At 39.1% G+C, this 144,179-nt stretch overlaps 1 protein-coding gene and 1 long non-coding RNA gene across 5 annotated transcripts; both read right to left on the bottom strand.

The window, feature by feature from the left end:
• Positions 1 to 4,756: 4,756 nt before the first annotated feature.
• On the bottom strand, positions 4,757 to 10,689 carry LOC128632850 (uncharacterized). The gene is made up of 3 exons (XR_008396454.1): positions 9,917 to 10,689; positions 7,184 to 7,312; positions 4,757 to 7,096 (listed from the first exon to the last, which is right to left on the bottom strand). It is a non-coding gene; the product is annotated as an uncharacterized LOC128632850 (long non-coding RNA).
• A 19,522-nt stretch (positions 10,690 to 30,211) lies between these two features.
• efna5b (ephrin-A5b) lies at positions 30,212 to 135,206 on the bottom strand. 4 transcript variants are annotated; one of them, XM_017468506.3, is made up of 6 exons: positions 135,188 to 135,206; positions 133,292 to 133,553; positions 51,832 to 52,124; positions 39,599 to 39,664; positions 39,293 to 39,373; positions 30,212 to 33,374 (listed from the first exon to the last, which is right to left on the bottom strand). In XM_017468506.3, exons 2-6 carry the CDS (start codon positions 133,417 to 133,419, stop codon positions 33,247 to 33,249), a joined length of 696 nt encoding a protein of 231 aa, XP_017323995.1. In that variant the 5' UTR covers positions 133,420 to 133,553; positions 135,188 to 135,206; the 3' UTR covers positions 30,212 to 33,246. The 4 variants fall into 4 exon arrangements, with proteins under 4 accessions (XP_017323995.1, XP_017323994.1, XP_017323993.1 ...); XM_017468505.3 differs by lacking the exon at positions 135,188 to 135,206 and adding an exon at positions 133,940 to 134,474; XM_017468504.3 differs by lacking the exon at positions 135,188 to 135,206 and adding an exon at positions 133,720 to 134,473.
• Between the last annotated feature and the right edge of the window lie 8,973 nt (positions 135,207 to 144,179).

Raw genomic sequence — 144,179 nt, 5'->3', positions numbered from 1 at the left:
TTTGAACACCAGGCTGCCAAGTTCAGAACTTCCTCTCTGTAGGCTACCTCATCTCCTTTTGAGATGAGTCCGACCACTGTGGTGTTGTCAGCAAACTTGACGATAAGATTATTATTGTGGACTGGACTACAGTCGTATGTGTAGAGACAGTACAGGAGGGGGCTCAGCACACAGCCCTGTGGAGAACCTGTGCCAAACGTGCGAGTGGAGGAGAGGTGGGGTCCGAGTCTCACTGTCTGAGACCGGTTGGTGAGAAAGTCCTTTATCTAGGCACATGTGATGGGGGGGGGCCAAGAGTGACCAATTTGGTGATGAGAATGTCCGGAATGATTGTATTAAAAGCCGAACTGTAATCCGGACGTAGCTCTGTTGCCGCTCTAGATGTCTCAACACGGAGTGGACAGCTACGGCGATAGAATCCTCTGTGGATCTGTTTGCGCGATATGCAAACTGATAAGGATCGAAGTCTGGGGGGAGGTAGTCCTTGATGTGCTGAAGAACCAATCTCTCAAAGCACTTCATGATAACTGGAGTGAGGGCCACAGGACGATAATCATTTAGGCTAGTGGTGGGCGACTTCTTTGGCACTCGAATGATTGTGGCTGATTTTAGACAGGACGGGATGACTGCTTGGGCCAGGGAGAGATTGAAGATTCTGGTAAAGATGTGGGCAAGCTGGTGGGCACACGATCTGAGCACCTTACCAGGTACTCCGTCTGGTCCAGCAGCTTTCCTGGGGTTCACTGCCAGAAACATCCGTCTAACATCGTGTTCCCTCACAGTAAGTAGAGTGGTGCAGGAACCAGGAGGGGATGGAGGCAGGGCTGGATTGGTACGGGAGCCAGATGAGGGTGGAGGTGAGGCTGGAGCAGATGAGTGCTGTTGTGATGTTTCAAAGCGAGCAAAGAAGCAATTTAGCTCTTCTGCCAGCATCGCACTCAGGTCTCCTGTTGTCGCATCACGGCCTCTGTAGTTCGTGATGTCTTGTATGCCCTGCCACACCTCCCATTTATTTTTGCTGGACAGGTGGGACTCTATGCTCCTCTTATAGACCACCTTAGCTTCCTTAATACCACCTTTCAGGTTGGCACGAGCGGCTCTGTACAGAGGTCTATTACCAGACCTGAAGGCAGCGTCGCGGGATTTGAGGAGTGTGTGGACCTGTTTGGTCATCCAAGGTTTCTGGTTTTGGAAAACCCGAATGTTTTTGTCCACAGTCACATTTCCGATACAGAACTTGATATAGTCCAGTACCGTTCCTGTTAATGTTTCTAGCTCTTGATGTTCAAATAAATCCCAGTCTGTCTGTTCGAAGCAGTCCTGTAGTTTGCAGAATGCATCGTCAGGCCAGGTGGTAACAGTCTTTATAGTGGTCTTGACACTGGTCTGAGGGGGGTGTAGGCAGGGGAGAGCAGGAGGGAGCGATGGTCTGATTGGCCGAGGTGGGGGAGAGGTATGGCTCTATACGCATGCTTAATGTTGGAGTAAACATGATCCAGAGTGTTCGCCCCTCTAGTAAAACACTTAACATGTTGATAAAATTTCGGGAGTACAGTCTTCAAGTTCGCCTTATTAAAATCTCCTGCAATTATGTGAACACCGTCGGGGTAAGCCCACTGCTGTTCGTTTATGATGTTCAACAGGAGAGAGAGCACCGTGTTCACATTGGCGTCGGGTGGAATATACACAGCCGTGATAATCAGTACTGTTAGCTCTCTCAATAGGAAAAAGGGCCGACATCTTACAGACATGTACTCGAGGTCAGGGGAACAATGTTTATCTATCATTGTTCCGTTATTACACCAATTCTCATGCACATACATACAGAGGAAAGGTGGTATGGAATATGGAAATACTTCGCATTCGAGGTGGATGACAACAAACATATAATTGATGCTCTGAAGCCAGTGTGCAACCGATGCTATCGTTCATTTCAAACAAAGTGAGGAAACACCTGGAATTTGGCGAAGCACCTGAAAGATGGGTCCTATATTATGTCTGTTTGAGGCAGCTGGCATTGTGGCCGTGAAACCAGCTAATGTTATGCTCCATGTAATGTTTGCGATAGCCAGTTATTTGTTAATGACGCTAACACATTGCAGTGTTATAAACTACCTTCTAATGGACCACCATGCATCGCCATTCAGCCCGTGTCCTGTCAGCTAAATGTAGCCTAATGTCACTAATAATTATTCAAATGTTCATGCTTTTAATAAATCTTTCTGGCCTGCCACCATATCAGTGAATTTAAACTAATGCTTACATTCAGAGTATATTGTGTGTGTGTGTGTGTGCACCTCCACTGTAGCCTCCACTCATTGTCAGACAGTGTTTGATAACTAAAATATCTCTCTCTCTCTCTCTCTCTCTCTCTCTGTCAGTATCAGACAAAGGAGGATGTCCTCCAGCAGAGTTTTTAATTTTATTTTTTTAATTTTATTTTTATACCACACCATGGTATCAACTTTGGTATCGAGTATCGTGTACTTTTGGTGGTATCGGTACCGACTACTAGATTTTTGGCATCGTGACATCCCTAATCAGTAGTATTCAAGTAAGAAATACTACGGAAATTGAATAAAGCAATTAAATGTAAAATAAAATAGACTTCACTGTATGAGATATACAGTGATTCTTATTAAATTTACTGAAGTTATTCAGTCAAATGAGTGAGTGATTTTCTTTTGTTGTTTGATTAACATTAATGACACAGACAGCAGCAGGTTTATTAGACTACTGTCATTTTAAGACCTAATGCACAGATCCAATATACTGTACTGACACACCTCTGATTTTTCCCCAGCTGTTTACATTCACTTAAGACATAACCGACTGTGTTTGCATGAATACCATCCAAGCGTAATAAGCCACTAAGAGAACTCAATATACATACATATATACATATACACACACATCTAAAAAAATGAATATTGTGGAAAAATACATTTTTTCTGTAATTTAATTAAAAAAGTGTTTATATATATATATATATATATATATATATATATATATATATATATATATATATATATATATATATATATACATATATATATATATTCTAGATTCATTACACATAAAGTTAAATATTTCAAGCCTTTTTTTTGTTTTAATCTTGATGATTACGGCTTATAGCACATGGAAATAAAAAATACAGTATCTCAAATTATTAAAATAAAGAATTTATAATACAGACATGTCAACCTTCTGAAAAGTATGATAATTTATGCACTTGGTCGGGGCTCCTTTTGCACGAATTACTGCATCAATGCGGCGTGGCATGGAGGCAATCAGCCTGTGGCACTGCTGAGGTGTTATGGAAGCCCAGGTTGCTTTGATAGCAACCTTCAGCTCGTCTGTATTGTCTGGTCTGGTGTCTCCCATTTTCCTCTTGACAATACCCCATAGATTCTCTACAGGGTTCAGGTCAGGTGAGTTGGCTGGCCAATCAAGCACAGTAATACCATGATTAGCAAACCAGTTACTAGTAGTTTTGGCACTATGGGCAGGTGCCAAGTCCTGCTGGAAAAGGAAATCAGCATCTCCATAAAGCTTGTCAGCAGATGGAAGGATGAAGTGCTCTTAAATCTCCTGTTAGATGCTGCATTGACTCTCGACTTGAGAAAACACAGTGGATCAACACCAGCAGATGACATGGTACCCCAGATCATCACTGACTGTGGAAACTTCACACTAGACTTCAAGCAACTTGGATTCTGTGCCTCTCCACTCTTCCTCCAGACTCTGGGACCTTGATTTCCAAATGAAATGCAAAATTTACTTTGTAAAATTTACTTTTTCATCTTCCTCATGATTGTGGTTCTGTGTACTGAACTAGACTGAGAGATTAAAGGCTCAGGAAACCTTTGCAGGTGTTTTGAGTTAATTAGCTGATCGCTTCTTAGGTTGTCAAATTTATTATTCTAATATTTTGAGATACTGGATTTTTTATTTCCATGAGCTGTAAGTCGTAATTGTAAGTCGAATCTACACTATATGAAAGTTCCACTTTTTTAATTATATTTTAAATATATTCTAAATTCCACTTTTTGATATTCAAATTTTTTGAAATGCACCTGTATATCATTATAGTAATGGCTTCCAGAAAGTATCAATGCCGGGAAGACAGTAGTTCAGCCGAACTGTTCTTGTAAACAGCGTGTGTAATATGTCTCATTCTCCTGAGCCATCTTCATGAAAACGGCTTCCAGTGCAGGCACTGGATGTCACTGAGCTGGCTGAGACAAAACGCGGAAGTGACTATGCATAGAGTCCATCCGGCACTAGCCCGATGAAGTGGCTTTGAAACGTATACACAGAAAGCCCCCTGATCAGGAAGGGAGACATTAATTTTATTTATTTATTGTTATCTTAATTTTATGTTGTTATTTATTTTTTAGCTTTCTTTTCATGTTACACATGACGCCGACTCGACTGTACTCGGAAAAATTTCTGAGTCCAAAATGTCCAAGTCTGTGTCTTGTTCGAGTACAAATTACCAGAGTGCGTGACAAGTCCGAGTTCGATCATAATTGGACTCAAGTACCCCACCTCTACCACTGTTACCACACCTCAAGGTATTGTTTAGATGTTTTACTTCAGGTCATTTGTCAGGTTTTTGGCCTTAAACTGCTCTTGTGTGTAAAACTAATTTCTTGCACATCCCATGTCAAGCATCTGTTGCTAATTTTAAAACGTCATTTTAGAACTAGTAAAGGAATCTTGAGCTATTTATATGCAGTTATTGAAGAGAAAGAGAGAGAGAGAGAGAGAGAGAGAGAGAGAGAGAGAGAGAGAGAGAGAGAGAGAGAGAGAGAGAGAGAGCGCAAGAGAACACGTGTGATGAGACAAAAATACAAGTGTGAACAAGTATCAATATTTATTTATTTATTTGTTGCATTTTCTGCAGTAATAAAAACAAAAGACTCTGTGAACAAGTAACTCTATAAATTATCTTTCTAATAATTCAATGAGCCCTTGTCAGTTGTCAAAATTGTCTGTCATTAGCTCTGTGTGCTGTGGTGGACAGTAAGCTAATTTTTCCATTAGTTCTGTTAACTCAGGGAAGTGATATGGAACTGTAATGCGGTCAAGACCTTCCTGGAACTACTTTAGCTGTGTATTATCTGAAAAATAATCGCACACATCAGAACGTCTGACTGCCAATAAGAATCAAGTATTAAACAGTGCTGTGGTATAATAAACAATAACTAATAGCATTTATTTGCTTATTGAATCCAAAAATTGATAAGCCCCTGTGAAATATATATAATATACCAGTAGAATTTACATGGAATAAAAATATGATTGCCACAGTAGGGTAATACCAAAAGGCAATTAGTGGTATTTATGTAAATTCTTGATGAAGATTAAACTCAAGTCTTCAGGTGACTATCTTGTCCAGCCAAAAATGATGATAAGACCTTGTTATAACAGCATAATTTGCCTCTCCCACAGTCTTGAATATTGACACAGCTTTTTAAGACAGCTCAGTGGTCATTTCTTGGATCATTTGTTTCATTTGATGTCCCTTTAAATCTGAGTTTTCATCTGGCTTTCTTTCTATCTAACCCTTGCTGTCATGATGAAGTACTTCCTTGTTTTTTCTGACCCAAGGTTGTTGTTTTTTTATGCCCCTCATTGCACAAGTTGAAGAGCCTACATGCCCTGTTGCTGCTAACTAAAGAGAGTGAAGAATGATCTGATAGATTCATCTACTGCTTGGCAGGAAATTTGACATGGGAGTAACATGCTACAATTATTCTATTAGATTTATTTAGAATAGGGGGGTGTTTCATTTTACTCTTACCTGATTAAATTGCTAAAAAAAAAAAAAAAAAAAAACTACAATGTTCATCAATCCCATCAGAAATGTAAAATCTACCTAAATATCCAGTGCAATAATGATGAATAAATCAACACATAAATATCAGTGACAAAAAAACAAACATTACTTTATGCAAATAAAGAAATAAAAAGATTTAAGCATTAAAGTTGAAAATTCATACAAAAATATATTAAAGTTGAAATAAAAATTCATACTGCCTCCTTGTGATTTCCAGGTGACAATTTTTACAACTTGCTGCACAGCTTTTTTGAGTTTACTCAACTTTTAACCAAAGTAGTTCACTTAACAAAGTAAAGTAAAAAAGTAATTTTTAAAGTTGTGTAAACTAAAAAAAAAGCTGTGCAGCATGTTTTTAGTATTTTAAGTCAACTTCTCTTTTTCTTTTTTTTTTTTTTTTTTTAACCTTTGAGGGTTTAGGCAATACAAACAGCTAATGTTTGCTCTGTTTATGGAAGTGTAAATGGATGGGCTAATTCATATTTTAACATATATTCATATGCACTTTTTATGGAATTTGACAGCAAGCAAATAATCCTATGCATATGGGCATGTAAGATTTTTGTTTCTATTCACCATTACTGCCAGTGACGTGCGGTGAGGTTCGTGGCTGGGGAGGCACTGACTCTTTCAAAGTTAGATTTACAAATATATGAATTCAACAGAGTAGAATAAATTCACCATTCAACTGGCTGCTTGCACATTGACTACTTTACACACACATAGGTAAGGTACATATTTGGCCAAAGAAGAACGTTAAATTTATAGCGGCTCAGAGAGAGCACATTTGCTCTGCGCCCTCCATGTGTTCTTAATTTGCCATCACAATTCCACAATTCAAACTCATTCAATACAAATGAAAGAATATACTGTCCACAACAAAAAGACAAATGTAGTTTTATTCTTTAAAATAACAATTTTTTTTCTTATCTTGTTTTATATCATTTTTTTAGTTATTATTAAAAAAGGGGCTGGTCTTTTATTTTTGTCATGGACTGTACAGCAGTGTATGCATGGTCTTACCTTTACTCGTCTGTCATTACTCACATCATCTAGCCTGGACTCATTAGTCCAGGCTCTTGTTATCTCAAAACTGGACTACTGCAACTGACTACTTTCAGGCCTCCCAGCCAGCTCCATCAAACCTCTTCAGATGATTCAGAATGCTGCAGCACGCCTCATCTTCAACCAGCCAAAGAGAACCCATGTCACAGCCCTCTTCATCCCCCTCCACTGGCTTCCTGTAGCTGCCTGCATCAAATTCAAGGCCTTGATGCTCACCTACAAGTCTGGAACAGCACCCTCCTACCTCAATTCTCTCCTGAAGGCTTACGTTACCTCACACAATCTGTGATCGATTAGCGACTGACGTTTAGTAGTTCCCATCAGCGTGGCGCCTCAATCCGGACCGCAGAATCTCTCACCATGTTCAAAAAGCAGATAAAGACCCGCATCTTCCGTGAACACCTAACCAAATCATTAAAATAAATAAATAAATAAACAAACAAACAAATTTGCACTTACACCTCTACTCTGTGCACTTTGCTTCTTCTGGAACTCAATTAATGGATCTTGTATGGTATCACTACTTGTATTGTTTTCTTTTTGATATATCGCTTTGCTTGTATTTTTCTCATTTGTAAGTCACTTTGGATAAAAACATCTGCTAAATGAATAAATGTAGTGTAATCATCAAATCCCAAAAATGCCTCCCTCACTTCACAGGCCACCTCACTTTTAGCCACATAACGCAAAATGAAAGAGATCTGGGCATTGTTTGTGACATCCGTTGTCTCATCTACTTCTACAGCAACAAATAGGGCTGCTTTAATCTCCTTTTTTATATAATTTCTAATCACATCACTTATTGCTTCAATTAAATCGTTCTGAATTCTGTTTGATAAGCCAGAAAACACAGTGGATGTCTCCAAATGTCTAGCTAACCTATCTTCTTTCTCAGCTGAAGCATGTAAAAGTTCTACATAGTTGCCACGATTAGAAGAGGTCATACTCTCATCATTACCACGAAATGCTAATTGCTGTTTGGCTAGGAAGCAAGCTGCATTAATGAGGTCTTTTAAAGCCTCTCGGTTTTCCTTTACCTTAGCATTGTGGACGCTAATATTTAGTCTCCACTGTTTATTCAAAGCCAAATCTATCCTTGCGCTTCCAAAAGTTTTTCAATCAATTTGACTTTGAATGTGAGTAGTTGAACTTTCATGTCTGCTGAGGTTTCTTGGTATATTTTTCAAGTCACAAAATCCAGTTGTAGTCCAGACATTGTCACTCGTTGTCACTTATATATATAATCTTCCATTTTTGCTGTCAGGGCAAAAAATAAAAATAAACGGACTGATGCGGTGCACTTGACTTTGTCTACTTGACTTTTTTAGTTAGCATATTACCCACAATGCCATTTGTCTGTAATACATGAAGAAGAACAATAGCAGAACAAGCCCGTATGCTCACACACGCCCCTTTCAGTAAGGCAGAGGTACTGGCTGCCTCCCCTCCTGCTTTTTCACTGCGGCGTTATGTCAGATCTGCAAGACTAATAAGTTATACACATACGTGAAATACATGACCTAGACTATGGAATGTGAGGACATATAATAAAAGTGTGTACAAATATTACATTGGTGACATACAGAGAGATCAATTGCACGTGTTCAAGTTGAGCAAAAAAAAAATTAGCAGCTCAATCCAGTTTGCGAGGGATTGCGCAATCCGAGAGGAGGCTCAGCTCATCGCTGCCTCCCTTTGCGTCTTTCCCCCCTATTTGTACAGGAAAATACACAAATTCAGAGATATTGACTATAAAAATCATTGGAGTGATTGGAATCATACAATAATTGCATTTCTATCACAGATAATTGGACAAATATATATTTTTTAATCATTATTTGTTTTTTACATTTCATGATGACACAGGGGAGACACTGCCTCCCCTGACCGCACGTCACTGATTACTGCTTGCCCTGAAATGTAAATCTGATCTGATGTGTAACTAGTAATGCGTTATGTCTGTGTTACTCAAGTAATTATTTGAATGACTGCTTAAATTTATGAGTTATTGCATTTTTTAGGTAACAGTACTTTTACTGTATTCTTTTTTAAATTTAAATCAGATTTTTGTATTTTGTAGAATTTCTGCACTAAAGTATCAAATAATTGCTGCCTTGCAAATGTTCAATCTGTGGTCACCTATACCACATTTAGAAAGCTAAATGTGTTCAATACAGGTACATCCCATGAGGTACTCCAGAACTCATTAATGAAGCACTCAAAAACTCAGCAGAGACATGGTGCTTGAGTGCATCTTAAGTGCTTCACATGATGGCACAATAAAAACAAGTGAAAGACAAGATTTGAAAACAAGAAGAATAAGAGTGTGTCTTTTTGACCATCGTTTGAATTTGACATAGAAAGAAGAACATTCCATCCCATTAAGACTTGGTTTCCTATCGAAACATGGTCTGCTATAATCAAGCACACACATTACTGCCGTGACAACAGAAGAAAAAAATAACCGGGAAAGGAAAAGCCTTTCAATGGCACTCAAGCGAGCAAAACAGCAGGATGGTCCGTCATAGCCTTTTCATTATCTAATGGAGGCCTTGGTTGAAATGGGAAAGTGGGAGAATGTTTCTAATTTATTTTTCCCCTGCTACCCAGCCCCCCCCATATCTGGTAAACTGGGCTACCCTTTTAGGCCAGTCAGAATTACACTGCACTCTTTCCTCTTGTTTTTGAATTGTGCAGTAAGAGTCATGACAAGTGCCTCACAGCAAATCAAACCAAGATAATCAGTAACAAACAGCTTGGTAAAACTATAGTTTTAGACATATGGCAAAAATACAGTTCAGTTATCCACTACTTAAGTTTTTATTAGAGAAAAGATGATTATTCACACACAAAAAATATATATATAAAAAAGTAACCTTCGCTGCTATTTTACCTCTTTTAATATTGCATCTGATATTTGTACACAAAGATGGGTCTGAGATGAAGCCTGGATTCTGACACAAACATGGGAAATAGAAAAACTAAGGCAGCATAAAATGAACCTACCTATACTTCTGGAAAACTGAGTGTAACAAAGTATCCATGGAGTGAGGATTCATGTGCGGCTTTATTCAACAACATATCCGAATTGTACAAACAGACAGAGGTCAGTAGCTGGCAAACAGGCCATAAAAGGTTATTCCAAATCGTGGTAAACAAACAGGCAAAAGGTCATGGCAGTCAGCAAAGGATCAACAAACCGAATAAATGGTCCAAGGTACAAACACAGTAGGAGAAAACAAATGGTAAATGCTCAGTAATGTTCCCTAGGGCAAAACAAAGACTTTGCAATGAGCCTGTATGTGAACGAGTCTTAAATAGAGAGTCTGATGAGAAACAGGTGTGGTGGTAATCAGTTCCGGGTACATGGTTATGGGAAATGGAGTCTGTAGAAAAAGTCAATACTCGGCTGATGGTGCTCTCTGGTGGTGAGCGGGAGTGACCACTGAGGCCTGATTCGAAGCCCCCCGCCATTGCCCCCAAACTTCTCTTGCCACTCTGGAGCCAGTCACTAACGGCCAAGAGTTCCATGGGCTCCCCTGACCAGGGGAATAGGGGAGGTTGGAAGCCATGCACATGGTCAGGCCTGTTGCGGGTTTGCGGAGGGAATTCTGGGTGTATTCTGCCCAGAACAGGTAGCGGCTCCAGTCTGCCTGGTTCTGGTTACGGTAGGCCCTGAGAAAGCGGGTGACTTCTTGATTGAGGCATTCCATTTGACAGTTGGCTTGTGGGTGATATCCTGAGGTTAGGCTGATGTTTATGTTGAGTTGCTTGTAAAAGGCTGCCCAAACATGAGAGGTGAACTGCAGCCCTCAGGCAGAGATAAGCCGTAGAGTCTGAATATGTAGTTACACAAGTGTTCGAAAGCAATTTCAAAAGCAGTGGATAGTTTCGGCAGTGGAATTAGACGGCAGGCTTTGGAAAAGGGGTCGATAAATGGCGATTTATGATAAATGGTGAATATGGCGGTGTGACCCGGAGAAACTGGAAGGTCTGTCACGAAATTTATGGTGATGTGGGACCATGGGCATTGGGGTGTGGGTAGCGGTTGTAGTAACCTTGCAGGGGTTTGTCTGGGTGACTTATTGATGTTGCAAATGGCACAATTCTGAATGTAGATAATGGTATCATTCAGAACATAGGTCTTGTTTGGGGGGCAATCAGGGGGTGGTGGGTCATGAGTCCAGGCATTGGCTATTTCAGTCATTCAATCATTATATCTCATTCTACTGGGGTGTCAATCATAGTGGGTGGTCTAATGGACTCTTCGGTCTAACATTGTTGTGGGAATTCATATTGGTGAGGCAGAACATCTGCCTTGACGTTCTTTGAACCAGGGTGGTAGGTGACTGAAGTCGAAGCGCATGAAGAAGAGTGCCCATCTAGCCTGTCTTGGGTTGAGTCTCTTGGTGGTGCATAGATCCTCTAGGTTCTGGTGATCCGTTAGCACAAGAAAGGGATGTTTGGTTCCCTCCAGCCAGTGATGCCACTCTTTGAATGCTGCCTTCATGGCCAATAGTCCCGGCGGCGCTAAGCTTATGGAAGAAGTACATACCTGGGAAAAGCTTAGGGGGAGCCCCATTGTGTTGGGAGAGGACGGATTCGATGCCAGTATTGTAAGTGTCCACCTCAACAATGAATGGGTGATCCACTCAGGATGCTGAAAAATGGGAGCAGAGGTGAAATGGGCCTTGAGGTTGTGAAAGGACTTGATGGCTGCTGGGGTCCAGGAGACTTGAGAGCCTTCTTTCTTTATCATTGAGGTAAGCAGTGTGGCGACAGTACTGAAGCCTCTGATAAAATGTCTATAAAAGTTGGCAAAACCCAGAATGCATCGCAGTTCTTTAATCATGGTTGGTTGTGGCCACTTTAACACTGCCCTTATCTTCTTTTCTTCCATTGCAACAACCTTGGGACTGATCACAAAGCCTAAAAAGGATATCGACATCTGATGGAATCCGCACTTCTCAAGCTTGCGTACATCTGACGAGCGATGAGGCATTGTAGGACGGCTTGAATGTGCTTGACATGTTACTCATAGGTGTCTGAGCAGATGAAGATGTCGTCGATGTATACGATGACCCAATGGTTAAGAATGTCCCGGAAGACGTCATTGATGAAGGCCTGGAACGCCGATGGACTATTGACCGGCCCGAGTGGCATGATGAGGTATTCATAGTGCCCTGTGATGGTAGAGAACGCCATCTTCCACTCATCCCTTCACGAATGTGTGTTAGGTTATACGCATTGCACAAGACAAAATTTTGTGTGATACCTGGCTCTGTGGAGTTGTTCGAGTGCTGAGGCAGAGGGTACCAGAACTTGACTGTGATTTTATTCAGACCATAGTAATCAATCCATGGGCGGAGTCCTCCATCTTTCTTGTTCACAAAGAAGAACCCGGCTGTTACCGGTGAGGTAGAGGGTCTGATAAAACCCTTGGAGAGTTCCTTCTTGATGCAAGTTTTCACAGCTTCGGATTCGGGCTGAGATAGTGGGAAATTTCTGTCTTGTGGCGGTGTGGTATTCAGAAGTAGCTCTATGGCACAGTCGCTTGGGCAAAGAGTAGGAAGTTGTGCAACTTTGGACTTGCTGAAGGCATCAGCTAAGTCAGAATATTCAGACAGCAGTCTGGGGAGTGCAGGTGGCTCTACTCAGACAGTGGATGCTCTGATTCTCCTTGGGGCTATGGGTCTTAAGTAGGAGGTGATGCAGGCCTTGTTCCATTGGATGATTTGTTTTTCCTTCCAAGAGACCTGGGGGGGGGTCATGTATCTGTAGCCAGGGCAGTTCTAGGATGAGTGGGTGGTGAGGTGATTGGATTACATACAGGCTGATTAACTCAGTGTTTAGTGTTCCAACTTGCAAGGAGATGTTCTGGGTGGCGTAATGGATGTGCCCGGCTCCTGGGGGCGTCGACTAGCACTGCCACTGACAAGAGAGAATTACAGAGTTTTAGTGGTATGGCTTGAGCATTGGCTAAATCTTCATCAGTGAAATTACCCACTGCCCCTGAATGACGCATGGCACTAGTTATCACGGATTTCCCCGAGAACTCTAGAATGACTGGCAGTTCAAGACATGAGGTAGAGCGCTATATATACTCACCATATTGGAGCGGCGCTTGGCTCGAACCGGGCAAGAGGTCCTCTGATGATCAGCTTGACCACAGTACAGACACAGATGTTGTCTTAAGTGACTGTCTCTTTCTTTGGGGGTAAGATTAGCATGTCTGATCTGCATGGGCTCGGGGTTATTAGTATGGACAGCAACAGCCAGACTGGGAATTTCCGTGCCAGTGGGCCTTGTGCTTTGATTAGGTTATCAATGTGGATGGCCAGTTCGATAAAATGATCCAAAGTTTTACTTTGTTACAGCACACCAGTTCTGTCTGAAGCGCCAGACGCAATCCCTTGAGGGTATCCTCGACCCACCTGGTCTGAGCTGCGAGTGTATGGAAAGTTAGGGCACACTCCGCGGCGGTCTCTCTCCCCTGTTGAAGGGAAAGCAGTTGGTCACCGGTGTCTTTGCCCCCTATCGGGTGCTCAGACACCTCCCGAAATCGTTGAAGAAAGTCACGAATGACAGGAAGGTTGGGCAATCATTGTTCCATACCACTGTCGCCCAATCCAAGGCTTTCCCGGTTAGCAGCGAGCATACAAAGGCGATACAGCTTTCACCCGAGGGACAGAGCATGGGTTGTTGGTTCACAAACAGCGAACACTAGAGTAAAAACCCTTACAGTTCCCGGAAGATCCATCGAACCTTTGTTCCTTGTTTCTGTGCCATAGTTTTGATCCTGTTCTCGTCCTTGTTTATCGATTCTGTTTTGCCTTGTTTATGCCTGACCATTTGCCTGTTTGACCATGCCTATGTCTCACATTTTGGATTAGCCCAGTTCCTGCTAGAGGACAATGAGGTGACCTCCTACGCCCAGTTCCAGTCTGTGGTTGAAGAGACGGGCACCCAAACCTTGTTCCTGTTTGAGGTCGATGAGATGGCCTCTCAAGTCAAGTTCCTGCTAGAATACAACAAGGTGACCTCCTATGCCCAGTTCCAGTCTGAGGTCAAAGATATGACCCTATTCCTGTCTAAGGTCAACGAGATGGCCTCTCAAGCGAAGTTCCTGTCCGAGGTCGATGAGACGGCCTCTAAAGTCAAATTCCTGCTAGAATACAACAAGGTGACCTCATATGCCCAGTTCCAGTTTGAGGTCGAAGAGATGGACTCCCAAACCCTGTTCCTGTCTGAGGTCGATGTCATGGCCAACCAGGTTCTGCCAGCCGGTTACACTGAGGACATAGCGCTCAAAGCTCGAAGCGTGAGCGTGCGCTTCTGGGTTTTAGTGACATTGAATTTGTTTACTTTTGACACATGCATTTGTTATGATTTCTGTCCTGTCTCCACCCCTGTATTGCCATTGGTTGTCCCTTATGTGTTATCATTAGTACCAGCTGTTTTGTGTTCTCCCTTGATTAGGTTTGTCATTTAAACCCCTCGTGTCTCATTGTTCGAGGTGAAGTATTTCGATTCTGTTTTGCCTCGTTATGCCCATTTGCCAATCGCGTGACCATTTGCCTGTTTGACCACACCTATGTCTCACGTTTTGGATATGTCTGCCTCTTGTAGCAATTTTAGCCAGCGTTGGGCGGAGCACAGACACACAGGAGGCTGTTTCGGTGTTATGGGAGATTTATTTAAGTCAATCGGTGAGTGGGGGTTTGTGTGTGGGTGCGTGTGTGGGTGTGTGTGTGGGTTGAAGGGCGATCGGGCAGTGAGGGTCTCAGCCGTCAGCAGTTACAGCCAAGGGGGCGGGGCGGAGCCGTCACTCACGTCGGAGTCACCTGAAACCCAGAAAAAACACAACAGTGATTAGCAAACATGCACGCGTCGGCAAAACTGCATAAAACGCCAGAGGTTCGCACACATGGTCAGAGATACTTCTCTCCTTCTGTGAGTGGGATATCGCCCTTTTATACTCTCCCATCGCTTGCTGGATGGTGGAATTCTTCCGCACGGTGCACCATTCACGAGCCATGGGTGTGTCGGCGGCCCCACCCCGCCGCCACGTGCTCTCTGGCCGTCCAAAACATTTGGTGGCTATGAAGCGGAACTGTCTCTTCTGCACCACTGCTGCAGTCGCTGGAGGAGCGATCTTTGTTTCCTGTGCAGCGGCTACAGGCCTGTCGCCACAGTAGCCCCCCTCATCTCCGAGCCTACTGCCGCCGCGTGTCGGGCCCACAGGGTGTCCTGTCTTGAGAGGCCATCTGCATTTCCGTGTTGGGTCCCTGCCCGGTGCTGGACCTGGAATGAGAAATCTTGTAGGGAGAAGAAAAACTGAGTCACCCAGGCATTAGTGTCCTTGGCCTTGGCCATCTGTCAAACTCCGAGACCTGTTTTAGCTTCCGAAAGTCATTGCAGAGGCGCATACTGCCGTCAGGCTTTGGTACGACTACGATAGGGCTGGACCAGGGGCTGTTGGACTCCTCTATGATGTTGTCCCACAGCATCTGGCTGACCTCCTCCTTGATAGCCCTACAGCGGGCTTCCGGGACCCGATAGGGCCGCTGCCGCACCACCACTCCCGGCTGAGTCTTGATTTCATGCTGTACCAGCTGCGTCATGCCTGGGGAGGTAGGAAAAACATCAGTAAATTGCCCCACTAACTCTGTCAGCTCTTGCTTCTGGGCGGGGGTGAGTTCTTCACCCAGTTGGATTAAGGTGCCCTGGTCGTGATCTGTGTCTAGGGCCGCAAACGCAGACAGTACCGGTTCTGGCTCTATCTACCTTTTCAGCGGGTTTATGTGGTACATTTGTGTGTCTGCTCGCTTACCAGGCTGCTGCAGGCGATAGTTCATGGGACCTCTCCTATCGAGGACTGTATATGGGCACTGCCACCAAGCTAGGAATTTGCAGGAGGTGCTGGGCACTAACAGGAATACCCGATCACCAGGTTGGAACTCGCTGGGGTTGTGCTGGGCGGTTGTACACTCGTTTTTGTTCCTCTTGGTTGGCTCTCATATGTTCCTGGATGATCAGGGCCACTCGGTCGATCTTCTCCTGCATCTCCTGTACATACTCTATGACCGAGCAGAATGGGGAAGGCAGTTCTTCCCAGGCTTCCCGTGCCACGTCCAGCAGTCCACTCGGCCGCCCGAAGAGGAGCTTGAAGGGTGTGAAGCCCGTGGATGCCTGGGGGCACTCTCGGACGGCGAAGATGATGTATGGCAGGTGGAGGTCCCAGTTCCTCCCTTTCTCGTCTACCACCCGGCGCAACATCTGCTTTAAGGTCCGGTTGAACCGTTCGACCAGCCCATCCGTTTGTGGGTGGTAGACCGACGCCTTTAAGTTTTCACCTGCAACAGCTGACAAAGATCAGTCATAAGCTTTGACACAAACGGGGTACCTTGGTCAGTTAGGATGTCTTTTGGGATCTCCACATGGCTGAACAGGAGCACCAGTTCTTTGGTGATGTTCCGGGAGGTGGCTTTACGCAGTGGTACTGCCTCGGGGTATCTGGTGGCATAGTCCATGATTACCAACATGTACTCGTGCCCTCGGGTGGATCTTGGGAGCGGCCCGACGAGGTCCATGCCGATCCTCTCAAACGGGATGCCTATGATGGGAAGCAGGATGAGTGGTGCTGGGGGCACTGGGGGCATTGTTGGCAGAAGCGCCAGACCTCTTCATCCATGCCTGGCCAGACAAAACGGTCCTTCAGCTTCTCCAGGGTGTTTCTCGCCCCCAGGTGGCCCCCGAGCGGATGGGCATGGGCCAGGAGCATCAGGGCCTGCATTCTGGCTTTCTGGCCTGCACAACCAAAAGGTCTACGGTCTCCCCTCGGTGGTTGGTCCGGTGGTACAGTAAGCCTCCATTGACCAGAAAGTAAGAGGAGGGGAGTCTCTGGTTCGGGCTCTGGTCGACCCCTTCGATCTGGCGCAACTGGGCCCAGTAATCCGGAGAGAGGGAGTAATAGGCCATGCGCGCCTCCCCAGAAAGCAGCGGGCCGAGGATGCGTGGCCACTCATCACGGTCCCACTCTTTGTGGCGGGCAACGCCCCCAAAGGTCTCGAGGTAGGCCTCGATGTCATCTTCGGGGTTTAGAGGGGGAAGCAGGCGTCGGACCTCACGGCCAGGATCAGGGAGGGGCGTAGCAGCAGCGGGAGTCGCTGTCTTCAGGGCCACTAGTTTTTGTGTCACAGCTTGTAGGCGAGCTGTTGTGTCACGGTTTGCTGCTGAATACTGGCCTCCAGAAGGTGCTGCAGCGTGGGATCCAAGTTTATGAACAACCCCCAAGGAGGAGAGGGAAAATGTGGAGAAAAAAAAAAAACAACCCTCTGGTTTTTTTTTTAAATTGGTGGGTCTGTGCTCATGCCTGCACCCTCCACCAGTGTAGCGATTTTAGCCAGCGGTGGGCGGAGCACAGACACACAGGAGGCTGTTTCAGTGTTATGGGAGATTTATTCAAGACAATCGGTGAGCGGGGGTGCATGTGTGTGCGTGTGCGTGTGTGTGTGGGTTGAAGGGCGATCGGGCAGTGAGGGTCCTAGCCTCGGCGGTTACAGCCAAGGGGGTGGGGCGGAGCCGTCAGTCACGTCGGAGTCACCTGAAACCCGGGAAAAAAAAAACACACAACAGCGATTAGCAGACATGTACGCGTCGGCAAAACTGCATAAAACACGCCAGAAATTCGCACGCATGTTCGGAGATACTTCTCTCCTTCTGCGAATGGAATATCGCCCTTTTATACTCTCCCCTCGCTTGCTGGATGGTGGAATTCTTCCACACGGTTCACCATTCACGAGCCGTGGGTGTGTCGGCGGCTCCGCCCTGCCGCCACGTGCTCCCTGGCCATCCAAAACATTTGGTGGCGCTGAAGCGGGACTGTCTCTTCTGCGCCACTGCGGCAGTCGCGTGAGGAGCGATCTTTGTTACCTGTGCGCCAGCTACCGGCCTGTCGCCACACTCTCTTCAATAAAGCTGTTGATAACTTCAACAAAATAGACTTCATTATGAAAACTGTAGTGAATTTGTGGTTACACAATTGCACTTTTTGACCATGTAGTACACAGTTATAGAAGAGAATTGTTCATAATTGCACTATCCATTGTAACCCAGATGAGCATGGATTCCATTTTCAGTCTGGTTTGTTCCTCATATCATCTCAAGGATTATTTCCTTGCCACTGTTGCCTCTGGCTTGCTCACTAGTGATATATTTATAGATTAACAATTTATATCCTGAATTTATATATTTCTGTAAAGCTGCTTTGAGACAATGTCCATTGTTAAAAGTACTATAGAAATAAAATGTAATTTAATTTAATCCAGTAACATGTAGAAACAACTCTACCAACAATAACTTGACGTAAAAAATTTCTGTAGGAGTTTCTCAGCTTCTCACATTTTGACCCAGTCTTCTTTACAATATTGCTTCAGTTAGTTGATGCTTGAGGGTATTTGTTTATGCACAGCTCTCTTAAGATTCAGTCACAGCATCTCAATGGGCTTGAGGTCTGGACTTCCTTTCCAGTCCAACACCTTGATTTTTTTCTTCTTTAAACATGCAGATGTTGATTTACTGGTGTGCTTGGGATCTTTGTCCTGTTGCATGACCAAATTCCGGCCCTGCTTAAGATGCTGGACAAATGGCCTCACATTTGTCTCTAGAATATTCTGGTATAAAGAGAAGTTCATCATTGACTACGTTTACATGGACAGCAGTAATGTAATTATTGACCTTACTCTGATTAAGATAATAATGTGATTAAGGTGATTACATGAGTTGCTTTTAGAATACTCCCATCATGTTCCCGTTTTACATGTTATAGAACATAATTAGATTAACAGCCCGCGTCATTACGTCAGCGCCGTCCGACATCCCTCCAGAATTTCACGTATCAAGATACAGTTCATCTTCGTTACAGTACTGTATACAGTTTTGGGTGTTTTTCTTTATTTTTTTTACGAACGCTTTAAGTGCAGTTAATTATTTGTCATGCTATACGTGCTAATAGACAACTGCTTGAAGCCATGGGCTGCGTCTCAAATCGCGTAGTTACCGTCTATATAGTAGCCGAGATACATGTATTTTTCCCTACTACAGGCCTATAGTAGGAAAGTTTGCGTTTGGGACGCAGCCATGCTCTCGTTTGCCGTAAAACGTAAAACTGCCGTGTGTGATCGTGTCCTGTCGCAAAATGTGGTGAAAACTCTCACATGACGGTCATAATGTGATTAAGGTGTTTACATGTCTGTAATACACGTCCATAATGCGACTAAAATAGGAATACTCCACCTGTCTTAATTCGATCAGAGCTTAATTCGATTATGACCTTAATTAGATTAAGGTAAGTAAAAATTGCTGTTTACATGGTAGTTTCTTAATCAAAGTATGGTCTTAATCGGATTAAGAGTGGATTATTGTTGTCCATGTAAACGCAGCTATCGTCTCAATGACTGCAAGTTTCCCAGGTCCTATTTCTGTGAAACAAGCCTAAATCATCACCCCTACACCACCATGCTTGACAGCTGGTATGAGGTGTTTGAGATGGTACACTGTGCTTGGTTTTCAAAACATGGCATTGTGCATCATGACCAAAACATCTCTGCCTTTTTTTTCATCAGTGCAAAGGATATTGTTCCAGAAATTTTGGGGTTTATTCAGATGCAGTTTTGCAAACCTAAGCCATGCTGCCATAATCTGTTTGGTAAACTAGCTCCTTTTGTAAGTTAGCTAGTTATATTGGATAGATAGTAAAGATTTGTTTTTGTCACTAATGTGGCTTAGCATTCATTCCAAAAGGGTTATTAACCATTAGCTAACCCACAAGCCAAAATCTAGGTATATTTGAATTTAGTGGAATATGTTCTATATGACTGATTGCTTAGCAAACTAGCTAGTCATGCAGGGTCATGTACTTGTGGTCAGTTCTTTTCATCAGTCAATAGTATATAGCTATTAAAATCTGTGTGTGTATATGTATATATGTATATACTTACTAAATAATTGAGTATGCTTAAAGTATGCTGAGTAAGAGTCTGAAAGTATCTTGTATCACATATGCGTACAGTTTCTATGTACTTTTTACACCCCAGATTTGTGCTCATGTCCAATAGCTCAGAGAGATATCATGTTACTGTAGGTGGATAAGGAGCCAGTTTTACAAACATAGCTACAAAAATGGCCAGTCTGCCTATAGATGTTTTATTTGATAGTCTGCTCACTAGGTGTGATTTCACTAAGTGTGAATCTCAGGCTTTGGTGAAGAAATAAGCCCAGATTTGGTTTGTAAACTGCATAAATACCAGCTGAGATAATATAGTGATGACTTGAGATCTTGAGATCTCCAAATGTAGCTTATAATGTAAACATAATAAATTCCAATACTCTATAAAGGTTATTTGCCCTTTTTAAAAATGAAAAGTAATATTTACATGATGTTTTGGGTAAATGCATGTTGTTATTATTATTATTAGCAATTCTATTTTATTTTAAAATATTGAGTGTCAGATTATCTCAAATGGATATCAAATCTTAATTATTCAACAGATTGGGATTAACTACCAGAAGCCAAGAAAGTGCTTACAGCCACTTTTAACAAAATCCTTTTTAATGTTTCTTTTTGGGTGTAGGCATTTTGTAATGGCACTCATAAAATGTATGTAATCCTTTGTGGATTTGAACACTGTGCTGTTTCTTATTAGACCCCACACAGCTCATTCATCCACTTCCACTTAGAAACAGATGCTGAAACACTCAACTCACTCAGCTGAAATTTCCTCTCATTAACCAAATGTTCATTGTATGGTACCTTTTTAGTCTTAATGAACCACAGTATAAAAGCACAGCGTCATTTTTTTGCTTGACTTGAAGTTTTAAGTGAAGAATTTATTCAGCACATTCTGGGGTTTAAATGGCTAGAGTAACAACTGGATGATTAAATAACTATTTATTTAAAGTGCATGCATGCTTCAACAATTAATGGTGATATAAATCATAAAGAATGAGAGACATTTAAAAGTAATTAATAGTTAACTCATTTGTATACTAATACTTTCTCCAATCCTTGTTTTTTAGTTGTGCCTCTCTAATCTTCCTACAACTGTTTCTGTTAAATCACACACACACACACACACACACACACACACACACACACACACACACACACACACACACACACACACACACACACACAGCAGTGAATTTGTATGATTAACATTATCATATTCAATTCCCCAGTTATAGTAGCCAGTTCTTAGTGGAGGCATCTCTGAGACATGTTTACTTTGATGCTTCATTAGATTTCTGTTCCTTTCTGAATGATCTCTTTGTCAATATTTTCCTGTCTTCCTTCATTCCCCCTTTATTGAAAAGAATTTCCCATTATGAAACACAAAATTTACACTATGTGTAATCACTGATAAACTAATTATGAGAATATTAGATAGCAAACATGATGAATCAGTCCAAAAGCATGCTTTGTTTCCTTTTACCTGTGTGATACATTTGTATGTAACATGCTTTATTTTAATATTTTCATTGTACTCAAATTTACCAAATTTATCCACATTTTATTATGCATGCATCACATCACGGATAAGCAGACATAACAAAAAGCAGTCATCAATTAACAAAACCCAGCAAAAAACACATGGTCTAAAGATTGCACTGTAGCACATTCTCGTGTCAAGTTTACTTTTTACACTTGCCAACATATGCATGAAAGTTGGTGTACATGACATTTTATGTGTGGACAGAAAGACTACACATGAAGGCCCTGAATGTCTTACAAAATCAACTATGAAATGTTCTCTCTCATATACATTTGCATGTTGTAGTGCTGATGGACCTCTGGCCACAGGAAAGGTATAATTGTAGTCACAATTTCCAGTGTCACTCAGATGAGGAGGGGCCCTTTTTGAGTCTGGTTCCTCTAAAAGTTCTTCCTCTTGTCGCCTCAGGGAGTTTTTCCTTACCACATTTGCCTCTAGCTTTCTCATTAGAGCTAAATTTAAATGATCACTTCTGTAAACCTATAACTGTTTATTAAACATTACAACAACAAACGAATCATCTCACAGTGATTGATTGGACTTATAAGCTGATGAGGGATATACACAACCTGTTTGCATGGTGTCCACACAGCAGTTTGCCCTGAATGTCAGAATAAAGCTTAATGTGGACCTCAGTGAAAATCGAGGTGCTCATATCATATTCTTTTAACATCAAAGGATCAGCTGTTCTCATTTGGTTTCCAAAGACTAGTAGTACCCTCAGAAATTGGCATCGGCACCTGTTCAGAGCAGAATAAAGTATTATAAATGAATCAGATTATTTCAGTCACATGATTTTTCTGCTGCATTTACCATATTTGGGATGGAATTTCTGACTTTGTTGCACAACGCAAATGTAACTACATACTTGATACTGTGATAAACTTCCAAATTGACTCAAAATAACATTTAAAAAAATAATAATTTTCTCTTTTTTTTTAAACCACACCATGGCAACGGCTTTGGTATCACGTATCGTGTACTTTTGGTTGTATCGGTAACAACTACTAGATTTTGGGTATCGCTTCATGCCATACGTTGACAGCTAAGTTACCTCAGCTACCATAAAAGAAAATTTGGGCTACTAGCTGAGCTGGAAAAAATGCATGGAGAAGAATCTGGGCTCAGCCCCAATGATTAACAGTCCAGCTAACGCACCTGACATCAGCCCAATGTTTTTTTTAATTAATTTGTTGTGCTTGTGAGCCCACCTTTGTTTTTGCCCTGTCCCACAAACCCTTGTTATACCCTTAGGATAAAATGGAGTAGTAGGGCTAAGCCCTTCTGGTAATTCAAAGACAAAAAGGTTTCGTTTTTGACACCCATTTCAGCTGTTAACAAATGTCTTAAGGTGGATTTTTTTGTTGGACTTTTGTGGAACCAAATGCAACAGCACATGCTGTTTGTCATGCTGGTCATACATGATATATATATATAACACCTGTGAACCATGCTGTCAGCCTATTATCTCAAGCGAAGATGCAATTCACAGGCCTGCCCTGGTATGACAAAGCTACGCAACATCTCGTTCGCTTCTCAGAGAAGAGGGTTACATGCTTAACCCAGACGTTCCCTTTCAAAGGGAACTTCACTTTGCATTTAGCATAACACTATGGGATCGAGAATACCGCCTGTTCAAAAAGACCCAAGCCCGAGGTTCACTGCAAGACACTCGAGCCCCGGGCAGAATGAATATCAAGGCTGTAATATTGAATGAATGTGTGTGGTGTAGACCACATTGCAGCAGCACACACATCCTGTTAGGATACCCCATTGGACAAAAGCTTCGAGGAGGCAACTCCCCTAATGGAATGAGCCCTTATGCCCAGAGGCGTAGCGAGACGGCGTGCCTCATAAGCGATAGAGATTGCTTCCATTATCTTATTAGAGATGTGCTGCTTTTACACAGCATCACCTCTACTGTCGCCGCCAAAGCAGACCTGCAGCTGCTCGGACTTACGTCACTGGCTAGATCGGTAGACGTAAGTACAGAGAGCCCTTACTGGACACAGCAGGTGCATTCTCTCTTGTTCCGGTGTGAAGAATGGAGGAAGGCAGAAAGCCTGCAACACCACAGGCTGGGCAGCAGATGCAGGCACTTTAGGAATATAATCCAGCCTAGGATACAGGAAGGCCTTGGCTAATCCAGAGGTAAAGTCAAGGCAGGAAGTGGCAACAGAGAGAGCTTGTAGATCTTCTACTCGCTTGAGAGATGTCAGGGCCAGCAGAAGAGCTACCTTTAGAGTCAGAAGCTTCTCAGAGGCTGACTCTAAGGGCTCAAATGGGGTATAACAGATATTCCAGGACCACAGAAAGGTCCCAGGAAGGTATGCGTGGCCTGCAGATGGACCTCAGCCACCTGACTCCATGCATAAACCTCAAAGTTAGAGCATATTGCCCCACAGAGGTTCCATCAACAGGTGTGTGGCTGTAGAAGGAGCCACACTGCTGAGAAAAGTCCTTGTAAGAACTCCAGGACTGAAGCTATTGCACAGTTCACTGGGTCTAGCTGGCTTTCCTCACACCACAAAACAAAAAGCCACCACTTGTGTGCATACAATTTCCTCGTGGATGGTGCTCTAGCGTTCAACATTGTCTCTACAACCTCAGTTGTGAGACCAGAATCTATGAGCCTATGCTCCTCAGGGGCCAGACCCACAGTTTCCATAGTTCCGGCCAACCGAAGGTAATAAATCAGCCCTCTGGCATGAGACAGTAGATCGCTGCAGAAGGGATTCTCCCAAAGATTGCCATCTAACAGGGATGTTATCTCTGAGAACCCTATTTGAGCTGGCCAATAAGGTGCTACTAGCAGCAGACGTAGACTGTCTTGGCGAACTCTCACTAGAACCTGTGGGAGCAGAGCGATTGTGGGAAAAGCATACAGATGTGACCTTGGCCACATGTTCAACATGTTAATCATGCAGGAGGAATGAGGGCGAACCACAGCGGGCAATGTGTTGTCTCCTCGGAGGTGAACACATCCACTTCCGCTTGGCCAAACCTCCGCCATATGGACTCCACCACTTGTGGATGAACCCACCAATCCCTGGGCCTCAGCCCTTGCCTCAAGAAGATGTCTGCCCCCGCATTCCAGTTGCCCAGAATGTACATTGCATTCACTGACAAAACTTTCCCTAGATGCACCTGCCTGAACAGGGGGCGTGGACATAATCCTCCCTGGTGGTCAATATATGAGACCACCGCTGTGTTGTCTGTAAACACATGGTGACCTCAACTGAGGAAGAAGGAATTTCAGTGCTAGAAATATGCCCCACAGATGAGGGCCGCTCCAGAGACCATGAGCTGGACAGATAACTAAGGCCATGATCCAACTCGTGAGGGAGGTGTCTGTCAGTACCGTCTTGCACTAAGGAGACACCCCTAGAGTGTGATCCAAGGTTAGAAACCGGGGACACCTCAAATTCTTAGAGCACATAGCCATCACCGCATGACACTGATTTCTCTCAGAGGTTTCATCCTCGGACGAAACCCCCAACTTCTCCGCCACCACTGAAACGGTCTCCTGTGCAATAGGCCTAATGGTGTGATGTTGGCTGCTGCTGCCATAAGCTCCAGTAGTCTCCCATAGAGACTGGGGAGGCTTTATCTTGCTCAATGACCCTACGCATGTTGGGGATAGAAACGCCCTCATTGTAGTAGAATCCTTATAACCTAGGAAAGTTCTCCACAGCACTGGAGAAAGCATACTTTTGTTCAACCTGAGCCCCAAGCTCTTCATGTGGACGAGAACATCTCGATGTTAAATAGCCAGTTCCCTGGATCATGCTAGAATAAACCAGTCATCCAGGTAGTTTAGTACACGGATGCTCTGGAGTCACAATGGAGCCAGAATGACATTCATGCACTTTGTGAAGGTGCGATGGGATAAAGTTAGCCTGAAGGGAAGAACCTGATCTTGGTATGCGTCGCCTCCAACGCAAACCCCAGGAACTTCCTGTGACTGGGTGATATTTCTATGTGGAAATATGCATCATTTAGATCTATCGTCACAAACCAGTCCTCAAACTGAATGTGTGGACGATAAGTTTGGGCATCAGCATATTGAACCTGTATATCTGAAGAGTACAGTTCAGATGAAGCAGATCTAAAATTGGCCTCTATTCTCCTCTATTTTTTGCGGATCAGGAAATAACAGCTGTAAAAACCTCCCTCCCTCCCTCAGGGAACGGGGTACATGTTCTATGGCCCCTTTGTCCAAGAGGGATCTTACTTCCTGCGCTAACGTCGGGCTCTGGTCTGTGCTGACTACTGTGGTGAGCACACCTCTGAACTGGGGGGGGGTCGAGTTCTGAACTGGACCCGGTAACCCTTTTCTACGGTACACAGAACCCATGTAGACACATTTGGCAGTAGTTTCCACGCTGCCAGACGGCTTTTTAGTGACATTAACTCTTCCATATTCTATTGGAGGGAAGGCATCAGATTTTCGTTGCCTTGTGACAGCTCGCTGACCAGAGAACACTGAAAACTTGGGACAGCCTTGGCTAGGGGAGGCCCTACAGTAGCACTGGGGGCTAACTGCCCTAACAACCTCATGTCCCTTGATGCGTCCCTCCACAGCCCCTCAGGACCGCTCCTCTTTGTCTGCTTGGTTTTTATGACCATTCTCAGATCAGGCCTACTACCAGGCCGCGACTGTGGTCACCCAGTTCCCCTGGCTGTCTGCGGGGGTTGGCGGGCTCATTTTAAATGCTGCTCTCAGATTTTAACACATCCTTATGGCTCCTCGGAGTCAGAGAGGAATTGTTATTTATTTATTTTGTGTGTGTGGTTTTTTTTTTTTTTTTTTAGGGGGGGTTGGCTTTCCATAGTGGAAGGAGGATTTACGACGCATGCTCCAAAATCCAGCAGAGAGCCAGCCCCGGAAGACAGAGCAAGAGATAGAGCAGCGCTCGTCTCCGGCTCCTCTTCCAGATCCATATGAGATCCCCAGACCTGAGACAGCCAGCTGCCTCAACGGTGGCCGGCCCAGATCCGCAAGGCTCTGAAACCCAACTCGCTTCGGCTTCCGAGAAAAGAGCGAGTTGCGAGCGGAGCTGCCTAATGTAGGCATTACAATGTGCACAGTCAGACTTCCCGAGGGCTGCCGTGGCATGCTCCACCCCTAGACACTTAACACAAAAAGTGTGCACTCCTCCCCATGATGAAACGGGAGCAAGGTGTAACACACTTCCTGAATTCTCTCACTCATACTTTTCTCTCTTGCTCATTCTTTTTTCACTCTCTTTTTTTAAAGGGATAGAAAAGTCCAGAGCTTTTGAGAACACGCGACGTGCTTAATTGCCGCATCAACTGCTCTTGGCAGGCCTATAAATAGGCATGATTTTACACAATTTTCAGATGCCGGTCGCATGCAAGGGCGCTCCCATAGTGTTATGCTAAACGCAACATGGAGTTCCCTTTGAAAGGGAACATTGCTGCCCTTCTGCTGTTTGCTAAATATCACGTGGACAAGCCAGAAGGCTATTGGAAAAATGTTTTGTGGATGAGAACCTTTTGCTTTTAATGAGAAGCAAATGTTATGTTTGGACAAAGGAAAACACTCCATTCCAGCATAAGAATCTTATCCCATTTGTGAAATATGGTGCTGGTAGCATCATGTTTGGGCCTGTTTTGATGCATCTGGGCTTTCACGACTTGCCATTGATGGAACAATGAATTCTGAATTATACCAGCGTATCCTACAGGAAAATGTCTAGACATCTGTCCGTGAACTGAATCTCTAGAGAAAGTGGGTCATGCAGAGACAATGACCCTAAGCACACAAGTCATTCTAACAAAGAATGGTTAAAGAAGAATAAAGTTAATGTTTTGGAATGGCCAATTCAAAGTCCTGACCTTAATCCAATAGAAATGTTGTGGAAGGACCTGAAGCCAGCAGTTCATGTGAGGAAACTCACCGACATCCCAGAGTTGAAGCTGTTCTGTACTGAGGAATGGGCTAAAATTCCTCCAAACCGATGTGCAGGACTGATCAACAGTTACTGCAAATGTTTAGTTGCAATTATTGCTGCACAAGGGGGTCACAGCCAATATTGAAAGCAAAGGTTCACATACTTTTGCCACTCACAGATGTGTAATATTGGATTATCTTCCTCAATAAATAAATGACAGTATGCAATATTTATACAAGTACAGTATTTTTGTCCCATTTGTTTAATTGGCTTTTCTTCATCTACTTTTAAGATTTGTGTGAAAATCTGATGATGTTTTAGGTCATATTTATGCAGAAATATAGAAAGGGTTCACACAGGCCAGTTAAGCAGCAGAGACTCTTTTTTTAAAAAAAAAAGAATGCAGCTACCTATCTGCAATTTAAGAAAGAGAGAGTGAGAGAGTATATGTGTTTGTGTGTGTGCAAAATTCTTGAGCTTTTGATAGAAATTAAATTGTATCCTTCCTGTCAAATATGATGACTGTCACTACCCTTTTGCTATAAATTGTTTGTATGAGTGTGCTGCTGTACTTGGAAAATTTATTTGAAGATTTATTTGCTTACTTGGTGTATATGATAACTTGACTTTATATAATATATGGATGGGGCTTGATTTATGTCAACAAAAGCAAATAGTGTTCAACATATGCCACACCTTTGCAAATGGTATTGTATATGGAGGATGACCACAAGCATTTAGATAGTATTTAATTAGCCATGCTATCACATAATGCTTAGTTAGTATTTAATTAGTCAAAACACATTTTCTAGATATACTGGCCCAAAAGTGTCCGTATTGCTAAGAAACCCACATGAAAGGCTCTGAAAAGCCAAATTTAATTTCACAGACATTGTAAATTTCACTGTGAACAAAGTTCATTTAACACCCTTGACATTTCTGCATATTTAATACATTGTCCATGTTTTTTATCCATATGAAATGAGTGGATTTATTTTTCCATTACAAAATAGCCTGCTGTCAAATTTTCCAGCAGTGAACTAAATTTTACTATTCATATATGTATACAGTAGGGGAAATAAGTATTGAACGCGTGCACATTTTTTTGAGTAAATATATTTCCAATGAGGCTATTCACATGAAATTTTCACCAGACTCAAGAAACCACTCAAGAAATCCACACATATAAAGAAATCCAAACATTAAAGTCCATAAATGAAGACATGTGTAAGAAAGTGAAATGACACAGGACAAAGTATTGAACACGCTATCGGAAATTTATTTAATACTTACTGGAGAAGCCTTTGTTTGCAATGACAGCTTCAAGACACTTCCTGTATGAAGAAATTAATCAGCCACTGTATTCAGGTGTGGTTTTGGCCCATTCTTCTAAACATATTGTCTTTAAATCTTGTTCAAGTGGATTCAAGTCAGGTGATTGACTGGGCCATTCTAACACCTTGATTTTTTTTTCTCTGACACCAATTGAGTTTCCTTTGTTGTATGCTTTGGATCGTTGTCCTGCTGGAAGGTTCACCCATGTCTCATCTTCATCATCCTGGTGGATGGCTTCAGATTCTTCTCAAGAATCTTCTGGTAAAGGGCTCCATTCATCGTTCCTTCAATTATATGAAGTCTGCCAGTACCATGCGATGAAAAACAGCCCCACACCATGATGCCTCCACCTCCAAACTTCACTACTGGTATAATGTTTTTAGGGTGATGTGCAGTGCCATTTCTTCTCCAAACATGGTGTGTAGTATGACAGCCAAAAAGTTATATTTTGCGCTCATCTGACCAGATAGGCTTATCCAAAAGAGTTGGAGCAAATTTTAAACTACATGCCTTTTCTTTAGTAATGGAGTCTTGCGGGGTGAGCGTGAGCAGTGGTGTGCATTGCCTATTGTTTCCTCTGTGACTATGGCACCTGCTGCCTCCAAGTGTTTCTGGAGCTCTTTCCGAGTCGTCCTGGGCTCTTGGACTACTCTTCTGACCATTCTTCTGACTCCCTGGTCAGAAATATTTCAAGGAGTTCCTGTGAGTGGCCGGTTGATGAAGGAGTGATGCTGCTTCCACTTGTGGATAATGGACCCAATGGTGCTTACTGGCAGATTCAGAAGTTTTGAAATATGCCTGTATCCGATTCCATCAATATGTTTTGTAACAATAAGCGTGCGCAGGTCTTGGGAGAGCTCTTTGCTTTTACCCATCATGAGATGTTTCTTGTGTGACACCTTGGTAAGGAAAAGCCTTTTTTAGACCATCAATTTACTAACCCAGCTGATATTAATTTGCACAGATTGTAGGTATAATTACGGATGGATTTCAGTTGGTTCCTTGCCTTACCTTGGTTTGGAGAACTACTTTTTCTTAGTGTGTTCAATACTTTTTTCCTGTGTCATTCCACTTTATTACACAACTTTATTTATGGACTTTAATGTTATGAATAGTTTATATTTCTTGATTTCTTGAGTTAATACTGATATCTGGTGAAAATTTCATGTGACTAGCCTCATTGGATATATATGTACTGGAAAAAAAAAATTCACACGTTCAACACTAAATTCTCCCACTGTGTATATATGTATATATAATATATACTATTTACATATAATACAACAAATAAGTAGACTTTACCTGTATGCCAACAGCACCAGATTGCTTGATTTAATAGGTTTTGTCCTGCAGTTTGTTTGTTTTTTGTAACGTGTTCAGTAACACTAATAAAGTGACAAGCTTTCTAAAATGAACATATGTTTTTAACCAGTAATCTGGTCTAAATTACTTGTCATTAAAAGCACTAACAAGCATGCAACATAACAACAAAGCAGTGTGTTTTTCCTTTAATCATTATTCATAGTTCCTCAGACACATGTATATACAAATACAGACCTTTTTTTTAAATTTTTATTATTTGTTTCAAAATTCTGTTCCTGTTTGTACAGTTGTGAAAGCTGATCATACACAGCACCAAGAGATGCAAAGGAAAAATGAGAATCACAAAAAAAAAAAAAAAAACAACAACAGGAGCACATGGGCCTCTGATATACAGTATATGTACAAATGAGTTATCCCCAGAATACGAGAAAAAGCGTAAGGGTTGAATAAGCAATAAATCAAATCAGAACAAAGGTGCCAATGACTGGATGGTACAAACACTGGTCTTGGCATTTTAAAGGATTTAAGGACTACGGCAGGAAAGGCCACCTCACTGACAACCAAAAGTGGCTGCATCTCACAAAGAGGGAAAGAAGCATTGTGAGTGTTGAATTATTGTGTAATAACATGATTTCCATGGTTTAAATAAATTATTTTATGAAGGAGAAATTTCCTTATAAGATAAAACAGAAAGCAGACATAACCTTGCTGTATCTCTGTATCCTTGCTGCCAGTCCATAACAGTGCGATATATGGTCATCCTCCAGTCTGCTAGGTAGTGTGGGTAAAACTACTCATCTTGTCATCTGTGCAATGCTCCCATTTCAATGGACAAAGCTTTGAGAGAAGCACATAATTTATGTCATCGTCATACAGAAAAAACAGAGGGGAAAACAAGCAAAAACAACACTTGATCTAACATGTTTTTCATTGTCAAGTTCATGCGCATGCCACATAAGGAAATTGACAAGTCCTTCATGGGAAAAAAAAGCTGTAAAAGAAATGCTTTCAGACAACGAAACCCTAAAAAAAAACAAAAAAACACTGAATCCAGTTACATACAATCCACCACTGCTCTCTGACTGAATCTTGCATTTGATGGTTATGGGAGGAAATACAGGCACGTGAAAGATGAAATGCTCCGGATGCCGGTTGGTTTCCCTCCACAGATCTAAGTTTATGTACTGACTCCATTGGTTTCTGAAGATCATGGTCGTGTCACTTCACTCACTTCAGTTCTTCAGAAATCTTTTTTCACTTTATTAGATATTTTCTTAGAAAAGATTTAACCAAATGAATACCTCCATATCAAACACTATATACAACAGCTTTTGCCTATCAATAATAATAATAATAATAATAATAATAATAATAATAATAATAATAATAACAACAATAATTGTGGTTGGTGATGTATTTTGTGGTTGTTTAATGACATCTTGACTACTTTAGGATACACAGTATCCATGTAATTGCGCCTAAATTCCTGGTTTAAAGTGTGTATAAAGTATGGTAAGCATTATAATCAAGTGTATAAATGGTAGGTATACAAATACTATTGAATTAAAGTTCCAAAGGCTTCCATAGTTTTGGATTTGGACCATGAAATTAAGCACATGTGGTGGCATTTTCCTCCTCTGAATTAGTTTAACACCCCAAGTGGTCTTTCTGCATAAACAGTTACAATTTTAACAGGAATGCACCTCCTCTCCAGCACCCCAGAAAGAAAAATTAGAGGGGAAAATACAGGCCTACTGAGAATTGAAAAAGCAGAAACAATTACAAAATATCAGACCTTTTTAAAAGTTCCCACCATTGTTTATTGTGCCGTGTACTTAATTGCTCATGCCTTCAGTACCACAACTTCTCAGTCTGACCTGTTGCTTGTATTCTCACCCCACACAGAACACTCTGACTGCAAGGTTAAAAAAATTCCCAGTGAAATGTGTCACCTCAGCACTATCCATGCAATTAACCTTCTAGTTTCAATACGACAAATACAGACAGCATAGGCTCTGCATGCCAGTAAATTGAAACCTCATTAAAGAGTCACTTAAATTGAAATAGTTAGAGGTGTAACTGGGCACGCTCTGGTCTTATTCAAGCCTGAGCCTACTTGTTACAGGCCGGAAAAAGCACATTTTATATTTAAGGCTGCCATGCAAAGGCAAAGAGCAGGCTCACAAAGAAATTTGGTGTCATAGTTAATGTTAATGTTGTATAAGAATATGTGGGCACTTTACATGGGTTAATGAACATTTCAATGCAGTTGAAAATAAAATGCTTCTGCAGTCTTACATACATTTTTATCCTAGCTCTCAATCTTATTTGCAAAGCTGAGTGCAAGAGGTGCTAATATTTCCATCCAGAAAATTAGGGGGAAATAACGTCAACCATGTGCAGTCTCTTGTGGTGCTGTATATACAGAGCTGCATACTCAGTCATTATGACCAGGAGTTTCTATGATTTGTTAATGTTGCTATTTTATATCAATAGATAAAAGCCAACAGGAAAAATAGAGTTATTTATGCTGCAGTAGGTTTATCCTACAAAATACAAAAGCACTGTTTTAATGCTGTGGTCTACTAAGATAAGTCCCTTGATTGCAGATAATAAATGTTTTACCTCTCTCTCATTTCCATTTCAACCTTATGTCAATTAACATACATACACAGCCTTTTTCCGCTTGGAGCCCAATCTCCAGACTTCCAGCCATCTGGACATACACAGTTTTAGTCAAATTTAGATTTTGACAATCTGTTGATCCTTGCAAATTTTTATGGGGTAGGGAAAAAAAAGCCAACAGGAACAGACAGACAATTAGACTTTCAATGTCTCATAAATCTGTGCCAGGGAACACCCTTTATGTAGACATTTATACATATTTATTTTAATTAAAAACCACTTAAAACCACAGTTTTTTAAACTTGGCTGCTTGGCATGGATCCCAAGTGATGTTACAACTTGATTGAGTTCTCCGCTGATTTTCTAAAGGCCAAATTAGCTTTCTCCCTCACTACTAATCAATATTTTCTTCTTGATAAAGGACCACTTAAATATTTGGGAAAAGGGCCAAATGTAGTTCTCCTGCAGAGTCTCAGAGGAATCCTGTGGCCTGGAGACCTTGCCTATACAAGCCTTGTGGCTGCTTGGGCAAGGAGCAGTGGGGGCTGCTGGGACTTGTCTGCAGGTAGGACATATAGGGCTATAAGGAGAGAAGTGCAGAGATGCAGAACAACAAGAAAGCTATCAGTGCACGTGCCATCAGGGGCTGATGCCCTGAATTAGCTGTATCACTCCGAGATGGTTCAGCTGATTCGTGACTGGTGTCATCTGGAAAGGAGATGGAGAAAAGTACTTAGCTCCATGGCAGAATAAAACAATAAAATAGTAAAACATGGTGTAGAATTTGCTGCAGTTAAGACATTTGGATCTTTCCTATTCATTGTTGCATTTTATACACTAGCGACTTAGGAGTGAATGTCCCACTGACTTTTTCTTTTTACAGCTGCATAATTGCAAAATGTATTTGAAATACCCAATCTAGCTAATATTCATCTCAGTTATTTACAGTGCAGGGGAAAAAATACAACACCAATTCCTAAAAAGCTGGGACACTGTAAAATGTAAATAAATGTAAATAACTGAGGAAATGTACCATTTTAAGGAAAAAAATAGGGTAATTTTGAATTTGATCACCACAACATGTCTCAAAAAGGTTGGGATGGGGGCAACAAAAGGCTGGAAAAGTAAGTGTTACTATAAAGAAACAGTTGGAGGTTAATTGGCAACAGGTCAGTAACTTTTTTGGAATTGGGGTTGCATTCAAACACATCATTTTAAATGCATCCAGGGAATATATCCACTTGAAATTTATACATATAATGTATTTTGACTTTGTTTTTATAAATATGAACAAAAAGTACAGTACGTATTCATAAGATCATAAGCTCAATTCATAAGCACGAAGCCACTGACCGCAATGGGGAATGCCTTTGCTGCCAACAAGTCTATTCCTTCTTGGTACTAATTTTTATGTCTCAAATAATATTAATAATAAGAAGAACTCCTCAGATTTATATAGCACTTTACTAGGCACTCAAAGCACTTTACATTGTATAGGGGGAAATCTCCTCAACCACCACCAGTGTGTAGCATCCACCTGGATGATGCGATGGCAGACATAGTGCATCAGAACGCCCACCACACTCTAGCTATTGGAGATTTAGAGATCTAGAGAGATGTAATCAATTCAGGAATGGAGATTATTAGGGGTCATGATAGAGAACGGCCAATGGGGGAATTTCACCAGGACACCGGGGTTATACCCCTACTCTTTACAAGAAGGATTTTTAACGACCACAGAGAGTCAGGACATGAGTTTAAGGTCTCTTCCAAAAGGCAGTTCGGTATAGTGTCCCCATCTCTATATTGGGCCATTAGGACCCACACAGACCACAATATAGTGTCCCTGTCTCTATACTGAGGCATTAGGACCCACACAGACCACATGGTGAGCACCCACTGCTGGCCTCCCTAATACCACTTCCAATAGCAACCTTAATTTTCCCCAGAAGGTCTCCCATCCAGGTATTGGCCAGGCTCAACCTTGTTTAGCTTCAGTGGGAAACCAGGAAAGAGCTGCAGGGTGATATGGCTCTGGCAAATACCCTTAAAATATACTTTGACCATGTGTGGATCAATGCCAAAGTGTAATCCCTTCATCTGGTGGGAGCAAGGATAAGTCTACGGAAGCACAGACACATGGAAACATCACACCACCTGGAAACATAATTCCTCCACCACCTAGTGGCAGAGGCATAAAATATAAATGTGTCCGAATACATTTTTCCCCTATAAATAATGTTAATTAACAAATAATTGTTTATGTTTGTGAATACATAATTTTTGCTCATGTTTATAAGTACAGATTCAAAATACATTATTTGTGTAAACTTGAACTGGATATACACTGGAAGTATTTTAAATAACAACAACAAAAAAAGAATCTGAATCTTTTCCCCCCATCACTATAAATACAAACAATATTAAGACTTTTAAAAAACCCAATAGTGCTTATGTATTCTCCAGTTAGCAGGTGTATATACAAGTATGAATGCAAGTAATACTAAATTCACCATTTTATATTTAAGTGGTGGTCTGGGAAATCCCGTCTGAGCCACAGAATTCTGAATTTTAACCAACAGTCAAAAATAGCACAAAAAGAGGGGTTTGGGGGTTTCTCTTTGATCCCTTTCTTAAAGTACATTTGATATTTACATCCATGTATATCACTTATTTCATTTTTGTGTTTTTATTTACTTTCTCACCTTGCCTGGGTTATCTTAGGTAAGGAACCAGTTTAACCAGCCTGTTTAAACATGCTGAATACCATTCTATCTAAGAACTTTCCTCAAGTAGTGAATTTTATGGTCTGATAAAGTTTTGTGGTTAATAGCTTGCCAAAATTAATTCTTTGATTTTATATCAATAGCCTGTAATGCATCTGCACTGTCACATAAGTGGCGGCTGTGGCTCAGGTGGTAGAGCAGGTTGTCCACTAATCGTAGAGTTGGAGGTTCGATTCCCATCCTACATGACTCCACATGCCGAAGTGTCTCAAGACACTGAACCCCAAGTTGCTCCTGATGGCAAGTTAGTGCCTTGTATGGCAGCTCTGCTACCGTGAATGTGTGAATGAGACCCAGTGTAGTGCGCTATATAAGTGCCCCATTTACATAAACTTCTAGCCAGAGCAGAGCACTCATGTCATCCAGATGACAACGGACAAAGGTTTTAATGCTTTGAATCATCTAATAAAAACATGGAAATTATTTAACAGAACATAACCGAGGGATTACTTCTCCACTGAAAGAGTGATGATGAAGCTCTTGTTTAAATAACTGAAGTGAATTTTACCACAGGAAATAGAGACTGAAATGGATAATAAACAAAGTGATAACTACTTTCCCATTGTAAATGTAAAAATTTTTGATACTGTCATTATTGAATAAGTAGATTAGGTTACAATTGTAGAGGCTGACAGGGCATTTTCCATAACCTCAGGATAAAATTAAATCAGGCTAAGATAACTGATGTTTTATCATTTAAACATAATGCTTAATGTTAAGGTTAAGGTTGTTTGACCTGTATATATAAAATAAGGGATATTATTAATAAAACTACACGATTTGGGATTCTTGCCCTCTCTGGTAGAAAAATGGTGTCGGGGTATACTATTTAGTATGTTAAGTTTCTGACTCATATCTTGACTCGTGATTGCTCAGTATTACCACTGTTATTAGATTAAAATAACTAGCTCTTAATGTGACTGTCTGATTAAGCAGCAGTGTCTGTGCACTGCTGAAACTGCAATGTACCACAGTGTATTTATTCTTATTACCTAAGTGCATATGCTTAGGTTTTTAGTTTTGAAATCATGATTTTAGCACTGTTCATCTTTTAGTAAAAAAAATAACATAAGGAGAACATAAGGGTTATAATTTGGTTATTACATGTTCTGTATGATGTTCTTCAGCTCATGGGGAATTGGTAAAAAACATTTTTATCAAAGCCTGTGATGTTTCAAAAAAGCAGGAGGAGCAGACTTGAGGAGCAGTGCTCCATAAGGAAATCTGAGAAGGCAACAGGTGTAGAACACAGAGACAAATATGTTATTGCAGATGGAGAAGTTTGCTGGCTGGTTCACTTGGGAGAGCATCAGACAGGCAGAGAGTGCATGCAACCAGCTCCTCCACACACTCCCTAGGTATCTAGACTAATAAATCAATGGCTCCATGCTGACACACAAAAATGGGATGTGAGCATGATTTGGGCAAATGTGCACTCCCTGTTCAGCTTGCAAGTTACACCACTGTCATCAATCAAAGTGGTGGTAATAACCAGACTTCAGTATATAACTGTTTATATTTACACACACTGAGTGCTTAAACTGAGTCACTAACTGCAAAGGAAAAAGATGAGAAAATGACAACATTATATATATATATATATATATATATATATATATATATATATATATATATATATATATTATATATCTCACAAACGTGAGTACACCCCTCACATTTTTGTAAATATTTGATTGTATCTTTTAATGTGACAACAGGGAAGAAATGACACTTTGCTACAATGTAAAGTAGTGAGTGTACAGCTTGTGTAACAGTGTAAATTTGCTGTCCCCTCAAAATAACTCAACACCCAGCCATTAATGTCTAAACCGCTGGTAACAAAAGTGAGTACACTCCTAAGTGAAAATGTCCAAATTGGGCCCAAAGTGTCAATATTTTGTGTGGCCACCATTATTTTCCAGCACTGCCTTAACCCTCTTGGGCATGGAGTTCACCAGAGCTTCACAGGTTGCCACTGGAGTCCTCTTCCACTCCTCCATGACGACATCACGGAGCTGGTAGATGTTGGAGACCTTGTGCTCCTCCACCTTCTGTTTGAGGATGCCCCACAGATGCTCAATAGGGTTTAGGTCTGGAGACATGCTTGGCCAGTCCATCACCTTCACCCTCATCTTCTTTAGCAAGGCAGTCGTCGTCTTGGAGGTGTGTTTGGGGTCGTTATCATGCTGGAAAACTGCCCTGCGGCCCAGTCTCTGAAGGGAGGGGATCATGCTCTGCTTAAGTATGTCACAGTACATGTTGGCATTCATGGTTCCCTCAATGAACTGTAGCTCCCCAGTGCCAGCAACACTCATGCAGCCCCAGACCATGACACTCCCACCACCATGCTTGACTGTAGGCAAGACACACTTCTCTTTGTACTCCTCACCTGGTTGCCGCCACACACGCTTGATACCATCTGAACCAAATAAGTTTATCTTGGTCTCATCAGACCACAGGACATGGTTCCATGTCCTTAGTCTGCTTGTCTTCAGCAAACTGTTTGCGGGCTTTCTTGTGCATCATCTTTAGAAGAGGCTTCTTTCTGGGACGACAGCCATGCAGACCAATTTGATTCAATGTGCGGTGTATGATCTGAGCCCTGACAGGCTGACCCCCCACCCCTTCAACCTCTGCAGCAATGCTGGCAGCACTCATATGTCTATTTCCCAAAGACAACCTCTGGATATGACGCTGAGCACGTGCACTCAACTTCTATGGTCGACCATGGCGAGGCCTGTTCTGATTGGAACCTCTCCTGTTAAGCCGCTGCATGGTCTTGGCCAGCTCAGTGTCAGGGTCCTGGCAATCTTCTTATAGCCTAGGCCAGGGGTTCCCAAACATTTCCATGGCAAGGTCCCCCAAATGGCATAAACATTTGACCGAGGCCCCCCTTTGCAAGATGTCTTTAAAACACATTAAAAATACAGACTTCTGAATATATCTTCCTTTTTTATTAATAATTACATCTTACATCTTTACATTACATTACATTAGGAATTGATTGGATGTGTGTATGGTTGTCTGAGAGTGAAAAAGAGGAAACATACTAGTGGGAAAGATGGGCTTGGTGACTCCGACCAAATTGTTGAGGCCCCCCAGGCACCCCCTGGCGGCCCCCACTTTGAAACCCACTGGCCTAGGCCATCTTTATGTAGAGCAACAATTCTTTTTTTCAGATCCTCAGAGAGTTCTTTGACATGAGGTGCCATGTTGAACTTCCAGTGACCAGTATGAGGGAGTGTGAGAGCGATGACACCAAATTTAACACACCTGCTCCCCATTCACACCTGAGACCTTGTAGCACTAACATGTCACATGACACTGGGGAGGGAAAATGGCTATTTGGGCCCAATTTGGACATTTTCACTTAGGGGTGTACTCACTTTTGTTGCCAGCGGTTTAGACATTAATGGCTGTGTGTTGAGTTATTTTGAGTTCAGTGTTGTCACACGAAAAGATATAACCAAATATATATATATACACACACACATATATATACATATATATACATATATATGTATGTATGTATGTTTATAGTTACATGTAATCTGTATGATCAGCTGCTCAGTGTTTTCAGTTTATTTGCAGGTAAACACAAAACTTGACTTTTTTTGATGTTATTGACAAACATTATTGACATAAAATCAGTTACAGGCATTTTAGCTTATCAAGTAATATACCATCAAATCAGCAACGGGGCCCCACATGCAGTGCACTGAAATGTGAAAACATGCTCTTTTTAAAAAAAGGGACAGAGCACAGATACAAGGACAAGGACAGAGAACAGAAAGAAAATCCAAGAAAGAGAAACAGAAAGAGAATCCAAGCCATACTAACCTCTTGGTTCTAATGAATTGTCTACTTTGTCATTAACATCAAACACTCGGTCATGAACACCTATGGTTTTCACACAGCTGTCTAGAAAACAGAAGAGGTAAGAAAAATATTATAAGCCAAACATGTTAGTGACCCCAAGATGTCTCTCCCAGTCCACCAAAGAAAAACACAGAGATGCAAGCCACTGCCATTATGTAACCTTAAAAAAAAGTAATACTCTAACCTTAAATGACCAGTATGCTACGAAAAATCGGGGAAAGCAGCTGTCATAAATACATTTAGTGAATAATACATTGTGTAACTTACTTGCTGGTCTGACAAAAACTTTCAGCTTAAGACAACCTTTTCTTCCACTCTCTGTAACCATGGATGCTGCAATACAGAAAACAAATACAATTTCCATTAAATTCAGTTGAATTCTGGTCAAATCAGTTCTCTAGTCTAAAACAAATATAGTTCCGTTCCGTTTAGTTGAATTCAGAGCAATGATTGTGACACAGTTTAAATGTAGAACACAATTTACCCAGCATCATAAACATCTTGTGATGTGCTAGAAGCTTATTAACTGCTTAGTTAGGCTTATTGAAGCTCAGCAAGATCAGAATAATCTTGTTGTATTTTTTAGTTTGTAGCTGTGAGATTTTATCATACAAATATGAAAATTCATGAACTATAGTCTTGGCTTTTCGCTGTGCCCATGTGTAAGTGATGAGCATTATAAAAATGTTTTAATTATATGAAAGAACTTGAATTGCCTAAATTATTTCAATACTAGGTATAGATCATAATTTTCTCAATTTTAGTGAACTCTCATAAGTCTCATTCATTTCACAGTTTTTTTTCTTAATGTAAAGTAATGAAAAACTATTCACTAATACCACATGTAAACTACTACATTAAACTAGTGTATATAAAATGGCCACTTTAATTTCTGGGAAATTCTCACAGGAGCCATGCCTAGTGGTAAGAAGCTACTTATGAAAATGACAGAGGCTTTAAACAGCAATAACATCTCAATTCAAGAAATAAGCAATATCACATTTAAACAATGACAACTTAAAATAGAATAAGATAGAAGGCAGAGTTCTTATGGTGCAAACATTGGCTCAATCCTCATTGACAGGTCTCTGAGAGCACCTGAAAAAGAAAGTGTGAATGGGATATCCGTTTTCCCTCTCTTAATCTTTAGCAACAACCAGACCATCCCACAGGCCATCCCTCGCTCCTTTGAGCATAGTCTGTAGTCTCATTCAGGAAATTGACCCTTTCCTCTGGAATCTGAAGGGCGTGTAGTTTGGGCGCCTGCTAGTGAAAAAATAGGATATAATCCTGTCATTTGTGATCTACCACTAGTATTGGTGTTTCACCTTATCTCACGGAAGGGGGGTCCTAAGCAAAGTAAAATACTACTACTACTACTACTACTACTAATAATAATAATAATAATATAGTCATATGTAATAAACTATATTATGTATAATACATTAAATATAAATATATTTAATATATTATATTATATATGTATTAAAAGAATATGCAGAGTGTCCCAAAAGTCTCCATACGTATGTTTGGCAAAATACATATGTTTAGCAAAATGTCTTTCAAATATATATTCTTTTCACATAGCCTTTAAGAATGCATTTGATGAAAGAAGAACGTATAGAAAACATTCTCATGGCTTTTGCAAGCTTGCTATGGACTTTAACAGGAAACATGGCAAGCACATCACACAAAACACTAAAGCCAAACTTAATAACTAATTCAAAAAGACTGGAAGTGTTTTGGACGTGGAAGTGTTTTGGACCAACCGAGAAGTGGATGCCCATGAACATCCACTGACAAAGGCACAACCGACATGCTGCTGGCAAACATAGTCCCCTATATATGGAGACTTTTGGGACACGCTGTATTATTATTACTTAACATAGCCCCGATTGCACCTCGAATTAGAGTGGAATCGTTGTTCATTATAGTTTACGTTAATACTTCCAGTAACTTCAAAATGTCAACTTCCTATATTTAACAAAAACATCTAAAATGTTAAATGCCTCTTCTCATTGACTTCAAGCAAGAAAAATACAGAGAAGTGTTCCAAACATTTCTGGTCCCTGTGCAAATGCAGTCTTAATTGGTCCCACCACAAATCCATGCTAGCATGTCGAAAAAGTGTAAGAACACAAAATGATGTATTCTCAGTAAAAAGAAAGCAAATAATCAGATTCCCAGAGCTCAACCCCATTTACATCTAGTCCACGAAGACCACAGTAACAAGCATCCAGTGGGAGGTTTGGGATGCAAGAGGTAAAAGCATGGTAATTACTATGACCTTTTATTTAGCATTATGAATAGAACATTAAAAATGCAGCTAGCAGCTACAAGAGTCCAGCCTGATAGCATCTTTAAAAATTGAGATCATTTTCTCTTCTTGTGTCCCTGTTTAACCCCTTCTGTTTTTCTGAATCATTCTGTGGTTGAAAAAGAAAGAAATAGTAGAGCATGTGTGAGAAAGAGAGAAAAACTTATAGGTTATAGGCATGGGTTTATTTTAGATTGCAGGTTATGACAGAAAATGCTCACATGATATTATGCTCACAGCTTATAGACAAAGTGATAGAGTGAGAGAGAGACAGAATCACACCAAGACCAGAAGAAATAGTTAGAAAGACAAATTAATGACATCTGGCCCTTTTTTCCAACATTTTCTCTTGCTGTCTTTCTTTTCCTCTCAGTCCTAGTGAAGCAGTGGTGAAGCTATGCAGGGCCTGAGCCCACCTATTTGGAGGCCTGGCCCTTCCAAAAAAGTGCTCTCATTGCTACACCACAGTCTTGTTAACATTATTAACAACAACAACAACAAAAACTTTTTCGTTTGGTTGGAGCTACCACTTTAAAAAACTGCACTGTGTGACGTTGCTCAGCAACTAGTGTAAACTTTTTTGTGTTGTGCAGCCTTATAGCAGGGTAGTTCATTATTAAAGCGTTTACATTCACTGAAACACATGCCATAGATGCCTTTTCTCACTGCCACCCATAAACAGTAATCAGAGGATATAAAACATGAAATGTATTTCAGTTACTGTTAACACTGGAATGTGTGGAGTGGAGATCGGACTCAGTCGAAGAACAGAACTGCAGTTCATTGTGGAGCGCACAATGCAGTGCTAAAACAACATATTTTTTTACTTTAATAAAAATGCTTAATAAACATATAGTTATATTCTGTACACACTCTCTTTCATCATATGTATTAGAGTTAACTTTTTATCAGTAAAAATCTGAATGCTGTAGTCATGGGTGTGAAAGAAATGATTAAATAAAAAATCTCATGAGGTGTTGGGCCATTTTAGCTCTCTGCTAAAATCCCCTGAATCACTTGAATAAAATCATTTTAAATGTCAATGCAACCAAGCATTATTTTGACAGACTGTTGTAATGGTTCTCCTAATAGATTAAAAAGAAATCTAAGCTAAAACAGTTTGTGTGATTTCTTCTGAAACAAACAGAAACCCTCCTAGTCTCTGACTGCTTATGTAACTACGACACTTCATAAGCAGAGTCTGCACATTTTCACAATTCCTGACCCATTGTTGCATATGTTCAGCACTATTTCTTTCATTGAACAACTAATTTTTCTAGCCTAATGTTAAAATGTTGTTGAAAGGTAGGGCAACCTTTTTTTTAATGTTGTGTCTGCTTTGATTGTGAAAGCTGCTCAAAACGCTTGATTTAATTTCACATGGACTAGCTGTGTGGCTATAGCATTTTCTGTAATTGCAACTGGTATTTCACTGAAATTAAATTGTACTTGGCTTACTGAAATGTCAAAAGTACTTATAAACACAGCAGTACAAACATCTCTAATTTTATCAGCCTATTTTCTACAACCAGTTCTTTTTAATTTTGTGATTTTCTATTTAGTGGGATGTGCTCAGCTGCTTGATTTATTTGATATGTAATGTTAGGTACTGCTCAGTGCATTCTGTAACAGATCTTTTGTTGTATTGCGTATAGATTTGCAAAGTTCCTGAAATGTGTGTTTTGTATTTGCTGTACCTGTGGCAACAGCTTTTATGTGTGTGTGTGTGTGTGTGTGTGTGTGTGTGTGTGTTACCGGTAAATGAACAAACCTCTTGTGATAGTCTTGTGATAGAACTTATCTGAAACCATTTAAGTTCTTTTTTTTTCATTTAAGTTCAAAAAGTACTGATACACACAGACATAGACAATCCTTTAGTTCAACTAGAGAATGGACGCTACAATTAAAAACTGAACGCGTTAAATAATTTAGAAATAGGGCAGGGGCTCGAGCCTGAGGGAAAAAAAAAGAGGAAAAAGCACTAACAAAGCACCAACACCCCCTTTCACAACTCTGCAGACAGGGTTACCATCTTCTATTAAGTTTCGCTCTGCATTTTTATAAAATCCAAAATATGGCCAGATTTCAGATTCGCTTCAGACTCATGCTGGGAGTGTGTGGACAACAATTACTACGAGTTTTATAAATCAAGATAATCGCGCAGGGTTTTAAATAGAGATGCACTGATACTAAATTTCTCAGCCGATACGGATGACCGATTATTCAGATTCATATCAGCTGATACGATAACCAATACCGATAGTTCTTCCTTTTATGCCTTCTTTTAAATTATTAAATTATTATTATTAAAAATAATTAATTCCACAATTCTGAAGGAAATACAAATAAAAACTTTATTCTCTCCATTTCAACAAGTTGTTTCACAGTAACTGGTCTCGTAAACAGAAAACACATTACTCTAATTAACATTAACACATTAACGAAATTCTGAAGGTTAAAGTAAGATTTCTTAACCTATTGAATGTTATTAATTCATATTAACATTGACTGAATTCTAAAAAACCTCCTGTTAGTCTTCATATTCACTCACCACAAACAAAAGCATTTCTACTTCATCATTGAACATCAAACTGGTAATATATAATATAAACTTTTATATATATATTAACATTAAATGGATATGAAATACACTACAAATATATTTTTCAGTGCAATATATACTTTTTTGTCGACTCATCTTCATTTAAATTTTTCAACAGTGTACTGGTGCCTTAATTCAGTGCGAGCACCTCATATCTCCAAAAACAATGGCATTAAAAGAAATACTATCTTTGATAATATCTGTTATATTATGTTTAACATTATTTGTATTGTCTGCTCGATGGTGCTGTTGGTCTTGGATGGAGCCAAAGTATTTTTCATTCAGATTAATGTTATAGCAGCAGGAATAAATTCAAAATAATGTTAAAGTATCATTGTGTCAGCATGAAGTAATTCTCCAAAATTCTCGTCATTGAGTCATTGACTCACTGACAATGATCATTTGTGGAAAACTACAAAAATGAACTTAAAATCTGCCATTGATCCAAATGCGTTGAAATATTGTATCTGTGGGAAACATTTCTCTACCATGTCAATTTTGAAGTAATATTTAATATTATTATTATCCATCCATCCATCCATCCATCCATCTTCTATACCGCTTAATCCTTTTCAGGGTCACAGGGAAACCTGGAGCCTATCCCAGGGTGCATCGGGCACACATGGCAGGGTACACCCTGGACAGGGTTTATTATTAATATTATTATTATTACTAGTAGTAGTAGTAGTTGTTGTTGTTGTTGTTGTTGTTTTTATAGTAAAAAAATACAACAAGGCAAACGTTTTTAAAAAACAAGGCAAACTTTTCTAACCCGATCACTCCTTGATTTACAGGTACATCTCCAGTGCCCGTTTACACCGAGCCAGCTGGCTTCCATACTATGGCCATCAGGACACTGGAAGTGTGTAAAGGTGTCCAAATGTGTGTAAGAACACACGTGTCTAAGATAGACTAAATTACTATTCAGTGGCTTTAATCTGTGTTCTTCTGGAGATACAGCTTGACTGAACATGTCTTTTCAACATGCACATCTATGGATGGATGCCAACTCTGCTTCTCCACTTCTAACATTTATACACAAAGTGACTTATAATTCCAATCCAAGTGTACAGCTAAGAAGTTGAGAGTTAAGAGCCTTGTTTAAGTATCCAATAGTGGTTTACTGGCAGTGCTGGGATTTGAACCTGTCACTTGCACTAAATCTCATTCTTGGCACTAGGCAATCTGAACAAAGCTCAATATTAGACTCAGCAGTTCAGGAGTTTCTCCACCATGCTGAAAGACCACTTTCCCTTTCTCACAATTATTTAAATGAAAATAAATGAGAAGCAAGGAGAAACACATTCTGCCTAGATTTTAGGTTTATATATACAGCAAGTAGACCAGTGGATAGTGAAAGAATGCACACAAAAATTTGTGGGATAAGAGCAAAAAAGAAATTTATTCTCCACTGAATAACATTTCCAGGAAACCAGAAAATTCACTAGCAAAGCAAAAGTGGCCTCTTATGCCCATTTGTTCTTAGATTATCTTATTTAGAAACAAGTATGAATTTTTTTAGTAAAAATGCATAACATCTTAAATATATACATTTTTAAAAAATCTGAATTGTGCTCTGTCTACAAATATTCCCTTTTCAAATGTAGCAGTACTGTGTGTTGAGCTGAGCACTTATCAAGCACACATACATCACTAATTAAAACTGAACCTTTGTACATCTAATTGAATTAATGCCATGCTGCATATTAGCTGCTGAAAAAAATTAAAAGCTTTTGTGTTGCGCATGGACAATATTTTGTGTGCAGACAGGCATTAGATTGTTGACATTTGCAGTAAAACTTTGTTTGGCAAGAGCTGCCGTAAAGTCTCAGCTTATTTTTACTTTGTTCATCTTCAGTAACTACACTGAAACTAATAGGAAAAATGTGTAGTTGCATGAGTCAGGAATGTTACATTTGGACCAAATGTCCTGGGTGTTTAATGGATTAATTCTAGTTAGGTAAGAGTGTGAGGACTTTTAGAACGGCTTTCAGTACCTGGTGTGACCCCCTTATGCAGCAATAACTGAAACTAAATGTTTCTGGTACCTGTTGATCAGTCCTGCACATCGGCTTAGAGGAATTTTAGCCCTTCCATCAGTACAGAACAGCTTTAACTCTGGGACGTTGGTGAGTTTCCTCAGATGATTGCTTCAAGTCCTTCCATAACATTTTTATTGGATTAAGTTCAGAATTTTCACTTGGCCCTTCTAAAATATTAACTTTATTCTACTTTAACCATTCTTTGGTAGAACGACTTGTGTGCTTAGGGTTGTCGTATCACTGCACGTGCCACTTTCTTTTGAGATTCAGTTCACAGAGAGATACCCTGATATTTTCCTTTAGCATTCACTGGTATAATTCACAATTCATTGCTCCATCAATGATGGCAAGTTATACTGGCCCAGATGCAGCAAAATAGACTCAAACCATGACACTACCACCACCATGTTTCACAGATGGGATAAGGTTTTTATGCTGGAATGCAGTGTTTTCCTTTTTCCAAACATAATGATTCTCATTTAAACCATAAAGTTCTAGTTTGGTCTCATCCAATAGCCTTGGGCTCTTTCCAATAGCCATTGGGCTGGTCCATGTGATCTTTAGTAAAACTGTGGACTGGCAGTAATGTTCTTTTTGGAGAGCCATGGTTTTCTCTGTGCATCCCTGCCATGCACACCATTATTGTTCAGTGTTCCGCTGATGGTGGACTCATGACCATTAACATAAGCCAATGTGAGGGTGGCCTTTAGTTACTTAGAAGTTACCCTGGGTTCCTTTATGACCTTGTAGACTATTAAATGCTGATCTTGGACTGATTTTTGTTGATCAACCACTCCTGGGAAGGGGAACAATGGTTTTGAATTTCTTCCATTTGTACGCAATCTGTCTGACTGTGGATTGGTGTAGTCCAAACTCTTCAGAGATGGTTTTGTAACATTTTCCAGCCTGATGACAACAGCACCAACAACTATTTTTTCTGAGATCCTCAGAAATCTCCTTTGTTCATGCCATGATACAATTGCACAAACATGTGTTGTGAAGATCAGATCTGATAGATCCCTTTTCTTTAAATAAAACAGAGTGCTCACTCACACCTGATTGACATCTCATTGATTGAAAACACCTGACTCTAATTTCACCTTCAGATTAAACTGCTAATCCTAGAGGTTCATATACTTTTGCCACTCACAGATATGTAATATTGGATCATTTTCCTCAATAAATAAATGACCAAATATTAAGGGTGTAATGATCCATTGATATGGATCAATGTATCAATGAAATAGACGATGGACCATAGCCGGAGTGGCTAATCAGGAGAATTCCTGGTGGGCCACTCATAAATTGGGCCAGCAGACCTACCACTCGCCTGCTTTCTCTCCGTATCTCACACAGATGCAGAAAAAGCATATTTGTTACAGTATTGCGTGACTGATAACTAAAGTAACTAATTATATTACATTTGTATTTAAAACAGCACATAAGTTACTCATGCATTAAAAAGTGTCATTGTCTCGTGTCACTTAGCTCAGAAAACTCTCTCTCTCTCGCTCTCTCTCTCTCTCACTTGCTCACACACAGACACAAGCACATGTACCCAGGTAGTGGTGTGAGGTAGCTGCCAAAAAAGTATATTTCTTACTGAAGCTTCATATTTGTTTGAATACAAACAAATTTTTAAAAAAAATAACGTTACAGTTGGACTTTTTGTAGCAGAAAGCAATACTCAGTATGTCATTAGTTATTTACATTTACATTTATGCACTTAGCAGACGCTTTTATCCAAAGCGACTTACAAATGAGAAAGATACAAGCAAAAAAAAAAAAAAAAAATTTATCTTTATACATTTGTTGAAACATGTCAGTAATAAATATAACGGGATAGTAAGAACTGAACAATAAAAAGGAAGAAAAAAAGGTGGAAAGAAAGATTCTATTCATACAAATGATTAGTCTGCTTGGCATTTGTACTGTCTGAGGTACTGACATGAACATGAGCAATAGGTTCAACGCCCATCTATCTCTGTAAAAAATATAAATTAAAAATACCTAAACATCTGCGGTCACGTTTAACAGATGCATATGCTCTGTTACTGAAGTATTGTGTTGCCATGCCAATTCTGCCACAAATATTATTAATCACATATAAAGAGCTTCATCAACACAGAGGACAGTATACACATTTCCCATTCTATTCACACCACAAAAATGTGATTCACTATTTTTCTAACTCTCTCCAAGGAGCTCCTCTAATATTGGATTTACAGACCTTCTGAGATTAAAATCTATCTTCAGATTCACAATATTAGAAAAAGATGCTGCCTGAAGCTTTTCAAAGTGGGGGGTTCACATGAGCCGTCAACATGCCCTGGCCTTTGACCCCAAAGGCTCACACCCAGACTTCTCATCCTACACACACACACACACACACACACACATACACAGAGCTAATGCTGAATTCTCTTAAATTGCTTGCAGATGTGTGCAACATTAAATAGCTTCCTGTGCTGTCCTCCAGGCTGTACAGTTAGCATCTGTACCCTTGGTTTTCAAGCCTGTACAGACCGGTGAGGCAGGAGTTAAAAAAATAGTAGAAAGAATAGTAAATGCTGTTTGTCCCAGATTTTTAAAAAAAAATATCACTTTGTCTACTCCAGCTCAGCATCCTGATAGACAATTTACCTTCTCCAGACCCAGAGTCATGGCCAACACACACAAAAAAGAAGAATTATAGCCTCAATTTGATTCCAGCCCTGGCTCTGCTTTCCTTGATCAACCTGCTTGTGCTTCTCAAGGAGAAGACAGCAGAACTCTGTCTCTTCTCGCTAAACCCTATCAAAAAGACTACAAATCAAGCTCACTCCTGCTGAACCTGGGGAGAGTAAAAAAAATGGGCCATTTTTCCATCTGGAAAGCCACCACTTGACGTTTTAATTTTCATTGTTGGACTGAGTTCTAATTGAGTCCGTAACATCTGTGGCAGTTTGTCATCAGACCAACCCATGAGACTTTTCCTAATGAAAATTCACAAGCATCAAAGGGACAATTATTTCTGCCCGATAATTTGTAAGTCAACACACATTTGAGAAATGAAGAATCCAGGTCAAAGATAATTCATAGAGACAGATGCATTTAATATAGTCTTACAGTCAGAAAGCACAGAAACAACAAGCAAGCAACCAAACAAGCAACCCTTTAAGAACAGGTATCTTTCTGAACTTTAAACGTTGTCTCACAAATAAGCCAAATCACGTGAGTAGGAAAAGACATTTGCCTCCAGTCACAATAGCTCTTCTAGGTTATCTTTAACCTGAATTTATGCAAACCTAGGAATTGTGATCCAATATAAAACTAAAGGGCTGGCTGTAGTCTCTTTATGAAGGAACTACTAGTAGTGGTCACACTGGAATTTTGCGTTACCAAGCATCTGGCAAGCAAAAAAAAAACAAAAAAAAAAAACCACAACCAACATTAATCGCTTATCTTGGGTCACAGTACATTTTAAGCCTATCATGGGAACGGTGGATACGAGGCAGGGATTCACTCTGGCTTTGACACCAGTCCATTGCAGGGCTCCATAAACACACATTCACACACACATTCTCACACTCATTCACAGACCCATTCCCACCAAGGGCAATTGAATGTAGCTTACTATTATGTTTGGAGGTGGGAGGAAACCATAGAACAGGAGGAAAGCCACATTTTCCTGCTTTAAAGAGATTCAATGCCTATCTCATTAAAAAAGGTCCCAATAATGAGACTTTAATTAAATTTTTATTTATGGATTACATCTGTGAATAGCAGCATAATCAATCATCTGAAAAATATGATTATGAAACTACAAGGCAATAAAGACAATCACAATGGCAATCTTTATTCATCTTCAGTTTAGCATGGTCAGGGTCTTGGACCCAGAGCCTATCACAGAAACACTGGACTTAAAGGGAGAATACACACTGGATGAGACATCAGTCCATTGCAGGACACATGTACATTTGCATCCACACATTCATTCACATCTAGGAGTAATTTAGAATCACTAATACACCTTTTCTGTGGAAACCCACATGGACATGGGGAGAACATGCAAAGTGTGAAGCTTGACAAATTAATTTACAGGAAAGATTTTAATCTCCTAAGAAAACCATTTACAAAACAACTTCTGCCTGAAAAGATTTAAGTGAGTTAATATATACAGCCCACACCACACTACACAGTCATGAATGTTCTAAAGAATTATGTTTAGAATGTGTTAAATAATAAAAACATATAATAATAAATTACTACTACTATTACTACTACTACTACTACTAATAATAATAATAACAAAACTTCTCAAACTCAAGGTCACTTTACAGAGTACACCAGCAAATGGATGAATTATATGCATTTAGGTTAAAGACAACTTGCTGCATGTAGGCAGCAAGAGCGAAACTAAACCATAAACTCCTCAGGCAATAGGAGCAGACAAAAACAGACAGGTGAATCAATCAGAGAAAGCAAATATCTTTCACAGATGTTTAGTCCGTAGTGAAAAGAGTTTTGTAGAAGAAGGATGAGCTTGACAGGTTTTATGCCTTCACCAGTCAAGTATGTAATATATACAGACTAATGACGTCTCAGGACATAGGAGCAGAAGCATGGTCTTAAAGCAGATCTTATGTGGAAAACTAATTAGGTTTAGTCTGATTATTGCTTATCTCACCACTGAAAGACACGTGTTCTTCAGCCAGGGGCACAATTTTTTTTTTTTGTGAGTACTGATTCATATCCATTTTGATGTTCATTGTCCAGACCTACACAACAGCTCTTTGCTAAAAACTGTGTGGTAAATTGCCTTCCGTGTGGGAAAATTATTATGGAAGCATCACTGAAACTGGCTAAAATATATTAGCCTAAATGGAGCTCAAATCTAGGGTACTTCGTAATCACTTGAGACAACTGAATCTACAGCGCTGGGCTCATTAAACATACAGTGTCTCCCATAGCATTCTGTGTATTTTTCTTGTGACAACTGGTGGTGCTGTTGCACTCAATTAAAAGAAAATCCAAAATAATCCTCAAACATTTGGTAACCGCAAATAAGACAATAAATATGGCAAAAATGAATCCATATATAGATTTTTTTCATATCTGAAACATGGGGCGCTGCTAGCCCACGAGCCACTCCTGTTGGATCATGTTGCTAGCAATTGCTAACCCCAGAATTTGTATTGAAAAAGCAATAAAATTAATAAGAGGCATGAATCACTACCTGAATCAGAATGTATTTGAGTTAGCTCAAAGTATTACCTGAGTTTAGACATCTTAAACATATAATAAAGATATTCAATTATGTGACCTTTCTCATTTTCCAAAAATTACTGAGCACACCAGTCCATTCAAGGTGCAAATTATATGATTATGATTATATTCCATACATGCAAATGGGAAAGATTATTTAGTTGGAGTCTTCATATGCTTAAACTACACTTGAGTTTGTTCTAAGTGTTCCTTTTTATGCGTGAAAAAACAAAGTACTAAGCTGTCACTGTGCCTAGAGATGAGCCACAGTATGAAATATCAATTTACTTACATATATAATAATACTCTCGGCCTGGCCGGAACTCAAAACCCAAGGAGAAGGGTGTGAAGAGCTGGAACTTCTCAGAGAATTTGAGCGGGCCATTGGGTGAGTGTGGCCTGTTGCATTCCCAACGCTTGAAGCCCTTGGCTGTGTCATCACATGTGCTGTAGCCATCGTAGTTCACCATGTAGAGGACATAGCGCTCGGTCCTCTCCTCGGGCACTGAGTCCTCATAGTGTGGGCAGTAGACGTCCAAGTAGTCATTTATGCAGACATCGATGTGGTAGTCTCCACGGTGAAACCTGCAGGATCGAGAGAGGTGAAAACAAGCTGTTAAATGTGACTTCTACTATTATTCTCAAAGCTTATAGGAATGCTTTGTGGCTGTTGCTCAGCAAGTAAATACCAAGATACTCCAGACAGGCAGTGGGAGGTGCTTTTCTTTATCTGTGCTCTGAGGACCCTGAGAGACAAGGTTCTATATTCTGTGAATTTAAAATATAGTCACTGAAAATATTTATGATCTCCAAATTTAACATCAACTTCTAGTAAATAGGGTGTTGGATCTATAACGTTCTTCAAGCAAACTATGCAAAAGAGTTCTAGATGTTGATGGATTGAAAGCTTTGGAGAACTACATGCCTCTCAGATGAAAAAAATAAAGAAATAAACTCTAACGTTACAACATGTAACACCTCTATGTATGTATAGACAAGAAATCAAGCAGTGAATCTGGGATGATGCACTATAGCACTGATGTCATTTTATTTACATTATCTCATTCAAATTAAAAACAATGATGCAACATGTTGACTCATTAAGGTTATCAAAGCAACAAGAGGATCAAAATGTGAGAACACCATTTGTTTGGCTTTTAGATCATTCTGCTGGACAAAAACAGTTTATTTGAGGTTTTCCACTCTGTTTTTGTTCTCTTTTTAATAACCTTGACCTCAAAACATCTGCTACGAGCTGGACACTTTTTTAAGCAAGGAACAGCAGGTCAAAGCATTAGCTGAGGATCAGCTTTGTCTCGTTAGATTGATCGCCTGACAGTAGCTTGCTGGAACCTCTAATTGAAGACTTGCACCCTTGTATATGACCCAGTGGTGCATGTAACTTTTTCAGTCTGTTCTGCCTCACATCAAACATCGGAAAGATGAAAAGAATGTCTTTGTATTTGGAAAAGAAACTGGTCGCTAGATGGACCTTTCCAAGGGCTATTCACTTTGTCCTTGTGTATTCTAGTGGAATGGCCAATATAAACAATAAGACTGAAAGGACTGATAATAATAATGAAATTAATAATAATAATAATTATAATAATAATAATAATAATAAGGACATTATTAGAAAGGACTGATTTGGCAAGAAAAGGACAGGAAACAGCTGTTTCCATGGAAAAGTGCAGATCTCACTTATTACAGACATGAAGAGAAACCTTGTGCATGTGTGTAGAATGTGTTGCACAACAAACAGAACTGTCATTTGAAACATACAAATGCATGGTGACATGATTTTAATGTGTAAACTTGCCATGTTATTAAGTTGAGGTGGATGAAGAATGGCTGCAATAAACCCAGTGAGTTCATCATTGTATTTGATGTGAGCACTGTGAATGACATCATGCTTTTGCTTCCAGTCACTTAGAGATGAAGAGATGAAGATGTTCCATACAATGCAAGCACATCCTACATAATAAAGAGGAACAGAGACAAACTCCTCAGTCCTCATTGCATGTCTAATAACCAATAAGGGGAGTTGCAATACATTGCTAATTTACTCTCTTTATTTTTGACAGTGGATTAAATGTGATTCATGAGCAAATGCACGAAATGTGTCTACTGTGTATGCTATTACTATTTTAACCTTGTTAAAATACTGTTTTAAAAAAATATTGTTTAACCAAGTAATCACAAATACACCGACATGACTGCATAAGAAGAGACATCTCTATTACATGCAGGAAAATAAAAGTCACTACTTAGACATGCACTTGGGGGGGGGGGGGGGGGGGGGGTATTTGTTAATGTTGCAAGCTTTTACATTTCACTGCATTTCACATGTGTTGAACTTTATGAGAATGAGGCTATATCTAATGTCAAAAACAACTAGATATTTATTCCGCTGTCAGAGAATTAGATAGATAGTAGTAGTGAGTTTTTTAAAATACATTAGTGATGCACTGGTAATGTCTGTTGTTTTGTTGTTGTTTTTTTTCTTCGCTATTAATATCTAGTATGCTAAAAAACTATTTGCACATTGAAATACAAAGCTTGCAGCAGTCACAGCCAACTGTAATATTCACTAAATACTGATAGCAGTCTCGCTTTCATCAGGAAAAATATAACATGGTATGTCTTATTAAGATTATGATTAATCAAACTTCTATATTCAGAAATATTAACTGAGGCTATAAATCAACTAAATCTGCTTTGACAGATTGGCAGCACAGTTACTGCTACCACTGAATGCAAGTTTGTTGGCTGCTTTACTAATTTTTAAAAACAAGCATCCAGCAGCTGTAGGAAAGGATCTTGACGATTAGAAATATGAAGGGTGTAAATAAAAACTGAGAAAGGATAGAAAGCTAATTGTCAAATGATGCTATTAACATGTCTTTGTTATGCTATGATGTTTGGGGCAAAGCTTTAAGTCAAACACTGTGTACTCTGTAATCAGAGAGAGGCTTGCCCAAGTTCAGAACATTTATTATGAGCTTATTATAACCTCAGAAGAGCTGAAGATACAGGGAACCTGTTATTTTCATTTCTGTCTATATCCCTTTCCTCTCTCTGCCTATTTTTCTCTCTCCCTCTGTCTCTGTTGCAGCACTGTGGTTCTGTTGGATTGGTGAGAGGGGCGGCCAACCACACCAGGACTTGATTGACCCATTTCCATTACAATTACACAGCCCAGTGAGATTGCTGCTCTTTCTAAATGAAGTCCCATCAGCCACCAAAATGACACTTGGCCCTGGCCAGCCTGTAGTAACGAGTGTGAGAAGAGAGACATGAAGGGAAAGAGTAAAGCAGAGAGGAGGAGAGAGATTCTTTATGATGAAAGATAGAGGTATGATTGCCTACAATCCATTGTCCTGATACAGTAGACTCCCTTCTGCTGGCAAAATGTCACTGAAACACCCATACAGAAATGCTGGCCGTATTGAGATATGTTTGTCTCTTTTAGTGGTTTAAGTATTTGCTATATATATATAAAAAGCACTAAAATATTCTGTAACTATTTGTAATACATGTTGCAATATAACCATATTTACACAAGTTGGCTTGTACGAATTCTTACCAGAGTATTTGGATTTACACCAGGTGACTGTGTGGGTTAATACAATATTTCCTCCTCCTCTTATACAGCTTGACAGATGTGTTTGAAGTACTGAAAATCAAAACTTACTTGGAAATTCTAAAAAAAAAAGGCAAGACGTATCCAACTTTTAAACAGCAAGTATATATCCTTTCTGAAGAAAATTTGCTAAAACTACAGTATGTATGATTTTGTTACAAATGCTTATTGTGCAAGGCATTTATTTATTGTGCATGATTATTGTGTAAGGCATTTATTTATTATGTGGTTTGGGAAACAGCCTTGTGGTATGGGAAGCAGCACAATACACATTATGAAATGTTCTGCAAATAGATCACAATAGCAATTTTCTACCAGAGTGGGTGAAATTCCTAAATCTTCTTATAGCTTCTAAGATCTTATAGCTGTAATTAACACTGATCTGGATTAATTATGTGAATACATAGTAAACTACGGGTCACACAAGATCAGAAATGTCACGCTCCTACTGCCCTATTTGAAACAGAATGTCATTCTGGACAGTTTATGCTGACTCATTCTCCCAGTGAAGGTTTTTGGCTACTGGCTACATTGTTGTTGTTTGTTTTTTTTTATTTTGTGAACATATTTTTTGTTCCCTCTAAGACAAGCTCAACAACAGATTGTGACTATCACAGAGTCCGTTATGGCATCACAGATATTGCATTGTGCCTTTGTTAGTAGACTGCTTATGTAGGTATGCTTTTGCTACCAAACAATATTAACACTATTTAAACCATGAATTTGAAACAGATTGGTTCCCTATTAAACAAAATTTCTTCATCATCATCCTTGGACTAGTTTTGAATCTTGGCTCATTATTCCTTAAGGTTTGTCTCTCCATTCAGCAATTTTGCAGATTTTCCCTAGCAATTTAGTCATATTTCTGATTAAATGTTTTTCTTCTGAAAAGTTGGAGTTTGTCAATAGTAAGGATTATCAATGACCGTGGAGAAAGGACCCCATCATACATTGATCCATTCGCCCAAAATCTCACAGTGGAGCTGAATGTGGATTGTCCCCAGTTAAGGTTCTTTCGCCTAGGATTATACTTCTCTTTCTCTGGGTACATCCTTGAGATTACACACCCATTTCATTTTTGCTCAGCCAAGATATTAGAAGATCAATACTAGAATGGAGCCCTAATACCTTAAGCTATAACGCTCTCACAAGCAAAGAAGGCCTACATCAGATTACACAAACCTGATCCTAAGTCACATCTGAGCATTTATCGCCCAACTCGCTAACCTCATTGACAGGCTCTAACTCTCAATGTGAATCTTTAACAGAGTGAGTGACTGGAGTGCTTCTCTTTCTCTCTCTCCCTTTTCTACACTTTAGAAGAATGTCACCTCCCTTGCTACTATTCTGAGCCAAATTTAGAAGGATAGCATTTTGAAACAATGGTACATTGACTCATATACTCTTTAATTTCTGTATTCTTTATGTGTAGAAACATGACTTTTCCAGTCTTTTCCTTGACAGAAAAGCTACAACAAATATCATTTGGTATTTTTGTGGGGATTTTCCCTCAGTAATATAAAGTAAAACAAAATGTCAAGGAACAACCTTCAGCTTCTTCTTATTGTACTGATGTTTTTCTATAGGGCTAATCTAATGATTGCGCCCTGTTCCCAATAACACTAACCAATTTAAATGACAAATAAGGAATTTGATAAGGAATATATCCATCCATCCATTTTCTATACCGCTTATCCTACACAGGGTTGCGGGGAGCCTGGAGCCTATCCCGGGGACTCGGGGCATGAGGCGAGGCACACTCTGAACGGAGTGCCAGCCTATCGCAGGGTACAACTGCACATACATTCACACACCCATCCACATGCTACTGATAATTTTGGAAGCACCAATCAGCCTACAACACCTGTTTTTTGACTGAGTGAGGAAACCAGAGTACCCGGAGGAAACCATGGAGAGAACATGCAAACTCCGCACAGAGGCAGAAATTGAAACCCCAACCCTGGATGTGCAAGGCAAAAGTGCTAACCACTAAGCCACTGTACCCCCGATAAGCAATATATTTTAAATATAAACACTTTAAATTTGTGGATTTAAAATTGATCTTTTTTATTTCTATCAAACTGTTCTAAATCACATAAACGCTGCCTCATCATTAATCTTAACAAGCCAAAATTAACAAGGCTAAACTTAACCAGCCTCATTACAGTATGCACTGCTACACATATTTTACTACTACATAAAAAAAAAAAAAAATCAATCCCCTTCTATGAAATTAAATATAAGGCTATAACGCTAGTACTTCACTTACCAAGCAGATGAAACAGAGGCCCATGCACTCTTAAATTATAATATACTTCTGTTGTTGGTTAAGTAAATGGTTTTTCCAATATAAAATTCCACATCAATAAATTTTCATAGCCAATTATGTTGACTAATCTTTGCAGCCAAAATTCTTAAAGTAGAAAACCTTTTTGTTCTATGTATTCCATTAAAAAGAATATATGTTCAATATTCCCATTAGGAAATAAAATTCCAATCAGATTATTGTTAAAATTTGATGGGGGTATTTTCTAAGCAGAAGCAATACTGTGTAAGATGTAGTAGTAAAAAATGCAGTGTCCATTAAGACTTGTTTTGACAATCATCCTTCCTATTCCCTCAAGACCCTCTGAGTTCCCAACAATTCAGAAGTCCAGGAAAAGTAGGAAAACATGCTGGAGCTATGAAAGAAAATCTCAGCATGCCCCATATCATCGACTATATATTATACAAGCCTCTCCACCTGCTCTGGTCCTGATTTGATACGAGGAGCAGCTGCATGCAATAAAATGTAATCCTGTCTCAGTACAGGTAATATTTGTAATTCTAGAGGCTTGATCTCACACTATTTTACAGTAAATCAGGGCAGCAATTTAGATAGTTTAGCATTTGCCTGTCACGAATCAAACTTCTGACATGGCAAAAGTGCCCATTGTACTATCATTGCTACAGTGGTTGGGAAAGTTTGCTCATGACTTGCCCATATTGCTTAGTTCTGGCAGGCTATGCTGTTTCTGGTCAGTTATATAACAGCGTTGTGGAAAAGGAAGTAAGCCCTCTTTCTGTTCTATGTTTTTATTTATCAGGGCCTAAATAACAATTGGGTGGTCCTGGGGAAAAAATAAGTACACCCTATAATTCAGTAACATTTAGAACCACCTTTAGCAAAAATAACTTGAAGTAATCATTTTCTGTAGGAGTTACATTGTTTGGTAGAAAGTTTGATGTCCGAGGGCATCTTTCTTTAGCATCCCATTGTGGTTGAGGTCTGGACTTTGACTTGGACACCTTGATTTTTGTCTTCTTTAGCCATTCAGATGTCGATTTGCTGGTGTTCTTGGGATCACTGTCCTGTTGCATGACCCAAATTCCGCCCAGTTTTCTTTTTCCCATGACCATATCTCCTTGTTTTCTATCTATCTCTGCAACCTTATGGTTTGTAAGTGAATGCAAATGTGAACCTAAAGAGTGAAGAAAGTGTGAGATGGAGAATATATTGCTTTTTCTTTATATATCTATATGCAGCATTTAGTCCATTTGAATTGAATCCTGGTGCTTCTTTGTTCTTGGTATGATTCATTTAGGCAGGTGAGAACACAGCAATCATACCGGGGTGCGGACCAAAACAAATGGTCTGAGACCATCTGAGGCAGGTGTGGTTCGACTGCAGTGAGAATGCAATTTGACCCTGACGTGACCCAAATGCAAGAAGTGAGCATGCTGTGTATTTTGTTGTATGTTGCAGGCAGCACTTTTGTAAATGCGAGTTGCTAAACTGAGCCATAAGACACAAACAGAAACAAAGCAGAGAACTGCAGTGTGGCAGAAATGCCATGTGTACTGGGTATTTGGACAGAGAAAATATATGCTGTATGTGACACACAAAATGGTTCAAAATAACTATTTATATAGTGGTCATGCCATATTTGACATGCTCAAGTGATTTATTTGTGACTTCTGTGAGCACTAGGCAAAGATTTGTTTATCTTTTCAGCTGTACACACCCCTTAGACAAAGTGCTTTTTGGTTTGTATAATATGTGCATGTTGGAACTATTTATCAAGTATCAATTGATCTCTGATTAGGACTTGGCTAAAGTACTAATAGATGTGAAATCTATAATCTAAAAAGTCCCATAAGATGGGTGAAAAGTCAGCTTACTGACCGAAAGCAGCAGAAATTCAGTTCACAAAATTAAGCTCTCTCTGTTTGTTTTTGTGTGTGTGTGTGTGTGTGTGTGTGTGTGTGTGTGTGTGTGTGTGTGTGTGTGTGTGTATAAATTAGGTGGGTGGCCTTGGAGAAGATTTAAGAGAAGTCAGGGGCAAACAGACCTGGGCGAGACAAACAGATCAGACATCTGCCTAACTACTTATCATTATGATGGAGAAAGGTTAATGATGTTCATTCATCAAACCATGCCAGGACAAATCAGCGTATCAGAGTTTAAAGATCCTGCAGCTCAGACGGAACACTTGTTCTCACCTTTTGTCTCTTTATCACTTCCATTTCTCCCTATCCACCCTTCCTCTCCATGTTTCTCTCCCTCCCACCTCATTCTGCATCATGCATTATATTCTAGCCACAAGCAAAAATGTGGGTCATTATGAGCCAGTGCTAACGATGGTAAACAGTGCTTGGGGGGTGGGTCTGGTCTAAACAGGCCACTAGTGGTCCCTCTGAAGTGTAATTTCACTGAGGTCAGTGAGGAGGCAAAGCCCTGCAGCACAACACATTTACCATGGATTAAAATCAATCAAGTCATACTTGTCTCAAGTCAACAAGTCTCCATCAGAGAAGACATACTGCTCTCTTTGCCTTTCCTTCCTTCTACCTGTCTCCCTCTTTCCTGTCTACCTCCAGCATTCATCAAGTCAATGAGTTTATTCCTCTATGACGATAAATGGTTGGTGCAGCATAAACTTCCTTATACATTTATTAAACTGTTTACACTATGGATTTATCACATCCTGATAGTTAAGACTATCTAAACAGAGAAGCATAAGAAAAATGCAAGGCTGAGATTAAACATCAGAGATTAACTGTCATGATTACTTGTTTTACTTCATACAAGCAGCGCAAGAATTTCTAAGCTTTTAAATATTTTAACCTGGATAAGTATGCAGGCCAGTTCAGTTTATCTGTTACAGCCAGTCCAAGCAAATTGTTTCTGAAGTATTTACTTAACAAGATCAATAAACCTAAATATTAACTTGCAATCAGTTTCCATGGAAAAGAGTGCAGCCAGTGGTTCAGTGGAATAAGAGTGAATTAAGATTTTCTCCACATACACCCTGAATGACATGCGTTAGACTTGGATGAATGTCAATAATAAATAGAAGTACACAATAAATATGCAAATTGTAGATGTCAGAATTTTCGATCTTGTTGCTCAAAATCCTCCTTAAAAGGCTGTAAATTTACCAGCCAGATTTCTACCTTGATTTCTGTCACTTTTCTCTTTAAAATGAAAGTGCTTTAGTGAAGGCAGGACTTAATATACATAAGCAAGCATTCATGGTTTTTGGCTTAGGTTATATTTGTACAATTGCAATCAAAATGGTTCAACCCCTATTGCAAATGAGGTTTATTGTCAAAATTTTGAGACTTTCAGCTGTTTGCAATGAACAGATCAAACAAAAGCAATTGAAATAGTTCAACACAATGAATGCTTCAAGTGATTTCGCTAAATGAAACTGAAAATGCAACTTATAATGACTTCTCCAGTCTCAAAATTATCCAACCCCTTCATGGCAAGCATCGTTTGAAGAGCACCCTTTTGCTGTTATGACCTGCTGCAAATGAGATGCATAGTCAGACACCAGCTTCTGTCAGCGTTTCCTGAAGAATCTTAGCCCATTCCTCATGAACAATGGCCTCCAGCTCAGTAATATTCTTGGGTTTGCATGCTGTAACCGCCTTCTTCAAATCCCACCAGAGATTTTCTATAGGGTTCGTCAGGTGACTGTGATGGCCCTGTAGAATCTTCCAGGCCTTCTTCTGCAGCCAAGCCTTGGTGGAATTTGAGGTATGCTTGGGATCATTGTCCTGTTGGAAGGTCCAATGATGCCCAAGCTTCAGCTTTCTCACAGATGTTATGACATTTTCTCCTAGGATTTCCTGATACTTCAATGAATCCATCTTGCCTTCCACACACTGCAAGATTCCAGTGCCAGAGGGTGCAAAGCAGCCCAAGAGCATCAGTGAGCCACCACCATGCTTGACTGTGGACAGAGTGTTCTTTCTTCATTCTTCTTCCTCCAGACATACCACTGATCCAACATGCCGAAATGTTCCAGTTTTGTTTCATCGCTCCACAGAACAGAATCCCAAAACTTTTGTGGCTTATTTATATGAATTTGAGCTGACTTTTCTTGTGCTTTTTGGTCAGTAGTGGTATACGTCTTGGAGTTCTTGCATGAAAACCTTCTACGTTTAGTACATGCCATACTGTGCTCACTGAAACCTAAGTGCCTCTTGCCACCATGTCTTGCTGCAGGTCTTTTGCAGTCACTTGAGGGTTTTTCACAACCTGCCTTCTCAGAAATCTGGTTGCAGCTGTTGATAGCTTCCTTTTTCTGCTCTGTCTAGGTATGTCATAAATTTTCTACCCCTAGCCAGTTCAGGTATTTCATGTGTTCCAGCTCAAGCACATCTGGTGCAACTAATGAAGCCCTTGATTAGTTGCATCAGGTTTGCTTGAAACAACACCTGTTTTGCATATTTGTGCTGTTGTGAGGGATTCTATTCAGGGGGTTGATTAATTTTGAAACTGGAGAAGTCATTATAAGTTGCATTTTCAATTGAATTTGGGTAAACCACTTGAAGCATTCTTTTGTGTTGAACTATTTCAATTGCTTTTATTTGATTTGTTCAGTGTAAACAGCTGAAAGTCTGTAAATTTTGACAATAAACCTGATTTGCAGGTATGGGTTGAATAATTTTGATTGCAACTGTAAATGGGCAGTTATTGTGATTCATGCTGATTATGCAGATAAATCGACTTTTTTGTAGGGAAACTATCAGACTATTCTCTTATGCTACATACTTGACCATAAAATCAACTGATTTATACAATTATATATAAATATATACAATTGCAAAAGCATGGTTTGTGTTTATATGCAAACTAATAGACCTAGTTAGTATACATATGTGGTAAAGATAGATATTGATACTAGTATTATTTTATCTAGTATACATGCATTAGAGGACACATTTTTTAAAGGTATTTTTCCTCAGGCACATCTCATATCTCAGCCCTCATACTGGATAATCGATATGTGAAGATATCAAGTGACAAGAGAGCTGGCATCTTTCATTCTGCGTCTGGACTGTATGATAAATAGTTCATAGGAGACTGCATGGATTGCTGAGGTTTTCCTTTTTTTTTCAACAGTGAAATTCTAGGAACCAATTGGGCATGCCTAGCAATCAGAACTGGTGTGTACACTGGACCACACTGATTCTATTATTTTTTAGTCTAACAAAAGTTATGGCTCTTGTATTATTATTACTAGTAGTAGTAGTAGTAGTAGTAGTAGCAGTAGTAGTAGTAAAAATAACATTTTTGCTTACAAATTCCCAAAGCTGAACTTTTACATTACCACATGTGTGTTTTAAGCTTTATAAGACTTTTACAAGCCACACAGTCTGTATAAGCCTTATAAATAATGTTAAACACTCTCCAAGTCTGTCATCCATCTCCCGACACCTTCTCTCAATTTGCTCCATGTGTGTATATGTGTGTATTTGTGTCCTAATGAACAGAGAGTGTGTTTTCGAGCGAAGGGCTGCCCATGCCCAGAATGTTAAACAGCCTCTGTCTGCAGTCTGGCCCAAGAGCTGCTTAATGACATCATGCAAGTCTGGTGGCAGAAAAAGAGGAGAAATAAAGAAAAAGAGAGTGAGAGCGAGAGAGTGCAAAAGAGAGAGAGGTGGCTTAAATGGTCTAAATGTGTACCTGCTGAGGGAAAGAAGCCAATAGAGATAAATAAAATGGATAAAAGGGGAGCCTAGCAATAAGGATGTTAAAGTGGAAAAACGTTGAAATAGAGAGGTAGAAAGTGAGTAAGACAGGAAGACAGATGGAAAACAAAAAGAAAGAAAGCAAGATAGATACAGAGAGAAATACAGAAGGACACAGGACAGAGAGACTTCTTGAAATTGATGTAAGGAAAGAAGTTAGCAAAGAAGAGGATGGTTGTTCCACTGCATGACTTCTAGCCATAAGGACTGTTAATGTTAAAAAACAGTTAGAATGTCACCATTTTAACAAGTAGGCTATTTCACAGTTGACACCCTTCATGCCGCAGTATATACAGCGCTGTGAGAAAGTATTTGCTGATTTCTTCTGTTTTTGTGCATATCTCATACTAAATTGTTTCAGAAATTAAAACAAAATCTAAGCTAAAACAAAGGCAACCTGAGTAAACACAAAATACAGTTTTTAAATGATACTGTTATTTATTGAAGCAAAATTGTTATCGAATACCAACTGAATCTGTGTGAAAACTGTATTTTCCCCCATAGTTACTAATTCCCCAAATCTATGAAGCTGCATTCATAATGGGGTTCAGAGGGACGAGACGCAGCCAGGCCTGATTACTGCAAACACTGTTCAATCAAATCAACATTTAAATAGAACTTTTTCATCAGCATGAAGTAGGTTAAAAGGTCTTACCCAGTAGCACACTATATCAAAATTGAAAGAAATTCCAGAAATGTTGAGGAAGAAGGTGATTGAAACACATCAGTCTGGGAAGGGTTACAAAGCTATTTCAAAAGCTCTGGAACTCCTTAAAACCACAGTGAGAGCATTATGTCAAAATGGAAAAAACTCATACCGTAGTGCACCTTCTCAGAAGTGGCCAACCTTCTAGAATTCCTCCAAGAGCACAACAACTACTCATCCAGGAAGTCACAAAAGAGCCAAGGACAACATCAAAGGACTTACAGGCTCTTGCATTAATAACGGTCACTGTTCATGACTCTCTATCGGAAAGACACTGGACAAAAATGGCTTACAGAGCATTGCAAAAACCACTGCTAACCCAGAAGAACATTAAGACTCGTCTGAATTTTGCCAAAACACACCTTAATGATCCTCAAACCTTTTGGCAGAATGTTCTGTGGACTGATGAGTTGAAAATGGAACTGTTTGGAAGACAGGGATCCCTTTACATTTGTCATAAACCAAACCCAGAATTCCACAAAAAGAACATCATACTGACGGTCAAGCATGGTGGTGGAAGTGTGATGGTGTGGGGATGCTTAGCTGCTTTAAGGCCTGGGCAACTTGCAATAATGAATTTTGCTCTCTACCAGAAAATGCTAATGGAGAACTTTTGATCTTCAGTCCATTAAGTTGAAACTCAAGTCCAACTGGATTATGCAGCAAGACAATGATCCAAAGTGTAGGAATAAGTCCAAATTTGAATGGCTCAAATAAAGCTAAATTAAAGTTTTGGAGTGGCCTGGTCAAATTCCTGACTTGAACCAACTGAGATACTGTGGCAGGACCTTAAATGGGCAGTTCATGCTCGAAAACTCTCCAATGTGGCTGAACTAAAGTGGGCCAAAATTCCATCACAGTGCAGTAAAAGACTGATCTTCAGTTTTCAGAAGCGTTTGGTTGCAGTTATTGCCGCTAACCAGACTGCACAGGTGGCCAGATTTTAAGTTTAAGGGGGCAATTAGTTTTTCACATGAGTGGTAGGTGTTGGTAAACTTTTTTGCTTCAATAAATAAATAAGTAAATAAAACTGTATTGTGTGTTCACTCAGGTTGCCTTTGTTTTATGTTGTATTAAATTTTGAAGATCTAAATTTATTTATTATTGATACACGCAAAAACAGAAGAAATCAGGCAAATACTTTTTTACAGCACTGTAGAGGACATATGTATGTGTTCGTACACGTCTGTGTGTGTGAATTGCAGCTATATAGACAGAAGCATCACATAAAAAGGTTTAAAATGACTGACTATCAATTTTCCTGAGAGTATGAAATATTTATTTTACATCTACGAGAATCCTGCACAGTGTATGTATGATTTAGGATATATTTATTTCTTCTCTTTTGACAGTACACATCAATTCAAACCTAGTTAGGCAGACCCAGGCTGTTCCCAGGGCTTGATGGAAGGCCTGTTTCTGGAAATCATTGGAAGTAGGCCATGGTATGGTCTAATGATGCTTCAGGGTTTGGGTCTGGGGCCAATATGCCTGGGGATGAGCTGTGTGATCTATGTAAGAGGAATGCCACAAAGAGTCTCACAGACCTCTTTTCTTTGGGTGAGGTTAAACTTGAGCATGCAGCTTCACCCAAATGCACACTAGCACACGCAAGCAGCATGAAATGCCATCTAGTTTGCTCTGCCAAGATTAAAAAAAAAAAACTCAGACAAAAATGTGATACCAAAGCTGATAAGATTATTAATAGAGTTTGTGTAATGAGATGTTTATGATAAAATGCCAATTGTAATCTTTCTATTAATGGATTGATTTTAGCTTCAAATTTGGATAAAAGAAAACCTTCACAGTAATAGAGTCCATGAATAAATTGTGCAGTATCTGGGCTCAGAAAATATTAAAATTCATGGTACGTTATCCCACCACTGTCTATGGAATATCACAGTACACGATCACCTTACCCAAAATCCTTAACTATAATACATACTATATATAAAGCTGCAATCAAAATTATTCAACCCTCATTGCAAATCAGGTTTATTCTCAAAATTTACAGACTTTCAGCTGTTTGCAATGAAGAAATCAAACAAAATCAATTGAAATAGTTCAACACAACGATTGCTTCAAGTGGTTTCCCCAAATTCAACTGAAAATGCAACTTATAATGACTTCTCCAGTCTCACAATTATTCAACCCCCTGAATATAATCCCTCACAACAGCACAAATGTGATGTTGTCTCAAGCACACCTGATGCAACTAATCAAGGGCTTCATTAGTTGCACCAGGTGTGTTTGAGCTGGAACACATGAAACACCTGAACTGGCTAGGGGTTTGTTGAGTACACTACCTGTTCAGGGCAGAAAAAGGAAGCTATCAATGGCTGCAACCAGATTTCTGAGAAGGTAGCTTGTGAAAAACCCTCGAGTGACTGCAAAAGACCTGCAGCAAGACTTGGTGGCAACAGGCACTGAGGTTTCAGTGAGCACAGTACGGCGTGTACTAAACGCAGAAGGTTTCCACGCCAGAACTCCAAGACAACACTACTGACCCAAAAGCACAAAAAAAGTCAGCTCAAAATCATATAAATAATTCACAGAAGTTTTGGGATGTCCACAGTCAAGCATGGTGCTGGCTCAGTGATGCTCTGGGGCAGCTTTGCATCCTCTGGCACTGGAAACCTGCAGCGTTTGGAAGGCAAGATGGATTCATTGAAGTATCAGGAAATTCTAGGAGAACACATTATGCCGTCTGTGTGGAAGCTGAAACTCCGGTGACATTGGACCTTCCAAAAGGACAATGATCCCAAGCATACCTCAAATTCCACCAAGGCTTGGTTGCAGAAGAAGTCCTGGAAGATTCTACAGGGCCATCACAGTCACCTGACTTGAACCCCATAGAAAATATCTGGTGGGATTTGAAGAAGGCGGTTACAGCACGCAAACCAAAGAATATTGCTGAGCTGGAGGCCGTTGCTCATGAGGAATGGGTTAAGATTCCTCAGGAAACGCTGACAGAAGCTGGTGTCTGACTATGCATCTCGTTTGCAGCAGGTCATAACAGCAAAAGGATGTTCTATTAAGTATTGAAGATGCTTTCCATGAAGGGGTTGAATAATTTTGAGACTGGAGAAGTCATTATAAGTTGCATTTTCAGTTGAATTTTGGGAAACCACTTGAAACATTTGTTGGGTTGAACTATTTCAATTGCTTTTGTTTGATTTGTTCATTGCAAACAGCTGAAAGTCTGTTAAAAAAATAAATAAATAAACTGTATCTAGTAATCTGCAAAAGTCTGTATTTTTTTTACAATACAATTTTTGCCTTAGATGTATTTTATGACTTTTGCATCAATGAGTCAGTAAATTATTTATATATATATATATATATATATATATATATATATATATATATATATATATATATATATATATATTATTTCTTTTTTTTTTAAAAATCACTTTTTGATTTAAAAAAAATTATCTTACAGAATAATGTCTGTGCCACTTTTTCAGATTAAAAACAATGAAGTCCATCAGGGATTACTTGCAAAAACAGAAGCAAGTATGACAGTCAAAGTCTTTGGAAAGAACTGCAGCAAATTCTCCAAGATGCTCAGAAAAGCATCTGCCAATAAGCCAATTTCAATCCATAAAAATGTACAGAATGCACACGAGGCCACTGATGCATTTTTAAAACAGAATATCACACCACATATTGAATTTGTTTAGTTTATTAATGTTTACTGCTCTTTATAGTAGATTTTTAATATATATTTAATCAAAGATATCGAGCTATAAGGATGTATCATGCTAATGTTGTAGGAATCTAATATGAGGTGAGGCGTCTTATGTTTCAAAATCAGTTACCACATTTGGAATGCCTTTTTTCAGCCCTACTTAGATTAACTTGTGTACAATTTGTATGATGGCTTTTTCAAATGATCAGATACGATAGTAGCATGCATATTTTGTTGCAGTAACATACAAACCACTGGGTACATTGTACAATTCGTCACATCTAAGTTTGATATACCAGGGTATTGAATTCAAAATACAGTATATTTAGGGTATGTCAACATAATTTATATAAAATCTACAAATTCTATGCATAAATAGACAATAAAAATGAGATGAATGAATCTTCAACATACATCTCAACATAAAACTTGCTGGGATAAATCCCATTGCAGCACATCAAAGTCAAACTATGCCCACAATATTGGCTTTGGTAGTAAAAGTATTAGATTAGTTAGTTAGGAAAGTGTCTAGATCATACTCATTAAAAGGATAGTGCAGCAGGGTATGAAAGCAATGTAAAAATGTATTCTCTGAAAAAAGCTTTGATTATTTTATTGAACCTGGAAATAACAATGCAAAATGATTTTCCATAACATTCATGATACACCAGTACATCTTCACACCCCTAATTGGGACATGAAACTGTATTGCTGCAGGTGAAGACACTTAACTTTGCTATTGTTTTTATATCTCTAGACCTTACTGTATGCAATTTACATTTCAATGTAAGTCAAGAACTCTTCTGAGCGAAACATCCTAGGAAACAGTTGTACGAAAATTAAATCCACTCATCACGCATATCAATTGTAGCTTCACCTATGGGTTCCTTGATAATTCATTTAAAGTGCATGTGCTGTATAAATATATACTCTTTTGAAGACTTGAAGACTGAAAATCAATATAGTCCAAAGCAATTATCATAAGTAAATCTCTACAATTGTGCTTACATCCTGTTAGAGAATAAAATATCCAGACCAAACAGTGCAAAAACATTTCCTTCTTCCTCATATACACACGTCACCAGTGATCATCTCGTGCGCCAATGAAATCTCAAACATAACCAGGAGTCTAAAGGTCTAGTTTTCAGTTGGCTGAGGACAGCAAAATGTCAAAAAAGCTTTGCCAGACTTTATCAAACCAGATACATAGTAGTGGAGTTACAACACTGCAGAATCCAAGCCTTTTCCAAATGATCTATGGGTGATGTAATTAGAGTTAAGAACAAGAGGAGCAGCTGCAGTACTATATTATAAATTCTGTCCTTGTCATTTAGGATCTGCCATCTGGTATAGTCTGTGACTCCTTCAGCCATCCCTCTTCCTGAAACCACTAAGCTAAATGAGGAGTCTGCTGTGGTCAGGGGTCATGCAGGAGCTGCCAAGGTCATGGGTAGGTGGTTAAGTAATGCCTTACAGACACAGTGTTTTTAATTCACAAGCTAGCTCGGAGGAGGTGAAAAATTCTTGGCTCAAAAATATGTGAAATGTATTGCATGCAGCATACTTTTTTAAAATCTCTGATCAGAAATCACACTGAAGTTTGAGGAAAACATGCTGGTCATAGTGGATATGAGCACTACAGATATATTCTATGAGGTGTGTAAATTCTCTCAAGTAAATATTAACAAGTTGATGATGACCAGTGCAGATCTGGTTAAGAAAAAGGTCCTTATCTTTAAGGCACAACACAAGTGTTTAGTTTTTTTACCATAATGCACATTTCAGTACTGTAACGGATCAGGACTGGAGGCGCATGCAGGTGCAGATCAAAGTCTTTATTAGACACGTAACTCACAATCAAAGAAAACGCGGTCTTCACCGGAAAACAAGAAACTGGAATCGTGGCATATAACGAGATCAATCAAGTCATGGAAACAAACGATACAAACAATACTAACTATACAAACTATAATACTGAGCGAAGTACTCACTACCCGAGGGGTTTAAATAGTAAACATAATCACAACCAAAACATGGACACCTGGGGCAAATTAAAGACACTTAAACTAAACGCTTAAGCAGGAAGCGAGCGAACCAAAACAAAGTCACATGACTCATCCGGAGCCGAGCCACTGTGCCATCTGCTGGCCGTGGCGTAACAGAACCCCCCTCCAACAGGGGTCCCTGTTCCCTGAGCGAGCTGTCTCTCGCTGCCATGGAAAGCGAGGCAGCCTCCGTTGGGCAGCATATGGGCGGAGCCGCACCTCCGGCGGCACTGGAACGCAGGGTGCCACCCCCGGCAGCTCTGGGATTCAGGGAACCGCCCGCGGCGGCTCTGGGACACAGGGCGCCGCCCCGAGCGGCACTGGAACTGGAACGCTGGGCGGTGTCCCCAGCGGGACTGGAGGGCTGGGCGGTGTCCCCAGCAAGACTGGAGGGCTGGGCGGCATCCCCAGCGGGACTGGAAGGCTGGGAGGCATGCCCAGCGGGACAGGAGGGCTGGGCGGTGGGACGGCCTCCTCGGCCGGACAGGGCAGCGGGACGGCCTCCTCGGCCGGGCAGGGCAGCGGGACAGCTTCCTCGGCTGTGCAGGGCAGTGGGACGGCCTCCTCAGCTGGGCTGGACAGCAGGACAGCTTCCTTGGCTGTGCAGGGCAGCAGGACGACCTCCTTGGCTGGGCTAGACAGCAGTATAGCTTCCTCAGCTGTGCAGGGCAGCGGGACGGCCTCCTCGGTTGGGCTGGACAGCAGGACAGCTTCCTCGGCTGTGCAGGGCAGCAGGACGACCTCCTCGGCTGGGCTGGACAGCAGGACAGCTTCCTCGGCTGTCGGGAGCTCCCCTGCAGAGACCTCCCCGTAGGCCTCAAGCTGCAGCTCTGAGGTCGCCATGTTACCCTCAGGCGGGAGCTCCACAGATGAGACCTCCCCGTAGGCCTCAAGCTGTAGCTCTGAGGTCGCCCTGTTGACCTCAGGCAGGAGCTCCACAGCTGAGGCCTCCCCGTAGGCCTCAGGCTGGAGCTCTGTTGTCTTCGTTGCCCCCCCAAAAAAAATTCTGGGCCAGCCTTCACCTCTGGACTGCGCGACGTGGTGCAATTCCCCTGCAGTGGGAAGCCCCAGATGCTCAGGTCACTTTGCTGGCTGCGTGGCGCTGTACAGTTCCTCTGCAGTGGGAAGCCCCAGATGCTCAGATCACTCTGCTGGATGCGTGGCACTGTACAGTTCCCCTGCAGTGGGAAGCCCCAGATGTTCCGGCCACTTTGCTGGCTGCGTTGCACGGCGTGGTTCTCCGGTGGTGGGGACGGGGTCAAGGGCGCGGGGGGCGACGTGGCACGTAGCTCAGCTTGCAGCTGTCTCTGTTCTGCTACCATGCGCTTGAGCCGAGCAAGTTCCTCGCTGAGCTGTTGGTTGAGCTCCCGGAACGACGCAGATGGTGGCGTGGCGCATGGTCCGGCTCGCTGCAGCAGCTTTTGTTGCGCGATCTGGTGAGTAATCCGCACCAGTGCTTCGTCCATTAGTCTGTTCCTCTCCCAGAACACTCGGTTCAACTCAGCGCTCATTTTGTTGATCTGCTGCTTCCGTTTGGTGGGCTCAGTATTCTGTAACGGATCGGGACTGGAGGCGGATGCAGGTGCAGATCAAAGTCTTTAAATAGTAAACATAATCACAACCAAAACATGGACACCTGGGGCAAATTAAAGACACTTAAACTAAATGCTCAAGCAGGAAGCGAGCGAACCAAAACAAAGTCACATAACTTGTCCGGAGCCGAGCCACTGTGCCATCTGCTGGCCGTGGCATAAGAAGTACCAAATAGAGTGCATGTGTGTGTGTGTGTGTGTGTGTGTGTGTGTGTGTGTGTGTGTGTGTGTTCATGTATTCATATCTTGGGGGGACCAAACAAGGATAGGAATATGTGACAGTTTTGGGGGCATTTGGCTGGTCCTAAGAAACTTAGAAACTGCCTTTTCTTTTCTTATATTTCTTTTTTAACAAAATCTGCAGCATTTATTGAAACAAGTAAAAGAGCCAATAGGTTTCCTTTTGGTTAGTGAGTTTAAGGGTTAGGTTTAGGTGTAGACATAGCATTACTTATCTGCATTAATATGTATGTCAGTGGAAGGTCCTCACAGAGAATTGTTAAAAAAAAAAAAATAATAATAATAATAATAAAAAAATAACCCTCTTTACAGGTTTTTCAGGATTACATTTTGTTTTCTTTTTGAGTATTTGAGAGTATGACAAACCCTTCAAGCCAAAAACCTTGTCTTGGCCTGTCCTGAGCACTGTTGTTTCATACAGAAAATAATCTGATTAATCTGGAAACTGTGTCAATACTGTAAATGACTAATACATGTTCCTGCTACCATAATAATTTGCCATATACTTTTCTACCAAATTGGCCTAGATCAGAATGAAACTGAGGGTAAGAAGAAGCCAGTGGATCTGATCAGGTCTGATATCATTTGACCATTTTTGGTTATATTTGGTGTGTACAAATAGTTTAGTTTTAGATGTAGTATGAGGAAAAATACACGGGAGTGGGAAAATTAGTGCCTCTCGTATAATAACGTGCACAGACAGAATGCCTGTTCTCTTCTTGATCATGGATGTTATTGCTCTTAGGACCTGACAGGGGCTGTCAGAGCCTGTGGCCCAACCTAAGCCTGCACAGCAGGCCTAGAGAAACACTCCACACAGACTTCCTCTGATCTAAACACACACATGCACACACATATAACAGTAGCATGGCAAATATCCCAGTGGGGTTCCATCGTCACGCAGTTATTGGTTGAGACATCTGTGTCAAACGGCCAATATCTAAGTTTGCTGAGGTTTAAATGGGGGACCGTTGCTGGACTGACGAGGCAAAAATAGCTAGCAGAAGGGCATTAGATCAACTCAACACTGATGAGTTATGAGGTCTGGGCTTACCTGCAGTTGTTGCAGCTGCAGTTTGACACAAATCATATGCCTGAGCCTATAATCAGCATCTGATTTATTCGATTGAGGTGGATACAGCAGACAGTGGGCAGGAGATTCTTGAAATTCAGTTTCTCATGAAATTCAATCGTAAATCACTCAGGAGGAAAAAATAATATGCCGAAACATTTGTTAGCTCTAATGTCTATTTGTCTGAAAGGCAAGTGGAGATGTGATAAAGAAAGAAAGAGTAGATGGAAGAAAGAAAGAGTAGATGTTGATCTTTGCACCTTAATCACTTTAAGGTAATCTCCATCAAAGGAAATGATGACAGGGATAATCTGACAGATGGAAATATCCAAAGCTACAATTATTGAAAGAGAGTTGTATATGGACCAATTTCAGAAATATTTATATGACAGTAGTCGCAATGTTGTTATAAAAGCATAAAAAGCCTAATAATAACAATAAAAACATTGCCAGGTATAAAAAGGAGAAAATAATCCTAAAAATCTGCCCTCTATTGACATTACTATAAAATGAATAATGAAGCAAGAGGGCAAACTCATTGGTTGGAAAATGCTGTTTATCGGGCCGTGGATGCTTTGATTTAGTGGCAGAGATTTTGAGCAATATCCCCTCCATATCTTTTGAAGTCATGGATGGCCAAGTGCAAATTGAACCAGGTATTCCATTTCATTTCTCTCTACCCCCCGACCGACAACCCCCACCCCCGCATATCTCCTCTGTTCTCTTCACTGACTTCACCACATGAACAGTCTTAGAAGATAAATGTGAGAGATAGTAAAGCCAGGGGCCTTGTGACTTTGTCATTCTACATCTCAGAGCGTCTCTCGCCTGCTGACTGCCCCCTGTTGGTTCTTGACCACTGCTGAAATGGCCTCAGGAAGAAATGCTGCAAAAGCAGATGTCTTTTGCTGGACCAGGTTGCAATGATGGGGGCATCATACATGCTACATGTCTACAGCTGTGAATTTAAAGTTTAGTGAACAAATCAGTCAACCAAAACATGTTGAGCTGACAGACCTCAATTAAATGTGGGTCTTTGGATGGGGTGTTCAGCAAGCATCCAACATGTCACCAATCCAAAGCAATATTGCGCCATTATTAAATCATAAATTAAAAGTGATGTTTTTTATTGTCCACTGGGTGGCAGCAGATGATGATAGCCTATAAGTCACACTATTACATTATCAATGATGAAAGCAAGACAACAGGATAAATGACAACTTTTGAAGCTACAAGACACCCAAAGTTTCTATTCTCTCTTAGAAATTCAGATAGATACAATAATATATTTTTGTAACCGTTACAAAAGCACAGGTTATTCTAACTAATCTGTTCCAGTATTTGGTACATGAATCATTCATTAATTCACCATCAGTAACTGCTTTATCATGGTTAGGTTATGGTTGATTGGGAGCCTATCCCAGGAACACTGGGAGGTGGGAATACACCCTGGATGGGACCCAAGTCCAAGCCACACACTCTCACACACCCATTCACTGCCAGGATGTTTTGGGGAGGTTGGAGGAAACCAGACAACCCAGTGGAAGCTTATGGGGACATGGGGTATAAATGCACAACACTACACAGACAGTAACCCAAGTTCAGGATTGAACTGGGGACCCTGGGGCTACCCAGAACCTAGTCAGTAGCTTTTTATTTGCCACAATGGCAGAACAAACATTAAGGATTATGTCATCAAACTCATTAAGTTTTGTCACTTTAATAGTGTATTAATTGTTCTGGTAACAAATAAAAATAAAACCATGAGAAAATGACTTTGTTTCTTCACTAAATCTCGATAGTTTTTTATGATATAGTTAGTTTGAGAACCTCATGGGGTGACATGATCAAGTCAAGTCAAGTTGCATTTTATTGTTATTCCTCTATATAGCTTGTATACATTAGAATGAAATGACGTTTCTTCAGGACCATGGTGATCACTTCTAAAGCCTAGAACGCGCTTTGTGTGTGTGTGTGTGTGTGTGTGTGTGTGTGTGTGTGTGTGTGTGTGTGTGTGTGCATGAGAGAGAGAGAGAGAGAGAGAGAGAGAGAGAGAGAGATGACAGGTCTAAAATGGCACTTTATCTATTTCAACAAATGACATGCATGTAGAGTGAGGCTCCTCTGGACATTTTAACGTTCAGTTGACAGTACCAATCAACAATGGAGCTCAAAATCCTGACCTTTCTAAATCCAGACACCTGGTAACATTAGTATGTACTACTGTATATGTTTTTGTATGTGCAGCAGGAAACGAACATATTCACAGGAGAGCATTTACACCATCTCTAAAAACATGCTCATTTAGTGCTCTGTTTTACGGGACACATGAAAGCAAATCTCTGTTAAACCAAAACAGCAGGGTTAAAAGAGGCTGGTGTGAAGTGACAGCAGAATATGATATACTGTAAAAGGTTTAAGAAGAAAGACTTCAAGTACAGTAACACACAAACATGTTATCCCCCATATATCTTATTATTGTCTCAACACAACTGTGGAGTTGTGTGTGCGTGCCAGAAGGGTGTGTGGTGTGGTGATACCACCCATATTGAATGATCTGGAGAGGTGTGTGTAAATAGGGTTTGCAAATTACACACGCTGTACTGCTGCTGCGTTCAAAATAGGGCTGCACGATTATGGCCAAAATGATAATCCTGATTATTTTGATCAATACTGAGATCTCGATTATTTATCACGATTATTAATTGATTTTAGTGACAACATATTTTTATTGCACGTTCACATTTATTGTTTTCTCATGCCACAATATAACACACAAATAGGCATGAAAAAACTTGAGCTGGTCAATTACGACAGAATTTAGGAACATAGTGTGAGCCATGACTAATTAATTTACCTTCTGCTAAACTAAATTTAATATTTTCATTTAAATTTACAGACTGCATGCAAAAAACAACCGTTAACCTGCTCCACCTTGTAAACAAATACAATAAACATCAATGTTCAGTGTTTGAAATCTGCTCCTCTTAAATATATTTAAAGCTACACTATTAGACATTTTCTGCTGTCATGGTTCTGAGCTGGAGTCAGTTCTCGAACCGCTCTGTGTAAATTGTGTATATATCTGAATAATCTCATATAGGATGTGACTGGGTGAGTTCATTTACCCATCAGATTGATCAGATTCAATTAATTGTGCAGCCCTAGTTCAAAATGTTCCTTCCTATATGTAATTCATAAAAGGTTGATGATTTATTATTGCTTGGCCAACAAGTTAGAAGATATGGTCGGTATACTTCAGGAGAGGTGTGTTTGTGTGTGTGTGTGTGTGTGTGTGTGTGTGTGTGTGTGTGTGTGTGTGTGTGTGTCTGTGTGTGGTATACAACTGACATTTTCAGCAATTGTGCATAACAGAAAAGGTGTGTTACCTCTACAAACTGTAGCTAGAAAACTGTTTGTAAGTGTTGGGGTGCAAACATTTCAGTTTTGCCTGTCTAGATTTTTTTCTGCTTCCAGATGCTTCATCGGGAATGTTGCACATTCCTATCTTATGAATATCTCATGTAATCAAGCAATTAAGCAATGGTAAAAAGTTAAATAAGTGACAGAGATTCTACACTCTATTCTCCAAAGAAACTAAGAAAATAATATGAAAGCCACCATCATAAGGATCACCTTAGACCAACTACCCCATAATCTCAAACATGTTAAACGCAAATGAGCTGCAAACACAGTGACGAAGCACATATGGGCCCTTATTAAAAACCTATGAATCTGAATTAGTAAAATTTTCCTTCACTGCTGTAAACGTTCAACTTTTCCCTTGGCTATTTTGTACATGCATCGTTTTTCTGTTTATACAAAGTTGGCCAAGCTGTTACCCCAAAGTGATCAGGTCCTCTAAACATGTAACAAATGTTCAAATTTCCTGCGTTGGTTTTTTTTTTTTTTTTTTTTGCTTGTGCTCAATTTAATGAAGTTATGAATCCACCAACTCTATGCTAATACCACCGACACTATATGTTATCTTCATTATCAAATTCAGTAGAGCACTACTTTATTTCAACAGGCAGAACAGAAATGCATGAGCATGACAAGCTTTGCATCTCGACTTTGTATCTGTGGCATGCCAAAATTACAGAATGAACGATGATGTTTGGAGATTAGCAGCTGAGCATTCACTACTAAGCACTGGAGACATTATTTATTGTGCTCAATCAACAGGCTTATGTTAATTTTCAATCACTCTACTTCTTTTGATTTATATTCCTTTATCTTTCCCTGGACACCCCTGTTTCAATCACTTGCAGCCTGGTGCTGTGCTTGCTTTCAGATGGATCCATCTCATACACACACACACACACACACACACACACACACACACACACACACACACACACACACAATCACAATAGTGTTGCTTAATGGGAAGGAAAAGTAGCACAATGAATTAGGACAAGACAAGCACTCAGATCAGAATCCTTATGAATGCCCATGGATGTGGTCACACACACACACACACACACACACACACATACTCACACACACACTCACACACACCAAATTTTTCCTTATTTAATTGAATTTCTCAGCTGCAATACTGAGAGAGAGAGAGAGAGAGAGAGAGAGAGAGAGAGAGAGAGAGAGAGAGAGAGAAGGTTTTCACTTTGTATACTAATGCCGTTGTCATAAGTAGGTCTGCTTGGCAGAAGTGAAAAAAAAAACGAGTGTATTGATAAAATGAAGATATAATAAAGGGTGAGGGCTTTTTTTAATGAATGGATTAAAGAATGCATGAAAAATGTTGTGGTAAATGTGTATTCTAGCCTCTCCAGTGCTGTGTGTTTGTCTTGGGGTCGTTCAGGTACTCTTCATGTTTAAGTAGATGATGAACATGCAGTAACTCAGTGTGCAATGACCTTTTCATGCCTTTACAACTTTTTGATACTTTAAAATGGAGCCCCATTTGGAAGAAGCATAACTACATAAAGAGTGCTGAAATTTCTGCATGGTGCTGTGTCACACTCTGCCCTGTAGCACTGACTCCCTTCTCTGATAATAGCTCTTCCTCTCATTCCAGCCATACAGCATTAGAGTAATCTACAACCCCCCCCCCCGAAGCGGAAAAACCCGAAAGACAGGAGGATGAAGTGTCAGGGGTTAACATGAGTTCTGTATGTAGGTGTAAAGTCTCGTGCATGAGGGTGATGTGGGATGAGTATTTTACTTGTAAATAAACAGATAATACACAGTTTTTTATTCCATATATAAGGTTAATAAGGTAGAGTTCTATAATTATTTGTAAACCTTTCGATATATTTTTATAATATAAAATTACACATATATATGCATATTCATTTGTCATACACATGAATTTTCATCTAGTGCAATTTCCTGTAAGTCAGTATGCTTAAAGGCTTTTGGGTAACAGTGGCTCAGTGTTTACAGTTCTTAAGGTTTGGTGATTAGAAGATTATGAGTTTAAGGAAGACATTTAACCTTCAGCTGCTCAAGTAGAAGCTTTTGCTGTGTCTGTCAAATAAATAAATATAAACATCTTAAGGTGAGACTCTACAGATGGAAATTTTGGTCACATCAATCATTTTTCAGATTTTTGGACAAATTTCATCTAAAACAAATTTAAACTATAGTAATAATATTTTCACAACTTAATATAAAAGGGATAATTTCACTGTTTTTCCTCTTTAAATCAACAATGAAGGTTTGGCACAATCACATCACGAGTTAAACCACTGAAAATCTTGAACCTGTTTCCTGATATATGTCAGGATTTGCCATTATCATATACATGTCAGTTTCCTTTATAAACCACAATTACTACAGTGGAAAAACATTCAATGAAATTGTGTTTTCCTTCAAATATTTATTTCTACATTCAGAAAGTTCTCTGAATGTATATATACATTCAAGACACTATATATATATATATATATATATATATATATATATATATATATATATATATATATATATAAATATAAATATATATAGTGTCTTGTAATGCCTACCATACCTGTGCCATGGATATCTTTGTGTGTGTGACTGTGTGTATATATTTCTTACCAAGGATAAGATAAAAGTATGTTAACAAACATAAACGTATCGAGAAGGTCACAAATACATGCACATGAGGGAGTACAGGTCATTGCAATCTGCACTCTCCCAAAGTAATCTGGTTATGCAGGAGGAGGTTAAAGGTTGACAGTTATGACGTGATGTATAGTTGGCTTTATTAAATAAGGATGCGCCCATCGAGACAGGCATATGGGATGCTGCCCTCTTTATTACTTCTTATGACCTTCATCATTAAAGACACCACATGGTATAAAGTCTTGGCTCGGTAGGGGATGATGTCACAGCAAAGGCCACAGCTGTCACAGCTGAAGTGCTGAGCACACATCTTTAAAAATATATATATATATATATATATATATATATATATATATATATATATATATATATATATATGATGAATGAATGATATCGATATCTGGGTAAACTGTCCTGTAAAATACTTGATAAACAAAAGTGCTTAGCAAATAAGTGGACACAGTTTGTATTAAAGGTAAACGTTGTCAAAAAGCATATTTCATCATATATCCTTCAGGTTAAAGGAACACATATCATGTTGCACATACTGTGTGTTCTCTCATTTGAACATGAGTGATGACTTGAGTGGAAACTACTACGTGGAGCATTGTGGCTCAAAATCTATTATAGCATAGCATTCTTTTTATGGTAATCCTAATAAAGCTCCTCTCAGCTGTCCAACTTCCTCTTTACCAATAAAACATAATTTCTGCCTCACAAAGAAGCGCGTATCTGTGTGTGTGTGTGTGTGTGTGTGTGTGTGTGTGTGTGTGTGTGTGTGTGTGTGTGTGTGTGTGTGTGTGTGTGTGTGTGTGTGTGTGTGTGGCTGAGGAGAACGAGTGCTAAAACAGCCACTGTTCTCAACACTAGAGGCCTGGAATTCCATGGAGTACACACACACACACACACACACACACACACACATATATGGTCAAGGGCTGCACCAAACAGATGTCCCAGTAAACCTTGTTAGAGCACAGACAGTCTAGATGCCTGTACTATTAATGTCACACAGTCACTAAAATCAGAGACTGTAACCTAAAGTTCTCATTTAAGCCCTTCAAACTGGCCTTACACTCATTACATTTTTAGCTACATTGAGATTAAGAAGGTGACTAAACAAATCCATTATTTAGAAGACATTTAGCACTGAATGCACTCAGAGCCCCAGAATAAGGTAAATTAATCATAAAACAGGATCCCATAGTCCTGTCTAAAATAACCCTCAAGAAAAATGTGCTATTCGGTTGAAATTATAAGCATGATCTGGCCATCCATTAAGAGTGCAGCGCTTCCAGTGACGCTGTAAAATAGATATTCTAACTCCTCTGAAAATGCGTCTACAAGACTTTCAAAACCTCATCAGTAAAAAGTGACTAATCGTGGTAACGGGCTGAGTAGAAATCCATCCATCTAATACAAACATACTCCCTTATGTTCAATATGACATACAGTTCAGGTGGGGAGAAGGAAGATCGGTGTGTGTTTGCCGACCTATTGTTAGAGAGCTGAGCATTCCTTTCCGCATGCTAGCTCTTGTCAATCCGCACTTGCCATATTAAAGCTCTGCCACTTGAAAACTTTGAAAGTCATTAGAAGGGCCTCTTACAAGTTCTGTTAGCATGAGGAATGTGTCAGGTGACAGTATGGACCACCCACTGTCTAAGAGGGGAGGAGGTGAAGGAGGAGATTGACGTTTATGCTGCCAGTACCCTGCTGTCTGGTCAACCAACTTGAAAAAAGTGGCGGAATGCAAGATGGTAAGATCCAGGGTCTTATCACTGATTATCTCCTCCAAGGTCTCTGTGATCAGCTGAGCTATAGGTCAGTGTATGATCACTTGGTGGCCTCTGCTAAGCATGTGATAAGCATACACTCTGCAGAGAGGAATGCCAACAACAGAGCATCCTACTGTGCCACACAGTCAGAATTCTTGTTTTCAGTCTATAAATAAAATAAGAGAAGAGAGATGTTGTGTGTATCCTGGTTTCAAAGGCGGCACCATCTCCTGCATCTTGGTCTGCTTTTCAGCCCACTTGCCAGGCTTGTAGTAATATCTTTCTATTGGACATGAAAATAACAGGCTGACTTTGTGCTTAAAGGCCACAATAACACACATTTTAGTGTCTACAAATGTATGGAACTCCTATGAGAAAGGGTGTTTTTTTTTCCCATTTATATACCTATAAAAAATAAATGCTATAGATGAATGATAAAATTCTGAGGACAAGATGAGGCATTTTTAGGTATACAAAGAGCTAGAACGAGTCCATCATTCTCTGTCCAAGTCTTTGTCTCTTCCTTGCCGTTTCTGCTTGGAGAAGAGGGGACGGGGAGATGTGTGAGGACTGCTAATGGAATTGGGGACAGGGCTCCACCTGGCCATTTACCGAGCTGTCCCTTGTTTTGCCTGATGGCACACAAACACAAGACGTGAGCTGCATGAAACGGGAGACTATAAATGTATGTACTAGGGCATTCACACACTGGCACGTACAGAGCTACACAGAAATACAGGAGACATGGAATAGACTGGAATGGCTCAGTGCTGGAGCTGAGACTCCTCTCTAACATCCATCCATCCATTTTCTCTACTGCTTATCCTACAGGGTCACGGGGAACCTGGAGCCTATCCCAGGGAGCATTGGGCACAAGACAGGGTACACCCTGGACAGGGTGCCAATCCATCGCAGGGCACACTTACATACACATCCATACACTATGGACACTTTGGACATGCCAATCAGCCTACCATGCATGTTTTTGGACTGGGGGAGGAAACTGCAGTACTCGGAGGAAACCCCTGCAGTATGGGGAGATCATGCAAACTCTGCACACACAGAGCCTCCTCTCTAACATAAAAAGCACTAATAGATCTTTATTTTCCCAACATGCTTCATGCTGTACTGTCCATGAAGTCAATGATTAGGATTAATCCAAGAAGAAGTACTCAGGTAGTGCACCTTGCATCATTACTACACATTGTGGAATATAATGCAGCTATTATGTGCAGTTCTCAAAAAAAGAAATGAAAGTTTTTTTCTCACTGAGAGGAACGATGATGGAGGTCCTCATTCCCAGGTCTCTAAGTGATGTACCAACCAATCAGGCATCTAGTCATGTAGCAGAGTTGAGAGCCTAACGCTTTCCTCTGAGTGTATTGAAACCCGACAGTGCTGTAGGGCATACACACACACGCACTCTGCAGTTCTTTATCCTATTTACAGAATGCACAAAAGCACTTGTGACAACCCAGTGCCCTTATTATACAGGAATTCATTTGTTCTTTCAACTAATTTGGAGCCTGAACACAAATCCCACAGGTTAACCAACTTGGCAGTTAAAATGGAGAGAATCTTTGCTTGCACTACAAAAGCTGTGCCATTCTGTTTGGTGGACCTTTGTAAAAAGAAGGCCCTGCTAATCTCCAAAGCGTCCCTAACACATATTTAGTGAATCTTTCTGAGGCAAAAACTTTGAGTGGAGGAGACTAATTTGGGAAATGTACGCTGAATGCAGTGATGGAAACTCAAAGATTTAGCTTCTTAATGGCACCAAACTTCATAAAATTAAAGGTTCGCTATGCCAGGGGAGCCATTAATATTTATAATGCCAGGCACATAGAAAAGAAAATAATACAATCTAAACACCAGTAAAAGAGCAAAGTCACAAGAGAAGAGGTGGGGAAAGTGGAGGAGAGGAAAAAGTGTCAGGGAAAGGGGAAAATGATCATAAAGAAAATTGCCTGGGTCCTAATTTGTTCATCGCTCCTAATAACTGGGAGACGCTTGTGTGCACTTCTATTACACTGCCTTCCGCTATTCTCCTGAGATCCAATTACCACAGAAAGTGAGGCTAGCATTACATAGGCTGAATCTGTCTCACCCATCAGCCTCCACAGGCTTTGATCCACCATAAACATTAACAGCCTATAAACACCATCAGTTGATCTCCAACCTCATGTTTTGTCTCATGGCATATTCATAATAAATCTATTAAAATCTTTATATATTAGGTATGGGTATGGAAAAAGCATATAGCCAACATGTGTAATAGGGAGGTGGAGTCAAAAAAAAAAGGTTTTTTTTTTTTTTTTTAAGAACACAGGAGGAAATTGTTAATTGAATGCCACTAGTAAGCTTCATCTGCCTCCTGCTGAGTCTGCTCAGGTTTGTGTTATCAATAGTAGCGTGGGGCATACTGTTTGCTCCTTTATGCTCCTCACAACGCTCAAGTGCCCTGGAGGAATATAGCTGGTGCTAAGAGCAACAAACACACCTATACGCACACACTTTTTCAAAACAAAGGCAACCAGCAGGTTTTTGCATGTCATTCTATGAGTTATGATTCAGCTACAGGCTTATGGGATGTGTAAAAATAAATAGTGTTGTGAACCACAACTGTGTTAGAAGGTCTTCTTGTTTCCATTTAGATTTGACACCTCTTTTAGCTACTGTCAAAGCAAAAATAATGTCATTTATTCAATCTGACTAGAAATGATTTAATATATACCTAGCAGTTGAAGTCAAAGTTCTAATAGCACCATGACAATTTAACATGCAGGCTCTCTAACAATTTAGCAAAGACATGCAGGGTTGTCACCTGAACACAGACCTGAGAGGTGCAGTAATTGCCTGTGAACTTCTATTATTAACGTAAAGGAAAAGGGGAAATTATACTGGCAGCAGAGCAAGTTATTTGATGTTGGCATGCATGTGTGAAAAGAGTCTCCAAAAGTTGTTCAAAAACTCTGAAAAGGTTAAGCACAAAAAAAAAGCACAAAATATCATATGGACATACATAATTATGCATTTTCAAACACGATGAGATGTCTATGTTCTTGTCTTTAAAAATGCACAAAAAAAAAAAAAAAAAAAAAAAAAAACATTTTATTTGATTTTCCTTCATCTTTGCATTTTCTCCCATACTTTACACTTAGAGAAGCAAGCTTCTGCACTGGGTGTGCATATGGTGCAGTATGCTAGTATTAGTGAGAACAGCTTGGCCTGTGCCTCCAGGCTTCTGAAAATGTTTCAGAAAGGCGGTTAGAGCATAATTAGCAGTGGCCCTCTCTCACACTGGGGGACAGTGAGAAAGCATATGAAGTGTAATGGGCTACAATAAGCGGCCCTCTTCGTCCGATCCAGGCCACTGAATGACAGGGCCACTAATTGGACTCTGATTTGCCCATTTAATGAGAGGGGCAAAGGAGGGGCAGAAAATAGATAGTGGCCAGGCAGCATTCCCTTCCAGCCTGGTTTTAATTATATTTACGTATGATGTGTCTGACCTAAAGACAGTGTGGGAAAATTAAATGCCCAGTCACGCCTTTTTTCTCCTCACAAGGTCCAAATGTGATTAATGTTCATTAGTAAGACACACATCTGGCTCTGCATATAGACACACGTACTCATTCACATGAAGTGCCGTTAGAGTTTGTGTGTGAGCATTTATACACCTGTTTTACAGAGTAAGTTTGAAACAATACACAGCAGCAAGACTGGTGACTCATTTTCACTTCTCTTTATTTCCTTTAAATGCATATGTCCATCAAAGGTATGAATTTTCTATATCCATGGCCATTCCACACATTCCCTGGACTCAGACAGTTATAGAATAATACTATATGTAGGGCAATTATTTATTGCTTTGTTGAGAATCCATCCATTTTCCATACCACTTATTCTACACAGAGTCACAGGGAACCTGGAACCTATCCCAGGGAACTCTGGGCACAAGGCAAGGGACACCGTGGACAGGGTGCCAACCCATCACAGGGCACAATCGCACACACACTTACACACCTATTCACACACTACGGACAATTTAGAGATGCCAGTCAGCCTAAAATGCGTGTCTTTTGACTGCAAGAGGAAAATAGAATACCCGGAGGAAACCCCAAAAGCACAGGGAGAACATGCAATCAAACCTCCAAACCCTGAGGTATGAAGCAAATGTGCTAACCACTACGCCACCATGCCCCTTTTATATAAATCCATACACAGTACTGTGAAAAAGTATCCTAATTTCTTGTTTTTGTGTATATCTCATACTAAATAGTTTTAGATCTTCAAACAAAATACAGCATAAAACAAAGGCAACCTGAGTAAACACACAGTGCAGTTTTTTATTTATTTATTATTTAAGCAAAAGAAAAAGTTACCCAACACCTATCACCCATGTAAAAACTAATTGCCCCCTTAAACCTTCAATGCATGAATTATGAAATCCTAATCAAGGATTTTTTTTTCTCTATGTTTTTACTCTTCATTAGGCATAAAAAAATATTTTACCTTCCTTTTACTTTTACATACATTTTTCTAGTCCATTAAAGTGTCCATTCCAGTGGACTGCATGCATTCAAAGAAGAATTACTGTCCATTGTAGTGGCTGTTATGCAGTTATTCTATTGAGAGCCTTGCAATAGCCAGAAAATGGCTTTTGAATAGCTGTCCACTGTAGTGACCACTATGCATGAAAGGGTTCAACTTAAAATCTGCAGCAAAGCATCCCACCACCATCACACTTCCACCACCATGCTTGACCGTAGGTATGATGATTTTTTTGTGGAATTCTGTGTTTGGTTTATGCAAGATGTAACGGGACTCTTGCCTTTCAAACAGTTCCACTTTTGACTCGTCAGTCCACAGAACATTCTTCCAAAAGGTTTGAGGATCATCAAAGTGTGTTTTGGCAAAATTCAGATGAGCCTTAATGTTGTTCTGGGTTAGCAGTGGTTTTCATCTCTCCACACTTCTATGGATGCCATTTTTGCCCAGTGTCTTTCTGATAGTGGAGTTATGAACAGTGACCTTTACTGATGCAAGAGAGGCCTGTAGGTCCTTTGATGATGTCCTTCTTCTTCATAATTTCTGGACTTTCTTTCAATTTTGGCATATTGTGTTACTGGGTAAGATCTTTTAGCCAACATCATGCTCTTGAAAAAGTTCTATTTAAGTGTAGATTTGATTGAACTTGGTTTGGAGTAATGAGTTCTCGTTGCGTGTAGTCCAGCTGAACCTCATTATGAATGCAGTTTCATAGATTTGGGGAATTAGTAACTACAGGGCAAATACATTTTCACACAGGCCCAGTTGGTATTGGATAACTTTTTTGCTTCAATAAATAACAATATCATTTAAAAACTGTATTGTGTGTATGTTTACTCAGGTTGCCTTTGTTTTATCTTAGATTTTGTTTTAATTTCTGAAACAATTTAGTATGAGATATACTTAAAAACAGAAGAAATTAGGATTGGAGCAAATCCTTTTCACAGCACTGTATATAATAATAATAATAAGAAGAAGAAGAGGAAGAAGTAGAAGAAGAAGAAGAAGTAGAACAATAATAAGAAGAATTATTATTGTTGTTGTTGTTGTTGTTGGTGGTGCTGGTGGTGACATTGGCTGTAAATCCAATCATAATTAATCAGATTATTGTCACAGTTCATTCACAGAACAAACATAAATGAAAAGTGTTTTGTCAACAAGAAGATGTCAATAAATCCTTCCCCATGACTGCAGGATATTGAAACGGCTGGCTAATTATGTTCACAATGCTTAGTGAGGTTGAAGTGTTTCTTTAATTGCTACCTGACTTACACTCTGCACACTTATATGTTATCTATGAATTCCCTCCCATTATGTAACGCATATTCACTTCAGACTGTTATTCCTTCTTTCTTTAGTGGAATTTCTCTGTATCAATTCCACTGAGAAAAAGGTGAAAGGTAAAAACATCATAGGCCTAGATATCTGGGATTAGGTTTAAGCCGCACATTGTCAGCATCATTCATTCATTCATCTTCAGTGGGAAAATAAAGAATAAACCTTCTGCAAACTTCCATAAACTGGTCAGGGTTGCTGCATCTCTGGACCTCACCCTGGAAACACTGGGTGCAAGGTGCAATTTAGAGTAGCTAGACCACCTACCTGACATCAACAGCCAGTAACCAGAGCTCAGGATTGAGCCCAGACCAGCACTACCTGCTGTGCCACTGTGCCGTGCACATTATTATCAGCAGCGGATTTATCATTCACTCTCTGCTTCCATCCCATATTCCAATTTATCTTCCTATACTGGAGCTATCCTCTTTTTTATATTACATAAAAGGCAGCATCACCTCAGTCATAATTCCAGACCCACTGGTGCTCAGTAAGGCATTAAATGTATTACTGTTAGCTTTGTAGTAGTGTAGAGCCTCCTGGGGCCTACAGCTACAAGCTGTCTGACATAAAGCCCTAAGCGATCTTTTGATCAGGGATTTTCACTGCTGTTAGACAATGCAGAAATCCTGATATTGCTGTATTCACAAAGACTCTCTATCATTTTCTCTCCTTCTGTTTTATACAGGCCTACACAACCAACAATATCCAATACACAATAAACAATAATCTCTCTCATTTTTTTTGCTACATCCTACAACCAGAGTGAAACATGCATTAAATAAAAGATTTTAGGGATCTCTCTCTTATGCTTTCTATTTCTTGAGGAATTTTTTTAATTCAGGAGGTTTCAGGATTTCAATTGATCCATTTAGTCGTGTCTGACTCTCGGCGACGTTACAGGTGAGCATTCTCCATGCTATCCTGTCGAGCACTGCTTTTTTCAACTGCTTGATTTTTATATTGGTATCAGCTTTGATGGTGTCGAGCGAACATGTTTTTTGTTGGCTTCTTCTTCTGGTTCCACTGACCATTCCCAATATTACTGACTTCTCTAGCCAGTTTGCACACATGACACATTGCAGAAGAACGTGTTTTAATCACTGCTGCTCACTTCCTGAACAATGACCACTGTCTGAAGGCAGCGTGAAAACACCTTTAACCATTAGACATCAGAGCAGATGCGCAGACAATGGAAACTGCATCTGGAAGCACCGCTCACAATGACACATCCATCAATGTTGCAACTGCTCAGTGTGCATACACACACACACACACACACACACACGTACCTACACATGCACACACACAAATACTTGTTTCTTTTTGCAATTATATAGTATTTTTGTATTCAAACTTTACTTTCCCAAATACCTAACTTTCCCTGATTAAAAAATTAATAAATTCCAGGAAATGACAATGGCAGAAAAAAAAATCTGTCAGCTGAACAGTGATAGTCTTATAGCCTAGATCTCATGTCCTACTTATGGAATCCATAATCACAGCCTCAGGCTGAGCTGTGCTTTACCCTATGCTTCTTCTCTTTGGCTGATATATCACAAATAAGCTCTGTAATAGGAACAGTCGCACAGTGGAGCATGTGTGTCAAAACCCTTTTGTTTATAATAAACAGCTCCATACTAGTCCTCCCATTTATTATTTCATCCTCTTGCTTCAGGACATTCAGACCCGACTATTATAGCGTCACTGCCAGGCAGTGCTCATTAAGAAAAGCTGACGTTGTTGTTGCTCTTTGCCCAAGTGGAATGACAGGTGAATCACCTGTTCGCCCCAGGCTGAGCCACCTAGTCTTGTGCTAATGTTGGATTTAAGGGACCAGGTGCTTCATAGCCATCAAAAGACCCTTAAGAGAAGCAAAGTGACAGCTTCGGGGCCAGGTGCGAAAGGAGAAATGTGTTGAGAAACACCTGGGGATGAAGGGGACGTCGGAGGGGCTGGAAGTATTTTCACAGCTTGAGCTGGTGCCAGTACAAAGCCTCTGGCTATTGGAAGGAAGTTCACAAGAGTGGTATGACAGCCAGTTCTTCAGATCACAGATTTTCAAGACAACACAATCTTCTTGTTTTGTTTCTTTTTCGGTTGTTATTCAATCCATGGCAAAGAGTGATCAAATGTCAGTAGGCTGTAAGTAAATACTTGTATTAAGACGGCACGCAGGATGCACTTGTACCTATAATGGCCTCTAAGTGGCATTTGGGACATACACCCTAAATGTGAGTTGATTTAAGAGCCTGATTAAGTGTATGGATGAGTGTATGGCTGGCAAGATTAGGCATCTGTAGTTATCCTCCCATGCTCTAGTTCCGTGGCTTTGCTTTGTTTTGTAAGCATATCTTTTATTTATTTACACATCTACAGGTCGTTAATCCTAGCACCATCTCTCCACCAACCATGTGCTCATGTGTGAGCAGTTATTCTGCGTAAACAATTCAAACAGGAAACTATTGGTTTAATGGCTTTGCTTCTGTTTTGAGAGAGTGCTATCTACATGTGCAGACAGAGATAGAGATAACAGAAAAAAGGTCGAAAGAGGACAGTGTATATGTGAATCCATTGCCTCACCACAGTTGCAGAAACACAATCAGACCATGCAACAGTACTGAGAGAACATTAAGGAAGTAATGCATGGATGATCTCAGCTATCTTACTCTCTTCAATGACCTTGAAGCAGGGTAAAAGGTAGATGAGCTGAAAATGCAAGTGGTCAAGATCAAGATTCAAGCTTCTGGCATGAGAAGGCTCTAAGAGCATTTCTCAATTGAGCATTCTTTCTATGCACTCTTAAATGTCACCACATCAGTATGACAGACAGCTGTCTGCAAAACCCTCTGATCTTAGCAGTCATGACAGCATTCATCCTCTCATCCAGATCAATCAGCACATTCATCTCAGTTCACCCTGTACAAAAACACAGTTTGTCAAGTTATATAAAAACAAGAACCTGAAAGAAAAAGAGGTGTTTAAATATCATCCCCCTGGCTAATGTTTGTAGAATAAAAAAGATGAGCAGTGTCTTTATGTGGTCTGGTTCTTTTTTTGTGCCAGGTTTCTGTAAAACAGGTAGTCTCAGAGCACTGAAGTGAATAGCAATAACCCACCACCACACAGTGACAAACAGAGAAATGCATATGCACAAGAACACACACTGACATTTGTCCGGTGAATGTAAAGCAAATTCATAGTGATAAACAGTGCATTTGTGCAACCGTGTTACATATGGCGGTAGTGGAACTGTATCTTTTCCAGTATTCTGATGATTATCATCTTATCAGCATGACCTGTAGAGGCAGTCATTTTTCTCTTTGTAACACCAAAAATAAATGGACGAGTGACATTACTGTGAATCAAACAGATATAAAATATTTCTCATTCATTTATCTTCATATTCAGTAATACCTTTATTATGGTCAGAATCTATCCTGGGCACACTGGACTCAAGATGGGAATACACACTGCTTGGGATGTCAGTCTACTGCAGGACACCATTAATAAACACATTCATTCACACCTAGGGGTATTATAGTGTAGCCAGTCCACATACTGGCATGTTTTTAGAAGGTGGGAGGAAACAGAAGAATCCAGAGGAAACCCAGGCAAACATGGGGAGAGCACGAAACTCCATACAGGCAGTAACCTAAGCTCAAGTTCGAACTAGGGAACCTCTTTTTGGACTTTTTCATGGCAAGAAAATGACATCTTAGCAAGTGCAATTATTGTGAATATAGTTGAATGTGTCTAGTATTCTACTATATTATAAGATTACAACAGTTCTAGACATTTTTACTAATTTTAAACATAAAATAGTTATTTACTATTAAATTATTAAATTTAATTATTCTATAGTACAAAACTATTTTTCTATTTTTAAGCATCTATTTTTAGAAAGAATTGTCTGCCAATAGAATAAGAAATTGTAAAGCTGGAAATGTGTAAAAGCATGGGCTGAATAATCTTATATTTGATTTATAATAATTGCATAATAAGAGGTTTAAGATCAATTTGGTCATACTGAAAAGATATTCACTAAGAAATTATTTTTGCAGTGTGATTTTTCACAGCACAAACTACCATACAAATTTCAAAATTATTCAATAACTTTTTTTTGCCAAATTCACAAAGGTGGTGTTACCTTGCTGTACCAATTAAAAGTACTTGGAGGGAACTTAGTTTTCTTTTTAAATTGATAATTAAAACTCATTACTCTGTAATGCTTTTAGGAAGCAAATTCCAAACAAATATACTCTTTATCTCTTAAAACCAAAAGTATGCAATGCAGAATAGTTTGACATTAAGCTTATTTACAGACAAAACTAAATTCCAAAGATATTGCATGCTGACAAGTTAATTGAACTGATCTTCATTTCACCCTGATGCCACTACTCAAAGAGCTCTGTCCTGACTCTCTTTGACAGATCGTTTTAAATGTTTCATTAGCTGTGAATGGAAACCTTGACAGTCTCCTATGGGGACAGTGTCTGAGCATGCACGTTACCGCAGAGAGACAGGCTACTTACTAATAGTGTACAAAAGACAATGCTAGTATGGTTCGAGCATGCAAAGGGATTGCATTCTTTAGCCCTTAGGCTTGCACACTGAGGGAGTATTTTGAGCGTTTATTTAGTCTTTTACAAACCTTTCTATTCTGTAAGTGGAGAAAAAGTCTTCCCTTCCCCAATGCACTTTAACAAACAAATGCAGAAGGAAAAACGAGGTGAACACAAAGAAGGCTGCTTGGAAAAAAAGGCCCAGCCACCTCATTGCTGAGACACAGTGCCCTTGATAGCAATCCATTATTTACATATCTGTCTTGTAATCTGACCCATTAATGGTGAAAAAGAAGGATGCGTTGCATGTGTTGATAAATATCATTCCAAGTATGTATTCTCCTCTCACTTCTTCTTGATGGGGTTTGTGTCTCACTGAGTGCTGGGCCTGACAGCTTCTCATTAAATCCATGCAAATGGAAATATACTGCTAAAGTCCCATTTAATGCTAACAGGCCAGAGATAAGACACTCCCTCTTGTGCTCTTCAAAGGAAAGCTAGCTTTGTTATCAAGCCAAACAAAGAGGCTTGGCTGGAGTAGTAGACACACTTAGAGCCAGGATACTGGCAAAATTCTGACTGAGGAAAGCAGTGGGGGGAAAGTTCAGTCTCAAAAGTTGATTCTGATCAGACAGCGGTTTTTCTTTTCATCATTCTGGTTCAATGAAGGATTACAGTGGAGGAAACTGATCTTGCAACAGCCTTCCAGGAGTATAATACAAAAAGGCATAGACGGGAGGGAGGAAAGGAAAACAGAAAGCTGGTTTTTTTTCTGTGTTATTTTCTAGATGTGACTTTAATCTGACCACCCATAACTCCTTTCATGAGCATGATCAGGAGCCAGACTTGTTGTTTCAGATCTTCTCCATTTTGATCTGTCAATGTTGGCATAATTGTAAAATGCTGGCAAAGTAGCATCTTACTCTCTTAAAGAATGATGAAAAGAAAATCACATGGATTTCACAGTTATTTGCTGTGTTGTTGTTTTTTTTTTTTTTTTTTTTTTGGAACTGGCAGTTTTATTCCATGACTTCTAATAGCTTCTTAATGACTCATGGCTATAGCTCCCAGGCATGGCAGAGAAGGCAATCTGTAAAGGCCACTCCTGCAGCTTCAGACACAACAAAGGGCAACTGAACCACCAATGGGCATGCATCTTTTTACCGAAATTGCACTGCCAACGCCAACCAGTTTCACCGCTATTAGTGAGTTCCAGAAAGACATCCATCTACAAGCTCATCAGCAGATGCACATTGCCAGAGGAGTCTCTACAAGATGGTAATAAAACCCAGCCAGAGCCAGACCTGAAATATCTTTTCCTGAACTGCCAAATCCACTTACCATTCGCCACACACATACACCCACTAGAAGGCAAAGGAAGAGGACAATATATCCTCATGATATACTGCGCTTACTTATCAAATGTGGGCAAGCTCAGCCTCTGGACCACCATCCATCATGGGTAGACCACAGATGTTAAAAATACTTCTCCTGCAACTCCAGCACTGTTTTTCTGTAGATGCAATTTGGTTGACCTTTTTTTTTAATACTAGAGATTAGCTATAGTTTTTCTTTAAAAAAAAAAAAACTGCCTCGCTAAAGCATGAAAAAAAATCGGAGATCTTGCAAGTATATCTATGATCCTGAAACATATTACAGGTGCACAGAATGGTCACTGAAGGCAATGTCAGTGTTTGTTAAAACCAAATGCCACAGTTGCCAGAATGTGAGGTGATCTTGAGCATCGGGCTCTGTCGAGAGACAGTGATAATCTGGGAGGCGGCAGCATCAATCTTTGATTGGTGTCTTGGGCCATGAATGAGTGAGGCTTGTCATGGAAAGTGGATAAGAGAGGCATTGGGTTAGGGTTGCACTGTAAGCAGAGATGGACAAGAGGGCCATGCAAGCGTGGTACAAGCACATACAGAACATGGTACAAGCACATACAGAAAAGGACACCTGTTCCCCTAACACAATGCAGCCCTGTGTGGGCCTCCTCACTGCTTGCAGTACAAAGAACGCCTCTGTGACAATCTGCTCTCTGATAAAAGCCAAAGACACAAATCATTATATGGAAGCCCATACCTCTTACATTAGAGTACTGCTGTGCATATGCTTCTATAAATCAGCCTTAAAGGCATTGTTGCGCTCTGTCTCCCTCTCACTCGCTCCCTCTGACTCTCTAACCTTTACCTTTATGTGATGCAAGCACACACTCACACTAGCTGAGAAAGTGAGAAAATAAAAGCTGCTGCTCATGCTTTCACATAGATCTGAATACAGTTTTACACCCAGCAGACAGCTGACATGTGACACAGTGTGAACATGCATATAGCACTCTCTGAAAAACAATTAATGTGAGCTTACATGATAATTAGCTGATAACACAGTCTGTAACTTTTACGGATGAGGAGGCCTGGTATTCATTATATAGTTGGAACACAGCTTCCACGGAAACAGAACGTTTGGGAGAAAAACTATATGAAGTGGCGAAACCACTTTATACATATAGATATTTATAGCACAAGATTTATTCAGTGAGGCTCTAAAGTTTCTAGAGTGTACAGTGGGCTTGTGTAATATTACAATGTAATATTTCCTACACAATATTACACTGCCAAGAGATCCATTATTATACAGTAGGACCACCTGGCAACCTTTATGAATTTTGTGCATATGTTCGGTAATTTAACATCGGAGTACGAGTTATCTTTTTAACTCGTCTTTTTCTCCCCTATAAAATGGAAGATCAGCTAATCAAAATATTAATCTGTAATGATTTGTGTGGGGAAATTGAACACCGAAGAAAAAAAATCTGAATTTGTTTATGCATTGTGCTGCTGCCACATGATTGGCTGATTGGATAATTGCATGAATGTACTGGTGAATAAGTTCCTAATAAAGTGGCCAGTGATTGTAGTTATAAATGTACTAAATCTCACTACAAAATAGAATAATACATGTCTGACCATTCTATACTGACTGCTATCATCAACAAGACGTGCTGCTCACTGGATGTTTTTTTGTCTTTCACACCATTCTGTGAAAACTCTAGGAGACTGTTGTGTGTATCAATCTCAGGAGATACACAGTTTCTGAAATACTCAAGTTCTTTCGGTTTCTGAAATTCATCACACAAAAACAATCATGCCATGGTCAAAGTCACTTCTCATTTTTCCCCCTTTCTGATATTTGATGTGAACATGACCTGAAGCTCTTAACCTGTATCTGCACAATTTTATGCATTGCTCTGCCACCAAATGATTGGCTGATTGTATAACTGAATTAATGAGAAAGAGTATAGGTGTTTCTATTAAAGTGGCCGGTGAGCGTCTTGTAAAAAACAAAAGTGTGGATGAGATTTTGTATATTAATAAAAAATAGTACTAGTTAATAGGAAAATAAAAGAAAAAGAAGTGAAATCCTATCTGTACTACACCAACAAAAAGTGATATCCACCCACACACATCCGCCACTTGCACATTTCCTTATGTTGATCGAATGTGCTGGTGCGGTGGCCAGAGAGAGGGAATGTACTTCTCAGGGGATGCTGCTGATAGAATTAAAAGAGAAACAAGTAGAGGATAAGAGGATGGAGAGAAGATGGCTGACAGGCCATATCTCAGAGTATAAAGTCGTATCACACACTGTAACAGAGCACAAAAGCATAACTGACACACTGCCACTTGCCTTTAACTCCATTGTGCTCCACTTCATTGTGCCTCATTTCAATGATAAAGACAGGCGGAAAAATTCATGTCACCAAACTAGACATCAAGCTGCAGTACAGTGTACTCTCTCTGTCTCTCTCTCTCTCTCTCTCTCTCTCTCTCTCTCTCTCTCTCTCTCTCTCACACACACACACACATACCCACACACACCCACACACATATGCAGTTACACAGAATATTTACTGACAAACACTGCGTCTACATGTATTATCTCTGAAGGTAGCACCACTGTAAATGCCTATCTATTCCAGTTTAATCTAAAACGTAGAATATGTCATGTTTCCTTTTGTCAATTGGTAAATATACCAAATATTGTCAAATATAGCACAGTAAAGCTTTTCATACAATGCTTTAAAAAAAACTCAGATCAGAACAAAATGACATTTTATTTGACTAGTGTTCACACGTGTGCAAATAGAGACAGACAATGCAGTTAACCTGCCAGGCTACAATGCAAATTTAGAGGTATCAAAATATGCTCTGTGAAAATCATATAAAGTTAATCAGAAATGCATTTGCTTATGCTGTCTTTAATATTTAAATATACTCCAACATCATATCTCACTAAAGGTCAGTTTTATAATTTTTTTGTTTGTGTCTGTTCATTATTCTAACTTTCAATATCAAATGGAGGAACAATATGGATTTATATATATATATATATATATATATATATATATATATATATATATATATATATATATATATATATAAATATCCATATTGGTCCTCCATTTATATATATACATATATATATATATATATATAGATATATATATATATATATATATATATATATATATATATATATAGATAGATAGATATATTCTGTTTCACACACTGATAAACTCCCACTGACAGACAATGTCTTTCATGATAACGCAACCCATGCAATGTCAAAGACACAAACTAAACGTCCTTTTCCTTTTTACCAGTATTGTAATTCACTTAACACTGGAATAAAACCTCGAATGGATTAGATAATGAAGCTGACTTTGACCCCGTCCACTTAGCTCCACAACAGCGGTTATGATTCCAACGGCCATTATCCAAATGGACAGCGAGCACTCTGCCATATTGATCTTCCGCTCCTTTTTAGTCATCTCATTTTTCATCTCGTTACCCCTTGCCACTCATCCATGTCCGCCGCACGTGGCAGCCCAAGCAAGAGGTATCTTTATCAATCAGATTCCCCAGAGGTGGATGTTCCTCTGGGGAGAGAAACAAAGGACTGGACACTTGTAAGGTGAGTTTAATGAGCCCACACTCACCCATGGGACATGCTGGTCACTCCAGCTAGACAGGCTGTCATCTGTAAGTCAGGCAACTTGTGCAGTTGTGTGACTTACAGCAAAACCATTGCCCACAAACGTGTGACATTCACAGAACAAGTGTGGACATGCTCAGACATGGCACTCCTGCTTGCACAGCATCAGTGCTTTAGGCTTTTGTTGGATTTTCTCAAAGAAAATCCACACTATGTATTAGAGCATTAAGATCATTGTATCTATTTAAGTGATAATTCAAGTTGATCTTTCATCTTAAGATGAGCTTTGCACTGCTAACACTTCAGCAATTTAAAATAAATATCATTGACTCCTTGCTGATAACACCAAATGGCTGCAGTGCAGAATTTCTAGTCATGTTTAAAGTCCAAGAGTGAGACTTAAAATAAAATTTTTAAATAATAAAAAATAAGCAACACTCAGTTTTTATCTGCTTAGTTGAAAGCCAACATTGTGATAGATTATGTTATGATGTGAAGACCATGTTCCCTCATTCATTACCTAACATGCACCCCACCTCATTTTACCATTGGATAGCCTTGTCCTTTTAATACACAGATCAAGAAAAAGACCTTGCCATCTCAGAACTACTTAATTCAAAGGCTAATAATTTATGAACAGTCTACTCCGTAGGCCTTTTGATTTGATTCTCCTAAAGACTAAAGCCTTCATTATCTAGAGATGACTGTGCATCTGCAAGTGAAGATAGGTGGGGAGGTCAAATTTAACTAAATCCTAATTAGATTCATGCTGTTAAGGGTCACATTCAGTTCATCTTAGAGATGGATGTGCTCTTTGACTGGCATATCAGCTAGTGGTAGGTATAGCTGAGTAAAAAGTGAGGGGTAAACAGTAGGCGTGTGCAATATGACAAAAATATCTGTAGACATTTCTACACTTCACAATATGTACCATGGAATACCAGCCATTAAAAACGTTTTGCTGTGTTTAAAAATAAACCTTTAAAACATTTACATCGAATCAGCTGCTTCCAGAGTTTGTAAGAGTTTGTTTAAAGTATGTTTAAGTTATGAAACTATTTTATGATACCCAGAATATCTCAGATGAGTGTATTGTGATGTAATTTGTTCACAATACTGATATTATATTGTCATATTGCCCAGTCCTAGTAAACACAATAAAAAATAAAAAATAAAAAAACATGTGCCCTTCACCACAGACACCACTGACAAGTACAAGTGCTCTAAAAGAGCCACATCAGTTAACATTAGTCTTTTGTCAGCTTCCCACCTCCTAAAAAAATCACATTTTCAAAGACAGCATAATGGTCTGGCACTAAATTGAGTTAATATGAATGCTGCATTGACTATCGCATGCTGGCAAAAGTTCTTTAACACAGAAAAAGTAAAAGATAAAGTGTATGAAATGAAAAATCTGGACAGTGTAAAGAGCATGATTTGGGGAATGCAAGGGAGAAAATGAATGTGTGTGTGTGTGTGTGAGTGAGAGAGAGAGAGAGAGAGAGAGAGAGAGAGAGAGAGAGAGAGAGAGATCCAGATGTGGCTGATTTAAGAGCAGCTGACTTTATAAGCTGCAGATCTAGAGGAGGCACTAGCAGCAGGCCTGGCCCACACATAAGTCTGAGGTTTGATGTAAAATATGAAAATAAAAACACTACTTTATTAGATTTACTGTTAATAAAAACAGACTTAGACTGCTTGGGGAAAAAGTCAGTGTTTTAATTAGATCACTTTGAAATTAAACACATTAATTATTATTTTGAAATCGTAAAAGATCTAATTTACTACTGGCAATGTATGGCGTGCTCTAAACGTGAGGTGAAACTGAATTTGAAAAGCTGTAACATTAACATTCAGTATAGCAGAAGTGTCGTTCCTCTCTCTCTCTTTCTCTCTCTCTCTCTCTCTCTGTGAATCCAAGACCTGTGCTTCACAATGTGATCATAGTACTGAAGTGTAAAACCACATATACATAGACAGAAGGAAATTCCACACAGAACTAGGCCATCACTGCAAAGTCTCTATGGGAGAGAAAACTCATTATTTGACCATGTCATACCATAAATATGGACCTCTCTGAGACATACCATTCCACCATCCCTCTATACATTTACTATACATGGCATCACCATGACAAAACACTCTCCTTGGTCAGATTCATAGGTATTATCTGTGATAGGAAGAAAATAAGATTTGAAGGTAAATATCAACGATTTCCCCTTCTGTGTGCCCCAGATCCCACTGAATCAGCATGTTTCCCTGCTGAGAGCCTCCAGAATCACAGAGCTCATAAAGTAATCTGCTTCCACAATACAGCTTGGGAAAAAATGTTTTATACTCCCATTCCCAATTTTAACATTTACGCCAATCTTGCTGTCTCGCTTCCTAAGACTGTAATATTTACTCATCATAAGATACCTGCATGGGGATTAAACCAGTAACACTGGAACAGAAGTCCTGAAACAGCAAGCAAAAATTACAATGTGCATGGAAAGAGGAGAGGAATGAAATCATTAGATTTTTTTTTTCTTTCACCTTCTTTAACCTCCTGGGTTGAGTGTCCCCTTGGCAGGTGGTGTGAGAACGATTCAGTATTTCTTTATTTGAGCAGTAAAACAGATTCCCATTCCTATTCTCTTTCTCCTATTTTCTTTTCCTTTAAATCTCTAAAGACCACATTCAAACAAGCTGTGGATCTACTCAGCTTGTTTAACTTTATTTTTTGTTGTTGTTTTTTTTTTTTAAAAAAAACACCTCAAGGCTAGCTGCAACTGGCATACTTACAAAAGTCCAATCATGACTGTATATTTATCATATAACTGGAAAAAAATGTGTGTATGTTGGTCTGATCTCAAAGTGTTAAATTGCATTACCATAACCAGGGATTTCTGACCGCTTTAAGGCCCTTGGATTCCACAGTCCAGACTCGCATGTGTTGAGGCCAATGAAATCTTGTCACGCTCAATATCATGAGTTAAATGTCCATAATATATAGTGTAAGATGTCATGATTCAGTACTGCAGAGGAAAAACAGGAAATCTCTTCAAGACAGCTCTTGGTTAAGAGAGTTAACAGAGCTCTATTTATGGCTTCATTTATACCATGGCATAAAAGTATGATTAGCTTCTTAATGCGATAAGTTGCAAGTGAGGAGGTGGAATATTTGTATATTATATATATATATTTAATACTAAGCAATTTAACCACAGTTGCACGGCAAGATTTCTTTTTCTCTCAGCAGGTATCGAAAACATATGGTTTGTCAAGTCTGTGAGGTCAGAAGGATTATGTGTTTCTCGCACGGGAAAATTGTTCTCATTTCCTTTGGGCTCGCAGCAATTAAATTACAAACTGTTGAAGGTTATATGTTGACGTTACAAAGTAGCAACTAACAAACTGAAAGTATGTTAAAATCATGGCTGTTACTGGTCAAGCCCCTAATTACAAAATAGTCTGTTCTTGTGTGTACCTGACATCTCAGGAAACTGGATACAGAGACAACGAGTCTCAATGAGCTCTGACATGTAACACAAAACACAGAAATGCATTAATGGGTAGAGAATGGTTTTCTTTGCTCAGAGCATCTAAAGAAAAGTGATTATGGAATTATGTAAAATATATAAGGAGTTTTAACTGTGAAAACATCGACAATCAAAGGCAGCCATGTAATATCAAAAAGACTGTGACAGGTGAGAGACAGAGAAAGAGAAAATGAAACATAGAGGGAGGTTTCAATAGCCAGAGGCAGTGAGAAAATGACTGAAAAACAAGAAGTGTGTGTGTGTGTGTGTGTGTGTGTGTGTGTGTGTGTGTGTGTGTGTGTGTGTGTGTGTGTGTGTGTGTGTGTATGTGTGTGTGTGTGTGTGTGTGTGTGTGTGTGTGTGTGTGTGCATGTGTGTGTGTGTGTGTCTGTGTGTCTGTGTGTCTGTGTGTGTTGGAACAGAGACTGTTTGAGAAGACTCAACTGTGTCCTGTATGGTGACATCAGGCTGCACAGAGGCTGCACCTTCAAGCCAAAAACATCAACTGTCAAAGAACGTTGTTTTATTCTTACATCAGCTGTATATTTTACAGTATTGAAAAGAAGATAAAAGCAAAATCAATATGGAAAATGTATTTGTTGAAGATATACTGTAGATATACTGAACGTATATTGTATATCGCTGATTATTCCCACATGTGGGGTTTTATGGCTGGTTTCCTGTCTGATATAATATGTGAGGCTTATCAATTCAACATGTGGGGGAAAAAAAAGGGGGGGGGGGGGGAGATGAATGTGCATGAAATGTGAGAAGTGGAAGAACGAAGAGGGAGGGTGTGACAGTTCCATTTTATTCTTGCTTCCAGTTTTTCATTTCACTGTCATTCTTATCAGTGACCTTTACATTAACTCTAGTAAAAAAAGGCTGACAAACACAGATATAGACACACTAACGAGCAAGCACATACAGAGACTGCATCCTATAAAACACAAAGATTTATACCTACCTTGTCATTAGCCATTTCATCAAGTAAACCTACCCTAGATGCATTTTGTAACTACACAATTACTGACAACTGACTGTTTGTTGCCTCCTATTTACCTCATATGCTGTATAAGCACCATTATCCAGAAGGCACTGGTATGAGTATATTAGGAATAGCTAATATACTATACTAATATACTAATATAAGAGTTTTGCCTCTTCTGGGTCAGCAGTGAGTTGCAGTAGTCAAGCAACAAGATGGCGAAAGACTGAACAAACACCTCGATGAATACCTACAGGAGCACAGCTTACAAAACAGCAAATGAGTCAAAGTACAAATCAGGTGTACCTAATAAACTGGTTTCTGGGTATATGTCATATATTGTGCCACAGAATAAAGGAAAACAGGCCTTGAAGAATTTATTGCATTTTTATGACTATCCATTTATCACAGACAATTTGTGTTGCCACCCACGAAAAGGAATTTTTCCTGAAATAATAGAAAAAGACTGTTTGGTCTGAAATGCTCTACTCTAAATGTCATTTGCAGGCAAGATACAGACTGATCTGTTATTATTTTACAAGAAGAGCACTGATTGATAGTTGTCATGAAAGGTAATGAAAGACAAATGCCTATGAAATGTGTTCACTAAAGGCTAAATCCAAATTGGAGGAGTTGGGGCTCAGGGGGATCTGCAGTGCAATAACCACACGGGCAAATTACATGGCCTCATTTAGCTTCACCCTGTCATCTGAGGCAGTCAAATCCACAAGTTTTTTGCTTCCTCTACTCTGGAATTTCACAGAGGCCACAAATCAACGGGAACTCCTTCTGAAAACTGTAACCGCCATGTTGTTCTCTCTCATTTATTTATTTTTTTGAACATGTGTCTTATAAAATCAAACTCATAACACTTGAGGCATCTTAACCTTGACCCCTCTACTCTCAGGCAGTAAAGAATAGAGGTGCTGAAATGCAGTCAAGCTATTTGTTTAACAGGTTCGACCACCAAGAAGCGAGGCTTTTACAATCCTCTTCATATCTCATGACGCCAACAGAGCTGCCACCCATCCACATGCACACACTTACTTTTACAACCTCACCACGGTACTCAGTGTAAGGGATGTGACCTTGTCACATTTTGAGGGGCTGAGGGCACTTTTACAGCAGGAGGGTCATGCAAAGGATTCACAGAGACAATATATTCTCTTGTCTCAGGCCTCAGTGGAGGCATGCTAGCTGCTAAACACAGCTACTAACTGTCTTTGTACAGGAAGCCAGAGGCACAATGAGCTTTTTCTACCCACAATTAGCTACATCCAAGAGTTGAATACTAATAGGAGACAAAATACAGACTTGTAGACCTAATGGAGACATTAGAGCAAGTTCTCTCCTTCGTTCAATGTGAGACAAATGACCGGGAAAGGACTGAACCCAACCACAGAGAGTAGTGAGAGGAGAAGATATTTTGGGGTTTGTCGTGTCTACGCATTTTTTCCTTTCAAACATGCAACGAGTAGACCGTGCAGCTGGCACTACAAGCCGACCCTTGACCTCAGCCTTGGCTAGAACTTCCATTCACTTCCATTCCATCTTGGTGACAGCTAGCCCTACAGAGACTAAGAAAGAGAGAAAGAGAATCCTTTGATTCCCCTCGAGTTATATGCTAAAATTTGTTAAAAAGCCCTGTCCATTTAACAAAAAAGAGCTTCTAGCTATTTATTTAGTGAATTTGATTCATTTTGCAAAATGCATTGGATTGCTCCACCTCTACACAATGAATATTCTTTTGATGAAGTTTACAAACCACACTTAAGCCCCCACCTCAAAAGAGAGGGAGGTGTCTGAAGGTCAAAAGTATGTCGTCAATCTAAGAAACAGTCTGAAGGTAATTGTATTGTAAAAGACAACTAAGCAGCTGAACTATAGGGGAAAGAAATGAAGAAGAAAATTGAGTGTTTAATTGCTTTTCCCTTCATCTCCAGCAAAGGAAAGCTTTAATATTTGCTACGGCTTGCTTATGCAGTGTCAATAAACTTGGAGCAGAGTGCTGTCTGCTTTATGGTTATTTATTAGCCTTTGCCATTCTCCACACTTGGCTACACAGTTTTGCCTGACTCAATTAACTGTCTGCAAATAACAAAAATAATTGAAAGCAAATGGACAATTACCAGAGAGAAAATGTATGCGAGAGAGCGAGTGAGAGAAAGAGAGAGAAAAAACTGAGAGGAATAGAAAGACTGAGTGTGGGAAGGGGGGTTAGGCTCATCAGGAGTAATAAAAAAACACTGAGGGTATAAAATCACTTATGATGAATTCAGAATGATCCAAGTAAACAACACAATATGTTTTCAGTCAGTGTCCTTTTCGTTCAGAATATATTTTCTAAAGATTGTGGGGCAAAAGCATCATAGAAACTCATGAGAAAATATACAATAGTAGCATGAGTGCAATTCCTGCATGTACACACACACATTCTGTAGCAATACTAAAATGGAAACCTCATTTACTCAGAGCACTGTATACAGAAAACAACAGTTCTGCTAAATAATCACCGCAAAAACTTGTCACAATTTAGTTATGCCTCAAGTAGTGGGCTTCTCTGTGTCATATGCTTATGAGGCATTTTCATTTCTCCTCCATTTCCCAGATAATGTTGTTAGAGCTTATTGGTCCCATGAGAGTGAGCAGTGCCCATGTCATAATTAGCCTAATAGATGGTGCATATTTAATATCAAACAATTAGTGTGGCATAGTCATTCTCAGTGTCAATAGAGAGACGAATCTGCTTTGGGGCTGAGGATGCCAAACCCTGTCCAAATATTTGAACTATGAATTTCTGGCTAATTTCAGCAAATGAGTCTAAAATGGCCATTCTAGCATTCGGTTATTGGTAAGCTAATCAACGTGTTTCTAAAAGAGGACGTTTTAAGTAGTAAATTTATTGTAATCTATTCTTCTAATTAATTCCACTAAAGACTGATGGCTAAATGCTTATCCAAGTATAACGACATTGGCACCTGGTGTTTATTAAACCAGGGGAGGGACTACTTTCTATTACGGTGTGTGTATATACTGTATATATGTAATATGAACGATTTGAAATCTAAGACAAATAATGAACAAAGCCAATTAATTTTACTGTACCAAGACAGCTAAAAGGCCCTTTTTTCTCCAATGTTTTTTTTAATTGGTTGGTCTGTCCTCTTTCTTCATTTTCAGACTGTATCAAAAGACTTTTATAAAATCAGGTAAAAATTAGCAGTATCTGCCATTTCATCCCTACTAGCTGAAGAAGGAAGTGACAGGCTAGACTTAAAACAATGAATAATAAACAACTTTATACTTACAGTTTATTTACAATATTTACAAATTAAACTTACAGCAGCAATTCCAACTGGCACCAACATGTTTAAGTTTGACATGTCAGTGATGTTCATTCCTGATTTACTGATGTACTGGCAATTAGTTGTGAGGTTCCACCCTTTTAAGAGGTCTACCAACTACATGAATTCATGATTCGTGTAATTCATCTAATATTAAAGCTCTGATGCATTTATTTGCAGTGAAACAAACAACAGACTGAAAGAGAACAACTGATTCTTGAGATAAATGTTTAATTGCTGTCTAACTAAGCTTGATCAGAATCATATTGTCTGACCCCATAAGTTCTCAAAAAGACTCAATTCAAAAAATTACTGGTAGATGGGAATATATTATAATAAAAAAGCACGTAAAAATGAGCTAGGAGCTTCCAGCTGTCAGTCACTAAAGATAACCATTTGGGCCTGGCATCAGCCCAATGGGGGTTTAATTATCTTGCTTTTGTTATTCACACAACGGATCTGCTTTATCCTCTTAAAACAAGATTCCACTAAGAGCTCAAATTCAGTCTCCCCCCTTAAACAGACGACTGACCACTTTGAAGCCCTCTTTGGCTGCCAGCTCACAGAGTGTCTTTTGGCAACACTTGGAGGTCCTGATGGAACCTTGGATGCTGGGGTGGGTTTCCTGGAGGCTGGAAGACAGGCTAACTCACAAGGAGGCAAAGACAATGGGAAGCCTTTGAAATGTAGTGTGGGTCGAGGAAGAGAGTAGCAATGGTGAGCTGGAATCCCTGCAGGGTGCTGAACTGCTCAAACCCTTAATGCTACAGGGGACTTTCTGTCACTCTGCTGTTTTCAATTTCTTTCTTTCTTCTGGTTTCCTTCTATTTTTATAAATACATCATATCTATTTGAATCAATTTAAAGCTCTAGAACCTTTTGTGTTTCCCCTTGTGTTTGATTTTTATCTGTTAGCAGTGTTACTCTAAAGGTGCAGCTAGTTTCTGAATGGTAAAGTCTCTTTTGAGCCATGTTTCATGGCTTGAGAAAAGTATTTGTAATGTTTATTATAACTAGAAGTCAATAAAAGATGAATAAAAGACAGGGAAATTAGATGTAATTAGGATAGAATAATGTATATCCCTTTTAATCTCTTCTAACTAAGGCAGACATTTGATGTTATGAGTGGCTCAGGATTTTCTTTTCAAAAACATGTTTGTAGTTGTTGTTGATGGAAGTAGGAGGGGAATAGACCAAATGAACATATTAGCCAATTGAACCTCTCTTTGGTCTCTTTTAGTTTAAATGAGGCACTAAAACATCAAACTGTCCCACCAGATAATAAATCATAAAGCAATATTTAAACATATATTTGTTGAGTTCAACGCATTCCTCAGCAGTATTTTGACAGGATCTGCAGTTCCCTTGAGCTTTGACCAACACTACAGTCCTCCTATGATCATGGAAACAGAGTGAGCTTGTATGGGATGTGCTTTTTTCACCACCATCTTATTACTGTTTCAGTGAACCAATGAATTACCACAGTGACAGTTTCATTGGTGGGGTAGCAGGGAGCGGAGACTTTTCATCAGCGTAGGTCAAACTCTTAAAACCAAGCTAGAAACCAGTACTCCTCCATGCTGTTGCAGCACACCAACCATTTTATATGCTACACCTTGACTTTCCATCTACAAACCTTCTAGCATAATGAGCTCTGAAAGTGAGCTGCTGTGGCCCCCTAGGCAGACACAAACCTTTTACAACTAGCTTCCGCACGATTGCATTTATTCTTATGACCTGTGGGATATGCGAGAAGCTGAGGCTTCTAGTGGCCACTTGCCCCAACCACCGTAACCAAATTTCTATAGACACTAATGTGATATGCCATTAGTTTAAAAGAAAATGCTCTGTTTACATACATGCTCTCTGTAAGGAGGCCATAGTCCCAGTGTTTTTTTTTGTTTGTTTGTTTGTTTGTTTATTTCGAGATGGCATAAAATTCGGCCCGGACCTTTATTCCTTCAACGCGCCACAAGAGTGTCTCTATCCTTAAATATGTCATGTCTGAGATGAGGCCAAAATAATGAAACTGGAGCTGCACAGTGTTAGCCATTGTGAGGGGGTTTTACAAGTGTTGACTTGACTATGAACCCTTACTAAAGAATTTAGATAAGGAATAAAACAAAAAATGCAGTCCAGGGAATTATTCGGGTAAAACAGAAGTTGAGCATTTTACAGTCTTTTTCTTTTTTTGTTAGAGCTATTAAAGTTTCCACTGTATTAAGCTGCTTTTATTTGACTATTTCCCACATTTTATCCATACTATTGAGTTAGGACATACGATTTCCATTTGTCCCCCAATTGCAAGGCCAGGTTGTAAAGAAAAGAGACTTTATTGAGCGTGCAGCAACATTAGCAGCACTCTAGCTGCTCTTTCAAGTCCATAATAGAGCCTCCATGCTTATACTGGTAGACAAGTATGTCCATTCTCTGAAACCAGCTATTTGTGCTTCATTGTGGGTCATTGATTGCATCAGTTCATTGACTGCACCATGCACTGCTTTCAGAGAAATATTTAAAAGAGCCACAGGCAACTACACAGCCCCCAATTTAAATGTGTTTAGATCAAATGGTCCAATTTTCTGGAAAAACATAAAGTATTCTGATTTGTGCTACATTAACAGAAGAAGATATCAGTTTTGGTCAAATACAGCCATTTAATTGGCCAAAGCTATTCAGCAAATTAACTGATGCCTAGCAGAAAAGAGAACTGCATTACATCTACGGCTTGTCAATAAGTACAAAATCCATCACTCAACCCTGCTACCTTTAGCCAAGCACACTAATCCTTCCCTAAATCCTGCATGATAGTCAAAATAATCTCTGGCTCAGTGCAGCAAGCGATAACTTGCTTCCTAACTACAGTACCAGTTTTCCTCACAAATGATAGATTGCCCTTAACCCTGCAAAAAATAAGAGCACCCAAATTCCAGGTTAGCATTTCCCACGAAAGTGCAATAAAATGCATAGTACTAGTCAGAAAGGGGATCACACAGATGGAAAAGTTTTTTGGTTTGGGCTCATGTTGTGCTCATCACCACCTTGTGATTAATTATAGGATGATTTGGGCAGAGTAACTGCAACAGGACACCAAAAGATTCAGGATTCTTGTTCAGAAAAACTACAAATTAAGTTGACCTTATACAGAAGACTTATTATAATAAAATAAAGTTTCTTGTATTGTTAAAAACAAAGACATTTTTGTTGAGTCCTGAGAACATAACATTCTTATAGATAATTATGTTGACATATACACAGTATTCTCACAACATCTACCATTACAATAAATAAATTAGTACTTGTAAAGTAATTTATTTGATATTGTTTATTCGACTTTAAGGTACTAAAAGGATAGAAATATGTTAAATAGGAATTGAAGAAGATATGTCACTAATCAGTGTTATGTATTTAATTTTGAATCATTCTTTGTACCAAATTTTGGAAAACAATAAAGAGCATGTTTAAAAAAAAAACTAGTACTGATATATTTATTAAATAATTCCCAAAATTCTTCACTTCAATCAAGGTAACTTAGCAAAATCAAGTCTCCGATATAGCTGCTAAAGAAAACAAGACAAACAGGAACCACATTTAAAATGTTTTCACTAAGCTAAAGTATGAACTTGTGAAAATATTCAGTCCCATTTCTTTGGTACATTGCTATCTCAAAACTCAAATGTTTTTGAAGGTTGTTGCTCTTTGACAAAGCAGTGCAGAACCCCTGCAACACATGTAGAAATAATACTGGTTTAGAAATTGTCAAAGTAGAGGTGAGTTTTGGAATAGCAGATTCTTAGTCAGATCTTACAGATCAGTACAGACTGGTTTAGAAAATCCTGCTGGAGCAGTTTTGAGCAACTCACAGGTGAAGATTTCACTAATGCTGTAACTCTAGGTAGCAGCTGATCTGAATGCCTCCACACAACAGCATCAGTAGTCTAGTTTGTGTGACAAGCTGAGGATGGCCTCATATGAACAGCCTCAACATACACTTTGAAAATATGAAGATGAAGGCTTTGAACTGCAATTGCCTCGAACAGTCAAGTCTCCATCAGTGGACAGTTGATAACTTCAAGAAAACAGATTTTATGTTAAAAACAATAACTAATTTCCTGGTTACACACTTGCACTTTTTGAGTATATGGCACACAGTTATAGAAAGCAATTATTTATTAATTGCACTATTTGTTGTCACCCAGATCTGAATGGGTTCCCTTCTGAGTATGGTTCCTGTCACAGTTTATGTCTTGTCTCCACCCCTGTATTGTCATTGGTTGTTTCCCGTATGTGTTATCATTAGTCTCAGCTGTTTTGTGTTCACCCTTGATTACGTTTGTCAGTTAAAACCCTGGTGTCCCTTTGTACTTCGCGAAGCATTACGTGAGTTTTCCATACATCAAGCATTTGTTCCTTGTGTCATGTGTTATAGTTTTGATCTTGTTCTCGCCCTCGTTCTTCGATTCTGTTTTGCCTGTTTAATGCCCATTTGCAGATTGCCTGATCCATGAGGACTTTGCTCCGCCTTCCTGCTTGGCTGAGGATGTCGCTCCGCCTTCCTGCTTGGCTGAGTACGTCGCTCCGCCTTCATGCTCGGCTGAGGACGTGGCTCTGCCTTCCTGCTCAGCTGAGGACGTCGCTCCACCTTCTGCTCCGCTGAGGACGTCGCTCTGCCTTCTGCTCCGCTGAGAACGTCGCTCTGCCTTCCTGCTCTGCTGAGGACGTCGCTCTGCCTTCCTGCTCGGCTGAGCACGTCGCTCTGCCATCCTGCTCGGCTGAGGACGTCGCTCTGCCTTCCTGCTCCGCTGAGGACATCGCTCTGCCTTCCTGCTCCGCTGAGGACGTCGCTCCACCTTCCTGCTCAGCTGAGGACGTCGCTCTGCCATCCTGCTCGGCTGAGGACATCGCTCCGCCTTCCTGCTCCGCTGAGGACGTCGCTCTGCCTTCCTGCTCCACTGAGGACGTCGCTCTGCCATCCTGCTTTGCTGAGGACGTCACTCTGCCTCCATGCTCCACTGAAGATTTTGCTCCTCATGCCTCATGCCTGCCCCTCAGCGCTCTGCTAAATTGCATCATTCACATCACCAGAACATTAAATTGCTCTGATGCCTCGGAACCTGAGGGGCTGTGAAGATATTTTGCCCAGAGGGGGAGGGAGTGTTTTCTGGCGCTCCGAGAGTAATGCCTTGGGGGGGGGGGGTTCTGTCATGTTACAGAGCGTAATGGGGTTTAGGATGGATGCAAATGCAGATAAGAACTTTGTTAAACAGAGGCAGGCAAACAAATCCAAAAATCGTGAAACAAAAGTGTGGTCAGAAACAGGCAATGGATCAGGCAATCTGCAAACGGGCATAAAACAGGCAAAACAGACTCAAAGAATGAGGGAAAAAATGAGATCAAAACGAGGGGAAAAACGAGATCAAAACGAGGGCAAAAACGAGATCAAAACGAGATCAATAAGGAACAAATGCTTGGTATATGGAACGCTCACGTAACACTTCGTAACACTTCGGGAAACAACCAAAGACAATACAGGGGTGGAGACAGGACATAAACCATAACAGATGCACGTGTAGAAAGTAAACAATGTCAATGTCACTGAAAACCCAAGAGCATGCTTGCTCTTCAGAGCGCACTGCTTGCTCCAGCATTTAGCACGAAAGGAAATTGTGACCGTTCCTCTAAAGGTTTCTTCCTCATGTCATTTTCCTTGCCACCATCGCCTCTGGCATATTCATTATGGATACATTTTTAAATGTAAAATTTAATATTTATATACTGAATTTATACATTTCTGTAAAGCTGCTTTGTGGTAATATCCATTAAGAAAAGTGTTATACAAATTAAATTGAACTGAATTGAATGGAACAAGAACACTATCTTCCTCTCAATACCAATTTGAGCTTGCTCTTGATGAAAGAAATCTATTGAGTACTGCAGTTGTTCACAAGTTGTTCAGGAAATGTATAATCTATATATTCTTTCTAGCTTCTTAAAAATGTATTATCTCTGCTTACTGTCTGCATTCACGTCATTCTCTCCTCAAGTGGACTACCAAATCCAAACTACAGGACCAGTTAGTGGATGAATTACCAAGCAAAACTGGTTGTGGCTCCTTGCATACATGAAAATCACATGATTTTGTCTTTTTAGTGATTTGCCCATTGAGTTTTGTCCACAAGAAGTTACTTCTTGCAAGTTTGTTCATTTGAAAAATTCAGCAGTGGCCCAAATATAAGTGCTTCATGGCTCCTTTCCTCAGTGCTGGAAGTATGATTACTGTTTGTCACCATAGTGGACAGCAAGCTTCAGTTCAGTAGAATCTCCTGGATTTCTTCCTCTGATCCCTGCATCCTTCAGCTTAGACAGTACCAGGTCATTTATAGTGTACCATCTCACTTGGCCAGAAGTGATACGAACATCCTTAAAAGTAGCAGAATACATTATGTCTTACCCCTTCCGCTAAGCATGAGTTACATGTAGGAGTAGTCTGGAGAAGACAACAGAGTTTGCAGCAGGATACATTCCAAATGTGAGAAAGACAACCAAACCTGTGTTTATTTCAATGTGCATAGTCTGCCGTTGCAGGAATGGTGACCCATCAGCAGTGGTTTATGCATTAGTCCTCCTTCAGCATCTGAACTGTTAATTAGATTCTTCACTTCACTTCACAAGGTACAAGCTTTGTTTGCCTTTTACATGCACATTAATATGCAGTTCTTTGCCACAATTTCTACAGTCTTGATCCTTACTACAAGAAAATTCTCACATATAGCACTTCCTCTGAGCTCCTTGTTCCACCTTTTGCAGTGCAGACTTTTCAGTGCAATTTTTCAGATGCACTGAGCTGATGAGCCTCCTTGGTGGCTAATGCCATGGACACAGTTACTTCAGTGGCCTTTCTGAAGTTGAGTGCATTTTCTGTTAGTAGGTATTTCTGAATAGCTTCACTTCTCAGCCCACACAAGTCTGTCTCTTGAATTTGCAGTGCTATGCCTACAAACATTGTTTCATACTTCCCTTTAATTATTTTATGAAACTGATCTTTCTTTTATTCTTTTATGAAGCAATATCTAACCACTGGTAACACCTTTTCCTGGTGAAAAAAAAACAATTAAAAATATATATCATATTTGTCATTATCATACATTTCTTCATATCAATGTTTTTGTTTGGAAAATGTAATTAAATTGTAATTAAATTGTAGGGACACACTACCGCTACTCTTGCCATATCAACATAATAACTAATCTATTTTTTTCATGGGGAAAATCAGACTATTTTTTTTTTACTTATCGTTCAAAAATCAACTAAGTGAATAAAATTCCTTTAAAAACAAGTATCTATCTAATTCACAATGTCCCATTGCTCAAATGAAACTGATAAAAGCAAAGATTACCTCTTAGCTCGCAGTAACTTTCTATTATAAAAAAAACAACAACAACAACAGCTATATATCAAAAATAAAGGATAAAGCATAACGTGTATTAGTAATGTGTTGGTCCACCAGAACAGCTTCAATGCACGTTACAAGTCTCTGAATCTGGACTAGAGGGATGAACACTACTCTTCCAAGAGATATTCCCTCAGTTGTTGTTTTGATGATGGCGGTGGAGAGCACTGTCTAACATATTACATTACATTTACATTTATTCATTTAGCAGACACTTTTATCCAACGCGACTTACAAATGAGGAAATACAAGCAAATATAGCTCCAAAATCTCCAAAAGGTTTTTAGTTTGGTTGAAATCTGGTAAGTGTGAAGGCTATAGCATATATTTTCATCATTTTCATTCCCACCAAGCCATTCAGTGAGCTTTCATGCTTTGTGGATGGGGCAGGTCATCCTACAAGAGAACATATCCACTGAGATAGAAATGTTTCATAGTAGGATAAAGGTGATTAGTCAGAATAACTTTGCATTGATTTGCAGTGACTCCTTCCTCTAAGGGAACACACGAACCCAAACAATACTAGCAAAATGCCCCCTATAGCATAACAGAGCCACCGATTTTTCCTTTCATTTGCCATGAGTCTAGATGTTTGACACAGTGTTAGATGTTAGGTGAAAAATCAAAATCAATGGCAAAATTCTGTTAACAGGTTATCATCATTTCCAATGATATTAATACCATGCACTTATATAAATGACTCTGCTACCAAACATCTCCATCTATAAGCCTGACTCTTCTCTGACCCCCATGACACATGGTAATGATGAATCATATCTATAGTGGCCTACCATTAATTTGTACTGTCCTGCTTTTACGTTACATTGCATGTGAGGTCATGCATAAATGGAGGGTGAGAAGGGGGGGGGGGGGGGGGGGGGGGGGGGTAAAGAGACAATTTGTCAGGACAGATGACAAAAATAAAAATAAGTGCTTCATTAGGTTAAAAGCCCTGTCATGGCCCTGTTACATGGCTGTGCTCCCAGCGGGATCCAGCACCACAGAAAAATGCAACAGAAACCTGGTTAGAGACAGCATGATATATGACTTTACTACTGTTACAAAAAATCTGGCCACATGTACAGTGAGGGAAAAAAGTATTTGATCCCCTGCTGATTTTGTACGTTTGCCCACTGACAAAGAAATGATCAGTCTATAATTTTAATGCTAGTTGTATTTGAACAGTGAGAGACAGAATAACAACAAAAAAATCCAGAAAAATGCATGTCAAAAATTTTATAAATTGATTTGCATTTTAATGAGGGAAAAAAGTATTTGACCCCCTCTCAATCAGAAAGATTTCTGGCTCCCAGGTGTCTTTTATACAGGTAACGAGCTGAAATTAGGAGCACACTCTAAAAGGGAGTGCTCCTAATATCAGTTTGTTACCTGTATAAAAGACACCGGTCCACTGAAGCAATCAATCAATCAGATTCCAAACTCTCCACCATGGCCAAGAGCAAAGAGCTCTCCAAGGATGTCAGGGACAAGACTGTAGACCTACACAAGTCTGGAATGGGCTACAAGACCAGTGCCAAGCAGCTTGGTGAGAAGGGGACAACAGTTGGTGCGATTATTCGCAAATGGAAGAAGCACAAAAGAACTGTCAATCTCCCTCAGCCTGGGGCTCCATGCAAGATCTCACCTCGTGGAGTTGCAACGATCATGAGAACAGTGAGGAATCAGCCCAGAACTACACGGGAGGATCTTGTCAATGATCTCAAGGCAGCTGGGACCATAGTCACCAAGAAAACAATTGGTAATACACTACGCCGTGAAGGACTGAAATCCTGCAGCGCCCACAAGGTCCCTCTGCTCAAGAAAGCACATATACATGCCCGTCTGAAGTCTGCCAACGAACATCTGAATGATTCAGAGGACAACTGGGTGAAAGTGTTGTGGTCAGATGAGACGAAAATGGAGCTCTTTGGCATCAACTCAACTCGCCGTGTTTGGAGGAGGAGGAATGCTGCCTATGACCCCTGGAACACCATTCCCACCGTCAAACATGGAGGTGGAAACATTATGCTTTGGGGGTGTTTTTCCACTAAGGGGACAGGACAACTTCACCGCATCAAAGGGGCGATGGACGGGGCCATGTACCGTCAAATCTTGGGTGAGAACCTCCTTCCCTCAGCCAGGGCATTGAAAATGAGACGTGGATGGGTATTCCAGCATGACAATGACCCAAAACACACGGCCAAGGCAACAAAGGAGTGGCTCAAGAAGAAGCACATTAAGGTCCTGGAGTGGCCTAGCCAGTCTCCAGACCTTAATCCCATAGAAAATCTGTGGAGGGAGCTGAAGGTTCGAGTTGCCAAACGTCAGCCTCGAAACCTTAATGACTTGGAGAAGATCTGCAAAGAGGAGTGGGACAAAATCCCTCCTGAGATGTGTGCAAACCTGGTGGCCAACTACAAGAAACGTCTGACCTCTGTGATTGTCAACAAGGGTTTTTAAACCAAGTACTAAGTCATGTTTTGCAGAGGGGTCAAATACTTATTTCCCTCATTAAAATGCAAATCAATTTATAACATTTTTGACATGCGTTTTTCTGGATTTTTTTGTTGTTATTCTGTCTCTCACTGATCAAATAAATCTACCATTAAAGTTATAGACGGATCATTTCTTTGTCAGTGGGCAAACGTACAAAATCAGCAGGGGATCAAATACTTTTTTCCCTCACTGTACACTATGACAGTAAGAGACAGGTGTAGTATCTACTGTAGGTATTTTGCATCAAATTTGTGCATTGTATGGAACTATGATAGTCTGGACAGTAAACTGCATCATTCACATCACCAGAATACCAAAATAATGCCATGATTTAAATCTGCATGCTCACGTGCTCCACTGTAAGACCAGATCTAAGGCCCTATCCATATGGAAATGCAAAAATGTTTTGAAAACACTCACATGAGCACACCAGCCCAGTAGGTGGCGATAGTATGGCCCACCAGCCTACTAGATGATTTACTAATATGTTATGTCAAATGCCTCCATAATAAGCACTTTTCACAATGAGGTCAGAAAACTTCCACTTTTCCGCAAAGCAGTGTATACGTACTCCCATTTTACCTTACGTGCTCTGGATACTTCAGGAAAATGCAGTAACATGCTAACTAACAACATGAAACACAAAAGGTAAAGTTTAGAATAATAATGTTTACCTTTTTACGGGTTCTTACATTTCTTATATTTCTTTTAAAGTTAATGATCATTTCCGGTTTACCATTCTTTAACGTGTAACTTGGATGGGAAAGTAGGCTAGCTAGCAGCAACAAGAAAAATGTTGCCACAAGTTTACTAACAAGTGTTAACTTTTTATATTAATGTATAATCGCTCACCTATTCCAGCACTGTTATTTAGAATAACTGCCTCTTAATCAAAGCTAAATGTCAAACCATTTCCATATGCTGATGTGATTCAACCTTCTTTTCTTCCTGTGTCCATCATTCAACAGTTTATTACAGTATTTCAGTAAATAAATCAAGAATAAGGACTTAAAGACTTTCTATTTGCAGAAGAGAAAGCTAACAACTACTGTTATCCTAACTCCTCCGCTAACGTAAGCTGGGCTGGACAATACAAAAATGCTTATCTTCATAATCAAAGAGGTACTGCTCAATGAAGGATTTGTATCCTTGATCAAGTTTAGAACGTGCCGTAAGTGAAAATTTGTATGCAAGTCGCTGTACATCATCTAGACGTGTTTCTGGCAGATGTAGAAGGGACTGGGTAAACTCCATAGCTTTCTACTAGGCTGGCGGAGGTAACCATACACTGCTTTCTGTTGGAACGGAAGTTGCGTGACATCATGTGAAAAGGGTCTATGGCATTAAGAGAATGTGTACTGAGCAATAGAGAAGGCAAAATGCGAAAATTCAGCCACAAGAATCTCTGATTGTAAACTATCACACTACCCTCTAGTTCATCTATGTCTCATCCAGCAGAGTAAGCGGGGGATAGAAGTACATTGTCAAATAGTCCCTAATTATACAGTAACCACCAGGTCATCTGATTTAGTTAAGCTATAGACACTATATAATTTTACATGCAGGAACAGGGGAATGTAGAAGAGTTTACTTTCATTCTTACTATGCTTGGAAAATATGTTAAATACAGCAGTTAATAAGAAAGTGTGCATGTGAACCTTTCTGTTTAACTAAAACAGATAAGCTGCATTTCTTTCCCCAAGAGCCTGAGGGTTACCCTTAAACCCGGTATATACGCACACTCCAGACTGACTGGTGCAGGACAGCAAACAGCAATTTAATCTCTTTCTAAGTATCAATTATTAACTGTTAGTATTGATACTTCATTGTGGTGCTATTTTTCTTTTTTTGCTATCGCTCTTCTTTTTCTCCTGAAAATGTGCCATTTTTTTACCATTTCAAAAAACATCTTTTTTGGCCAATTTTTTTGCAGCATTCCAAATAAATATTTATTTTATTGATAGATTGATGATAGATAGATTTTATATCACATTAATGAACTTAAAACATCATTAAAACATTCTCTATTCTTTCATGTGGGAAAAACAAGACGAGACAAGAGATTATTAATGTGAGATGGGAGGAAGGCTTCCAGGGGTGTCAGTTAATATCAAAGAGTTTAGAACACCTACGCAACTGTCAGTCGTCCCAGATTCACGTGTCGAATGGCTCATCTATTGGCTCAGATGACTGCTCCTTTGGTGTATTTTTGAGTGATAAGTCCTTAATTCCAGTTTTAAAATTTGGAATTCTTACACAAAATGCATAAAGGTTGGCAGGTTTGCAAAAACAGTGAAAATGGAGATTTTAAATTTCTCCAGCTTTGGGGAGGTTGTTTAACTCGTGAAGAGTTATTAAGAGATTATTGGTATGTTGCATCCTAACATATTTTTGTTTAGACCAACAGTAGCAATTTTCCTATTAACATGCTCATCAGAACAGCAATTTCCAGCGAAGCAGTTAATCTTACAGTCCACCAATAATGAGAGATTGGCAAGGCAAAGGGAAAGCCCACAGCCTAATGCTGAACACCGGCTGGGTTTTAAAGTGTAATTAGGGAGTAAAGAACAATCATTCTAAGTGTGTGCGTAAGCCACTGCCATCTACACATTTGCTCAGTTTAAAGACAGAGGAGCTGTCCAGTGGGCGTGTGCTTGTGTAGTGTAATGGCTTAATTCTTATTGATTACAAAAGAAGACTGCAGAGTAAGTTTTCTGTATAAGTTACAATAATTTCCGGCTTTGGAAATCTGTGCCAATGTTTTGTGAAATATCAGGAGGAGAACAAACATTTTTATTAGTCACTCTGTCTTAGTCTACACAAAAATGGACATACACAAACACATATTCTGAGCCCAGGGGTTACTCTGAGGCTGTGGCAAAAGGCAGCCCAGCATTGCAGCAGACCATCTCTCTGTCTTTTCTTTCCAGGGAAGTGAAGGACAGCAGCCCTCTGACATGTAAAAGAGCAGTGACAAATATAAGTATTCGAGGCAATTTGCTCGTCTATGGCACAGGAGAGGATTTAATAAAAAGCCACAGCTTAAAGGACAAGAAAGTGAGAGGTGAAACCCCTCAAAAGCTAGACAGAAGGGAAGAGCCACCATATTAAAAAGCAGCCTACGGCCTCCAGTTCTGAAAAGCATCCTGAACTAGTGAGTATAAAGCATGTAATACAGAGGAGGACAAAATCCTACATCTGAGGAAAAAAAAATTAGATACTTTACATTAACAAGGACAAAGTAGTTATTTTGTAGTTAAAGATCATTTATGATGGCAGTCAAGTGATTCCAAAAAGTGCCAAAACACAACGGACAAGAGATTTGAGCACCCCCAACCAGCACCCCACCCTCTGGTCTTGCCAAGCAACTAATATATCCCTCTTTCATAGATAATTACTCACAGCAGGAAAAAAATGCATTTCCTTAATGATGAGCCTTTGGAATACACTAAAGGACATGGACGGCAGGAGATGGGCATGGATCCATGCCTCCCACCAGATGGTGTGTAATCTGGATAGAGACTGGGGTCATAAAACAAATGCTGCCATCAGACTCTGAACACACACAAATAAAAAATAAATAAATAAAAACAGAGTCAGGGGTTCATTCGCTTGCTTTCAATTTCTCTGCTTTTCTCTAAGGTCACTTGAATGGAAACAGAGGCAACCTTATGCATAACGCATGAAACATGTTTTTTTTTTTTTAACTGCACCCAAATACCGTCTACATTTCAGAGAAGACTGCCTAAGTATGTGTTCTATCTATCTGATAAGCCCAACTCATAAGCAGATACCTTCAGTAGATGTTTATGTGAGACAAGGAACAACTCAGCTTGATTTGAACTGAGCTGCAGCCTCTGGCAGGAAGATCCAGGTTCCCTGGTTAACAAAGGAAATCGGTGAAATAACAATGAACTGATGAAAGCGCATCCCTCTGGTTTTGCACTTGATCTCTTCAATCATAGAGGCAATTGTCCAATGTAGATATTTGCAGTGCTGTTTATGAGCCTGTTTTCTAAACACCTACTAGGAACACAGACAGGTTACAAGAAAAATGCATTGTGCTTGTGTTTGCTGCCACTTCTCACTGGAGTTTTCTAGTCTTGGTTTTTATGTTTTTCATGCAAAATCCTTGCATGTGTCTTTTGTTGTTTAGTTTTAAAGTTCTTTGGTCATGCTCATCCGTCGGCTGAGATGTAATTCCAATGAGCCTGAATTTGACAGAATTGGAAGAATTTTTCAGGCCAGTCATGCATTGTGTGCAGGAAGTGATCATAGTCAGTATGTCTGCTGCTTTTGTCAATGGTAGGGAAGTTTGCTCAGAGCTGCTTGACACCCTGTGCTGCAAGGTGTCTTTTCTCACTTTTGTGATGCTTATACATCTCTGAAAATCCTTATAATAGCGTTCAGAGCAGTAGTGATTGTAACAGTAGTGAATCCACCATCAGTGGGACAGCATCCAGCTAAACCACTGGTTTGATCTCTGGACAGCTTTTTAAAGATGCTACTGTCATTGTTTTTTTGTTTGTTTGTTTATTTCTTTATCTGTGTTTTTGTTCTTTTATGAGAAAGGTGCAATACAAATTAAAGTAATAATAATAATAATTATTATTATTATTGTTATGTTCTTATTACTATTGTTATTATTATTGTTATTGATAATAAATAGTAATTATCTTCTTATTAGTATTATTATTATTATTAACAACAACAACAACAACAACAACAATAATAATAATAATAATGATAATAATAATAATAATAGTAGTAGTAGTAGTAGTAGTAATAGTAGTAGTAGTAGTAGTACTTAATTTGAATCCCCCACACTGATATTAATAGACACTCATTTCTTTTTTTTTATATCAATCTCTCTTCTACTGCGGAGGCATTTATCCCCATTTCTTTCCTCCTTCCATTCATCTCTCTGGCAGCTGATTTTGTCGCACTGTGGTTAAAATAATCACAAAAAACAAAGTCCCTGTTATGACAAAATAGAAAACTGCAAGTTTCCTAAAGGTACACCTTATTTTTCTAAAATCCAGGCACCATGAGAACAACCAGTGAAGAAGATGTAAGATTGGGGTGACTGTGAGATCAGCTCCCTCTTACAGTATTACTGGCATCACTGGGTGCAGTTCAAAGAAAGCTGAAAAGCACAAAAGCGCAAAGGTTATCCTGGCCTGCTTCTGTAAAGTCTCTCACTCTTATACGGCCAGCATCAAACAGCATGTGAGGGCCTTTAATTAAACCCGAACAGCAGTATCAATCTAGCTTAACTGTAAACACATACTATGTGATTTTGTTTCTTAAACCCTATGCAATGTATATTTTTAATAGCATTGCAAGGGCCACACAACAAACAACCCCCCCATTCACTTTTATCACATTGTAGATGCTATATTGATTGGCCATTCAGAGAAGCAGGTAATGGCACAAGAGTATTTAAACAAGGGAGAACAAAGGAAATCAATTTGTCCTTCCTTAATGGTGCACTGCCTTTTTCATGCAAAAGAGGGGTGATTCAGTGCATCTGTCAGTACCTAAAAACCAAACCTTGATTTGCCCCTTTGCCCCTTTTCATTCCCTCTGCTATGTCATGTGATCAGCGAAGACAGCCTCGTTTGTTTGTTTTTCAGCTCACTAGTCATTAAAGATTAAAAAGTTATCAGTAAACATAGCTTGATAACTACAGCTGTGCAGCTGATAAAAAGACAGTAAGCCTTTGTTGTAGTCCTTTCCATGTGGCTGAAGCCACCTAAAGCTGACCACACCACCAAAACCTAGCACAAAATATAGAACTTCTTATAGTAGGTAAATATCTGTACTATGCCCAAGCCCATGTCCTGAAAAATCAAAAGTGGTCTCACATAGACAAAGGAGGGCTTCCATATCCCGCCATGGCAACACAAAGTGCCAGAAGCAGCATGTTTCTCATTGGCTTCTGCTTGCTGTCTGGAGGTTAGGCAAATCTTTTATAAGGCGGTGCTTGGTGGTTGGTGAAGAGCTTTAGCATTGCGTGCCAAGAGCCATCAGGGGAAAACTCGACAGTTAAAATTCGGCACCATGTGATCACGCTAACCCCCTCTTTCCCTGGACGACGGGCACTTATCAGCGAGCTGTGGCCCTCCACCATCCCCCAAAAGTCAGCCATCACTGTACTGTAAACTCAAGCAAGCATGAGAGAAGGTCTGGTGACGGCCATGAAATGTGGCGTGAAATTCAGGAAGGGGGAGACGAAAAAATCTGCAGCCCCAAAAATGTTTTTGGTTTACCTTCTACAACAGTAATGCAAGGCATATAAAACCAAGAAAAAAGTCAACTTCATATTCAATGGTATAATTTATATTCATACATTCCACACTCCTGAAAAAATACTTCTCACAGAATCTTATATAAAAATAAGTAATAAAAAATAGGAATAATTATAATATGTTTGTTAGGTTTATGTTTTGTTTGACCCTTAGTGTTCTTTTATATAACTGCCCTTTATATAATTTGTATTATAATAGAATATATTTAGTATATTTACATAAACTAGTGGTGATTAATTTAGCATGTCAATATGTTGATTTGTAAATTGAAAAATTCATAAAAAACTAATTACATCAAGCTACAGAAATCAATAAAAAATAACATTATAGGCAAAAAATCAGAAATGTAAATAAATAAAAAGCAATTTATCAGGAATAAACATTATGATCAAAATATGATGACAAAAATAATTCAAAACACTCCTGTATCTGTACATTGTAAAAATAAAAAAAAAGCTCTTGGAGAAGCACTGGGAGGAAGATTTCTTCAATTACCATCACAGCAAGAGCAGGAGAAATAATCCATAACTACTCAAGGCAGGTTAATTTCCAGCACAGCACACTGGACAGAAGATATATAAGTATACGGATGTCTGACCATGCAAGACCAGGTCTCAAGTTTAACATTGTTTATACTGGCTTACTAATGGGCTTGATATTCTGTAGGCATGAAGGATATTTAATACCGGTCAAATCAATTGCTAATATTATCATCTATAATGGTATATATTTCATCATGTAACATGACAGCATAGAGTTATAAATTCACACAATTAAAATAACAGATGCAATGTAAGAACAGAAGTAATAAAATATATTTATAAAAATATTTTAAAATAATATACAGTTTGAAACATCAGGAAATGTATTACAATCATTATTAACAAATAGTAACAAATTAGTAACAAATACTGAACACAGTTGTGACTAAAGCTTAGCAAGAGTTACTTAGAGCACTCTGTGAATTGACTGACTCATGAAGGTGCTCAGACTAAGAGTACACTTATAAATCCTTTTTATACATGTCCTGGACAGGCAGTGGCTAATGCTTCCATCAAATGACTTTATGACTATATCAGAGGGATTCAACATACTATAAAAGCGTCATAAAAAGTCCGTTTGAGCATAGTGCTTTCTCCTGACCACTTAATTGCATAGTCAGACTCTATATACCTCACTCCTCCATGGAAAAATTCACCGTAACCCATTTATTTGGCAGTGCTTTTTAATTTTGGTAAAACAATATTTTTGTCTTGCTGTATTTACATCATTAATAATATGAATGTGCATCCATGATGAATCAAAACCAAAACTATATAAAAGCACACACTATAATTATATATATATATATATATATATATATATATATATATAAATTATATTTCATATGTGCATAATTATGCTACAAATATAGAGTAACATTAAAGTATAAAGGTTAAATATATGAAATCTGATTAAAATCTATTGTTTTAAATAAATATATTAACTTACTAATTAATGCATATGCGTGATTTTTTTTCGAAACAAATATGTAAATAAAAAATTGTGTGTATGTGTGTGGGGGGGGGGGGGGGGGGGGCTAGCATATTTAAAGATGCCTCTAGGAAGCTTGCTGAGAAAATGCTACGTGGCATCATGGCTAGATCACTTTTCTGGAAGCTGCATAATTTAATATGTGGCTTTTCATAATTTTGATTTCTTGATATAACTATTATTCTATGAGTAACTGTGTACAACCTTTAGGCCATAAGATTTCTTGTATTTGTCAGGTTTGGCAATGAGAATTACAAATGTAAGCTTTAACCATGGCTCTTACGCACACAGACAGGTAACTAAATATTGATTGCTTTTGTTTCTAGGGACAAATAACATCTTTTTTCGTTTGCTGTATGATTTAAACAACTGAGGTTCAGCATTGTGTTCACAGAGACTATTGTCCATGTTTATGCCTTAATATGAGATGCCAAGATGAATTCACCCAGTAAAGCTCTGGTTTGGGAAAGCACAGGCTTTTATAAAATGAGTTAGTCAGAAGCGGGTGAAAGAACTTAATTAAGGGATATCGAATAATCACAGGGTTTAAGATTTCATTCCAGAACTGGACAGAAAAAAAAATAAAAGAAAGGACCTCGGTTTCAGTCTGTATATTGCTTTTTTTGGCTGGTTAATTACAGTATGTTGTTTATTCATTTAATAAAGATTATTAAATAGCTGATTTTCATAAAGAGTAATTAATGTTTAATTAATACTTGTTAGTGAATTGGCATAAATGTCTAACTTTTCCAGGCTGTGTAAAACTAACTATTATAAAACATTTTTAAAACAATTCTTCAATTTCCCCACTTTTGCTCTAAAGTCCTTTTTTTTTTTACTATACAATATGAATTGGGGGAAAAGATAATAGAATAATAGAATAGTGAAAATAAAACAATACAACAAATAAGTAACAATTAAAAATTAAACCTACATTGTAGATTTTGTAATATGCTAACATTTTACCTAAAGGGATACTATTCCATTTGCAGGGTTAATTGTAGAAAAATTCCTTCACTGTGTTCACATAGGCTAAGAGAAGGTGAAAAAAAGAACGTTATAATTAATAACAGCTATTTGGAGGCATTGAACTCATTGTGCTCTCCAGTTGCTTCTTTCTAAATCTTTAGGGAGAGAACATTCTGGCTCAGCTCAGTGTCAGCCCTCGTTAGGGTCAGTCCTGTGTGTGAACCACTGCACGCTATCCTAGCAGTGTTCGCCTCTCACCATTGGCCCCTACAGAGCCCGCTGCACACCTACCTGCACTTTCGCTTCCCATTACTTCTGCTATTCTAAGTTTTCCACTTCTGAGCACCATCAATTATGCGCTAAAATAACATCGGGGCCCTAGCCAGCTGATTTGACATAAAGGCCGATTATGGGCATGAATAATTTAGACATCTTCGTGCCATGTAGCTCTCACTCGCAACAGTGAAGTAAGGCTTTTACTACTGATGTACTTCCCAGGGCATAATGTGAAAAAGTCCAGCATTACCATTAGACCCTCACCAAAACCTAACTATATCACATTTTGGTCGCCAGGAGGAAATTGTTTCATTGTTGGATGCTTCCAAGTTTCTCTTAGTTATTGACGAACTGTGGAAAAACTGACACCAGCCAAAAAATGTAACACAACACCAAGGATTCTTAACTCATAAATGCAAAAAACAGGCAAAACATTAAAAGTGGTTCTTGACTTTTCAAGATATCTTAAGACTTTAGAAAAATGTTCCCCACTATAGTTAAATTTTCTGTGAGAATTCAGCATTTTCAAAATGGTGGCAGTGCAAGGCATGAAAATATTAACTGTGGCACATTAACCATGCAACAAATAACATAACCCCCAGTGTTTAATGTGTCCATGCTTTGCCAATATGGCTGCCATGACCTCCTTCCTTCTGTGTTGCGTGCGAAGGTTTGCCAGCACAACTTGAGTGTGAGCTCACAAACAGGCTTTAATATTTCATCTGCACCACCCTTCCCTCTCCTCACCATCCAGCCCTATCCATCTCCCTAAGGTTTAGCCTGGTCTGAGCAGTCCTAAACAAGAAAATACTCTCTCTCCTCTCATGCCTGATCTCACCATCCGCTAATTATCTTACTGAATATATCATCCCCACTGCAGGTTCTGCTGACACTTTTACACCCCAAAACAATCAAAGCCATGTGAACACATATTATGGATATTAGAATTTATATTAGCCTATATATATTCCTATACTGTATATAGACATGGCTATTAGATTTTTAGCATTGCAGACACCACGCACAGATTTCTGTTTAATACTATTTAAAAAGTAATTAACAAAATACTTTTCTTATTTTTATATATATTTTTTCAAGAATATAATTCTTCACTAATCTGTTTGTCATTTTTGTCATATATATATATATATATATATATATATATATATATATATATACACACACACACACACACACACACACACACACACACACACACACACATATATATATATATATATATATATATATATATATATATATATATATATATACGTATATATATATATAGACTGCAATTTTGTGAGTCTTCTCAATTCATGTAGTATACTGACTACATAAATTAAATGAGGGTTTTTAAAAAGGTTTTTATTGTTATTGCTTTTGGGTTTTTGTTCTTGTTTTTTAAAATGGTCTTAAAGACACACTGACAACATATATGTAAATTGTTCTTTGTACATCAAAACTCAACAAAGCCCTTGATATTTATTTTAACCTAAATGTCAGTCATCTGATTAAATTTTGCAAAGGGTGCAAGATCCAGACCCGATTTAGTCAGCACATATGAATATGACAGCAGGAGTCTGTGTATGACAAACAGCAGTTGGGAGAAGGGTTGAATTGTGCTGGAGCTCTTCGAATGACAGCACACATCTCATGAAGATAAAATGCTGTCATATGTAGCAGGTGAGCAGAGAGCTTTTGGGGTTACCACTCTTTCGCCAAATCCTATCCAGTACGTTACTGCTCTTTACTTACATCTGAAATATCTATTCAGCTTTTTTTTTAAACTGTTTAAAATAGTACAGCAGCTGCTGCAATTTACAGCTGTGGCTTGCATTTTGATACCAAATAGCTTATTTCTTTTGCAGGTTTTCCTATTCTTTTTGGCAACATCATTACACCAATAAAAAGACTGGAAAGTCACTGATGGTACACAGCAGATTATAATATTATTTTAGTATGACTCACAATACATTTGCTTTGATTTTCTGCCAGTTTTAAACTCAGAACATTTTTTGACTTCAATTTAAGCTTGAAAAATAACCACAACCCATCAGATGTGGAATAAAACTCGACCTGCCACGTTGCCCTTTTGCACTCAAAAATATGTACCCACTTTTTTTTCCATATTGGGTCAGTGCTAAAGCTAGGGAGAATGTGAAACTCACAGTCATCAGCAGGATCTCTCAGAATGGAGAGACTTTTCAGCTTTAAGCCACTGTCACTCAAGCAGTGTAGCCACAACACTGCGCCCAAATTAAGCAGCTCACTAATAAGACACTCCAGAATACCCCTGAAGAGTATATTACAAAAATGGGAAGGGACAGCCATCACTGATTATGACAGAGAGACGGACAGAGGCTGGTCTCTTTTTTTCTGGAAAAATTAACTCTTAAGGAACAGTGAGCTCAGAAAATAGCAAAAACTAGATTTTTGAAAAGGTAAATGTTTAAAGGTTTTCTATAAACAGACATTGTCTCTATTTTAAAAGAAATAAAGGTCAGCATAATTAAATAGAAAATCGAATAGAAAATAAATATAAATACAAATAGCATTCAAGGCTAAGGAAAACATGTAATTATAACATAGAAACAAAGTAAAACTTTCAAAATATTTTAGAAATTTCTTATTTGCCAAAGCAGTAAAACATAGCAGCACAGTGTACCGGGCAATGCTTATTACCTATATTTAACCCGGGAGCTTAAAGCACTCCAGGGCTCTTCTTCACAGTTAGTCTTATTTATCTCTCATTAGGTACCTAAACTAATGAATTTGAATACTGAAAGTCAGCAGAGGGGATTCTTAAATGGGGAGGGGGAGAAAGGAGATTTTCTTACTGGACAAATAGCTGATGGGATTTTAAGCTTGTTAGTGACTTCACAGCATTACCTCCTGAATGTGGGGGTTAGGAGGAAACATGGGGGGTTAGGAGGAAACTTGGGGGTCTGAATCTCAAGACTTCAGGGACCCTACCTTCAGAGAGACGAAACAAACAAGCTGCAGTCAGTCCCAGTTAAGAAAAAAAAAACGCGAATTGTATTATTGGCATTTCCAGGAGAGCCGAGAGGAACATTACAATTCGAATTCAGTGGTGGTCCACAAAATCAACTGTCCAGTCAACCTAGAAGTAAACTAACACACTTAGTCATATCACATACTGTTAAATATTTACTTAAGAAAGAGGTGCATGCCTTCACAAACGGCAGCCAGCAAGTAATTCTGTAAGACGTGTATCCTCTTTCCTATGCTGTGGTAAATAGCAGATTTAACCAAAATGATGATAGTTAATATTTCCAAAAAGATATCATATTAATACCTCTTTACTACAATCCAACATGTCTGGGCAGGCTTTCAGTTCATTTTTCAGGTCATTTGTGAATCTCTACTTGTAGAACTTGTTTTTTCATTTAAAAACAAAATCCTAATAATAAAAAAACATTCTAGTAAGAAGTAAAATCAGGGGCAGATACAGTAGGAATGTGTGACAGAACACCCCTCTATCTGTCAACCTCCAACCTGCTGTCACTCCTAAAAAGCTTTTACTAGTGGAAGGACAAGAAAAATGTTAAATTCATGAAAAACGCCCTTCCATGGGACCCCAGGCTCTTAGACATCACTTATATTGTGTGATGTTATCAGACATACAGTATATATGTTTAAAAACCTCAAATCGGTGCCACATCTACCTGCCCTCCTTCCCAAAACTACTATATGCACCTCAGGCAAAAGCCTCTACCCACCACTGTGACCTCTTTCCCGTGGCCCTCTAAACACTTGTAGTATAACAAGCAATGTTGCAAGTCCTTCTCTATTCAGTCCTTTCCCCATCTACCCCCCTACACCTCCCTTCTATTTCTCTAAATACATGCATACTTTCGACCCGGGCCACAGAGAGGCGACGGAGAGAGGGAACAATGCTGGCCTTTCAGGCCGACAGAAGGATAGAGCGAGGAAGAGAGGGACCGGGCGCTGGTGTGTGGGAGCCCAGTCAATATTTACAGCACGTTTGGAAGTGAGCCGCTTTGGAGCAAGATACACTTTGCATCCAGAAATGTGAGTTTATTTAGCGACTTCCCGGTCTGTCCATCACAAAATTTGTGGGATAGCATGCTCAATAAATTAAAAAATAAACCATTGCACTTGGTTCCTTAGATCTCTGAACACGGTCGGCTTGAGGTTTTGCAGCACATATTTGAACAGCAACATCCTGAACCAATCATTCTACTATTCAACTGTGAGTCCAAAATGGTGGAATAAAATGACATTCTGGAAACATTTTGGAAATTTTAATAGAGTTACTTATTTAAGTGAAAAGTGTAAATGAAGAATTTCATAACTGCAGCATACTTGCCTAATGAAACTTCCTTATGATCAGACATGGCAGATTGGCATAGGTGTAAACTGTGAGTCTGATTCTGTAGCTGAGAAATACTGTCTTAAATATTGTGTGCAAGTTATATGTAGAGTTGATGGTTTACTAACATTTGACCCTTTCATTTCCTTTCATTTTACTGAAATACTTGAAAGTCATATCAAGTTCCATTCAATACAAATGTGAAATTATATTTCTCTGTACACCTGTCACTGTGGATTAAACACACAAAATGATTTATTTATCTAGCTGATAATGCTAATAAAAACGAAGATACTGTGTAGAGTTTTTGTACAGATATTGTATACAGCAGCACCAACATCAGTACTAAAGAGCAGTCTAAATATATATATATATATATATATATATATATATATATATATATATATATATATATATGTATATATATATATATATGTATATGTATGTATATATATATATATATGTATGTGTATATATATATATATATATATATATATATATATATATATACACACACACACACACACACACACACAAACACACACACACACACACACACACACATATATATATATATATTGATATATACACACACACTCAACAACAATATGGACCAGAAAACCGGGGGGAAAAAACATATATGCATCACTAAATAAAAAATAAAGTACTACTGGCCATACTTTGTCTGTTTATCTGATGTACGAATTATTTACTCTGACAAAAAATGTTCAACTACATACAATGTAATAACCTCTTATGTCAAACACATAAAAGATAGTGCAGTGTTACCACAAAAAAAAACACAAAACAAAAAAGAAATCCATTCTCTGTATAGTTTGAAGCGAATCAGACATGATAAAAGGGAAAGCAGCTGCAGTCCTCCAACACTCGCCCATGTGAAACTAATCCTGGGTAGGCGAAAAGTCGACTCCAGAATCAACCACCACACTGCGATGTCTACACATCACCAGTCATCTTCACTCTGATTTACAGATACAACTTTCAAAGAAATCATCTTATGATACTACTGTAAAATTTTCATATCAATTTTATATCAAAAACACAAAACTATTTATATCATATTTACAAACTTGTATTCCATTTCCTAAAATATACAGTACTGTGCAAACCTTTTAAGCACATGCAAAGAAATGCTGAATAGCAAAGATGGCTTCAAAATAATTTAATGAAATGTTTCTACATTTTATAAAAAATATTGTAAACAGCGGTAAACAGTAGTGAATGAAACAAAGTCGATATTTACTGTGACAAAAACTAAAAATAAAAAGAGTAGTCTCCAGTACAATTAGTGCAGTTTTATAAGGAAATTATCTGTAAATTTTACTGAGCATCTTGCAAAACCAGCCACGGTTCTTCTGGAGACTTTGACTCACACTTGCTTCTTATTTTTGCAGCAAAACCCAGCAGCCTTCATTGTGTTTTTTATCTGAAAAGTGGTCTCTTGCGCAATATGCTGCTTTCTTTGCTAACATACAAACATTTTTCTGTAACATTTAATTTTGTGCTAGAAAACTAATGTTTGGAAATCTAAAATGTTTTTGTACTGACTCGATAATTTAGAAGTCATAAAATAAAAAATCTATAACAAAGTTTGTACTAAAAAATAGGGTGCCTAAACCTTTTGCACTGTACTGTATATATATATATATATATATATATATATATATATATATATATATATATATATATATATATGTGTGTGTGTGTGTGTGTGCGTGTGTTTGTGTGTGTGTGTGTTGTGTGTCAAGCTCTGCTTGATCTTGTTTTCACAACATTTAGCATACATATTTGGTTTTAAGGTACGTGAGCTGTTATATTTTATTTAATTTTTTAAAAACTTTCTATTCGTATAATACCTCTAGCCTAGCTCCTTGTTGTTACATATTTCACAATCGAAAGTTCAAACGCTTTTAAAAATTCAGACAGTGTTTTATTATTTCAGTTTGATACAAAAGAATCAATTACAGTTTTCAAAAGTATAACTGGAATATCATATATAATATGTCATGTTTAAAAGACAGGGCTCTAAGTGCAGTTATTTTGTTTTTAAAAAACCAGGGAGAGAACAGAGATGGACCAAAACTCAAAATAGAAGCAGTGCAAGAACTTCTAATTAGTATCAGTATCAGTATTGAGCCGATACCAGCAAAAAAAAATGTTGGATGAAATCAGAGAAAACATATCAGATATCGGGTCCTGTAACAAACAGCAAAGTTTGTAATTGGAATAGAAATAGCATTTGGATTTGGAATATCCATATTTGGAAAATAAATGGAACTGGAAGTTTTTACATATGAAGAGACATATGAAGTTTTTTTCTTTTGTTACTATTAATTTAGGATTAATTAATTGTTATTATAAATATACTTATATACTTAAATTATTATATTTAGAATATTTTACAGTGTAGGTGATTTTTGTGTGAGAGTTTAACTGTGAAGTGATTCAGTTAAAAAAAAACAGAAAGAAAAAACATGTTAAAGCTTAATAGTTTTTTAAGGAAACAATATCAGACGGCTCCATCTATATGCATATCAGAAAAGAAAAAGTAGTCTCATTCCACTTCTACTTCTAATGCTAAATGCTGGTGTCAAACTTTGCTACCAATTGAAAATGTTTCATTTTAATATGTTTTGATTCTATAAACACAGACATTTTTTATATTGGTCATTTACAGTTTCGTCTTTTTTTCTTTCATAACTTTTGATATATCAGTTGTTTAAGTAATTCACAGCACACTCACTGAATGACTAACTATGTGGCTATTCAGGTTCTATTACTGGGTGCTAAGCAACTGTGTAATTTTGTTTAGTTATTATTTTGCAATAGAGTCAAATTGGAGCCTGCTTTTGCTCTCACATACACTATGAAAGATGTGGTGGGAAAACGGCAATGTTTGGGTGAAGGACAGCACCATGTGCGATACCAGGTCACCTTGACAAAAAAAAACAACAACAGCGGGTTCAACAGAATTTTTTTAACTTGAAAAGAGCTTATCTTTACACTTGCATTTCAATAAAAGGCCTACCATATGTGATGTTTTGATTTACGATGTGACAAAACAGGAAGGATATTTTCTCAAATGCTCAGATTAATTGTGCATTTTCTGCTGTGCGTCATAAATACATAAAATGAGCTCATTTGTCACTGGATCGTCACAGAACATTCTAATAAGTAAGCACACTAACACATTACAGCTGAATACATGTTGCTGCCCTGTGAACATATGACCCCTGTGTTCAGGTCCTCAATGGTTATGAAACGCAGCCAAAAGGCTGAGAAAGAGGCAAAGTAAAATCATATTCATTAATTTTCTCAGCCCAGCATGGTGTTGGGAACCAGAGAGAGTCACGGCGACTAGGGAGAAAAAGGCCCTCCAGCCCTCTTCACTGGGCACTTCTTAAGCATGGGAAAAGTCCAAAATGTGTCCCTTCACTACGGCCATTAAGAATAGCAGTGGGAATCAGCTGAGTAATTAAAGCAGTTAGCAGTTCAGATCTGCAGCAGAGGTGTGAGAATAACAAAGCCAGCACCTGGAGAGCACCAACAAGGTGAAGACAAAAAAAACGCTTGACTAATAATAGATTTCAGAGTATCCAAATTAACGATAGCTGAAAGCAAGCCCGAGTAATTCAATACATTTTTATAATTAGTATGAAGTACCAAAATGGTGGTTTCAATATTTTTGCGTCTATATTGAGGACACCAAGTGGTTGACTACATTTGAGATTCTCCAGACAGACACTATAAGGCTCATACACAGGCACATGTTCTTTAGTCTGCTCCTTAGATTGTACAGTCATGCTCACTATTCACTTGTGCGTATGAGCCTTTATTCCTCACAAACAAAAACAAAAAAGTGTTACTGTAGTGTATATAAATACGGTAGCACTAAACCACTATTCATTCATTCAACCATTCTTGTATGAGGCGTCTTCATTTGCGCAGTCATTGAGAACTGGGCAAACTTAAAAACTGTATAGAACAAAAGTTTACCTAAGGACAATTTCTGAATTCTCCATACACATTCTTCAGAAAAAAACAACGCAGTTACATTATTATTATTATTATTATTATTATTATTATTATTATTATTATTATGCAGCTTTTTCAGTAAGCTACTGTACTCGCCAGCACATCTGGAGTAAATTGCTTTTTCTCGACAGAGCCGCCAGTCAACTGGGCTGAAAAAAATGTTGACTCTAATGAAAGTGTGTCTATCAGCATAATGTATCAGATTAAACTTGACTTTGCATTGCTGTGTTTGAACAAAGTGGTGCATAAATAAACACTGCTCAAAGCATGGGAGACATACTGACCACCAAACTCCAGCAAGGGCACCCAAACACACACTCACAGACACAGGTACTATACAGGGAAATTATTCACATTCTGCAAATATAAGCCAATTAAAAGTTTAAAAAATTGTTTCCACTTTTTTGTAAACATATTATAGGGTAGTTAAATTAGGGTTAAAAGTTTAAAACGTTCAAATATAAAACTTTTTTTCTTCACAGCATAGTTAACTTTGGACACTGAGGACCATGTCACAAAACTGACAGTTTTCATGAAAATAATGACTAATTACTAACATATTGTACTGAACTGGCTTTAAATAAACAAGATATATTGCGTAATAACAGTGGATTCATTAGCAGGGGACTATACCTGGGCTTGAGACACTGTATAACATCTTGTTACGTAGTTCATTTGATCAAAACGGGTAAAATATGATAAATTACGCCTTAATGATTCATTATTTAAATACTAAATTAGTATATACTCTGTATATGGATTAGACTTCAGGCTGGACTGTAAATTAGAAGAGTCTTGTGACGCTCAGCGGCTTCCACCTCTCTGTCCGAGTCATTTCTTTTCAAACGAGTCATTTATACTATTAAAGTGACCACGCGGTTAAAGAACAGTGAAGAATATGGAAAGTAAGATAAAAATGAATTTTTCTTTCGTGTTTAGTGACTTTCTCATGAATTTTGCAGCAAGAGTTGTATTTTAGCTTACTTTACTTACTGTAGCGATGAGACAAGACGACGACGATAAACAGATGAAATAAAAAGTCATTAGCATATTTTAAGTTTTAAAACAATAGGTTACGAATTACCTAAAGCTTCAAATGTACTTTTTTGTTTGCCCGAGTCGGATATGTGAGGACGGTGTGGAAATAAATCTATATAGAAAATGTTGTTTAGGCTTTAAGATGTGAAATTCAGTCAGTAAACCTCAACTAGGCAGTGCTCGGCTTTAACCTGGATCAGCCATGTAAACAAAGTTCACTAACAGGATTCACACTAAACATTTCAAACCACCTTATGAATATTTGTCTTTTCTGCGCTTTTGCAGATATTTTATCTCTTCATATTAGATATAAAGAACATTACCACTATAAATAAACGTCCCAGCGTTTACATATCAAAACTGGGGTTAAAATCATGCAGCTGAGTTGTATGTAGCATAAATTTCATTAGTGTCAGTTTATATATATATATATATATATATATATATATATATATATATATATATATATATATATATACACACACACTCCTGAAATATCACAACATGAAGTCCAGATTAATGAATGAATGATTTTGTAACCTACACATGCCCCTTTACTCCACAACCGCTCAGAACCCCTTCTATAATCGCTGATCAGTGATCCATGCCGAACAAGATCATCACGGTTAAAAGAAATTATCCTACGTGTGGTGTGAAATTATGCAGACTGCTGTATCTTGGTGCAACACTGATAACTGAAAGCTGCATCTTGTGTTTATGTTGTTGTTGTTGTTGTTGTTATTGTTATTGTTATTAAAGGAGTAGCAGGCGCGCGGCAGTCAAGTCAGCGCGCGTAGTATGAATGAACACCTCGCGTATTCCGTTAACTCTTGTAGGGTTGAACTGACACTTCCGTCTTTAAATTACCACCTAGTGTTAAATAACTGTGTAAATACAGACGGACTGCATTCCCACTGTGTATATTAAACATTTTTCTCTAGTGCAACACACGCGCGTGACCTAGGCTACAAGCAACCTAAGGGCGATTTTCACCCTTTGTTTTAAACCTTGTGATCGCGAAAGTAAAAGTTTGCTCGAGCTTGTTCACACACTGTCCGTGCATTTAGGAGAGAATACACGAAGAGGAGCCTTCTCACCTGGGGTTTGTGCGGTTCCAGTAGACAGCGTATCGGTCGGCCATCACCTTGGAGCTCGGCTCTTGGCTCAGGACACACATCCACAGCAGCACACACATGAACAGCACCATTTCCACTTGCAGCATCATTACAGCCGAGATCTGCGTTTTATTCCTTTCTCTTAAAAAGCCCAAAGCGGGAGTGCTGCTGTGCTATCAGCTTTGCTTTCTTTCTCAGTCACGTTTCAGTTTGTGTTTACAGTGGCCTCGATGTCCTCAGCGCACTGTCGGGTTCGTATAAACAAAGACAAACATAGAGTAGAAAAATGTGGAAAATGTCCAGAAGATCGTTTATTTAAAAATAATAATAATAATAATAAAAATAATAATAATAATAATAATAATAATAATAATAATCAGGCACGGCGCACAGAATAGAAGAAATTAGACCTGCAAAATGCCGGGCAGCTTATGTATAAAAATCGGCCACAGTCCATGGGATGTCTGGTTTCGACTTTAAGCGTTGGCGCTGCCTCGTAACTTCACCGGAGCAACCATCTCTCTCTCTCTCTCTCTCTCTCTCTCTCTCTCTCTCTCTCTCTCAGCAGCAGCGGCACAGCACATGCACGTCCAGTAGCAGTGACAGCTCTCACGAGCAAAATAAACTGACCTTGTGTAACAGTACAGCAACCCTTAGAGCATGTTTCAGTCCGGCCAAATCAAAGAGAACCTTTCCCTTTCTGCAGCCTGCTAGATGTGTATGAGTACTCGTGGTCGCTTCGTAGGAAAAATCACAAGGCTGCGCGCGCGTGCGTGCGTGTGTGTTCGTGCGCGCGTGCGTGCGTGCGTGTGTGTCTCAAGAGAAAAAAAAGCAACCCGGCGTCACGGGATATCAGCGCTTTGGGATAACTTTTAAAATGCCATTCTCTGTTGAAAGTGTAGCTCGTTTTTGTCTCTCTGCTTCCTCAAACACGCACGCCAAAAAAAACAACCAACATAAACAACCGAAAAGTAGTGTCACGGAGGAGATGGGGAGGAGTCGCCCGGCCCGCCTGAGAGTCTATCAGCTACGATCACACCCGAAGTCCGAATACCATTCCAGCGCGTCATGCTAATCATCAGCCACGTACCGGAACAGCTCGTTATTCAGCACCGTGCTTCTGCGCGCTCTCTCTCTCTCCCTCTCTCTCTCTCTCTCTCTCTCTCTCTCTCTGTGGAGGTGGAGGAGGAGGAGGCTACGCGACGGTCAGCTGGAAAGACTGATGAGAGATTCGGTTTGGGGAGGACAAAAAGCAGCACCATTGGTCCAAATGATGAGGCGTTACAACGGGGAGAGGGAATCTCTTCTCTAACCTTGACATAATTCAATTAATAAAAGGTACCACAGAGAGAGAGAGAGAGAGAGAGAGAGAGAGAAGCCTGTGTTATTTTCTGCAATCTAAAGTACAGTGGTTTCTGTTTTAGCAGAGTGGGCGATCATTATTTTAATGAGGCAAGCTATTATTTGAGGCTCCTTCCCACATAATAAACGCGCGGACCACGCTGTTGATTATGAACAGCTTTGAATTAGCATTCATTAATACTGAAGATCTGGAGAATGTTTTAGTTGCTCAGCTTTTCAGGTGTAGGCTACCTGAATCACATGGTCTTTCAACATCAGTGTATTTACTGCCTCATAATCGAATTATTTCAATGCATTATGTACCCTATTCAGTGCACCATTGCATGTTGCATTACATTAGATGCACATTTTTTGTTTCCCCGCTCTATAAAACACTTGATTGTGCCAAGCGAAGTGATCCCCAAGCGAGGGATTGACTTGAGAACCACTGCTTTCAACTATATAACTGGACTCATATTATTTTAAGTGCTCTTTAACAACACTGAGTTACCCTGGAAACAGAGAAAGCATACCCACCTACATACACACAATTTCACAGAAGTAGGCTACTTCGTGTCTGTATTAGCTAACCTAACATGCTGTTGGTGCTGCTGTTGCACTTGTTGCGTTTTAAAGCAGATGATCTGCACTGCGCATGCGCAGCTTTGCGCCCCCTCGCGGAAACGTGGCGAAGTGATACGCACAACTCGAACACAGTGAGTTAGGCTAACAAACATTATGGAGAGATTGTATATTTCAAACAAAATAAAACAAGGATTAAATGTACCTTTATAATGTGTATGCAAGATCATATGTACACAAACCAAGGTCTGAAAAGTTTGTTCACCACTCTAACAGTTAAATAATCGTTGAACTGTTTGCTGTGTAGGCTGCACGGCTGTTTAACTGGGAGTGAATTCAGTGTAAATAAAGTGGCAGAGGTTAAAGATATTCAAAGGAGTTATGAATGATAAACAGCTGAAAGACAGAGAGATGTAGCTGTATTGCGTTCCATTGTCTTGCATTGCAAATATTGCATTATAAAGTAGTAGATTTCATAAGCTTGTGGATTTACTGTTCTGGCTCAACCAATCTTTTTTTAACAGAATAAATGCTATGGTAGATTTGTACTGTGGAACAAGTAGATCTCAGCACGCTGTGTGTGTTAAGCCTCAGGGGATTGGTGGACATTCACCTCCCTTAATTATAGCCTGCACCATGCCTCCTCCACTCCTCCACTCCAGCCAGCGGAAGCAGGGGGGATGTATGAGGTCATCACGTTGACGCCTTCATCACTGCCTTTTCCCAAGCACAGAATTTTGTTTTGTACTTTTTTGTACTTTTTTTGTGGCCAGGAAGTAGATCTCATGAAAATATTTGGATGTAATATTTTCTTTAGAAGCTCATGCTCAGGCCATGAAAATCTCCAGGAGACAGGCAGTGAAATCTGTAATATTAAACTGAACCAGCTGTCTTACAATGAAAATTTAATTGCTTTAAGATGAAAACATTGTGACATTCATATTTTGTATTTTATTATATTTTATTATCGAATTTTTAAATCAATGTACATTTGCATTTGAACACTGGTTCTCTGCTCTCAGCATCATATTTATATGCATAACCATTGATCGGCAGTCAAATCTTTTCTCACACATTTCTCATGGACCAGTTTATATCTGTTTCATATTAAATAAGTATGGAATTGCAAATGCAATTATTTGAACAGTAACGCTGGATTTCACAAAGAATTAAGTAGTGTATCACAACAGTGTAGGAAAGCAGTGTTTACTCATTTTTACCTGGTATGAGGAAAATTATGGAAAACTGTCAAATTTGGGCAATGCTGTATTAAAAATCATGTATCACATTTAAAGGGATGTGCTGTAGATTCGGAGGAGTAGGGATACTGTTGGACACTGTTCAGCTGACACTGTTGAAATACCTGTCTGATCCAGTCCCTACTGCCATATTCAGGACTCCTTGTGCAAGCTATAGAGAAGCACTTATCATTGCAATGCCACAAGTCAGATCTGCTGGTGATCATTTGTATACAAATCACAGGCCATGCTGTAATGCTGCCTTCGTCAAGACAATGGAGTCATTGTGAAAGAGGATCTGGGTGGCACTTCTGCACATTGCCCTGCAGTGCACTGAGACACAGGCAAACACAAACATACGCGTGCAATGTGTGCCTGAGCCAAAAAGCTCAACACAACACAATGCATAACTCAGAGAATGTCGAAAGCCTCACTCTGAATTTTCTGCTGTGCTTTCCATCGATTGTCTCATGTAAATGATTAATGGTCAGGGTGGCAGGGAGAAGAATGGAGGGCTTAAAGCCCATAAAGTGACCCTCTGGATATTGCATCATACAAGTAAGGCTGTATAGACAAATATACTAGTCCTAAATTCCTAACGCTGTTGAAGAGGAAACAAATTACATACTTATAATCATGCTGTTCTCATATCTGTTTAAAGAATGCTGCTCAGCACATTGAAATTTAAATAATTTATTTAAGTAAATAACTATTAGAAACACTGCAGCTGAAAATGTAATTATTACAAAAAGACTGAACAAGCTATTATCCATGTGATTAAACCTAAAATACAAATATTATAGTATATATTTATTTCCATAGCATACAGACAGCTGCCATCTTTCCAATCACTCCACCACATAAGATATTCTTTCTCAGAAAGTATCTGCTTGTGCTCACATCAGCTAAAGGTTGGACTCCTTGTTTTCGCCTGTCTGTTTCCAATTCCAGTCCTTTGCCGATATTGGAGTAGATATTTTAATATAGCACCAAATGCACCAAAACCCAACAAGCAATTCAGACTTACATCCTACACCAGAGGAGGTTATATGGTTAGGCCAAGCTGTGAAAGTGGCAGAAAATCAAAAAGATGTTCTAATTGGATATGTTTGCTCAGACAATCCTTTCTGCTGAATGTTGATAATGAAGAGGCATGCACAGCAGCTGTTAGTTCTCACTTTGTGCTGTGCTAGGAAGAAAAAAAGACTAGTTGTCAGGCCTATAAGACATAAAGTGTTTTTTTCCAGAATCAAGGCAACTTTGAAGTGCATATCAATTTGTCTTGCAAGAATTTTTTTCCCTTTGTTAAAGAGACAGATCACTGATCACTGGTGAATATGTCCTCCTCGTCATGGCCATCTTTATACATACTTACTAAAATTCTCTGCTTTTGGTAACCATATAATCGAGTCTACGATACAACAAACTCTAGCACATTACTTGCACTTGAAAGTGTGTGTAACATAACATGTATATACTGTACATAGCATGCATGAGAACCATCATATATATATATATATATATATATATATATATATATATATATATATATATATATATATATATATATATATATTAGTATATACTTGATACATATGTTTAATTAAACAGGCTTTTTCCACATCGGTGGATTTCCTGGGCCCCCACCTGGTCTGGACCTAAGACATCTTTATTAGTTGTTCCGCTGTGGCTGTGAGGTTAAGTACATGGGCTCTATATAAAAGTATTTTGATGTGTCCCAGCAAGTTTATAAAATTTTGCTAATTACATATTGTCTTCTCAGTTCAGTTGTTCTTCCCAGTTCTTTCAACTACATATTCCATTCATAAAGATTGCCCAGGTCAACAACAGTGGTCAGCAACAGTAACCACACACATCTTGAGACAGGTTACAGTCTTTATTAGGACCTCACTGAGTATGAATGAAACTGCATGCTCTGATCTAGCAGAGCACATGTATTAACTCATGCCTGTATTTACAGCTGCTCCATTTCAGCACTACACACTGGCCCTTAGAGGCCCAGATATAATTTCTCTCCATTTAATACAATCTCCCTGGACTCATCTGCTACATTCACAAGCAAGTCTTACTTTTTGCCCACAGTGCAATCCCTCTGCAGGCTAAATGCTTACTTGGCCTGGAATAATGGAGTTTGATTCTGTATGTCAGCTTGTGATGCATGGAAAGGGATTACCATTGCACTCATTATGCAACTGAGCTTCTCCAGCTGCTTATACTCCTTACTGCTGACCCCTCTCTGTCTGTCTGTCTGTGTGTGTGTGTGTGTGTGTGTGTGTGTGTGTGTGTGTGTGTGTGTGTGTGTGTGTGTGTGTGTGTGTGTGTGTGTGTGTGAGAGAGAGAGAGAGAGAGAGAGAGAGACTTGTTATATGAAGTAGCAGGAAGTGTAGTTGTATTATATATTTATATGTATTATATATGTATTATAATATACACTCATCAGCCACTTTTAGGAACATCTGTGCTATTGCTTGTTGATGTAATTATCCTATCATTCGGTGTGGGTGCAGGTTTTCATTCCAACCAAGCAGAAACAGGTGGAATCAGATGTGGCTTCTGTTTCAATGGAATGAAAACCTGCACCATCACTGACCCTTTGCTGATAAGATTGGACACCCCTGAAATAGATAATGTATCAAAACAGGTACAAATACAGATACAGATATGTATAAGTGGCACCCTACTCGGTTTGTTTGGTTTTTTTTTAAAGAAAGCTTGTCAGGAAGGTCAATTTTCATTATTAAGGGCACCTGGTTAAGACTAGAGGTCTACTTTGGTACAAGAAGGTTTTCACATTCATGTGAGCTCAAAATTGTTCAGATATTAATCACGTGGGACAAGCAAAGACCATGATCATTAAAATGAATGTGCTATATTTTTAGCATTTATTCTTTCATCTTTAGCAATTGCATGGTCAGGAACACGGTGGTTTAAATTAGACTACAAGTTTGTATATTTTGGTAAATAGGAACAACTAAATGGGAATATCACTAGAAAATATCATAGCAAAAATAACACAGTCCCTTACACATTTCTAGTTGAGATAAATTATGAAATAAAGTGATGTACCTCAGTCTGAGGAACTGTCTTGAATTCATAGATCTTACTGACAGTGTTGGCATTTTTACCCTTTTAAGTTACCCCCATTTTGGGTTTAGATTTAAATACAAAATGGATATTTGGAGATCTAAACAGATACAAAGGATATTGTGTGACACCCATAACTTGCCTGGTTTCCTACAGGATGTCTGGGTTGTCTCGTTTCCTCCCACCTCCACCTACCAAAAACATGCCAGAAAGTGGATTTGCTTCTGTAAATTGCCCCTAGATGTGAATGAGTGTGTGAGTGTATATATGTGTGGTGCCCTGCAATGGACTGGTGTCCCAGCCAGGGTGTGTTCCCTCTTCGACGTCACTGTTCACAGGTTCCAGATCCACCATGACCCTGACCTGGATAAAATGATTACTGGTGAATGAAGGAGTATGAATGAATTCCATTTTAATTACATATTATTATCTTGGGTTTGCAAAACTGCATTTGGGATTGCAATGATATGTACTGGATCTTAATTTCTTCTAGTAATAATGGATTTAATCAAGGTCTCATTATTGTGACTTTAAAAAAAAAAAATAGGATAGAATATCTTTAAATCAAGCAGCATGGATCCTCTGGGTTCTCCAGTTTCCCACCACCTTCCAAAAACATGCTGGCAGGTGGATTGGCAACTCCCTTAGGTAAGAATGAATATGTGAATGTGTGTAGGCATGGTGCCCTACAATGGGACTGGCGTACTATTATGGGTGTATTATTCACCTCACACCCAGTGTTCCCGCGATAAAATGAAGAGATTATCTCACTATAATCACAAACTCCTCTTTTTGAAGTCAACAATAAAAAAGTACATATAGATTCTGCTATAATACCATTTCTACTTCATTATATAAAATGATCCAGTCATCAACAGGACAATATTTATAAGCAGCCCTGTTCAAAGTAGGCAAGCGAAAGAATATTAGCTTTTATTGCAGTTCCTCTCAAAGAAGAATAATCTCTAATTAATACAAATTTAGATTTCTCACAGTGACTACATCGCCATGATAAACTATCTTTTGTGCTTAGCCTTGGCTCACACATGGAATTAAAACTATACATCACTGATCAAAAGCAAATAACATACAAATGTGATTATAATGGTATATATCTATAGTATTTCATAATACTGTCAGCAGAATACTGATGAATTTCCTTAGGTTTCAAGGCAGCATTCAAATTATGACCAGTCAAACCATAATTTGAATTATGACTGACAGCACAATGCAATAAGGGCTTAGCTACTAGCACATTGCTGTAAGGTCAAATGAGAACAATGCCATGCCAAACCTTCTCTTTAATGTCCTTAAGCGTCTTTTTATGTGTAACATTTTATATTTAATTTCAAAATTTATTTTTAAGATCCTAGGGATTTATCTCCAAATTAAGAAATGGAATGGTGGATCACATAATTTTTGGTCTGATATTATCAGCGGTTCTTCATACATATCTCCAGCATATCTGTAACTCCATACCTCTTTAAAGTGAGAACATTAAAATACTTCCAAGAGGCCAAGACAAACACCTTACAGATTTCACGCTAGACTTTGATAGCACTGTTCCCTGCCATAATTTGTCATTCATTTTTCATGTGTCTATACTCTTGCTCTTTGTAACCCCTTGTACACCTTGTACAGAAAGGCCTGTAATTATTTAACCCCTGTGTAATGTTACACACCCAGTGTTCATGGGTCTGGTAGACCTGCTGCATTATTTGTATTTTAAAATAATACAATCATAAGTTATGCAGAAATACTCAACAAATGTTTACTCCATCTCATTTACAGTGCTGTGAAAAAGTATTTGGCCCCATCCTGATTTCTTCTGTTTTTGTGTATATCTCATACTAAATTGTTTCAGAAATTAAAACAAATTCATAAACAAAAAGATAAAAACAATGCTATTTATTGAAGCAAAAAAGTTATCCAATACCAGCTGGGCCAGTGTGAAAATGTATTTTCCCCCTTAGTTACTAATTACCCAAATCAATGAAGCTGCTTTCACAATAGGGTTCAGCTGGACTAGATGCAACCAGGCCTGATTACTGCAAACCCTGTTCAATCAAATCAACACTTTTTCAACAGCATGGAGTTGGTTAAACAGTCTTACCCAGTAACACACTATGCTGAAATTAAAAGAAATTCCAGATATCATGAGGGAGAAAGTGATTGAAATACATTAGTATGGGAATGGTTAAAAAGCTATTTCAAAGGCTTTGGAACCCCAAAGAACAACAATGAGAGCCATAATCGCCAAATGGAAAAAGTCATCACAGTAGTGTACCTTCCCAGAAGTGTCCAGTCTTCCAAAATTCCTCCAAGAGCACAGCAAGTACTCTTCCAGGAAGTCCCAAAAGATCCAAGGACAACATCAAATGACTTACAGACCTCTCTTGCATCAATAAAGGTCACTGTTCATGACTCCACTATCAGAAAGACACTGGACATAAATGGCATCAAGAGCGAGGTGAAAACCACTGATAACCCAGAAGAACATTAAGGCTTGTCTAAATTTTGCCAAAACACACTTTGATGATCCTCAAACTTTTTAGGAGAATGTTCTGTGGACTGATGAGTCAAAAGTGAAACTTTTTGGAAGTCAGGAGTCTCGTTACATCTGGCGTAAACCAAACACCAAATTCCATAAAAAGAACATCATACCTACAGTCAAGCATGGTGGTGGAAGTGTGATGGTGTGGGGATGCTTAGCTGCTTTAAGGCCTGGGCAACTTGCAATAATTGAGGGAAACCTGAATTCTGCTCTCTACCAGAAAATCCTAAAGGGGAATGTCTGGTCTTCATTCCATGAGTTGAAATTCAAGTGCAAGTGGATTATGCAGCAAGACAATGATCCAAAGCATAGGAGTAAATCCTAGTCCAAGAAGTAAGTGAACATCTGATCTCGGAAGTGTTTGGTTGCAGTTATTGCTGCCAGATTTTTAAGAAGTTTAAAGGGACCTTAGGTTTTTCACATTGTTGATGGGTGTTTGATAACTTTTTTTGCTTCTATAAAATAAAACTGCATTGTGTGTTTACTCAGGTTTCCTTTGTTTTATGTTGTATTTCGTTTGAAGATCTAAAATTATTTACTATGAGATATACACAAAAACAAAAGAAATCAGCAAAGCAAATACTTTTTCACAGCACTGTACAAGCAGTACAAACATAATATGTGCTTAATATGTACCTATTTCCCATTTTTCTTTTGGATAATAAACCTTTGTTAATTTGTTTCTTGTAAACCCTTTAAATGAAGATGGTGATGGTTCAAATTATTATCTTGAATAAATTCAGAAAAAACAAGGTTTTCATCACTATTGAAATATAATCAGTTGTCAGAACAATTTCAAATGGTCAGTTACGCATACAAAGCATTTTATTTGAATGATAAAGGTGCTCTATTGAATGTATTTACACACCACATGATGGGCAGATTTTCACTGGGTGTGTTGCACATGTACACCTTGCACTTGATACAGTACATGTGTACCGTGTCCTTCTGTCCTGCACTTGTTTAATAACCATTCATGTTGGTCCCAGTTTTATCCTGTTCATGTTGGCGGCCATTCTTGGGGGCTCATTCCTAGAATGAGGAAATCGCTTGATTTCACAATCTTACCACATTTACATTCATATTTATGGCATTTGGTAAATGCCCTTATCCCCTTATCCAGAGCAACTCACAGAAGTGCTTTAAAGTCTATCAATAAATACATCCTGATATTGGTTCACTAGGCCACAGACAAAGACTATGTTTTTAGAGACTAAGTGCTATTTTAAGCACTCCTTGAAGAGGAGAAATCACAACAGCTTACTCTAGTAGGCTGTAGATGAACTGTTGCTGGGAAGATTTGATGGTCACTGGTCAGCCCCATCTTCAAATTCCTTGCCAGAAACTGAACTGATCAAGACAGGATCCTCATGATCCTCGAGGCAAGTGAGGTTAAAATAATAATTGATTGTAATATATTTCTTTTACCAAACATTAAGTAACATTTACCAAATACCACACAGTACTTTATTTAATTTTACTGCCAATGACTAAACAAAATTGGAAATGGCATACTTGACTTGCACATACACAACAGGCACACAAACAATCATTTGGTTTGGACTGCAATAAAAATATCATGAGAAAGTGTCTCAGAACTCCATGGAAATAATAGTTAGCTGGAGCACACCCATGCCACACCCACAATAAGTCATTATATCATTTTATCACAATGCATTAGCAGAATGTATCACACAAATTGCAGTTTCTAAGTTCACACCCCAAGTGCACTGTGGAGGAGTTGCCGTTTTCTGCTGAAAGACTTTTCTTTTGGGCTGCAGCATTACTCAGAATGTAAAACAATTGAAATGCACTTCTGTGCATAGACATTAATTTCCAGACTAGTGTAACACACCTCAGTACTTCTGAAACTGATAAAAGTGCAATATGCATTTGTCCAATATGAGAATGTTCTGAAAAGTGAACAAATGCACACGTTTGCGTCTCATTATATGCTGGTGAAAAACTCTGACCCAGGCCTCTTATGTTTGGACAGTGCTGAAAGCTCAATTAAAAAAAGGAAAACATTTGGCATGAATACTTGTGGAAA

Source organism: Ictalurus punctatus, chromosome 5 (assembly GCF_001660625.3).
Source record: "Ictalurus punctatus breed USDA103 chromosome 5, Coco_2.0, whole genome shotgun sequence".
NCBI classification, from domain to species: Eukaryota; Metazoa; Chordata; class Actinopteri; order Siluriformes; family Ictaluridae; genus Ictalurus; species Ictalurus punctatus.
Note: the sequence above shows the minus strand (reverse complement) of the source record. Positions and strands in the feature narration are given on the sequence as shown.

Bases quoted from the DNA above. Each gene is read 5' to 3' on its own strand.
- efna5b (XM_017468506.3), bottom strand. From the start codon at position 133,419: ATGATGCTGCAAGTGGAAATGGTGCTGTTCATGTGTGTGCTGCTGTGG. The intron at 39,665-51,831 runs GTAAGTAAATTG...TCTGTATTGCAG, and splicing joins CCGAGAGTATTATTATATAT to CATCCATGGTTACAGAGAGT. The intron at 39,374-39,598 runs GTAAGTTACACA...TCTGTTTTCTAG, and splicing joins AGTTTTTGTCAGACCAGCAA to ACAGCTGTGTGAAAACCATA.